The sequence below is a fragment of the Oncorhynchus masou genome, chromosome 30 (assembly GCF_036934945.1).
Source record: "Oncorhynchus masou masou isolate Uvic2021 chromosome 30, UVic_Omas_1.1, whole genome shotgun sequence".
NCBI lineage: Eukaryota > Metazoa > Chordata > Actinopteri > Salmoniformes > Salmonidae > Oncorhynchus > Oncorhynchus masou.
Genome location: NC_088241.1, coordinates 9,537,358 through 9,677,691, shown reverse-complemented (window position 1 = coordinate 9,677,691; position 140,334 = coordinate 9,537,358). Strand labels below are relative to the sequence as shown.

The 140,334-nt window shown below is 45.1% G+C and overlaps 4 protein-coding genes, 2 long non-coding RNA genes and 1 pseudogene across 13 annotated transcripts in view; 4 read left to right on the top strand and 3 right to left on the bottom strand.

Annotated features, from left to right (window-relative positions):
* LOC135522021 (amyloid beta precursor like protein 1-like) overlaps positions 1-35,075 on the top strand; it is an 82,544-nt gene extending 47,469 nt beyond the window's left edge. For 2 of the 3 annotated variants that reach the window (XM_064947890.1, XM_064947892.1), the window contains exons 5-17: positions 25,695-25,885; positions 25,965-26,314; positions 27,112-27,239; positions 27,763-27,837; positions 27,968-28,126; positions 28,555-28,683; positions 28,915-29,014; positions 29,360-29,527; positions 29,673-29,696; positions 29,803-29,867; positions 30,251-30,316; positions 30,471-30,614; positions 31,574-35,075. In XM_064947890.1, coding sequence (XP_064803962.1) covers positions 25,695-25,885; positions 25,965-26,314; positions 27,112-27,239; positions 27,763-27,837; positions 27,968-28,126; positions 28,555-28,683; positions 28,915-29,014; positions 29,360-29,527; positions 29,673-29,696; positions 29,803-29,867; positions 30,251-30,316; positions 30,471-30,614; positions 31,574-31,675 — 1,701 coding nt within the window. In that variant the 3' untranslated portion in view covers positions 31,676-35,075. The remainder of the gene's footprint in view (positions 1-25,694; positions 25,886-25,964; positions 26,315-27,111; positions 27,240-27,762; positions 27,838-27,967; positions 28,127-28,554; positions 28,684-28,914; positions 29,015-29,359; positions 29,528-29,672; positions 29,697-29,802; positions 29,868-30,250; positions 30,317-30,470; positions 30,615-31,573) is intronic. The other variant, XM_064947891.1, reaches the window with a different exon arrangement.
* Positions 35,076-39,995: 4,920 nt separating this feature from the next.
* On the top strand, positions 39,996-67,628 carry LOC135522020 (uncharacterized). 3 transcript variants are annotated; one of them, XR_010452638.1, is made up of 11 exons: positions 39,996-40,081; positions 40,209-40,302; positions 59,009-59,069; positions 59,306-59,440; positions 60,254-60,406; positions 60,891-60,944; positions 61,388-61,519; positions 61,865-62,017; positions 62,217-62,270; positions 63,932-64,021; positions 64,214-67,628. It is a non-coding gene; the product is annotated as an uncharacterized LOC135522020 (long non-coding RNA). The 3 variants fall into 3 exon arrangements; XR_010452636.1 differs by having other exon boundaries at positions 64,211-67,628; XR_010452637.1 differs by having other exon boundaries at positions 40,022-40,081; positions 40,214-40,302; positions 64,211-67,628.
* On the bottom strand, positions 53,943-56,015 carry LOC135523068 (uncharacterized). 2 transcript variants are annotated; one of them, XR_010452763.1, is made up of 5 exons: positions 55,848-56,015; positions 55,292-55,627; positions 54,845-54,916; positions 54,331-54,753; positions 53,943-54,175 (listed from the first exon to the last, which is right to left on the bottom strand). It is a non-coding gene; the product is annotated as an uncharacterized LOC135523068 (long non-coding RNA). The 2 variants fall into 2 exon arrangements; XR_010452762.1 differs by having other exon boundaries at positions 53,943-54,753; positions 55,848-56,010.
* A 16,339-nt stretch (positions 67,629-83,967) lies between the features above and the next one.
* Positions 83,968-96,814, top strand: LOC135522019 (zinc finger and BTB domain-containing protein 16-like). Of its 2 annotated transcripts, none has more exons than XM_064947888.1 (5): positions 83,968-84,053; positions 88,676-89,886; positions 91,309-91,409; positions 94,196-94,363; positions 94,784-96,814. In XM_064947888.1, exons 2-5 carry the CDS (start codon positions 88,775-88,777, stop codon positions 95,011-95,013), a joined length of 1,611 nt encoding a protein of 536 aa, XP_064803960.1. In that variant the 5' UTR covers positions 83,968-84,053; positions 88,676-88,774; the 3' UTR covers positions 95,014-96,814. The 2 variants fall into 2 exon arrangements, with proteins under 2 accessions (XP_064803960.1, XP_064803961.1); XM_064947889.1 differs by having other exon boundaries at positions 94,196-94,353; positions 94,784-94,945.
* Positions 96,815-97,172: 358 nt separating this feature from the next.
* On the bottom strand, positions 97,173-103,979 carry LOC135523028 (G protein-activated inward rectifier potassium channel 4-like; annotated as a pseudogene).
* Positions 103,980-110,732: 6,753 nt separating this feature from the next.
* On the top strand, positions 110,733-118,067 carry igflr1 (IGF-like family receptor 1). Of its 2 annotated transcripts, none has more exons than XM_064947886.1 (7): positions 110,733-111,518; positions 111,632-111,824; positions 111,946-111,985; positions 112,254-112,371; positions 112,543-112,644; positions 112,874-112,984; positions 113,851-118,067. In XM_064947886.1, exons 1-7 carry the CDS (start codon positions 111,410-111,412, stop codon positions 114,171-114,173), a joined length of 996 nt encoding a protein of 331 aa, XP_064803958.1. In that variant the 5' UTR covers positions 110,733-111,409; the 3' UTR covers positions 114,174-118,067. The 2 variants fall into 2 exon arrangements, with proteins under 2 accessions (XP_064803958.1, XP_064803957.1); XM_064947885.1 differs by having other exon boundaries at positions 112,823-112,984.
* A 12,468-nt stretch (positions 118,068-130,535) lies between these two features.
* On the bottom strand, positions 130,536-136,955 carry LOC135523027 (histone-lysine N-methyltransferase 2B-like). Its single transcript, XM_064949752.1, has 7 exons — positions 136,931-136,955; positions 136,563-136,742; positions 133,272-133,403; positions 132,698-132,950; positions 131,917-132,024; positions 131,087-131,216; positions 130,536-130,896 (listed from the first exon to the last, which is right to left on the bottom strand). The coding sequence occupies exons 1-7, from the start codon at positions 136,953-136,955 to the stop codon at positions 130,750-130,752; spliced, it is 975 nt and encodes a 324-aa protein (XP_064805824.1). The 3' UTR covers positions 130,536-130,749.
* Between the last annotated feature and the right edge of the window lie 3,379 nt (positions 136,956-140,334).

The following is a 140,334-nucleotide window of genomic DNA, read 5'->3' as shown; positions in this document are numbered from 1 at the left end:
GGTGGTGAGGTGGTTTATTATAGGCTGGGGTGGTGAGGTGGTTTATTATGGGCCGGGAGGTGGTGGTTTATTATGGGCCGGGGAGGTGGTTTATTATGGGCCGGGGAGGTGGTTTATTATGGGCCGGGAGGTGGTTTATTATGGGCCGGGGAGGTGGTTTATTATGGGCCGGGAGGTGGTTTATTATGGGCCGGGGGTGGTTTATTATGGGCCGGGAGGTGGTTTATTATGGGCCGGGGGTGGTTTATTATGGGCCGGGGAGGTGGTTTATTATGGGCCGGGGAGGTGGTTTATTATGGGCCGGGGAGGTGGTTTATTATGGGCCGGGGAGGTGGTTTATTATGGGGAGGTGAGGTGGTTTATTATGGGCCGGGAGGTGAGGTGGTTTATTATGGGCCGGGGAGGTGAGGTTGTTTATTATGGGCCGGGGAGGTGGTTTATTATGGGCCGGGGGGAGGTGGTTTATTATGGGCCGGGAGGTGGTTTATTATGGGCCGGGAGGTGGTTTATTATGGGCCGGGGAGGTGGTTTATTATGGGCGGGAGGTGGTTTATTATGGGCCGGGGGAGGTGAGGTGGTTTATTATGGGCCGGGAGGTGGTTTATTATGGGCCGGGGGAGGTGGTTTATTATGGGCCGGGGAGGTGGTTTATTATGGGCCGGGGAGGTGGTTTATTATAGGCCGGGAGGTGGTTTATTATGGGAGGGGAGGTGGTTTATTATAGGCCGGGGGGTTTATTATAGGCCGGGGAGGTGGTTTATTATGGGCCGGGGAGGTGGTTTATTATGGGCCGGGGAGGTGGTTTATTATGGGCCGGGGAGGTGGTTTATTATGGGCCGGGGAGGTGGTTTATTATGGGCCGGGGAGGTGAGGTGGTTTATTATGGGCCGGGGAGGTGAGGTGGTTTATTATGGGCCGGGGAGGTGGTTTATTATGGGCCGGGGAGGTGGTTTATTATGGGCCGGGGAGGTGGTTTATTATGGGCCGGGAGGTGGTTTATTATGGGCCGGGGAGGTGGTTTATTATAGGCCGGGGAGGTGGTTTATTATAGGCCGGGGAGGTGGTTTATTATGGGCCGGGGAGGTGGTTTATTATGGGCCGGGGAGGGGAGGTGGTTTATTATGGGCCGGGGAGGGGAGGTGGTTTATTATAGGCTGGGGAGGTGAGGTGGTTTATTATAGGCTGGGGAGGTGGTTTATTATGGGCCGGGGAGGTGGTTTATTATAGGCCGGGGAGGTGGTTTATTATAGGCCGGGGAGGTGGTTTATTATGGGCCGGGGAGGTGGTTTATTATGGGCCGGGGAGGTGGTTTATTATGGGGAGGGGGAGGTGGTTTATTATGGGGAGGGAGGTGGGGAGGTGAGGTGGTTTATTATGGGCCGGGAGGTGGTTTATTATGGGCGGGGAGGTGGTTTATTATGGGCCGGGGAGGTGGTTTATTATGGGCCGGGAGGTGGTTTATTATGGGCCGGGGAGGTGGTTTATTATGGGCCGGGGAGGTGGTTTATTATAGGCCGGGGAGGTGGTTTATTATGGGCCGGGGAGGTGGTTTATTATGGGCTGGGGTGGTGAGGTGGTTTATTATAGGCTGGGGTGGTGAGGTGGTTTATTATGGGCCGGGGAGGTGGTTTATTATGGGCCGGGGAGGTTTATTATGGGCCGGGGGAGGTGGTTTATTTGGGCCGGGGAGGTGGTTTTATGGGCCGGGGAGGTGGTTTATTATGGGCCGGGAGGTGGTTTATTATGGGCCGGGAGGTGGTTTATTATGGGGAGGGAGGTGGTTTATTATGGGCCGGGGAGGTGGTTTATTATGGGCCGGGAGGTGGTTTATTATGGGCCGGGAGGTGGTTTATTATGGGCCGGGAGGTGGTTTATTATGGGCCGGGGAGGTGGTTTATTATGGGCCGGGGAGGTGGTTTATTATGGGCCGGGAGGTGGTTTATTATGGGCCGGGGGGAGGTGGTTTATTATGGGCCGGGGAGGGAGGTGGTTTATTATGGGCCGGGAGGTGGTTTATTATGGGGAGGGGAGGTGGTTTATTATGGGCCGGGAGGTGGTTTATTATGGGCCGGGGGGGAGGTGGTTTATTATGGGCCGGGGAGGTGGGTGGTTTATTATGGGCCGGGGAGGTGGTGGTTTATTATGCCGGGGAGGTGGTTTATTATGGGCCGGGGGGAGGTGGTTTATTATGGGCCGGGGGAGGTGGTTTATTATGGGCCGGGGGGAGGTGGTTTATTATGGGCCGGGGGAGGTGGTTTATTATGGGCCGGGGAGGGAGGTGGTTTATTATGGGAGGGGATGGGCCGGGGAGGTGGTTTATTATGGGCCGGGAGGTGGTTTATTATGGGGAGGGAGGTGGTTTATTATGGGCCGGGAGGTGGTTTATTATGGGCCGGGAGGTGGTTTATTATGGGCCGGGAGGTGGTTTATTATGGGCCGGGAGGTGGTTTATTATGGGCGGGAGGTGGTTTATTATGGGCCGGGGAGGTGGGCCGGGGAGGTGGTTTATTATGGGGAGGTGGTTTATTATGGGCCGGGAGGTGGTTTGGGCCGGGGAGGTGGTTTATTATGGGCGGGAGGTGGATTACGGGGAGGTGGTTTATTATGGGCCGGGGAGGTGGTTTATTATGGGCCGGGAGGTGGTTTATTATGGGCCGGGAGGTGGTTTATTATGGGCCGGGAGGTGGTTTATTATGGGCGGGGGGGAGGTGGTTTATTATGGGCCGGGGGAGGTGGTTTATTATGGGCCGGGAGGTGGTTTATTATGGGCCGGGAGGTGGTTTATTATGGGGGGGGAGGTGGTTTATTATGGGCCGGGGAGGTGGTTTATTATGGGGAGGGAGGGAGGTGGTTTATTATGGGCCGGGAGGTGGTTTATTATGGGCCGGGGAGGTGGTTTATTATGGGCCGGGGAGGTGGTTTATTATGGGCCGGGGAGGTGGTTTATTATGGGCCGGGGAGGTGAGGTGGTTTATTATGGGCCGGGAGGTGAGGTGGTTTATTATGGGGAGGTGAGGTGGTTTATTATGGGCCGGGGAGGTGGTTTATTATGGGCCGGGGAGGTGGTTTATTATGGGCCGGGGAGGTGGTTTATTATGGGAGGGAGGTGGTTTATTATGGGCCGGGAGGTGGTTTATTATGGGCCGGGGGAGGGAGGTGGTTTATTATGGGCCGGGAGGTGAGGTGGTTTATTATGGGCCGGGAGGTGGTTTATTATGGGCCGGGAGGTGGTTTATTATGGGCCGGGAGGTGGTTTATTATGGGCCGGGGGAGGTGGTTTATTATGGGCCGGGAGGTGGTTTATTATGGGCCGGGGAGGTGGTTTATTATGGGCCGGGAGGTGGTTTATTATGGGCCGGGGAGGTGGTTTATTATGGGCCGGGGAGGTGGTTTATTATGGGCCGGGGGTGGTTTATTATGGGCCGGGAGGTGGTTTATTATGGGCCGGGGAGGTGGTTTATTTATGGGCCGGGAGGTGGTTTATTATGGGCCGGGAGGGAGGTGGGAGGTGGTTTATTATGGGCCGGGGAGGGAGGTGGTTTATTATGGGCCGGGGGGAGGTGGTTTATTATGGGCCGAGGAGGTGGTTTATTATGGGGGGAGGTGGTTTATTATGGGCCGGGAGGTGGTTTATTATGGGCCGGGAGGTGGTTTATTATGGGCCGGGAGGGAGGTGGTTTATTATGGGCCGTGGAGGGAGGTGGTTTATTATGGGCCGGGGAGGTATTATGGGCCGGGAGGTGGTTTATGGGCCGGGGAGGTGGTTTATTATGGGCCGGGGGGGAGGTGGTTTATTATGGGCCGGGGAGGTGGTTTATTATGGGCCGGGGAGGTGGTTTATTATGGGCCGGGGAGGTGGGAGGTGGTTTATTATGGGCCGGGAGGTGGTTTATTATGGGCCGGGGAGGGAGGTGGTTTATTATGGGCCGGGGGGAGGTGGTTTATTATGGGCCGGGGAGGGAGGTGGTTTATTATGGGCCGGGGAGGTGGTTTATTATGGGCCGGAGGGAGGTGGTTTATTATGGGCCGGGGGAGGTGGTTTATTATGGGCCGGGAGGTGGTTTATTATGGGGGGGAGGTGGTTTATTATGGGCCGGGAGGGAGGTGGTTTATTATGGGCGGGAGGTGGTTTATTATGGGCCGGGAGGTGGTTTATTATGGGCCGGGAGGTGGTTTATTATGGGCCGGGTATGGGCGGGGGAGGTGGTTTATTATGGGCCGGGGAGGTGGTTTATTATGGGCCGGGAGGTGGTTTATTATGGGCCGGGGAGGTGGTTTATTATGGGCCGGGAGGTGGTTTATTATGGGCCGGGGAGGTGGTTTATTATGGGGAGGGGGGGGAGGTGGTTTATTATGGGCCGGGAGGTGGTTTATTATGGGCCGGGAGGTGGTTTATTATGGGCGGGGAGGTGGTTTATTATGGGCCGGGAGGTGGTTTATTATGGGCCGGGAGGTGGTTTATTATGGGCCGGGAGGTGGGAGGTGGGAGGTGGTTTATTATGGGCCGGGGAGGGAGGTGGTTTATTATGGGCCGGGGGGAGGTGGTTTATTATGGGCCGGGGAGGTGGTTTATTATGGGCCGGGGAGGTGGTTTATTATGGGCGGGGAGGGAGGTGGTTTATTATGGGGGGAGGTGGTTTATTATGGGCTGGGGGAGGGAGGTGGTTTATTATGGGCCGGGGAGGTGGTTTATTATGGGCCGGGAGGTGGTTTATTATGGGCCGGGAGGTGGTTTATTATGGGAGGGTGGTTTATTATGGGCCGGGAGGTGGTTTATTATGGGCCGGGGAGGTGGTTTATTATGGGCCGGGAGGTGGTTTATTATGGGCCGGGAGGTGGTTTATTATGGGCCGGGGGAGGTGGTTTATTATGGGGGGAGGTGAGGTGGTTTATTATGGGGGGGAGGTGAGGTGGTTTATTATGGGCCGGGAGGTGGTTTATTATGGGCCGGGAGGTGGTTTATTATGGGGGAGGTGGTTTATTATGGGCCGGGAGGTGGTTTATTATGGGGGGGAGGTGGTTTATTATGGGCCGGGAGGGAGGTGGTTTATTATGGGCCGGGGAGGGAGGTGGTTTATTATGGGCCGGGGAGGTGGTTTATTATGGGCCGGGAGGTGGTTTATTATGGGCCGGGAGGTGGTTTATTATGGGCCGGGAGGTGGTGAGGGTGGTTTATTATGGGCCGGGGAGGTGGTTTATTATGGGCCGGGAGGTGGTTTATTATGGGCCGGGAGGTGGTTTATTATGGGCCGGGAGGTGGTTTATTATGGGCCGGGAGGTGGTTTATTATGGGCCGGGGAGGTGGTTTATTATGGGCCGGGAGGTGGTGGTTTATTATGGGCCGGGGAGGTGGTTTATTATGGGCCGGGAGGTGGTTTATTATGGGCCGGGGAGGTGGTTTATTATGGGCCGGGGAGGGAGGTGGTTTATTATGGGCCGGGGAGGGAGGTGGTTTATTATGGGCCGGGGGGAGGTGGTTTATTATGGGCCGGGGAGGGAGGTGGTTTATTATGGGGAGGGAGGTGGTTTATTATGGGCCGGGGAGGTGGTTTATTATGGGGGGAGGTGGTTTATTATGGGCCGGGGAGGTGGTTTATTATGGGAGGGGGGAGGTGGTTTATTATGGGCCGGGAGGTGGTTTATTATGGGCCGGGAGGTGGTTTATTATGGGCCGGGGAGGTGAGGTGGTTTATTATGGGCCGGGGAGGTGGTTTATTATGGGCCGGGGAGGTGAGGTGGTTTATTATGGGCCGGGGAGGGGAGGTGGTTTATTATGGGCCGGGGAGGTGAGGTGGTTTATTATGGGCCGGGGAGGTGGTTTATTATGGGCCGGGAGGTGGTTTATTATGGGCCGGGAGGTGGTTTATTATGGGCCGGGGGAGGTGGTTTATTATGGGCCGGGGAGGTGGTTTATTATGGGCCGGGGAGGTGGTTTATTATGGGCCGGGGGAGGTGGTTTATTATGGGCCGGGAGGGGAGGTGGTTTATTATGGGCCGGGAGGTGGTTTATTATGGGCCGGGGGGGGAGGTGGTTTATTATGGGCCGGGAGGAGGTTTATTATGGGCCGGGGTTTATTATGGGCCGGGAGGTGGTTTATTATGGGGAGGGGAGGGAGGTGGTTTATTATGGGCCGGGGAGGTGGTTTATTATGGGCCGGGAGGTGGTTTATTATGGGGGAGGTGGTTTATTATGGGCCGGGGAGGTGGTTTATTATGGGCCGGGGAGGTGGTGGTTTATTATGGGCCGGGGGGGGAGGTGGTTTATTATGGGCCGGGGAGGTGGTTTATTATGGGCCGGGGAGGGAGGTGGTTTATTATGGGCCGGGGAGGTGGTTTATTATGGGCCGGGGAGGTGGTTTATTATGGGCCGGGGGAGGTGGTTTATTATGGGCCGGGAGGTGGTTTATTATGGGCCGGGAGGTGGTTTATTATGGGCCGGGGAGGTGGTTTATTATGGGCCGGGGGGGAGGTGGTTTATTATGGGCCGGGAGGTGGTTTATTATGGGCGGGGGGGAGGTGGTTTATTATGGGCCGGGGAGGTGGTTTATTATGGGGAGGTGAGGTGGTTTATTATGGGCCGGGGAGGTGGTTTATTATGGGCCGGGAGGTGGAGGGGAGGTGGTTTATTATGGGGGGGGAGGTGGTTTATTATGGGCCGGGAGGAGGGGAGGTGAGGTTATTATTGGGCGGGGAGGGAGGTGGTTTATTATGGGCCGGGAGGTGGTTTATTATGGGCCGGGAGGTGGTTTATTATGGGCCGGGAGGTGGTTTATTATGGGCCGGGGAGGTGGTTTATTATGGGCCGGGGAGGTGGTTTATTATGGGCCGGGGAGGTGGTTTATTATGGGCCGGGGAGGTGGTTTATTATGGGCCGGGGAGGTGAGGTGGTTTATTATGGGCCGGGGAGGTGGTTTATTATGGGCCGGGAGGTGGTTTATTATGGGCCGGGGGGAGGTGGTTTATTATGGGCCGGGAGGTGGTTTATTATGGGCCGGGGGGAGGTGGTTTATTATGGGCCGGGGAGGTGGTTTATTATGGGCCGGGGAGGTGGTTTATTATGGGCCGGGAGGTGGTTTATTATGGGCCGGGAGGTGGTTTATTATGGGCCGGGAGGTGGTTTATTATGGGCCGGGGAGGCCGGGGAGGTGGTTTATTATGGGCCGGGAGGTGGTTTATTATGGGCCGGGAGGTGGTTTATTATGGGCCGGGAGGGAGGTGGTTTATTATGGGCCGGGAGGGAGGTGGTTTATTATGGGCCGGGGAGGTGGTTTATTATGGGCCGGGGAGGTGGTTTATTATGGGCCGGGGAGGTGGTTTATTATGGGCCGGGGAGGTGGTTTATTATGGGCCGGGGAGGTGGTTTATTATGGGCCGGGGAGGTGGTTTATTATGGGGGGGAGGTGGTTTATTATGGGCCGGGAGGTGGTTTATTATGGGCCGGGAGGTGGTTTATTATGGGCCGGGGGAGGTGGTTTATTATGGGCCGGGAGGTGGTTTATTATGGGCCGGGGGAGGGAGGTGGTTTATTATGGGCCGGGGAGGGAGGTGGTTTATTATGGGCCGGGGGAGGTGAGGTGGTTTATTATGGGCCGGGAGGTGGTTTATTATGGGCCGGGGAGGTGGTTTATTATGGGCCGGGAGGTGGTTTATTATGGGCCGGGGAGGTGGTTTATTATGGGCCGGGAGGGAGGTGGTTTATTATGGGCCGGGGAGGTGGTTTATTATGGGCCGGGGAGGTGGTGGTTTATTATGGGCCGGGAGGTGGTTTATTATGGGCCGGGGAGGTGGTTTATTATGGGCCGGGGGAGGTGGTTTATTATGGGCCGGGGGGGAGGTGGTTTATTATGGGCCGGGAGGTGGTTTATTATGGGCCGGGAGGTGGTTTATTATGGGCCGGGGAGGTGGTTTATTATGGGCGGGGGAGGTGGTTTATTATGGGCCGGGGAGGTGGTTTATTATGGGCCGGGAGGTGGTTTATTATGGGCCGGGGAGGTGGTTTATTATGGGCCGGGGGAGGTGGTTTATTATGGGCCGGGAGGTGGTTTATTATGGGCCGGGAGGTGGGGGGAGGTGGTTTATTATGGGCCGGGGAGGTGGTTTATTATGGGCCGGGGAGGTGGTTTATTATGGGCCGGGGGGAGGTGGTTTATTATGGGCCGGGAGGTGGTTTATTATGGGCCGGGGGGAGGTGGTTTATTATGGGCCGGGGGGAGGTGGTTTATTATGGGCGGTGGTTTATTATGGGGAGGTGGTTTATTATGGGCGGGGGGGGATGGTGGTGGTTTATTATGGGCCGGGGGTATTATGGGCCGGGAGGTGGTTTATTATGGGGGAGGTGGGGGAGGTGGTTTATTATGGGCCGGGGAGGTGGTTTATTATGGGCCGGGGAGGTGGTTTATTATGGGCCGGGGAGGTGGTTTATTATGGGCCGGGGAGGTGGTTTATTATGGGCCGGGGGAGGTGGTTTATTATGGGCCGGGGGAGGTGGTTTATTATGGGGGGGGGGAGGGAGGTGGTTTATTATGGGCGGGGGGAGGTGGTTTATTATGGGCCGGGAGGTGGTTTATTATGGGCCGGGGAGGTGGTTTATTATGGGCCGGGAGGTGAGGTGGTTTATTATGGGCCGGGGAGGTGGTTTATTATGGGCCGGGGAGGTGGTTTATTATGGGCCGGGGAGGTGAGGTGGTTTATTATGGGCCGGGGGGAGGTGGTTTATTATGGGCCGGGGAGGTGGTTTATTTGGTTTATTATGGGCCGGGGAGGTGGTTTATTATGGGCCGGGAGGTGGTTTATTATGGGCCGGGAGGTGGTTTATGGGCCGGGAGGTGGTTTATTATGGGCCGGGGGGAGGTGGTTTATTATGGGCCGGGAGGTGGAGGTGGTTTATTATGGGAGGGGAGGTGGTTTATTATGGGCCGGGGGGGAGGTGGTTTATTATGGGCCGGGGAGGTGGTTTATTATGGGCCGGGAGGTGGTTTATTATGGGCCGGGAGGTGGTTTATTATGGGCCGGGGAGGTGGTTTATTATGGGCCGGGAGGTGGTTTATTATGGGCCGGGGGGAGGTGGTTTATTATGGGGAGGGAGGTGGTTTATTATGGGCCGGGAGGGAGGTGGTTTATTATGGGCCGGGAGGGAGGTGGTTTATTATGGGCCGGGGAGGTGGTTTATTATGGGCCGGGGGAGGTGGTTTATTATGGGAGGGGAGGTGGTTTATTATGGGCCGGGGAGGGGAGGTGGTTTATTATGGGCCGGGGAGGGAGGTGGTTTATTATGGGCCGGGGGAGGTGGTTTATTATGGGAGGGAGGTGGTTTATTATGGGGGGAGGTGGTTTATTATGGGCCGGGGAGGTGGTTTATTATGGGGGGGGAGGTGGGAGGTGGTTTATTATGGGCCGGGGGGAGGTGGTTTATTATGGGCCGGGAGGTGGTTTATTATGGGCCGGGAGGTGGGAGGTGGTTTATTATGGGGAGGTGAGGTGGTTTATTATGGGCCGGGGAGGTGGTTTTTATTATGGGCCGGGAGGTGGTTTATTATGGGCCGAGGGAGGTGGTTTATTATGGGCCGGGAGGTGGGAGGTGGTTTATTATGGGCCGGGGAGGTGGTTTATTATGGGCCGGGGAGGTGGTTTATTATGGGCCGGGAGGTGGTTTATTATGGGCCGGGGAGGTGGTTTATTATGGGCCGGGAGGTGGTTTATTATGGGCCGGGAGGTGGGCCGGGGAGGTGGTTTATTATGGGCCGGGGAGGGAGGTGGTTTATTATGGGCCGGGGAGGTGGTTTATTATGGGCCGGGAGGTGGTTTATTATGGGGAGGGGAGGTGGTTTATTATGGGCGGGGGAGGTGGTTTATTATGGGCCGGGAGGTGGTTTATTATGGGCCGGGGAGGTGGTTTATTATGGGCCGGGGAGGTGGTTTATTATGGGCCGGGAGGTGGTTTATTATGGGCCGGGGAGGTGGTTTATTATGGGCCGGGAGGTGGTTTATTATGGGCCGGGGAGGTGGTTTATTATGGGCCGGGAGGTGGTTTATTATGGGCCGGGGGAGGTGGTTTATTATGGGCCGGGGAGGTGGTTTATTATGGGCCGAGGGAGGTGGTTTATTATGGGCCGGGAGGTGGTTTATTATGGGCCGGGGAGGTGGTTTATTATGGGCCGGGGGGGGGAGGTGGTTTATTATGGGCCGGGAGGTGGTTTATTATGGGCCGGGAGGTGGTTTATTATGGGCCGGGAGGGAGGTGGTTTATTATGGGCCGGGAGGTGGTTTATTATGGGCCGGGGAGGTTTATTATGGGCCGGGGAGGTGGTTTATTATGGGCCGGGAGGTGGTTTATTATGGGCCGGGAGGTGGTTTATTATGGGCCGGGAGGGAGGTGGTTTATTATGGGCCGGGGAGGTGGTTTATTATGGGCGGGGAGGGAGGTGGTTTATTATGGGCCGGGAGGTGGTTTATTATGGGCCGGGGAGGTGGTTTATTATGGGGGCAGGGGAGGTGGTTTATTATGGGCCGGGGAGGTGGTTTATTATGGGCCGGGGAGGTGGTTTATTATGGGCCGGGGAGGTGGTTTATTATGGGCCGGGGAGGTGAGGTGGTTTATTATGGGCCGGGGAGGTGGTTTATTATGGGCCGGGGAGGTGGTTTATTATGGGCCGGTGAGGTGGTTTATTATGGGCCGGGGGGAGGTGGTTTATTATGGGCCGGGGAGGTGGTTTATTATGGGAGGGAGGTGGTTTATTATGGGGAGGGAGGTGGTTTATTATGGGCCGGGGAGGTGGAGGGAGGTGGTTTATTATGGGCCGGGAGGTGGGGGAGGTGGTTTATTATGGGCCGGGGAGGTGGTTTATTATGGGCCGGGGAGGTGGTTTATTATGGGCCGGGAGTTTATTATGGTGGTTTATTATGGGAGGTGGTTTATTATGGGCCGGGAGGTGGTTTATTATGGGCCGGGGGGAGGTGGTTTATTATGGGCCGGGAGGTGGTTTATTATGGGCCGGGGGAGGTGTGGTTTATTATGGGCCGGGGAGGTGGTTTATTATGGGCCGGGGGAGGTGGTTTATTATGGGCCGGGAGGTGGTTTATTATGGGCCGGGAGGTGGTTTATTATGGGCCGGGGAGGGAGGTGGTTTATTATGGGGGAGGGAGGTGGTTTATTATGGGCCGGGGGGAGGTGGTTTATTATGGGCCGGGGGATGGGGAGGTGGTTTATTATGGGCCGGGAGGTGGTTTATTATGGGAGGTGGTTTATTATGGGGAGGGAGGTGGTTTATTATGGGCCGGGAGGTGGGGGGGGAGGTGGTTTATTATGGGCCGGGGGGGAGGTGGTTTATTATGGGCCGGGGAGGTGGTTTATTATGGGCCGGGAGGTGGTTTATTATGGGCCGGGGAGGTGGTTTATTATGGGCCGGGGGAGGGAGGTGGTTTATTATGGGCCGGGAGGGAGGTGGTTTATTATGGGCCGGGGAGGTGGTTTATTATGGGCCGGGAGGTGGTTTATTATGGGCCGGGGGAGGTGGTTTATTATGGGCCGGGAGGTGGTTTATTATGGGCCGGGAGGGAGGTGGTTTATTATGGGCCGGGAGGTGGTTTATTATGGGCCGGGGAGGTGGTTTATTATGGGCCGGGGGGAGGTGGTTTATTATGGGCCGGGAGGTGGTTTATTATGGGCCGGGAGGTGGTTTATTATGGGCCGGGAGGTGGTTTATTATGGGCCGGGAGGTGGTTTATTATGGGCCGGGGAGGTGGTTTATTATGGGGAGGGGAGGTGGTTTATTATGGGCCGGGGGGGAGGTGGTTTATTATGGGCCGGGAGGTGGTTTATTATGGGCCGGGAGGTGGTTTATTATGGGCGGGGAGGTGGTGGTTTATTATGGGGGGGAGGTGGTTTATTATGGGCCGGGGAGGTGGTTTATTATGGGCCGGGTTTATTATGGGGGGAGGTGGTTTATTATGGGCCGGGGAGGTGGTTTATTATGGTTTATTATGGGGGGGGGGAGGTGGTTTATTATGGGCCGGGGAGGTGGTTTATTATGGGCCGGGGAGGTGGTTTATTATGGGCCGGGGAGGTGGTTTATTATGGGCCGGGGAGGTGGTTTATTATGGGCCGGGGAGGTGGTTTATTATGGGCCGGGGAGGTGGTTTATTATGGGCCGGGGAGGTGAGGTGGTTTATTATGGGGAGGTGAGGTGGTTTATTATGGGCCGGGGAGGTGGTTTATTATGGGCCGGGAGGTGGTTTTTATTATGGGCCGGGAGGTGGTTTATTATGGGCCGGGGGGAGGTGGTTTATTATGGGCCGGGGGAGGTGGTTTATTATGGGCCGGGAGGTGGTTTATTATGGGCCGGGGAGGTGGTTTATTATGGGCCGGGAGGGAGGTGGTTTATTATGGGCCGGGAGGTGGTGGTTTATTATGGGCCGGGGGGGAGGTGGTTTATTATGGGGGGGGAGGTGGTTTATTATGGGGGGGGGGAGGTGGTTTATTATGGGCCGGGGGAGGGGAGGTGTTTTATTATGGGCCGGGGAGGTGGTTTATTATGGGCCGGGGAGGTGGTTTATTATGGGCCGGGGAGGTGGTTTATTATGGGGGGGAGGTGGTTTATTATGGGCCGGGGGGAGGTGGTTTATTATGGGCCGGGGGAGGTTTATTATGGGCCGGGGAGGTGGTTTATTATGGGCCGGGAGGGAGGTGGTTTATTATGGGCCGGGGAGGTGGTTTATTATGGGCCGGGAGGGTTTATTATGGGCCGGGTGGTTTATTAGGGAGGTGGTTTATTATGGGCCGGGGGGAGGTGGTTTATTATGGGCCGGGAGGTGGTGGTTTATTATGGGCGGGGAGGGAGGTGGTTTATTATGGGCCGGGAGGTGGTTTATTATGGGCCGGGGGAGGTGGTTTATTATGGGCCGGGAGGTGGTTTATTATGGGCCGGGGAGGGAGGTGGTTTATTATGGGCCGGGAGGTGGTTTATTATGGGCCGGGAGGTGGTTTATTATGGGCCGGGGAGGTGGTTTATTATGGGCCGGGAGGGGGGGAGGTGGTTTATTATGGGCCGGGGGGGAGGTGGTTTATTATGGGCCGGGAGGTGGTTTATTATGGGCCGGGGAGGTGGTTTATTATGGGCCGGGAGGTGGTTTATTATGGGCCGGGAGGTGGTTTATTATGGGCCGGGAGGTGGTTTATTATGGGCCGGGGGAGGTGGGAGGTGGTTTATTATGGGCCGGGAGGTGGTTTATTATGGGCCGGGGAGGTGGTTTATTATGGGCCGGGGAGGTGGTTTATTATGGGCCGGGGAGGTGGTTTATTATGGGCCGGGGAGGTGGTTTATTATGGGCCGGGAGGTGGTTTATTATGGGCCGGGGGAGGTGGTTTATTATGGGCCGGGGAGGTGGTTTATTATGGGCCGGGGAGGAGGTGGTTTATTATGGGCCGGGAGGTGGTTTATTATGGGCGCGGGGAGGTGGTTTATTATGGGCCGGGAGGTGGTTTATTATGGGCCGGGGAGGTGAGGTGGTTTATTATGGGCCGGGGAGGTGAGGTGGTTTATTATGGGCCGGGGAGGTGGTTTATTATGGGCCGGGGAGGTGGTTTATTATGGGCCGGGAGGTGGTTTATTAGGGGAGGTGGTTTATTATGGGCCGGGGAGGTGGTTTATTATGGGCCGGGAGGTGGTTTATTATGGGCCGGGAGGTGGTTTATTATGGGCCGGGAGGTGGTTTATTATGGGCCGGGAGGTGGTTTATTATGGGCCGGGGAGGTGGTTTATTATGGGCCGGGAGGGAGGTGGTTTATTATGGGCCGGGGGGGAGGGAGGTGGTTTATTATGGGCGGGGGAGGTGGTTTATTATGGGCCGGGAGGTGGTTTATTATGGGCCGGGGGGGAGGTGGTTTATTATGGGCCGGGGAGGGAGGTGGTTTATTATGGGCCGGGAGGTGGTTTATTATGGGCCGGGGAGGGAGGTGGTTTATTATGGGCCGGGAGGTGGTTTATTATGGGCCGGGGGGAGGTGGTTTATTATGGGCCGGGGAGGTGGTTTATTATGGGCCGGGAGGTGGTTTATTATGGGCCGGGAGGTGGTTTATTATGGGCCGGGGAGGTGGTTTATTATGGGAGGTGGTTTATTATGGGCCGGGGGAGGTGGTTTATTATGGGCCGGGGGGAGGTGGTTTATTATGGGCGGGGGGAGGTGGTTTATTATGGGCCGGGGGAGGTGGTTTATTATGGGCCGGGGAGGTGGTTTATTATGGGCCGGGGGAGGTGGTTTATTATGGGCCGGGGAGGTGGTTTATTATGGGCCGGGGAGGTGGTTTATTATGGGCCGGGGAGGTGGTTTATTATGGGGAGGTGAGGTGGTTTATTATGGGCCGGGGAGGTGGTTTATTATGGGCCGGGGAGGTGGTTTATTATGGGCCGGGGAGGTGGTTTATTATGGGCCGGGGGGGAGGTGGTTTATTATGGGCCGGGGGAGGTGGTTTATTATGGGCCGGGAGGTGGTTTATTATGGGGAGGTGGAGGTGGTTTATTATGGGCCGGGAGGTGGTTTATTATGGGCCGGGAGGTGGTTTATTATGGGGAGGGAGGTGGTTTATTATGGGCCGGGAGGTGGTTTATTATGGGCCGGGAGGTGGTTTATTATGGGCCGGGAGGTGGTTTATTATGGGCCGGGAGGTGGTTTATTATGGGCCGGGGGGGAGGTGGTTTATTATGGGCCGGGGAGGTGGTTTATTATGGGCCGGGGAGGTGGTTTATTATGGGCCGGGGGGAGGGAGGTGGTTTATTATGGGCCGGGAGGTGGTTTATTATGGGCCGGGAGGTGGTTTATTATGGGCCGGGGAGGTGGTTTATTATGGGGAGGGAGGTGGTTTATTATGGGCGGGAGGGAGGTGGTTTATTATGGGCCGGGAGGGGAGGGAGGTGGTTTATTATGGGCGGGGAGGGAGGTGGTTTATTATGGGCGGGGAGGTGGTTTATTATGGGCCGGGAGGTGGTTTATTATGGGCCGGGAGGTGGTTTATTATGGGCCGGGGGGGAGGTGGTTTATTATTAGGGGAGGTGGTTTATTATGGGCCGGGGGGGAGGTGGTTTATTATGGGCCGGGAGGTGGTTTATTATGGGCCGGGGAGGTGGTTTATTATGGGGAGGGAGGTGGTTTATTATGGGCCGGGGGGAGGTGGTTTATTATGGGCCGGGGAGGTGGTTTATTATGGGCCGGGGAGGTGGTTTATTATGGGCCGGGAGGTGGTTTATTATGGGAGGGAGGTGGTTTATTATGGGCCGGGAGGTGGTTTATTATGGGCCGGGAGGGAGGTGGTTTATTATGGGCCGGGGGGGGAGGTGGTTTATTATGGGCGGGAGGTGGTTTATTATGGGCCGGGAGGTGGTTTATTATGGGCGGGGAGGTGGTTTATTATGGGCCGGGAGGTGGTTTATTATGGGCGGGGGAGGTGGTTTATTATGGGCCGGGGAGGTGGTTTATTATGGGCCGGGGGGAGGTGGTTTATTATGGGCCGGGAGGTGGGAGGTGGTTTATTATGGGCCGGGAGGTGGTTTATTATGGGCCGGGAGGTGGTTTATTATGGGCCGGGAGGTGGTTTATTAGGGGAGGTGGTTTATTATGGGCCGGGGAGAGGTGGTTTATTATGGGCGGGGGAGGGAGGTGGTTTATTATGGGCGGGGAGGTGGTTTATTATGGGCCGGGGAGGTGGGCCGGGAGGTGGTTTATTATGGGCCGGGGAGGTGGTTTATTATGGGCCGGGAGGTGAGGTGGTTTATTATGGGCCGGGGGGAGGTGGTTTATTATGGGCCGGGGAGGTGGTTTATTATGGGCCGGGGGAGGTGGTTTATTATGGGCCGGGGGGGAGGTGGTTTATTATGGGCCGGGAGGTGGTTTATTATGGGGGGAGGTGGTTTATTAGGTGGGCCGGGAGGTGGTTTATTATGGGCCGGGGGAGGTGGTTTATTATGGGCCGGGGAGGTGGGCCGGGAGGTGGTTTATTATGGGCCGGGAGGTGGTTTATTATGGGCCGGGAGGGGTTTATTATGGGCCGGGAGGTGGTTTATTATGGGCCGGGGAGGTGGGGGAGGTGGTTTATTATGGGCCGGGAGGTGGTTTATTATGGGGAGGTGGTTTATTATGGGCCGGGGGAGGTGGTTTATTATGGGCCGGGAGGTGGTGGGCCGGGGAGGTGGTTTATTATGGGCCGGGGAGGTGGTTTATTATGGGCCGGGGAGGTGGTTTATTATGGGCCGGGAGGTGGTTTATTATGGGCGGGGAGGTGGTTTATTATGGGCCGGGAGGTGGTTTATTATGGGCCGGGAGGTGGTTTATTATGGGCCGGGAGGTGGTTTATTATGGGCCGGGAGGTGGTTTATTATGGGCCGGGGAGGTGGTTTATTATGGGCCGGGAGGTGGTTTATTATGGGCCGGGAGGTGGTTTATTATGGGCCGGGGAGGTGGTTTATTATGGGCCGGGGAGGTGGTTTATTATGGGCCGGGAGGTGGTTTATTATGGGCCGGGGGGGAGGTGGTTTATTATGGGCCGGGGGAGGTGGTTTATTATGGGCCGGGGAGGGAGGTGGTTTATTATGGGCCGGGAGGTGGTTTATTATGGGCCGGGAGGGGAGGTGGTTTATTATGGGCCGGGGAGGTGAGGTGGGAGGTGGTTTATTATGGGCCGGGGAGGTGGTTTATTATGGGCCGGGAGGTGGTTTATTATGGGCCGGGGAGGTGGTTTATTATGGGCCGGGGGGAGGTGGTTTATTATGGGCCGGGAGGTGGTTTATTATGGGCGGGAGGGAGGTGGTTTATTATGGGCGGGGGGAGGTGGTTTATTATGGGCCGGGGAGGTGGTTTATTATGGGCCGGGGAGGGAGGTGGTTTATTATGGGCCGGGGAGGTGGTTTATTATGGGCCGGGGAGGTGGTTTATTATGGGCCGGGAGGTGGTTTATTATGGGCCGGGAGGTGGTTTATTATGGGCCGGGGAGGGAGGTGGTTTATTATGGGCCGGGGAGGTGGTTTATTATGGGCGGGGAGGGGGAGGTGGTTTATTATGGGCCGGGGAGGTGGTTTATTATGGGCCGGGGAGGTGGTTTATTATGGGCCGGGAGGTGGTTTTTATTATGGGCCGGGAGGTGGTTTATTATGGGCCGGGGAGGTGGAGGTGGTTTATTATGGGCCGGGAGGGAGGTGGTTTATTATGGGCCGGGGAGGTGAGGTGGTTTATTATGGGCCGGGGAGGTGGTTTATTATGGGCCGGGGAGGTGGTTTATTATGGGGAGGTGAGGTGGTTTATTATGGGCCGGGGAGGTGGTTTATTATGGGCCGGGGAGGTGGTTTATTATGGGCCGGGAGGTGGTTTATTATGGGAGGTGGTTTATTATGGGCCGGGAGGTGGTTTATTATGGGCCGGGAGGTGGTTTATTATGGGCCGGGAGGTGGTTTATTATGGGCGGGAGGGTTTATTATGGGTGGGAGGTGGTTTATTATGGGCCGGGGAGGGAGGTGGTTTATTATGGGCCGGGGAGGTGGTTTATTATGGGCCGGGGAGGTGGTTTATTATGGGCCGGGGGAGGTGGTTTATTATGGGCCGGGGAGGTGGTTTATTATGGGCCGGTGGTTTATTATGGGGAGGTGGTTTATTATGGGCCGGGAGGTGGTTTATTATGGGCCGGGAGGTGGTTTATTATGGGCCGGGGAGGTGGTTTATTATGGGCCGGGGAGGTGGTTTATTATGGGCCGGGGAGGTGGTTTATTATGGGCCGGGAGGTGGTTTATTATGGGCCGGGAGGTGGTTTATTATGGGCCGGGGGAGGTGGTTTATTATGGGCCGGGAGGTGGTTTATTATGGGGGGAGGTGGTTTATTATGGGCCGGGAGGGAGGTGGTTTATTATGGGCCGGGGGGAGGTGGTTTATTATGGGCCGGAGGTGGGAGGTGGTTTATTATGGGCCGGGGGGGAGGTGGTTTATTATGGGCCGGGGAGGTGGTTTATTATGGGCCGGGAGGTGGTTTATTATGGGCCGGGAGGTGGTTTATTATGGGCCGGGGAGGTGGTTTATTATGGGCCGGGGAGGTGGTGGGCCGGGAGGTGGTTTATTATGGGCCGGGGGGAGGTGGTTTATTATGGGGAGGTGAGGTGGTTTATTATGGGCCGGGGAGGGAGGTGGTTTATTATGGGCCGGGAGGTGGTTTATTATGGGCCGGGGAGGTGGTTTATTATGGGCCGGGGGAGGTGGTTTATTATGGGCCGGGGAGGTGGTTTATTATGGGCCGGGAGGTGGTTTATTATGGGCCGGGAGGTGGTTTATTATGGGGAGGGAGGTGGTTTATTATGGGCGGGGGGGAGGTGGTTTATTATGGGCCGGGAGGTGGTTTATTATGGGCCGGGGAGGTGGTTTATTATGGGCCGGGAGGGGAGGTGGTTTATTATGGGCCGGGAGGTGAGGTGGTTTATTATGGGCCGGGAGGGAGGTGGTTTATTATGGGCCGGGAGGTGGTTTATTATGGGCCGGGGAGGTGGTTTATTATGGGCCGGGGAGGTGGTTTATTATGGGCGGGGAGGTGGTTTATTATGGGCCGGGGGAGGGAGGTGGTTTATTTTATTATGGGCCGGGAGGTGGTTTATTATGGGCCGGGGAGGTGGTTTATTATGGGCGGGGGGAGGTGGTTTATTATGGGAGGGGAGGTGGTTTATTATGGGCCGGGGAGGGGAGGTGGTTTATTATGGGCCGGGGAGGTGGTTTATTATGGGCCGGGGAGGTGGTTTATTATGGGCCGGGGAGGTGGTTTATTATGGGCCGGGGAGGTGGTTTATTATGGGCCGGGGAGGTGGTTTATTATGGGCCGGGGAGGTGGTTTATTATGGGCCGGGGAGGTGGTTTATTATGGGCCGGGGAGGTGGTTTATTATGGGCCGGGGGGAGGTGGTTTATTATGGGCCGGGAGGTGAGGTGGTTTATTATGGGCCGGGGAGGTGGTTTATTATGGGCCGGGAGGTGGTTTATTATGGGCCGGGAGGTGGTTTATTAGGGGAGGTGGTTTATTATGGGCCGGGAGGTGGTTTATTATGGGCCGGGGAGGTGGTTTATTATGGGCCGGGGAGGGAGGTGGTTTATTATGGGCCGGGAGGTGGTTTATTATGGGCCGGGAGGTGGTTTATTATGGCCGGGAGGTGGTTTATTATGGGCCGGGGAGGTGGTTTATTATGGGCCGGGAGGTGGTTTATTATGGGCCGGGAGGTGGTTTATTATGGGCCGGGAGGTGGTTTATTATGGGCCGGGGAGGTGGTTTATTATGGGCCGGGAGGTGGTTTATTATGGGCCGGGGAGGTGGTTTATTATGGGCCGGGAGGTGGGGGAGGTGGTTTATTATGGGGGGGAGGTGGTTTATTATGGGGGAGGTGGTTTATTATGGGCCGGGAGGTGGTTTATTATGGGCCGGGAGGTGGTTTATTATGGGCCGGGAGGTGGGGGAGGTGGTTTATTATGGGCCGGGAGGTGGTTTATTATGGGCCGGGGAGGTGGTTTATTATGGGCCGGGAGGTGGTTTATTATGGGCCGGGGAGGTGGTTTATTATGGGCCGGGAGGTGGTTTATTATGGGCCGGGAGGTGGTTTATTATGGGCCGGGAGGTGGTTTATTATGGGCCGGGAGGTGGTTTATTATGGGCCGGGAGGTGGTTTATTATGGGCCGGGAGGTGGTTTATTATGGGCCGGGGAGGTGGTTTATTATGGGCCGGGAGGTGGTTTATTATGGGCCGGGGAGGTGGTTTATTATGGGCCGGGGAGGTGGTTTATTATGGGGGGGAGGTGGTTTATTATGGGCCGGGAGGTGGTTTATTATGGGCCGGGGGAGGTGGTTTATTATGGGCCGGGGGGGAGGTGGTTTATTATGGGCCGGGGAGGTGGTTTATTATGGGCGGGAGGGGAGGTGGTTTATTATGGGCCGGGGAGGTGGTTTATTATGGGGGGAGGGAGGTGGTTTATTATGGGCGGGAGGGGTTTATTATGGGGTGAGGTGGTTTATTATGGGCCGGGAGGTGGTTTATTATGGGCCGGGAGGTGGTTTATTATGGGCGGGAGGTGGTTTATTATGGGCCGGGGAGGTGAGGTGGTTTATTATGGGCCGGGGAGGTGGTTTATTATGGGCCGGGAGGTGGTTTATTATGGGCCGGGAGGTGGTTTATTATGGGCCGGGAGGTGGTTTATTATGGGCCGGGAGGTGGTTTATTATGGGCCGGTGGTTTATTATGGGCGGGGGAGGTGAGGTGGTTTATTATGGGCGGGGAGGGAGGTGGTTTATTATGGGCCGGGGAGGTGGGGAGGGAGGTGGTTTATTATGGGGGAGGGAGGTGGTTTATTATGGGCGGGGGAGGTGAGGTGGTTTATTATGGGCCGGGAGGTGGTTTATTATGGGCCGGGGAGGTGGTTTATTATGGGCCGGGGAGGTGGTTTATTATGGGCCGGGAGGTGGTTTATTATGGGCCGGGAGGTGGTTTATTATGGGCCGGGGAGGTGGTTTATTATGGGCGGGGGGAGGTGGTTTATTATGGGCCGGGGAGGTGGTTTATTATGGGCCGGGGAGGTGGAGGTGGTTTTATTATATGGGCCGGGAGGGGAGGGAGGTGGTTTATTATGGGCCGGGAGGTGGTTTATTATGGGCCGGGGGGAGGTGGTTTATTATGGGCCGGGGGGAGGTGAGGTGGTTTATTATGGGCCGGGGGAGGTGGTTTATTATGGGGAGGTGGTTTATTATGGGCCGGGGAGGTGGTTTATTATGGGCCGGGGAGGTGGTTTATTATGGGCCGGGAGGTGGTTTATTATGGGCCGGGGAGGTGGGTGGTTTATTATGGGCCGGGAGGGAGGTGGTTTATTATGGGCCGGGGAGGTGGGGGAGGGAGGTGGTTTATTATGGGCCGGGAGGTGGTTTATTATGGGCCGGGGAGGTGGTTTATTATGGGCCGGGAGGTGGTTTATTATGGGGGGAGGTGGTTTATTATGGGCCGGGAGGTGGTTTATTATGGGAGGGGAGGTGGTTTATTATGGGCCGGGGAGTGAGGTGGTTTATTATGGGCCGGGGGAGGTGGTTTATTATGGGCCGGGAGGTGGTTTATTATGGGCCGGGGAGGTGAGGTGGTTTATTATGGGCCGGGGGGGAGGTGGTTTATTATGGGCCGGGGAGGTGGTTTATTATGGGCCGGGAGGTGGTTTATTATGGGCCGGGGAGGTGGTTTATTATGGGCCGGGGAGGTGGTTTATTATGGGCCGGGGAGGTGGTTTATTATGGGCCGGGGAGGGAGGTGGTTTATTATGGGCCGGGGAGGTGAGGTGGTTTATTATGGGCCGGGGAGGTGAGGTGGTTTATTATGGGCCGGGGAGGTGAGGTGGTTTATTATGGGCCGGGAGGTGAGGTGGTTTATTATGGGCCGGGGAGGTGGTTTATTATGGGCCGGGGAGGTGGTTTATTATGGGCCGGGGAGGGGAGGTGGTTTATTATGGGCCGGGGAGGTGGTTTATTATGGGCCGGGGAGGTGAGGTGGTTTATTATGGGCCGGGGAGGGAGGTGGTTTATTATGGGCCGGGGAGGTGGTTTATTATGGGCCGGGAGGTGGTTTATTATGGGCCGGGGGGGAGGTGGTTTATTATGGGGAGGGAGGTGGTTTATTATGGGCCGGGAGGTGGTTTATTATGGGCCGGGAGGTGGTTTATTATGGGCCGGGGAGGTGGTTTATTATGGGCCGGGGAGGTGGTTTATTATGGGCCGGGGAGGTGGTTTATTATGGGCCGGGGAGGTGAGGTGGTTTATTATGGGCCGGGGAGGTGGTTTATTATGGGCCGGGGAGGTGGTTTATTATGGGCCGGGGAGGTGGTTTATTATGGGCCGGGGAGGTGGTTTATTATGGGCCGGGGGAGGTGGTTTATTATGGGCCGGGGGGGAGGGAGGTGGTTTATTATGGGCCGGGAGGGAGGTGGTTTATTATGGGCCGGGGAGGTGGTTTATTATGGCCGGGAGGTGGTTTATTATGGGCCGGGAGGTGGTTTATTATGGGCCGGGGAGGTGGTTTATTATGGGCCGGGGAGGTGGTTTATTATGGGCCGGGGAGGTGAGGTGGTTTATTATGGGCCGGGGAGGTGGTTTATTATGGGCCGGGGAGGTGGTTTATTATGGGCCGGGGAGGTGAGGTGGTTTATTATGGGCCGGGAGGTGGTTTATTATGGGCCGGGGAGGTGGTTTATTATGGGCCGGGGAGGTGGTTTATTATGGGCCGGGGAGGTGGTTTATTATGGGCCGGGGGAGGTGGTTTATTATGGGCCGGGGGGAGGTGGTTTATTATGGGCCGGGGAGGGAGGTGGTTTATTATGGGCCGGGAGGGGAGGTGGTTTATTATGGGGAGGGAGGTGGTTTATTATGGGCCGGGGAGGTGGTTTATTATGGGCCGGGGGAGGTGGTTTATTATGGGCCGGGAGGTGGTTTATTATGGGCCGGGGAGGTGGTTTATTATGGGCCGGGGAGGTGGTTTATTATGGGCCGGGGAGGTGGTTTATTATGGGCCGGGGAGGTGGTTTATTATGGGGAGGTGAGGTGGTTTATTATGGGCCGGGGAGGTGAGGTGGTTTATTATGGGCCGGGGAGGTGGTTTATTATGGGGAGGGGAGGTGGTTTATTATGGGCCGGGGAGGTGGTTTATTATGGGCCGGGGAGGTGGTTTATTATGGGCCGGGGAGGTGGTTTATTATGGGCCGGGGAGGTGAGGTGGTTTATTATGGGCCGGGGAGGTGGTTTATTATGGGCCGGGAGGTGGTTTATTATGGGCCGGGGAGGTGGTTTATTATGGGCCGGGAGGTGGTTTATTATGGGCCGGGAGGTGAGGTGGTTTATTATGGGCCGGGGAGGTGAGGTGGTTTATTATGGGGAGGTGAGGTGGTTTATTATGGGCCGGGGAGGTGGTTTATTATGGGGAGGGGAGGTGGTTTATTATGGGCCGGGGAGGTGGTTTATTATGGGGAGGTGAGGTGGTTTATTATGGGGAGGTGAGGTGGTTTATTATGGGCCGGGAGGTGAGGTGGTTTATTATGGGCCGGGGAGGTGGTTTATTATGGGCCGGGAGGTGGTTTATTATGGGCCGGGAGGGGAGGTGAGGTGGTTTATTATGGGCCGGGAGGGAGGTGGTTTATTATGGGCCGGGAGGTGGTTTATTATGGGCCGGGAGGTGGTTTATTATGGGCCGGGGAGGTGGTTTATTATGGGCGGGAGGTGGTTTATTATGGGGAGGTGAGGTGGTTTATTATGGGCCGGGGAGGTGGTTTATTATGGGCCGGGGAGGGAGGTGGTTTATTATGGGCCGGGAGGTGGTTTATTATGGGCCGGGAGGTGGTTTATTATGGGCCGGGGGGGAGGTGGTTTATTATGGGGAGGGAGGTGGTTTATTATGGGCCGGGAGGTGAGGTGGTTTATTATGGGCCGGGAGGTGGTTTATTATGGGCCGGGAGGTGGTTTATTATGGGCCGGGAGGTGGTTTATTATGGGCCGGGGAGGGAGGTGGTTTATTATGGGCCGGGGGGAGGTGAGGTGGTTTATTATGGGCCGGGGGGAGGTGGTTTATTATGGGCCGGGAGGTGGTTTATTATGGGCCGGGAGGTGGTTTATTATGGGCCGGGGAGGTGGTTTATTATGGGCCGGGGAGGTGGTTTATTATGGGCCGGGAGGTGGTTTATTATGGGCCGGGGGGAGGTGGTTTATTATGGGCCGGGAGGTGGGGGAGGTGGTTTATTATGGGCCGGGGAGGTGGTTTATTATGGGCCGGGGAGGTGGTTTATTATGGGCCGGGGAGGTGGTTTATTATGGGGGGAGGTGGTTTATTATGGGCCGGGGAGGTGGTTTATTATGGGCCGGGGAGGTGAGGTGGTTTATTATGGGCCGGGGAGGGGAGGTGAGGTGGTTTATTATGGGCCGGGGAGGTGGTTTATTATGGGGAGGGGAGGTGGTTTATTATGGGCCGGGGAGGTGGTTTATTATGGGCCGGGGAGGTGGTTTATTATGCGCAGGGGAGGTGAGGTGGTTTATTATGGGCCGGGAGGTGGTTTATTATGGGGAGGGAGGTGGTTTATTATGGGCCGGGAGGTGGGAGGTGGGGGGAGGGAGGTGGTTTATTATGGGCGGGGGGAGGTGGTTTATTATGGGCGGGGAGGGGATGGGGGGAGGTGGTTTATTATGGGCCGGGGAGGTGGTTTATTATGGGGAGGTGAGGTGGTTTATTATGGGCCGGGGAGGTGGTTTATTATGGGCCGGGGAGGTGGTTTATTATGCGCCGTGGAGGTGAGGTGGTTTATTATGGGCCGGGGAGGTGGTTTATTATGGGCCGGGGAGGTGGTTTATTATGGGCCGGGGAGGTGGTTTATTATAGGCCGGGGAGGTGAGGTGGTTTATTATAGGCCGGGGAGGTGAGGTGGTTTATTATAGGCCGGGGAGGTGGTTTATTATAGGCCGGGTAGGTGAGGTGGTTTATTATGGGCCGGGGAGGTGGTTTATTATAGGCCGGGGAGGTGGTTTATTATAGGCCGGGGAGGTGGTTTATTATAGGCCGGGGAGGTGGTTTATTATAGGCCGGGGAGGTGGTTTATTATAGGCCGGGGAGGTGGTTTATTATAGGCCGGGGAGGTGGTTTATTATAGGCCGGGAGGTGGTTTATTATGGGCCGGGAGGTGGTTTATTATAGGCCGGTGAGGTGGTGGTTTATTATGGGCCGGGGAGGTGGTTTATTATAGGCCGGGGAGGTGGTTTATTATAGGCCGGGGAGGTGGTTTATTATAGGCCGGGGAGGTGGTTTATTATGGGCCGGGGAGGTGAGGTGGTTTATTATGGGCCGGGGAGGTGGTTTATTATGGGCCGGGGAGGTGAGGTGGTTTATTATAGGCCGAAGAGGTAGTTTAATATAGGCCGGGGAGGTAGTTTAATATAGGCCGGGGAGGTGAGGTGGTTTATTATAGGCCGGGGAGGTGGTTTATTATGGGCCGGGGAGGTGGTTTATTATAGGCCGGGGAGGTGGTTTATTATAGGCCGGGGAGGTGGTTTATTATGGGCCGGGGAAAGTAGTTTAATATAGGCCGTGGAGTTAGTTTAATATAGGCCAGGGAGGTAGTTTAATATAGGCCGGGGAGGTAGTTTAATATAGGCCGGGGAGGTGGTTTAATATAGGCCGGGGAGGTGAGGTGGTTTAATATAGGCCGGGGAGGTGAGGTGGTTTAATATAGGCCGGGTAGGTGAGGTGGTTTAATATAGGCCGGGTAGGTGAGATGGTTTAATATAGGCCGGGGAGGTGAGGTGGTTTAATATAGGCCGGGGAGGTGAGGTGGTTTAATATAGGCCGGGGAGGTGAGGTGGTTTAATATAGGCCGGGGAGGTGAGGCGGTTTATTATAGGCCGAGGAGGTGAGGCGGTTTATTATAGGCCGGGGAGGTGAGGCGGTTTATTATAGGCCAAGGAGGTGATGTAGGTTGTAGTTTTTATAACTCTCCTTCATCATGCTGAGGAAGAGGTTACTCTCTGTCGTGTTCCATTCCTCCTGCTAGTTAGTTCCCTTTGATCACAGTCACATTTCTTCTCTTTTTCTATATACCCCTGATGTCTCTCTAGTTCACCTTGGTCTTTTCCAACTTGATTCATGTTTTAACATATTTTTCTCATCCTCTCTCTTTCTGTTTCAGGCCTGCACAGCAGACAGTCTGGAGCTGCATAGTTATGGGATGCTGTTGCCGTGCAGCGACCGTTTCCGTGGGGTGGAGTATGTGTGCTGCCCGGGGAGGGGCGGGTCCAGTGGCAGGGGGGAGACCGAGGGAGGGGATGTTCTCCCAGCAGGACCCCAGGCCCTTAACCCTCAGGCCAAAGTCAACACAGGGTGAGTCCCATTACCCCTTCTCTCTGTGGTGATGATAATGATGATGATCGTAATGTTTGACCTTGTACCCCATTCCCAGAGTCAAAGTGACAACACCCACCACAAGCCCCTCTCCTGACACCGATGTGGACGCGGCAGACATGGAGGAGGAAGATGATGAGATGGTGGAAGAGGATGAGCAGGTGGAGGATGAAGAGGAGGAGGAGGAGGAGGCAGTAGAAGATGAGGAGGAAGAGGAAGAAGAGGAGGAGGAGGAGCAGCAGCAGGAGGTTGCAGAAGCAGCAGCAGTGAAAGAGGAGTATGAGTACTCCATTGACTCTGGCCCCTACCAGGCTACTGACTACACAGACTCCTTCTACTATGAGAAAGGCCAGGGTCAGGCTGGTCGCAACCCCTCCACATCCCCACCCCAGACCAGGGGAGACAGCCGTGAGTAACCCTCTACCTTCTATCACACAGTTACATCTTTGCCCTGTCCAGAAACAATCTTTAGCCCCTACTTACCACCTCTCAACAAGATCTGAGAGTATTTAATGGGCATAAGCTTTATAGGAAGTGGGGTATTCTGTGTCTAGTCTGGATCTTTCTCTCTAAAGGCCAGTCTCCGTAAGGGAATAGTCTGTAGTTGCTACCCTTAGAGTGGTTAACAGGGCAGTAAAACAATTGGGTAAATGCTGACATCACTCTCCTATCTCCCACTTACTCTTACTTACTGGGGAATGAACTGTAGTGCCTAGTTAGCATCTCCAATACTTTCTCTCTCACACTCTATCTCTCTGTAATAGACTAAGGATGATTACACACACACGCGCATGCATGCAAGGGCACGTACACACACACACACACACACACACACACACACACACACACACACACACACACACACACACACACACACACACCATGCCTATCTGTCTGGCTGGATATAGGAGTTAGATAGGAGTGGCTGGCTGATGTATTTACAGCACTACTTGTCTCCAACTCAATAATGCTGACCACTCACCCTACTATCTGGATCAATGGCTCTCTGGCTCTCTGTCTCTCTGGGTAATGGCAGTGATTAGGATATCTTTCTGTCTCCCTCATCCTTCCCCTGTCTTTCATTCTGCTGCACTGACTGTACCTCCATCTCTCTCTCTTCTCTCCTTCTCTGTTTTCCATCCTTTATTCTCCCTCCTTTCGTTCCCCTTCTCTCCTTATCCCCCACTCCTCCTTCTCCTCTGTAGTACCTACCCCTCACCCCACAGATGGCGTGGATGTTTACTTCGAGATGCCAGGGGACGACAGCGAACACGCCAACTTCCTGCGTGCCAAGATGGACCTGGAGGAGCGGCGAATGAAACGCATCAATGAGGTAAGGTGGGTGGAGAGGCGGGTTTGGACAGGCAACGAACCAATGAGATGAAGCCAGGCCTGCTGTGCGGTTTCCATATCTGTGATCTCCTACAGAACCCACTGTTGACAGACTGGGGCAAATTGCTTTGGGACCTGAAGTGAGGTTTTAATGCAATATTAATATATTGGGAGAATCTCAATTGAATACTCTATGTTCTCTTTCCTCAACTCCTTCTCAAAACCCATTGGAGGAGAAGGTCAGAGGGCGGGACCGCTGGCTTTCTCATCCAATGGGTTTTGAGAAGGTTGTGAGGAGAGAGGACGCGAGGAGTATGCAATTGAGATTGTCCCACTGTTTACTTCTCGTAAACCAAGCCAAGTGGATACCCAAGAACAGACAGACTTTTTTAGTAGCTGCAGTTTGAGGCAGATATGGAGCATTTTAAATATCTGAATGGTCCTCGGTGGATTCCTGTCTGAGGAAATTAGTACTTGGCTCTGAGTGTGTTTGTGAATGACGTTAACGCACGTTGCCTTTTCAGATCATGAAGGAATGGGCTGAGGCTGACAACCAGTCCAAGAACCTGCCCAAGTCTGACCGCCAGGCCCTTAATGAGGTAAGAAGATGGAATAGGAAGAAGAGGGGATGGAAGAAAGGAGAAGAGGATTAAAGAAGGAAGAAAATATGGGAGATGGACACTCATACACCTATTAACACAACATTGATCCCCTCTCCTCTCCCCCCAGCATTTCCAGTCTGTGTTGCAGACTCTGGAGGAGCAGGTGGCAGGGGAGAGACAGAGGCTGGTGGAGACCCATCTGGCCCGCGTGGTGGCCACCCTCAACAACAACCGCAGACTGGCCTTGGAGAGCTACCTGAGCGCTGTGCAGGCCGAGCCCCCTCAGGTCTGCAGACAGCAGGGGCAGCAGGGATATCTACATTTTGTTAGGCAGAGAGCATGACTGTACAGATCTGCACCGCTGCTGGGTTTTTCACGCAACAATTTCCTGTGTGTATCAAGAATGGTCCACCACCCAAAGGACATCCAGACAACGTGACACAACTGTGGGAAGCATTGGAGTCAACATGGGGCAGCATCCCTCTGGAATGCTTTCAACACCTTGTAGAGTCCATGCCCTGACGAATTGAGGCTGTTCTGAGGGCAATGGGAGGGGTGCAACTCAATATTAGGAAGGTGTTCCTAATGTTTGGTATACTCAGTGTATATTTGTTAGGCAGAGAGTATGAGTGGACTGTAGTGTATTGATCATTTCTACCACACCTTCTCCACCCACTACATTCTCTGACTATAATATCACTCTCCTCTCAACAGCCGGAGCGGGTGCTGCAGGCTCTGAAGCGATACATGGCAGCAGAGCAGAAGGACCGCAGACACACTCTGAGACACTACCAGCACATTGAGGCCGTCGACCCCCAGAAGGCTGAGCAGATGAAGTTCCAGGTGTGAAATGAAAATATACCGGAATATACTAGGATGAAAAGATACTGTACCTCTTCCTTAAGCAGTGATGCTGCTTCATGAAAAAACGGAACTCATAAAATAACTCTTAATGGGGCAATCAGCAGTTGAAACAATAAAAAAAAAGTGTACCCCCGCGCCCATTTCGGTAAAAAGCTGAGGGAGCTTTGTCTTGTAATGAACCTAACCAGCATTGATCTCTTGGGGTTGCAGGTCTACACCCACCTCCATGTGATTGAGGAGAGGATGAACCAGAGCTTGGCATTACTCTACAAGGTCCCTGCCTTGGCTGAGGAGCTGCACGATGATATCCGTACGCTACACTCCTCTCTACTCTCCTGTTAGCCATGTAGACCAGGATGTGGGGTTACTGCACCTGTCCTAATATTCATGTTTTCCTTCCTTCATAAGACATTTAGAAAGAGATAAGCTAGCATTTATCATGATGTCTTTTGTAAGACATTGCATGTTCCAAGTTCACATGATCTATTAGTAGGTTATTATTATCTTGACATTTCTCTAGGGAACTCTCATTCAGAAAAAAAAGCATTTGTGTATATAAGGTGTAAATAACGCAGTGTTACCGTAAATACATGATACTTTACTGTATATCAAGCTTTCCTGTTTTTAAAACCTACTTGTTTCTCCCTCCCTGTAGAGGAGCTGGTGAAGGCGGAGCGAGGAGATGTCAGTGAGCTCATGACCACTTCCTTCTCTGAGACACGCACCACCGAGGAGCTGCTTCCTGCCGAGAGTGAGGAGGAGAAGGATGACGAGGAAGAGGAGGAGAGAGCCTTCCAGAACAGGCCCTACCCACCTCGCATCGGTATGGGGACACACACACACACTCATGAATGCACGCATACACACAAAATGTCTCCTCTTCAAATAGTTCAGGAATTAATTAATTTCTTTAAATACAAGCAGTAGGTTAACATTGTATTTATCTCTATTGTTTCTGTCCTGTCAAGACCCACAGCCCAACACTAAGAAAGGTGAGTTAAAGGGAAGGGACATGAAATCTGATATTTGTCTTTCAAAATGTAATTTTCAAAGACAGAAACGTTGAAGTTGATCTGTGTTTTCTGCCTCTGCACTCAGCCTCGACAGACGAGTATGACTATGCCACATCTGAGAGAAGCCCCACATATGAATATGAGGAGAAAGTAAGATTTTTTTTACAAATTATTACAAACATACACATCACTTTACGGATATGGTATCCTACTTGCACTTGTGTTTACAACACAGCCAAGAGTTACGCTGACACATTATGTCAATCATCTCATCTCTCCTTCTCTCCCTCCATCCCAACCCACTTTGTATCTCACCTCCTCAAGTTTATATGGAAAAATAGCTTGTGTCGCACTGCAGCCTCCACGTGATCAACTGCTACATTTTTACTCACTTACTATAACATCCTCCCACAGCAGGAAGTCAACTCCCATAGAGATATAGTTAATGTGTTCTATTTAATTCTGTGGTACTTCCTCTGTAATGACCTATTAAATTACCCCCTCTCTCTCTCACTTTTGCTCTCACTCTCCAGATTAACACCTCTCTAGAGCTCAAGCAGGTGGTCTTCAAGTCTCCTGAGATCCAGACCGATGAACTGGTGAGTCTGCTACCTAGATAAGTGTCTGAATGGGCTGGGCGGACCCGTCCCCTCTTGTGGTATTGTAAGTCATTCCCATGATGATATCAACCTCTAATTTCTCCATCTTCCCCTCTTTGTGCCTTCTCTTCACCTTTTCTGTTTCTGTCCTTAGCAACCAGACGCCCTGGAGACGTTCAACCGCGGGGCCATGGTGGGGTTGCTGGTGGTTGCCGTGGCCATCGCCATGGTGATGGTGATCAGTCTGTTGCTGGTGCGCAGGAAGCCGTATGGCACCATCAGCCACGGCATCGTGGAGGTAAGAGGCAGGGAATCAGAAAGAACAAACACCTGTTCACTTTGATGCTTCCAAAACTTGTAATCTGGAACAACTTGTTCCGATTGGTGTTTTTAAATCACTGATGAAGGATTTTGAGTCTGATTCCTTGACCTGTCAATGTTTTTAATTTGCTGTTTTATGATTTTGTTATACTCTTGTGAATTCTATGGTTTTTACGAGACTACTTGTAGTTTTTCATGTTGTCTGTCTGTAATTGTGTAATGACTTGGTGCTGCCTATCTTGGCCAGGACACTCTTGAAAAAGAGATTTCAAATTTCAATGATCCCTCCCTGGTTCAATCAAGTAAATCGCAGTCCAGTAGACCTCTTTATTATCATCCCTTCCAGTTCCATTACTCACACAAATTGTTGATTAGTTGATTGTTTGTACAGCTTCTAGCTGTATGCAAAATAAAACTAAACACAATCAATAAATCAAATGTATTTTATGAAGCCATTTTTACTTCAGCAGTTTTCACAATGCTTTACAGATGCCTAGCCTAAAACCCCAGAGAGAAAGCAATGCAGATGTAGAAGCACAGAGGCTAGGAAAAACTCCCTAAAAAGCAGGAACCTAGGAAGAAACCTAGAAAGGAATCAGGCACTGAGAGGTGGTCAGCCCTCTTCTGGCTGTTCCGGGTGGAGATGCATGTGGCCATTAAGGCCAGATAATTTTTGAAGAAGTTCAAACGTTCAAAAATGACAAGCAGGGTCAAATCATAATCATGGTGGCTATAGAGGGCGCAGCAGAGCAATACCTCAGGAGTAAATGTCAGTTGGCTTTTCATGGGCAGGTATTCCCTGCAGCGGAAGGTAGGAGAGGCTCTTTATGCTTATAGCACATTAGTGTCCCCTCCTTCCTGCTGATAGCACTTCCTTATACCGTAGCATTTACTTGTACTGTATCAGTATAACCTTTGACCCGCCATGTCTCACAGCAGGTTGACCCCATGCTGACCCCAGAGGAGCGCCAACTAAACAAGATGCAGAACCACGGCTACGAAAACCCCACCTACAAATTCTTTGAGCAAATGAACTGAGACGATGGGTGTGGCCTCCCGGTCATGCCCAATCACACGAGGCGCTCCCGTTCCTTGTTCCCCTCCTAGAGGTGGTCCCAGTCACACCGCCTATGATGTATTAAGATGTATCATTACGACCAACACTTTAATGTAACTTGACAAGCAAATAGGGGGTATATGCCCCAAACCTCTGACCAACCATGTCCCCACATCAGTTTTGGAATGTAAACCAGTAACAGAGATGTATTACCAGCTGATCCATCCTCTTACTCTTCTGGTCTAGAATAAAGGGGTGGACATTAATGCCACAGTGTAACAATCATCTCCTTTGGAGAGATTCACTCCTGTCTGCTTGGATAGGAATACCATTGGAATGGCTAGAGTTGACCCCCTTATTCTTAATAAAATTGGATTGATATTTGGCAGAAACTGACTCAATGTTGAACAGTGCATTTTGCTTTGTGGGGAAGACATCTGTTTATTCTTTGTGGGATTGTGTTACAGCTCTAATTCATTATATTCCAGTTCAGATAAATGGTGTAAAATGTGAACAAACAATATAGTCTGATTATAGTATAACTGATTTAAATCTCCATACAAACTGGTTCTCTATCTAAAGCTACAATGACTCTGACATGTTGACCACCAAGCCAATCCCACCTCCATGAGTCAATGTAGGACATCTTCTTTCAAAGCCAAGCACCGTTGTAAAGGTTAAGCAGAGATGAGGAGGTTGGGAATGTGAGATATTGAAGCTTGATTAACTTAGTTGTTACTTAGTTATTACTTACACCCACATATATTATCAATCCATAGTAATATGGGTTGGTGATCTTTTGATATTAAGCCCAATCTCATCTCCTTCAGTCTGTGGCATCTGACACAACTGGCACCCAGAGCCTGTTCTATGCGATGTGAACTATATAATTGAACTAATGTACCAAATGTTCTGTTAAGTGAATGACTGCTACCTAAAAAATAACAAAGTAACAAAGTAATGAGAGGTCCATTGTTTTAATGAAAGCATGCAGATTTGGTGTATGATGCTACCGTCTTTGTGTTGTTCCTGTTCTTTGCTTTTGATAAGATGGAAATGTGACAGATTAAAATGGACAGTGTAAATATCTTTAGAAAAAAAACATCTTCAAAATAGACATTTCTAGAATGATTTTGCATCGGTGTAATGGAATAAATAAAAAAAGAATACCTTGTGCTGTTCAGAGAGAGAACATTTTCCTAACATGGCTGATTGAAAACGGACTGTTGTAAAAAACCAGCACAAGACGATACAGTTAACTTCTGACTGAATGTATTTTAGGTAGATGTTGAGACTCCATTTCTTCTTCGGGAGGGCATCACTCCCCTAGTAGAACCCCAAGGACTAACCGGTAATCAGTAGACAAGCTACATATCCAATACCTTCCTCATTATCTCACTGTAGTTTAACACTGGATGTCTCTTTTCACTATTTGCAGGTCTGAATGAGAACAGTGGGATGTCATTCAATATTGTGGTGCAATGGACTTTAGCATTAGGGAACATAGTGATGTTGGCAACATGGTGATATTGTGGAACAGTTGCACCTAAGGAGGTATGCCGAGGACTGGACTATTGCTCAGATTGGGTGGGACCACAATATTTGCTCTAGCACACTTTAGTGAGTTATTCTCAGTTTATTGCTTCAAATTCAAGTTGAATCTTTATTAGGGACATAGCCGGTTTCAGGCAGGATGAACATACAATACAGAACATATAGACGCTGTATAAACACCAGTTGAATGTTAGTCTACTAGGGAGATGTGTTGCGTCTCACTGAAGTATCTGTCACCGTTATTATGATCAATATCATTCACTGTATATAGATAAGAAGGGATTGTCCACTTTCAATGGCTGATTGTTGCTTCTTGGATGGGTTTTATGTTGAATTTATTTTCCACTACATGATTTTGGCACCAGAGAGAGTTCTCTGTGTTGGATGGTCACATACACAGTAGGAGGTTTCTTCGTAATCTACAGTGTCAACTCCAACTACTGTTGCCTACTGTACTACAGAGGATCATAACCAAAACCAATCATCCTTCACTACTCTCAGAATTCTGAAAATAGCACTTTGTAAAACACCACCAGTCCTGACACATCCTTAGATGTTTGTTGTTTATTTATAACTCATGAGTAGGTTGTTCTGCTGTGTACTCCATGAAACCACTGGTGACACGAGGGAGTAAATTATTGATCACATCAGAGGAGAGGTGTGGCTGACTCACCCTCATCACCTCAAACCGTTCTGTTTCTTTATTCAAACACTGCTTTGAATATGGGAAGAGGAGTTCAAATACTTGAACTAAATTTGAATTTTCCATGTATTGCTTTTGGATTGTAGGAATCACAGGTTGTGGTTACTGCATCAAGATCATTAGAGAGCTGAGATAGTCTTTGTATAATTTGTACAGCTCCGTTTAGTGAATGAAAACGTGGAATGTTCACAGTTGAAGTCAGTTGAACCTTGTATCGATACTACTGAAACCATAGAAGAGAACAAACTTGCCTGTGTTTCCCCAAAGATTCAAGGTTTTCCTACCAGCATTTAGCAGATGTAGAATGGTGTATACTGTAGTGACTGAACACACATTTGTATGTCCTCTCTTGATTAAGATTCTTCTATGTTGGCCTTCCTCCCCTCCCCACCAGAGAAAATATAAACAATTATATGGAGAGTTTAATTGCTGCATTATTGCCTTTTACAATGCTGTGTTTTGGATGTAATTATGTATTTTTTATTTGAGTAATTATCAATTGGAATGAGGGTCATGTTTTCTCACTGTATGAAAAATGTAGTAGCTTGTTTAAGGCACCGTAAAGAGGTTAAATGTCTAACCTGCAGTTCAGATACAGTAGACCTACACTGTCTAAGTGCATTGTTGGGCCAGTAACCTAAAAGTTGCTGGATCGAATCCCAGAGCTGACAAGGTTCAAATCTGTCGTTCTGCCCCTGAAAAATGCAGTTAACCCACTGTTCCCTGGTTGGCCGTCATTGTAAATAAGAATTTGTTCTTAACTGACTTGCCTAGTTAAATAAATGTTCAACTTAAAAATTTAAAAAAAAGTCTAACTAAATTGTCCATGGTGTGGCGCCAAGCACAACTGAACAAAATCTTGCTCTGTCAGACAGATACTGACTGTATATAATGTGAACTCCCACCGTTTTGACTATACTCTGATTGGAATGAGGGAGCTGATCTTCAAATCCATTCAGAACCTGACCAAAGACATACTCTGCTCTAGAAGAGGTCAGACAACTGACTAATTTGGCCAATTGTCCTGAGCTATGTAGAATGTAATTAATGTGCAAGAAATCTGAGCAATGGAGATCTGATTAAGCTAATTAAAACTGTAATAAAATTACAAATGACCTACGAAACACTGTTTCTTGAATCACTGTTCTTCCCCTCTGACTACAGGATGGGATAGTTGTCTTGATTTTATAATACCAGCCAGAATGGAGTCACCAAGAGAGAGGCATGTGTTCTGTCACAGCTATGACCAGAGAGATAGTCTATGGTTCTAATAACACATTAATAAACACACCACCCACAGGAAAGTGGAGTGTTGTGAAGTATGGCTTTTATTGTGGCGGGGTATAGCCTATTTCATTATCTAGATTGGTGAAGGTATCTATCTATACTGTGTGTAACACTATAAAGTTTGCTGCCATATTTGAGGTTTGATGTCTTGATTGAAACCCACTTTCATATTTGTACAAAACAAAACCAGCGTTGATAGTTAAGGAAATAAAACCTCAAGTGTTGTGAAAATGTGTTTATGCAGGGAGTTGAACGTAACCTCACATCAACCAAACACCTATTTAGTTTCAATAGAACATGTAGCACAATGACATCACATCCTGTTCTTTCACCTCAATTTCCATTCCAGTTTTAAAACGTCACAGACTGAATCTATCTGCAATGTCAGGAAGTCAACATGGTTATGGTTTTATGGTTTATTCTAGGCCAAATGACAACCCTCGGCAGCAATATTGTCTTAAACACCATAGACCATGGTTTTGTCAAGTTAAATTCACCTGTTTCAATTGAAACTCATCTTAGTGGAATTTTTTTATTTTTAAGTGTCAGCAGGCTCAGCACGTTATTTGGTTGTAACGTTATTAGGCTTTAATTATGACTTTTATATGACATTTGATACATTATTATTTATCTAGGACAGTGGTCACAAACCAGTCGGTAGCGATCTACTGGTCGATCGCAGAGGAATTCCTATTAGATCATCAAGCATTTTTGTTAAAAAAACAACAATGTGCGTTCCCCCTACAACCAGTACTGCAGCTGCATTGAATGAGTACAGCAAAGTGTTTCCGATAAGCTTGCGCTGTTATTATTAGCAGCTTGTGTCTAATTTAATATCAAGGAATATTTCACTTTCTCTGGTCAAATGAGTAACAACATCAATTGGTGCATGAGTCAGAAATAATGCAGTACGACCTGAGTTTGGCCATCAGTTGGAATATGGTGTCCCCACAGATAGAACAATGAGAGAGAGTTTAAAACTTCTTAGGGCTAGGCCTCTTTTTTTCTCCATTTCCACCTGAATGATGTACCCAAAGTAAACTACCTGTTGCTCAGTCCCGGAAGCCAGGATATGCATATAATTGGTACCATTGGAAAGAAAACACTTTGACATTTGTAGAAATGTTAAAATAATGTAGGAGAATATAACACAATAGATATGGTAGGAGAAAATCCAAAGAAAAACCAACCAGAATTTTTTTGAGCGAGACCATCCTCTTATAAGGGTAAGTGAATGCTCCCTGGATGCAATTCAGGGTGTCAGCAGTCTATGATCAAGGTTTCAGGCGTGTAACTTCAAAAACGAATAAGAAATATCAGTTTTAGTACAGGGACAGTCTTGGAGATTTGTGTTTGCGCGTGCCATGAAGACAGGACGCACCTGCTAAAATCTCCTATTGAACATACTTCTTTCCATAAGAAACATTATAGTTTGATTACATTTTAGTTAAGTAAAGGTAATTAAAAAATAAATAAAAAACCTTGCAACACTCCTTGATCTACTGGGTGAGCAGACTTCTATTCCAGCCCAGCAATAATACACATTAATAATACACATTACTATCAACTCATTAGGTTTGATAAGGTGTGTTAGTGCTGGGCTAGAACAAACGCCTGCACACCCAGCATACATGAAGTAAAAGGATTGGCCTGCAACAGTTGTAATATGTTTGTAGCCTACGTTGTGTGTGACTTTTAACTGTATTGTTGTAAACAACATTTGCTAAAATAAGTACACATACAACGTGGCAAGAGAATCAGAATTAGCTAGGTAACATAGAAAATGAAGATGTCTTATCTGCAGAATATGCTTATATGATTGAACTGTTGAACTCTTGTCTCCCTTCTGACTCTGGTGTTGCCAACTGCACTTCCTCCCTCATATGGGCCTCAGTCACCTGGGACCCAGAGAGGGGAGAAGTCAGGCTTGTCTATCACATGTCCCTGTTGCTGTGCAGAATATCAGAAAGAGAATAGTGCGAAGGAGGTCAGAAGGGAACATTGTTTCCATATGTAAATGTGTCTTTACCTCTTGCAAACCATGTGAAGGGATGGCGTGATTAATGGGGAACCAATCACTTGTCTCCACAATGTCTGTGCATCAGTCAGCCCCTATTTGGGCCTTGGGGGGATTGTTCTCTCCCCTAGTTCCCTTTTTAGCAAGGTGCAGAATAAGTAACAACAAATGTCCTTTTAAGTTCTTAGTAGTGAACAAAACAACAAGATATTTATATTTGGGGCCAATGTCTGGCACAGGATGTGTGGGGTTGGTGTCTAGAACCATTGCAACGTCATCTCTGATGTTGCACCTGTCGTGTCTTTACTATCATTAACTGAAGACTGATAGTTTTTAATCAAAGATTCTCTGTAATTAGTTATTATGCGATTAGACTGATTAATCATGTAACCGTAATTACAAGGAAGTCGGGCACCAAGGAAAAATATTCAGATTACAAAGTTATAATTTCCTAAAATAACTTTTCAGATATTTTATCTGATCAATTAGTCTTCGAATTAATGAATTATTTACTTGACCTCACATTAGTCTCATTCCAAACGTTGTAAATTGTTGGTTATCTGCACGAACCCAGTCTTCACTATGAGTCATCCATACATCAATTGTCTTAAATCATTTATTTATTACTAACTAAGTAATTCACAGAAATGCATAAACAAACAAACAAACAAGGTAAATGTGGTGATAGGAGAATGTGCCCTAGTGGGCTAAACCGGCATGGCGGCTTGTTAGACAAAAGGGGAAGTGGGGGTCAACTAAGAAGTCACTACAGAGTGATAATTATAACAATTGAAATGCTAATCCTTTACACATGAACACTCACTCATTCGGGAACAATTGCAATCAATATATATACGTATTTACGCTCAGTGTGTTGTCTTGATCGCTGGTGAAAAGTTTGTCTTTTGTAGAATTGTCCGTCTCTCTACCTCTCTCTCTCGGTTGTGGTTAGAGGGGATAGTTCAGAGTTGAGTTGATTATTCTGTCACATTGTATAATGATAGGGGACAAGCTAACATTTTTCACTAACATTTTCAACCTGTCCCTGACTGAGTCTGTAATACCTACATGTGTCAAGCAGACCACCATAGTCCCTGTGCCTTATGAAGCGAAGGTAACTTGCCTAAATGATTACCGCCCATAGCACTCATGTCGGTAGCCATGAAATGCTTTTATAAACTGGTCATGGCTCACATCAACAGCATTATCCCGGATACACTAGACCCACTCCTATTCACATACCACCCCAACAGATCCACAGATGACACAATCTCAACCGCACTCCACACTGCCCTTTCCCACCTGGACAAAATAAACATTTACGTGAGAATGCTGTTCATTGACTACAGCTCAGTGTTCAACACCTTAGTACCCACAAAGCTCATCACAAAGCTAAGGACCCTGGAACTAAACACCTCCCTCTGCAACTGGACCCTGGACTACCTGATGGGTTGCCCCGAGGTGGTCAGGGTAGGCAACAATACGTCTGCCACGCTGATCCTCAACACTGGTGCCTCTCAATACTGGGGCCCCTCAACTACGTGGCCAAACACGACTCCAACACCATCATTAAGTTTGCTGACGGCACAACAGTGGTAGGCCTGATCACCGACAACGATGAGACAGCATATAGGGAGGAGGTCAGAGACCTGGCCGCGTGGCGCCAGGACAACAACCTCTGACATTTATTAATTTTTGAAATATATTTTATTTATTTCACCTTTATTTAACCAGGTAAGCTAGTTGAGAGCAAGTTCTCATTTGCAACTGCGACCTGGCCAAGATAAAAACCAAGCAGTGAGACAAAAAACAACAACACAGAGTTGCACGTGGAATAAACAAGCGTACAGTCAATAACACAATAGAAGAAAATTACGTTTATATACAGTGTGTGCAAATGGCGTGAGGAGGTAAGGCAATAAATAGGCCATAGTTGCGAAGTAATTACAATTCAGCAGATTAACACTGGATTGATAGATCAGTAGATGATGATGTGCAAGTATTGATACTGGTGTGCAAAAGAGCAGAAAAGTAAATAAAAACAATATGAGGATGAGGTAGGGAGATTGGGTGGGCTATTTACAGATGGACTATGTACAGCTGCAGCGATCGGTGAACTGCTCAGATAGCTGATGTTTAAAGTTAGTGAGGGAAATGTAAGTCTCCAGCTTCAGAGATTTTTGCAATTCGTTCCAGTCACTGGCAGCAGAGAACTGGAAGGAAAGGCGGACAAAGGAGGTGCTGGCTTTGGGGATGACCAGTGAGAAATACCTGCTGGAGTGGGTGCTACGGGTGGTCTCGCTATTGTCTCGCTATTGTTATTTACTGCTGCTCTTTAATTCATTTATACTTTAATTTGTTATTCGTATCAAACACCTGCATTTTGTGACTAATAAAATGTGATCTGATTTGAATTTCAGGAGCTGAATGGTAGTTTGATCATAGAACTCCTCTCACAGCTATACAAGTATTCCCTGAATTTACTCAGTTTGTTTGGAATGGGAAGTATACCCAGCATACCTCCAGCAGAAGGATTGGGCTGCTAGAGTTGTAATGCGTTTGTAGCCTACATTGTGTCTGACTTATATATAACATTTGCTAACATGAGTATGTAACGGATGTGAAACAGCTAGCTTAGTTAGCGGTGGTGCGCGCTAAATAGCAATTCAATCGGTGACGTCACTTGCTCTGAGACCTTGAAGTAGTAGTTCCCCTTGCTCTGCAAGTGCCACGGCTTTTGTGGAGCGATGGGAAACGATGCTTCGAGGGGTGACTGTTGTTGATGTGTGTAGAGGGTCCCTGGTTCGCGCCCGGGTATGGGCGAGGGTACGGTCTAAAGTTATACTGTTACAAGTACATTGCATACAATGGTGTAACTTTCCTTTTTTACCTTTATAAACTCAACTTGCGTCTGTAAATATCTGTATTCATTATACTATTATTATTTCCGTAGCCTAGGCTACACTGATGGTCACGTTCCAAGTCCTATACCTGTAAACTGATTTGAACGCCAATCGGCTGCACTCCGGTACTGTACCTGCACCACGGTAGGAATTTACGTTTTACGCCTCAATTTTAACCAAGATTAAAGTGAATAGTTAACTTGATTATGATAAATTCTGTATTAATCAATAGCATAGTAGTTCTACAGTAGCTTAGAATGAACGTTGTAAATTTGAAAAGATAAAATAAAGACAAAAGCAACATTTAACTTTCGATTTTGATCATACTGTAGGTAGCCGATTGTATTACCTCATCTATCACTATTTATATTATACAACATAAAGATAAATGAAGAGAGTAGGTCTAAACCTAGCAACAACAAAAAATATCACGTCCTTCTTTCATATTGATAAGTATGTGTTAAATATACAGTCTGGGATTCGAAAAACAGGAGAGGCTGTTAAAGCTTTCATTTGAATATCCTCTGGGATTTTATTTAGCAGCTGAGATATGGGGCTGAAATGTAACCACTCTCATTTATAGACTGAGCTATGAATGGAAGGACATGATTATGCATTGATTGAAAATTATCGTTTTAACCATGTTTTAAAATGGTACGGTGTCCCGTTTATAATTACAGTATATTGTTTACATTGTTTACAAACAATGGAGTAAAACAATGTCTTATTTTGTGTTCTTATGGTGTAAAACAGTGGAACTTAACAATAGTCAATGGCTGTATAATTCATTTAAACGTCCAATAATAGATGTACCAATCAAATAAACTTGATTATGATGAATTATTTGTTCATCAATAGCATAGTAGCCTACAGTACCTCAAGAATGAACATTGCAAAATTGAAAATAAAATAAAAACGAAAGAAACATTTTACTTTCGATTTTGATCCCCATGACGCCACAAGATTTTACCTGACCGGTTTTGCAGGACTGTAGACTAGGCTAACCTACAGTGGGGAGAACAAGTATTTGATACACTGCCGATTTTGCAGGTTTTCCTACTTACAAAGCTTGTAGAGGTCTGTAATTTTTTATCATAGGTACACTTCAACTGTGAGAGACGGAATCTAAAACAAAAATCCAGAAAATCACATTGTATGATTTTTAAGTAATTATTTAGCATTTCATTGCATGACATAAGTATTTGATCACCTACCAACCAGTAAGAATTCGGGCTCTCACAGACCTGTTAGTTTTTCTTTAAGAAGCGACCTGTTTTCCACTCATTACCTGTATTAACTGCACCTGTTTGAACTCGTTACCTGTATAAAAGACACCTGTCCACACACTCAATCAAACAGACATTGACCGCTCCACAATGGCCAAGACCAGAGAGCTGTGTAAGGACATCAGGGATAGAATTGTAGATGGGTTACAGGACAATAGGCAAGCAGCTTGTTGGCACAATTATTAGAAAATGGAAGACGTTCAAGATGACAGTCAATCACCCTCGGTCTGGGACTCCATGCAAGATCTCACCTCGTGGGGCATCAATGATCATGAGGAAGGTGAGGGATCAGGCCAGAACTACACGGCAGGACCTGGTCAATGACCTGAAGAGAGCTGGGACCACAGTCTCAAAGAAAACCATTAGTAACACATTAAAATCCTGCAGCGCACGCAAGGTCCCCCTGCTCAAGTCAGCGTATGTCCAGGCCCTTCTGAAGTTTGCCAATGACCATCTGGATGATCCAGAGGAGGAATGGGAGAAGGTCATGTGGTCTGATGAGACAAAAATAGAGCTTTTTGGTCTAAACTCCACTCGCCGTGTTTGGAGGAAGAAGAAGGATGAGTACAACCTCAAGAACACCATCCCAACTGTGAAGCATGGAGGTGGAAACATCATTCTTTGGGGATGCTTTTCTGCAAAGGGGACAGGACGACTGCACCGTATTGAGAGGAGGATGGATGGGGCCATGTATCGTGAGATCTTGGCCAACAACCTCCTTCCCTCAGAAAGAGCATTGAAGATGGGTCGTGGCTGGGTCTTCCAGCATGACAATGACCCGAAACACACAGCCAGGGCAACTAAGGAGTGGCTCCGTAAGAAACATCTCAAGGTCCTGGAGTGGCCTAGTCAGTCTCCAGACCTGAACCCAATAGAAAATCTTTGGAGGGAGCTGAAAGTCTGTATTGCCCTTCTGGAGAAGGTCTGTATGGAGGAGTGGGACAAAATCCCTGCTGTAGTGTGTGCAAACCTGGTCAAGAACTACAGGAAACATAAGATCTCTGTAATTGCAAACAAAGGTTTCTGTACCAAATATTAGGTTCTGCTTTTCTAATGTATCAAATACTTATGTCATGCAATAAAATGCAAATTAATTACTTAAAAATCATACAATGTGATTTTCTGGATTTTTGTTTTAGATTCCGCCTCTCACAGTTGAAGTATACCTATGATAAAAATTACAGACCTCTACATGCTTTGTAAGTAGGAACACTGCCAATTTTGCAGGTTTATCAAATACTTGTTCTCCCCACTGTATGTGGCATTGGTAGCCTATTTCATTAGCTCATCCATCACTATTCACATCATATACAAATATACACCATTTTATTAGGTGCACCAACCCGTTCACTAAAATTAAGCGTGATTCGTCACTCCAGAGAAATCGTTTCCACTGCTCCAATGGGGCGAGCTTTACACCACTCCAGACATTGCGCATGGTTATTTTAGGCTTGTGTGCGGTTGCTCGGCCAACAAACAGTTATTTTGGAATTCGGTAGTGAGTATTGCAACTTAGGACAAACTATTTGTTTGCGCTAAGCACTTCAGCACGCAGCGGTCCTGTTCTGTGAGCTTGTGTGGTCTACCACTTCCCAGCTGAGCAGTTGTTGCTCCTAGAGGTTGAAACTTCACAATAACACTTACAGTTGACTTGGGAAGCTCTAGCAGGGCAGAAATCTGAAGAACTGACTTGTTGGAAAGGTGGCATTTTATGACGGTGCCACTTTGAAAGTCACTGAACTCTTCAGTAAGGCCATTCTACTGCCCGTGTTTGTCTATGGAGATTGCATGGCAGTGTGGTCGATTCTATACACCTGTCTGCAACAGGTGTGGCTGGAATAGCCGAATCCACTCATTTGAAAGGGTGTCCACACACTTCTGTGTATATATAGTGTATATTATTATGCTCACTCAACTGTGCCTCACAAGTAATACAACAAATTATATATTACCATTGTGATCATATAGATTTTGTAAATATAATTTTCAGAAGAACAACATTGGCAGGGCAATTCAAGCATAGTGATAATGTATTGGGCCTACTGTACATGTGGCCATTAAGGCCAGATCGTTTTTCAAGATGTTCAAACGTTCATAGATGACCAGCAGGGTCAAATCATAACTATGATGGCTATAGAGGGTGCAACAGTTCAACACCTCAGGAGTAAATGTCAGTTTGCTTTTCATGGCAGATGTTCAAAAGTTTCTCTCCCTGCAGTGGCAAGTAGGCAAGGTATTTTATGCTAATGAGACAGTAGTGTTCCCTCTTTCCTGCTTATAGTACTTCCTTATACCTTAGCACTTATTTGTACTTTATCAGTGTGACCTTTGACCAGTCGCGACCCACCTTTGACCAGAGCCCCTCTTGTTTTGAGCCCCACCTGTTTAGCTAAAAAAATATATATAATAATAATAAATAAATATATCTATATTTTTTTTTGCATATATCATATATCAGTTTGCAAATAATGTTAAAAAAATGAAGTAAAAAACATGTTTTCTTTCTTTCTTTCTTGAGTAAGGCAGCTCCAAAATGCAGGTGTTTGATTAAGGCAGTCCCCCGCACCTCTCTGATTCAGAAGGGTTGGGTTAAATGCGGAAAACACATTTCAGCTGAATGCATTCAGTTGTACAACTGACTAGGTATTCCCCTTTCCCCGTTCACCCTAGCTCAATGCTTTCTGTGTTGGTTGGGTAGCCAGCGGAAAATACGGAGCATAGGGGCTAGTAATGTTCTCGAGTTGCGGCCTGATTGGCTCAGTGTTCTGTCACTAATGGGGACACTATGTCAACACAAAATCTATGGGGAGAGATCGAAAATTCAAACCCCTTTGGTGCTGCCATAGAGTTACATTAGATGTGCCCATCCACAAAGGCTCAAGGTCATTTGCCACAGACAAAATTACGTCAAATCAGGTTATATGTCCCATAGCTTCAACATCATACATTCAAAGTCTTAGCTAGCAACCATCGTCATGAATGAAGTCAACAATCTACTGGCAAATCCTTTACAATCGTTGTCATATGAAGAGAAACTATAAAGAGAAATTATAGATACAATGTATCTGTGCTCATCGGCCATTGGACAAGTTGGAAATAACTAATTCAACAATGAATGGTTTGGTAGGAATCAGTGGCTAACTCCAAGCATTGCAAAGTAAATACTGGCCTGCTATTCAGTGGAGTGTGTATGGTCCAAGTCTGGGTTTAAGTGTCTCTTTTCCAAGCTTATAAGGACAAACATTCAACACTGGTGTCACGACTTCCGCCGAAGCCGTTCCCTCTCCTTGTTCGGGCAACGTTCGGCGGTCAACGTCACCGGTCTTCTAGCCATCGCCGCTCCACCTTTCATTTTCCATTTGTTTTGTCTTGTTTTCCTGCACACCTGGTTTACATCTCCTCATAATTACTATGTGTATTTAACTCTCTGTTCCCTCCATGTCTGTGTGGGGTATTGTTTACTGGCAAGGTTGGCACGCTTCCGGCTGGTTTGTGCCAGGTTTTGTTTTGTACCCGTGCTTTGTGGCAGCCGGTACTTTGTACTTGGTTATTGTACTTTGTATTGCCTCAGTAAAGTGCTTTGTCCACTCATCTCTGCTCTCCTGCGCCTGACTTCCATGCACCAGCTACACGAACCATTTGACACCCTCAATGGAGTCAGCAGGAGCAGGTGCCCCTGTTTTAGGGGTAGAGGAGCGCGTCCAGGAACACACAGCGATGCTCCACCATCTCGGCGCCGCCATGGACCGTGTCGTCCACAATGGACCACTGGGAGAGACAGGGAGTCCCTCCAGCACCTCCACCAGCACAACAGGGGCCTCCACTTCTCGCTCCCCCTGTACCCGGTTCCAGGTGTATTCGTCTCGCCATCCCCAGGGAGTACGATGGGACTCCCCAGTGTTTCCTGCTGCAGTTGGAGTTATACCTGGTGGCCGTCCACCCGGCTCCTTCGGGCCATGAGACGGTGTCCGCCCTCGTCTCATGCCCCTCTGGGAAAGCCCTGGAGTGTACAAACGCCGTGTGGGTGGAAGGAGATGCGGAGCTGGACCAATTAGAGGAGTTCACCCGTCGTTTCCGAGCAGTCTTTGACCACCCGCCCAATGGTAGAACGGCTGGTGAACTTCTCTTTCACCTGCGGCAGGGGACGAGGAGCACCCAGGAGTTCGCTCTGGACTTTCGGATCCTGGCCGCCGGAGCGGGATGGAACGGCAGGGCCCTGATCGACCACTATCGCTGCAGCCTGCGCGAGGATGTCCGTTAGGAGTTGGCCTGCAGAGACACCACCCTCACCTTTGACCAGCTGGTGGACCTGTCCACCCGGCTGGATAACCTGCTGGTCACCAACAGACATCCAGATCGGGCTTTGTTGGTTCCATCCTCCATCACCACTGCTCCGATACCTATGGAGCTGGGAGGTGCTGCGCTTAGAGAGGCCGGAGGAGGGGCCTTCTCGTGCACCATCTGTGGCCACAGAGGTCACACTGCTGGTCGGTGTCGAGTTTGTTCCTCTGGGGGTCGAGGCAACAGGCAGGGCATTCTAGCGTCACCCCAGGTGTGTCGGCACCATTCTCACCCAGAGCCCTCTGTTGCACACCTGTTTTTGCATGTAATTTTTCCTGAGTTTTCCCCGCAATCCCAGCATAAGGTGCTCGTCGCTTCAGGCGCGGCTGGAAATTTTATAGACAGAGCATTCACTCATAGTTTAGAGATCCCTATTGTTCCAGTGGCTGTGCCCTTCCCACTTCACGCCTTAGACAGTCGACCATTAGTGTCAGGGTTGATTAGGGAGGCCACCGCTCTCCTGGGCATGGTGACGCCGGGGGGTCACAAGGAGAGAATCAGTCTCTTCCTCATTGACTCTCCTGCGTTTCCCGTGGTGCTAGGCCTACCCTGGTTAGCCTGTCATGACACCACTGTTTCATGGCAACGGAGGGCTCTCACGGGGTGGTCACGAGAGTGCTCGGGGAGGTGTTTAGGAGTTTCCATTGGTGCTACTACGGTGGAAAGTCCAGACCAGATCTCCACCGTGTGCATTCCCCCCGAATATGCTGATTTGGCTCTCGCCTTCTCCAAAAAGAAGGCGACTCAATTACCACCCCATCGACGGGGGGATTGTGTGATAAATCTCTTGGTAGACGCCGCACTTCCCAGGAGTCACGTGTATCCCCTGTCACAGGCGGAGACGGCGGCTATGGAAACATATGTCTCCGAATCCCTGCGTCAGGGGTTCATTCGGTCCTCTACTTCACCCCTGTGCCTCCTCAAGTTTCTTTTTTGTGAAGAAGAAGGAGGGAGGTCTGCACCCGTGTATTGACTATCGAGGCCTAAACCAGATCACTGTGAGGTACAGTTACCCGCTACCTCTCATAGCGACAGCGATTGAGTCAATGCACGGGGCGCGCTTCTTCACCGAACTAGATCTCAGGAGCGCTTACAACCTGGTGTGTATCCGGGAGGTAGACGAGTGGAAGACGGCGTTCAGTACTACCTCAGGGCATTATGAGTACCTGGTCATGCCGTACGGTTTGATGAATGCTCCATCAGTCTTCCAAGCCTTTGTAGACGAGATTTTCAGGGACCTGCACGGGCAGGGTGTAGTGGTGTATATTGATGACATTCTGATATACTCCGCTCCACACGCTTAGCATGTGTCCCTGGTGCGCAGGGTGCTTGGTCGACTGTTGGAGAATGACCTGTACGTCAAGGCTGAGAAATGCTTGTTCTTCCAGCAGTCCGTCTCCTTCCTAGGGTACCGCGTTTCCAACTCAGGGGTGGAGATGGAGAGTGACCGCATTTCAGCCATGCGAAATTGGCCGACTCCCACCACTGTAAAGGAGGTGCAGCAGTTTCTAGGGTTTGCCAATTACTACCAGAGGTTTATCCGGGGTTTTGGTCAGGTAGTGGCTCCCATTACCTCACTGCTGAAGGGGGGACCGGTACGTTTGCAGTAGTCGGCTGAGGCGGACAGGGCTTTTGGTCACCTGAGGGCTCTGTTTACCTCGGCTCCCGTGCTGGCCCATCCGGATCCCTCTTTGGTGTTCATAGTGGAGGTGGACACGTCCGAGGCTGGGATAGGAGCCGTGCTCTCTCAGCACTCGGCTACGCCACCGAAGCTCCACCCCTGTGCCTTCTTCTCGAGGAAGCTCAGCTCGGCGGAGCAAAACTATGACGTGTGGGACCAGGAGCTGTTGGCTGTCGTCAAGGCTTTGAAGGTGTGGAGACATTGGCTTGAGGGGGCTAAACACCCTTTTCTCATCTGGACTGACCACTGCAATCTGGAGTACATCCGGGCAGCGAGGAGACTGAACCGGCGCCAGGCAAGGTGACCCATGTTTTCCACCTGTTTTGTTTTCACCCTTTCTTACAGACCTGGTTCCCAGAACATGAAGGCAGACGCACTTTCCCGGCTGTATGACACAGAGGAGCGGCCTATGGATCCGAGTCCGTACGGGAGTTGCAGCAATGAGACAAGACTACCTATCAACACTTTAATGTAACTTGACAAGCAAATAGTGGTTAAACCTCTGACCAACCATATCCTCACATCAGTATTTGGAATGTAAATCAGTAACAGAGATGTTTTATCAACTGATCCATCCTCTTACTCTTCTGGTCTAGAATAAAGGTGAAGTCCATTATTTTAATGAAAGCATGCAGATTTGGTGTATGATGTAGTTTACGTTGTTCCTGTTCTTTGCTTTTGATGAGATGGAAATGTGTAATGGAATAAAAACAAAAAAATAATACCTTGTGCTGTTCAGAGAGAGAGAGAGAACATTTTCCAAGCATGGCTGATTGAAAACGGACTGTTGTAAAAACCAGCACAAGACAACACAGTTAACTTCTGACTGAATGTATTTTAGGTAGATGTTGAGACTCCATTTCTTCTTCGGGAGGGCATCACTCCCCTAGTAGAACCCCAAGGACTAACCGGTAATCAGTAGACAAGCTACATATCCAATACCTTCCTCATTATCTCACTGTAGTTTAACACTGGATGTCTCTTTTCACTTGATGTTCATCCTGCCTGCAAACCGGCTATGTTCCTAAAGATTAACTTGAATTTGAAACAAAAAACTGAAAATAGCTCAGGTGTGCTCGAGCAAATATTGTGGTCCCACCCAATCTGAGCAATAGTCCAGTCCTCGGCATACCTCCTTAGGTGCAACATCACTATGTTCCCTAATGCTAAAGTCCATTGCAATAATTTTGCACGCCCAATTTTTCAGTTTTTGATTTGTTAAAAAAGTTTGAAATATCCAATAAATGTCGTTCCACTTCATGATTGTGTCCCACTTGTTGTTGATTCTTCACACAAAAATACAGTTTTATATCTTTATGTTTGAAGCCTGAAATGCGGCAAAAGGTCGCAAAGTTCAAGGGGGCGGAATACTTTCGCAAGGCACTGTATGTCATAGTAGTGAAGTAATTACAATTTAGCAAATTAACACTGGAGTGAATGATGTGCAGATGATGATGTGCAAGTAGAAATGCTGGTGTGCAAAAGAGCAAAAAAGTCATTAAAAACAATATGGGGATGAGGTAGGTAGTTGGATGGGCTATTTACAGATGAGCTGTGTACATGACCAGTGAGATATGCCTGCAGGAGAGCGTGCTATTACTGGGTGTTGTTATGGTGACCAGTGAGCTGAGATAAGGCGGAGCTTTACCTAGCGAAGACTTATAGATGACCTGGAGCCAGTGGTTCTGGCGATGAATATGTAGCGAGGGCCAGCCAATGAGAGCATACAGGTCGCAGTGGTGGGTGGTATATGGGGCTTTGGTGACAAAACGGATGGCACTGTGATAGACTGCATCCAATTTGCTGAGTGTTGGAGGTTATTTTTATTTTTTTGATTTAAATGACATCGCCGAAGTCAAGGATTGGTAGGATAGTCAGTTTTACGAGGGTATGTTTGGCAGCGTGAGTGAAGTAGGCTTTGTTGCGAAATAGGAATCTGATTCTAGATTTTATTTTGGAATGGAGATGCTTAATATGAGTCTGGAAGGCGAGTTTACAGTCTAGCCAGACACCTAGGTATTTGTAGTTGCCAGAACCGTTCAGAGTAGTGATGCTGGTCGGGTGGGCGGGTGCAGGCAGCGATCGGTTGAAGAGCTTATATTTAGTTTTACTAGCATTTAAGAGCAGTTGGAGGCCATGGAAGGAGTGTTGTATGGCATTGTTAACACAGTGTCCAAAGAAGGGCCAGATGTATACAGAATGGTGTTGTCTGTGTAAAGGTGGATCAAGGAATCACCCGCAGCATCATTGATATCATTGATATATACAGAGAAAAGAGTCGGCCGAGAATTGAACCCAGTGGTACCTCCATAGAGACTGCCAGAGGTCCGGACAACAGGCCCTCCGATTGTACACACTGAACTCTATTTTAGAAGTAGTTGGTGAACCAGGCAAGGCAGTCATTTGAGAAACCAAGGCTGTTGAGTCTGCCGATAAGAATACGGTGTTTGATAGAGTCGAAAGCCTTGGCCAGGTCGATGAAGACGGCTGCACAGTACTGTCTTTTATCGATGGCGGTTATTATATCGTTTAGTATCTTGAGCATGCCTGAAGTGCACCCGTGACCAGCTCGTAAACCGGATTGCACAGTGGAGAAGGTACGCTGGGATTCAAAATGGTCAGTGATCTGTTTGTTAACTTGGCTTTCGAAGACTTTGGAAAGGCAGGGCAGGATGGATATAGGTCTGTAACAGTTTAGGTCTAGAGTGTCGCCCCTTAGAAGATCTTTCCAATCTTTAGGAATCTCGGGCGATATGAAAGAGATGTTGAACAGACTAGTAATAGGGGTTGCAACAATGGCGGCGGATAATTTTAGAAAGAGAGGGTCCAGACTGTCTAGCCCAGCTGATTTGTACGGGTCCAGGTTTTGCAGATCTTTCAGAACATCTGCTATCTGGATTTGGGTGAAGGATCAGCTTGGGAGGCTTGGGCAAGTAGCTACGGGGGGTGTGGAGCTGTTGGCCGGGGTTGGGGTAGCTAAGAGGAAAGCATGATCAGCCGTAGAGAAATGCTTATTGAAATTCTTGATTATCGTGGATTTATCGGTGGTGACAGTGTTTCCTAGCCTCAGTGCAGTGGGCAGCTGGGAGGAGGTGCTCTAATTCTCCATGGACTTTACAGTGTCCCAGAACCTTTTGGAGTTTGAGCTGCAGGATGCAAATTTCTGATTGAAAAGCTAGCCTTTGCTTTCCTATCTGACTGTGTGATTTGGTTCCTGACTTCCCTGAAAAGGGACTATTCGATGCTCGTGCAGTACGCCACAGAATGTTTTTGTGCTGGTCGAGGGCAGTGAGGTCTGGAGTGAACCAAGGGCTATATCTGTTCTTAGTTCTACATTTTTTGAAAGGGGCATGCTTATTTAAGATGGTGAGAAAATTACTTTTGAAGAACAACCATGCATCCTCTACTGACGGGATAAGGTCAATATCCTTCCAGGATACCCGGGTCAGGTCAATTAGAAAGGCCTGTTCGCAGAAGTGTTTTAGGGAGCGTTTGACAGTGATGAGGGGTGGTCATTTGACCATGGACTCATAACGGATGCAGGCAATGAGGCAGTGATCGCTGTGATCCTGATTGAAACAGCAGGGGTGTATTTGGAGGGCAAGTTGGTCAGATTTAGGGTTGTACCTGGTGGGTTCCTTGATAATTTGTGTGAGATTGAGGGCACCTTGCTTAGATTGTAGGACGACCGGGGTGTTAAGCATATCCCAGTTTAGGTCATGTAGCAGAACAAATTTTGAAGTTAGATGGGGGGCAATCAATTCAACAATGGTGTCCATGGCACAGCTGGGAGCTGAGGGGGGTCTATAACAGGCGGCAACAGTGAGAGATTTATTTCTGGAGAGATTCTTTTTTTAAATTAGAAGCTCGAATTGTTTGGGCATAGACCTGGAAAGTTTGACAGAACATTGCAGGCTATCTCTGCAGTAGATTGCAACTCCTCCCCTTTTGGCAGTTCTATCTTGATCATCTTTCACTACTGTCAGAATTCTGAAAATAGCACTTTTTAAAACACCACCAGTCCTGACACATCCTTAGAGGTTCATAGTTTATTTATAACTCATGAGTAGGTTGTTCTGCTGTGTACTCCATGAAACCACTTGTGACACGAGGGAGTAAATTATTGATCACATCAGAGGAGAGGTGTGGCTGACTCACCCTCATCACCTCAAACCGTTCTGTTTCTTTATTCAAACACTGCTTCAAATGCTTGAACTCAGAGATTTGAATTGTTCATGTATTGCTTTTGGATTGTAGTAATCACAGGTTGTGTTTGCTGCATCAAGATAAGTAGAAAGCTGAGATAGTCTTTGTATAATTTGTACAGCTCCGTTTAGTGAATGAAAACGTGGAATGTTCACAGTTTAAGTCAGTTGAACCTTGTATCGATACTACTGAAACCATAGAAGAGAACAAACTTGCCTGTGTTTCCCCAAAGATTCAAGGTTTTCCTACCAGCATTTAGCAGATGTAGAATGGTGTATACTGTAGTGACTGAACACAGATTTGTATGTCCTCTCTTGATTAAGATACTTCTATGTTGGCTTTCCTCCCCTCCCCACCAGAGAAATCTGAACAATGAATTAAGAATTTTAAAACTGTAATACAATGACAAATGACCCACAAAACCCTGTCGCTCTGTTTTCTTGAATCACTGTTCTTCACCTCTAAGCACAGGATGGGATATTTGTAATATCAGCCTGCTAGGGGTCACCAAAAATATGAATATGTTCTATCACAGTTAGAACCATAGAGGTGGTTATAATAACACATTAATAAACACACCACCAACAGGAATGTGGAGTGTTCTGAAGTATGTCGTATGACTTAGATTGTGTGGCTGGGTGTATTGTATTGTCTAGATTAGAGCATCTATACTGTGTGCAACACAATAAACAATTTGCTGCCATATTTGAGGTTTGAGAAACATAACCAGCATTGATAGTTAAGGGAATAAAACCTCAAGTGTTCTGCAAATGTGTTCATGCCGTTTTACGGATGTTAGAGAGGGGAGTTGAACACAACCACACATCAGCCAAACCACTATTTAGATTATACAGAACATAAAGCACAAAGTCATCACATCCTGTTCTTACACCTCAAATGTTCCATTGCAGCTGTTCACCTTTAGAGCTGAAACCATCGCAGACTTTTCTCACCCATGAACTGTGTTGTAATGGCAGGAACAGAAGCTAATCAGAGCCAATCAGTAAAAAACAACAGCACTTTACCCCACATTTTAACACTTTTGTGTCAATGTTTTTTTATTCAACTAAACCAACTGATTGAAAAAGGCCCTGTGGTTTGTTGTGTGTGATCATTACCACAAATGTACATTTTCATCAGCAATGCTGTCTAGGCTTTGTCCGGCTATTTAGTAGCGAATGTCGCAACATACATTTATCTGAGTGTGCTATGTCATTGTTTACTCAGTCTTTTTTCCATCTCAAGGTGATTGTGATAAAGTGCAGTTATGAATCAAATATCAAAAATCAAAAATAATGGTGCCAAAAATGGATTTGGTCAAATATATTTGAGCATATACAGTTTATTAATTAAACTGTAATCCATCCAAAAATGATTTATTGTTTTTGGTTTCGTCAATAATTATACATCTGTGAATGGTGCTGTCCAAGCTGTCACAGAGTGCCCGCTTTGTTCTCTATCGTTTTTATCGTGATGAGATTACATTTTTTTGTGACAACACAGACAAATCACAGCAAGCAGATCCGCAGTTCCATTCCCTACGACCATTCCGTGTGCTCTCCACATTCAAGATGTCGAAGGTGACCTACTTTAGTTTTCAACTTAATTGTATAATAAACAATGAACTTATTTACTTTTAATCAATATTATAACAATAGCAATATGTCTGTTTTAACATTATAGGCTACACAAAGAAATGTTGGTGATATAGGAATTGCCCCACAAAAGTAAAAGAGGCAGCTGTAACCTAGCCTTGTGCAGGGCTTCCCAAACTCGGTCCTAGGGCCCCCTCCTGGGTGCATGTTTTGGGTTTTGCCATAGCACTACACAGCTTATTCAAATAACCAACTCATCATCATGCAACTTTGGGAAACCCTGGCGTAGTGTGTGGCTGCAACCTGGACTAGGTTAGCTAACATGCTAAGTAGTTGCAAAGTAGCTAAAAAGTAGTAAGTAGTTGCAAAGTTGCTGAAGTTATCCAAGATTAGATTCAAATGTAACCTTTTGGGTTGCTAGACATACGTGTTAAATGCCCACCCATTCACACCGACAGTTGCTAGACGTTCGTGTTATACGCCCACTCATTCACCCTGACCAACCACCCTACTTTTGCCTTATGTAACTATACCAAAAATAACATATACTAATATCAGTGTCCCGGGCTTATGTTTATTATGTTACATCTAGTCTGAGACCAGGCTGGTGTGTGGGAGAATGTATCCATATCGTGCATAGTGTCACATGGAATGACGCTGGAGAGACGAAGCAAGTACGGGGAGTCAAACATTTAATAAAGAACGGACATGAGACAGGAACAGCGTCAGTAAACTAATAATACAGACAAAAAACAATCAATACATCAGCAGGGAAGCGGACAAACATAGGCGAGGTAATAAACAGATAAGTGAGTCCAATATAGCTGAAGCGCGTGACAAGGGTAGGCAGGTGTGCGAAGTGGATGATAGGAGTGAGCGATGCAGGGCAGCCTGTTACCCTCAAGCACCTGGGGGGGAAGAGCAGGAGCAGACGTGAAAAATAATCTATATTATATCAATGATTATGATTAAGATACACAATTAAATTAATATATGTCAACTGTATTAAAAATGTCCACATGGATAGTAAAGGAAAGTAAATCAAATGTAGTCTTTTGCTCACTCTAATCTGGAATGCATTTACCAGATGCTTGTCACCTTTCACCTTTACCTAGTGTGTTTTCAGATAATAATACAAGACAGTAAAAATATATCAGTAGGCATACATTCTATACATTAGAGTAATAAAATATGAACAGGCCTAAAAACACAATAAAAATGCAGTGCATGAAGAAAGATATTGTTCCGAAAACATTTCAAATCACAGTTTACAGTTTACTAAAGGTGTTAGAGCATAGGCTTTAGGCTATAACTTGGATGGGTGCTTCAGGCAATATTTTAACAACTAATGCAATCCCTTTTTAATTAATATTCTTTTGGGTTCTGATGTATGACACACAAATAATTGTGGCCACAATGAAAATCAGGATGTTTATGCTGAGAAAAACATGGTTCAGCCAAGTGAGAGCATGTTCCTGTTTGATTTCTGAAACAAGAGGAAAGTGGTTGTTACACTCATGTCTACTTTAATAGTAGGCTAACAAAACAGACACATGTCAAGTTGTACCAACACTTACCCTTTGGGACCAGTGTTGTCAACTCTGGGACCAGTGTTGTCAACTTTGAGACCAGGGTCATCTGGTTGATGTCTTACACAGGAAAAAGGAGAGATGGCCACTTTACAATATTATAAACAACTTCTTTAGAATTTCATCAGAAGTTCAGCTGCATAACAATGGTTTATTTTGTAATGTAGCCTATAAGCGTGTTACATTCTTAAAAGTGTATGCATAAGCTACAACAATGTTGTGGTTGTTGGGTAACACCCAAACGTGTGCTTTCTGTCATTATGAATTATTATGTAACAGTACAAAAGTACATAAAAACAAAAAACATAAGAACTTCTCTGGTGTTTTCACCTGCAAAAGTTTTTGAAAGCAAACTAAAGTTTTATCCATATTTTCTGAAAACCAATGTAATTTAAACCAATTACATGTCAATGGTGGTGTTGATGATATACATACCTTCAAAAATGTGAAGTGTGCCACCCTCCCCATAAACCTTGCTGTTGACACTGTCAATGATGCACGTTGCGATGCAAATTGGCATAATGGTGTCACTCAAAGTCAGGTTTCTCAATGTCATAGTAGTAGCTGTTTTGCTCAAATTCATGTTGACACGATGCTTATACAACTCCGAACTTGTGACATCACCTTGATCTTTAATGATCCATCTCATTTTGCAATTTCTTATTTCCTCGTGATCTGAGGTTATGTTGCAATAAAGAGTAGCTGTTTCCCCTACTATGTAAGCATTCTTTGAGGACCACTGGTTCATCCACACCCTGGCATTTGCAGGGACTAGCAGGAAACAAACATGCATATTAATGAATGTCTGAACTACCCTTTAACCTTAACTTGCATGCAGTATGATTGTCAACATCTTCTGAAAATGTTCAAGGTAAAAGTGCCTTGCATTCTTATTTTAGAAATAACATCCATTATCTCAACCATAGCAATACTTATCTTAGATAATTATTATGGATAATAAGATCTTACATATATTTGTTAAGTGTCTTACCTGGGATTAACAGCAATACTATAGAACACCAAAGGGGAAGTTTGTACATGATTCTGTAGATTGTTCTTGTTCAGTGTCAAGTACGGATGAAAATGAACAACCCCTGTTTTGCTGTAATCATATAACTTCATACTGTAGAACAGAGTACAAAAAAAGAAAGTTACGGAAGCCTGTAGACAGGATATGCTGTATAGGCTACTTGTCATAAAGTGCAGCTTGGTCAATGGTTCCCCGTAACGTACAGTGGGGGAAAAAAGTATTTAGTCAGCCACCAATTGTGCAAGTTCTCCCACTTAAAAAGATGAGAGGCCTGTAATTTTCATCATAGGTACACTTCAACTATGACAGACAAAATGAGAAAAAAAATCCAGAAAATCACATTGTGGGATTTTTAATGAATTTATTTGCAAAATATGGTGGAAAATAAGTATTTGGTCAATAACAAAAGTTTCTCAATACTTTGTTATATACCCTTTGTTGGCAATGACAGAGGTCAGACGTTTTCTCTAAGTCTTCACAAGGTTTTTACACACTGTTGCTGGTATTTTGGCCCATTCCTCCATGCAGATCTCCTCTAGAGCAGTGATGTTTATGGGCTGTTGCTGTGCAACACGGACTTTCAACTCCCTCCAAAGATTGTCTATGGGTTTGAGATCTGGAGACAGGCTAGGCCACTCCAGGACCTTGAAATGCTTCTTACGAAGCCACTCCTTCGCCTGGGCGGTGTGTTTGGGATCATTGTCATGCTGAAAGACCCAGCCACGTTTCATCTTCAATGCCCTTGCTGATGGAAGGAGGTTTTCACTCAAAATCTCACGATACATGGCCCCATTCATTCTTTCCTTTACACGGATCAGTCGTCCTGGTCCCTTTGCAGAAAAACAGCCCCAAAGCATGATGTTTCCACCCCCATGCTTCACAGTAGGTATGGTGTTCTTTCAATGCAACTCAGCATTCTTTGTCCTCCAAACACGACGAGTTGAGTTTTTACCAAAAAGTTACATTTTGGTTTCATCTGACCATATGACATTCTCCCAATCTTCTTCTGGATCATCCAAATGCTCTCTAGCAAACTTCAGACGGGCCTGGACATGTACTGGCTTAAGCAGGGGGACACGTCTGGCACTGCAGGATTTGAGTCCCTGGCGGCGTAGTGTGTTACTGATGGTAGGCTTTGTTAATTTGGTCCCAGCTCTCTGCAGGTCATTCACTAGGTCCCCCCGTGTGGTTCTGGGATTTTTGCTCACCATTCTTGTGATAATTTTGACCCCACGGGGTGAGATCTTGCGTGGAGCCCCAGATCGAGGGAGATTATCAGTGGTCTTGTATGTCTTCCATTTCTTAATAATTGCTCCCACAGTTGATTTCTTCAAACCAAGATGCTTACCTATTGCAGATGAAACCGGCCTGTACTGTAATAGGGGACATTAAGCCATTCAAAGGGATGCAGAAAGGGCTAAGGGGAGAGAACGACAATAGGGTTGTCAGCACAGTCTTCCCAGCCTGGTGCAGGTCTACAATTTTGTTTCTGGTGTCCTTTGACAGCTCTTTGGTCTTGGCCATAGTGGAGTTTGGAGTGTGACTGTTTGAGGTTGTGGACAGGTGTCTTTTATACTTATAACAAGTTCAAACAGCTGCCATTAATACAGGTAACGAGTGGAGGACAGAGGAGCCTTTTAAATAAGAAGTTACAGGTCTGTGAAAGCCAGAAATCTTGCTTGTTTGTAGGTGACCAAATACTTATTTTCCACCATATTTTGCAAATAAATTCATTAAAAATCCTACAATGTGATTTTCTGGATTTGTTTTTCTCATTTTGTCTGTCATAGTTGAAGTGTACCTATGATGAAAATTACAGGCCTCTCATCTTTTTAAGGGGGATAACTTGCACAATTGGTGGCTGACGGAATACTTTTTTTGCCCCACTGTATATTCTAGGAGTCAGGAAGCAGGTGCAGAAGGTGTGTTTTAATAATGAGAATAAGCAGATAAACAAAACAGAAGAAGTGTACTGAACGTAAACAAAACCAATACTGCTTGAAGACTGAGGCTACTGTGTGCTAAATAAAGGGTAACTAATCAAGGTAATGATGAAGTCCAGGTGTGCATGAAGATGGGGAGCAGGTGTGCGTAATGATGGTTGCCAGGTGTGCGCAATGTGGGTTGCCAGGACCGGGTTTAGTAGACCTGCGACGTCGAGTGCAGGAGAGAGAACGGGAGTAGGCGTGACATTCCCAACCTTTTTTCAGTTACTTTACCACCAACTAAATTAGGCTTTGCCAGAAGTACCCCCTCATGTGCATTTTAACAGCAGGCATGTGGTGTCATGAGTCTTCTCAAGTAACCTTATGTTGATAGGCCAAGTACCCCCAGGGGTCCTAGTACCTCTGGTTGCCTCATCTGACATCTGAAGATAGTTGATGATGGCAGACTATTTGATTAAATTGGTGTTGGATCACATAATCCTACCATCTTCACATAGGCTTACTGCAAGTTATAGCACATTGTCAAATTATATTTCTCAGATTCCCAAGCAGTCTCTGCATATTTTCTCAGTTTTTATTGATATATGAAAGAACTTATATGAAACTGAATTGACTATCTTCTGAAGATTTTGTTTTGGTTTATGGTTTATCTTGGTTTGTCTGAATGTAACACATTTTTGAGTTGAGTCACATTGCCTTGAAAGTAACATACTAGCAAGATGCCATGGGATTGTGGGTAATTGTGTGTCCCTTGAGTTCATATTTCTTTGTTTCTTGTTCCTGTGTTGGTGTCTAGAGGTGTTTGTGTGTTTGTCTCTAGCCAGATTATTTAAATGGCATAGTTCATATATTGGTACCTTTTGCTAATTTATCAAACACTGCAACATAAACTCATACACATATTACCTACTGTAGGACGTCAGATTTTGACTTCACCAGAAACATTTCATTATAAATTCCCCCAAAATTATGACATTAGCTTGCCTTAGACTTTTATATTTAAAATAATCTACAAAATCATACTCTTCAAGTTCTCTTGAAGGGATGTTGTAGAATCTAGTTTTAGTGAAAGTGTCTGTCCTAACCGATGCCATACTGAAGGTTACGGATATGGTTACATTATGGTAATATCCAAATTAAATACCTTGACTGACATCTTTTTTTTGTCTCTTTCAGAATATGACATCGGTTTTCCTCTATATAACCATTATATTTTTTACGCTATTTACCTATAATGGTAAGACACCTAACCTATTTTGTTGACTATTGTAATTACCTTGTCCTTGAGACATTTTAACCTGCAGTAATTTAAGAAAATGAATTCTCAATTAATAGTCCATAACTGTTATGGTTGTTAACTACAATTAAAGCCACAGTCTAACATTTACAGTCATTTTAAGTCATGAAATATAGCCATTGATTTTGAAGAATGTTCATGAACTAAATGATGTTTTACTTGTATTTGGTTTCTAGGTTTGGAAGAGGACCATAAACCAACCATTGAATTAAATTGTAAATACGGATCTAGACACATATGTACTAACATCATAGGTTGTGGATGGACTGGCTTCTTGAAAGACGTTGTATTTGATTGCCCGCTTGATAATGGTAAGTTCAGTGATTAGCATTTGTGTCAGGATTTGGCCAGGGTTGTTCCGGGTTTTGGTCACTAGATGCCCCCATTGTGCTTTTTGACCTTATGTTTTTTCCCTTGTTCCCCATTATTATTTGCACCTGTACCTCATTTCCCCTGATTGTATTTAAACCCTTAGTTTCCCTCAGTTCTGTGCTCTGTGTTTGTATGTTAGCACCCAGCCCTAGTGTTCTGTGTTTTCTTGTCGATTCCGGTGGATGCGCTTGTGGAATTCTGTTTTTGTTTTTGAGTGTCTCTTGAGGCTTTTTTGTGCTATTCCTACCACCTTTTGGATTTGCCATTTTTGTATTTAAGGACTTCTCCTTTTTACTTTATTAAATACACCGTCTTAAGTACTGCTGTGTCTGCCTCATCTTCTGGGTTCTGCTGACTATTCGTGGCTCAGTTGGTTAAGTGACTGTTTCTCACTCCGGAGACCCAGGTTCGTAACCGGGTCCTGACAATTTGTAAACGTGTTCTAAAATGTTTTACTGTATTTATCAATGGGAATTAATCCCAATGAAATGTTCACTCTTTTTATGCTGTAATAGACAAGTGAAAACATTGTTCTCATGCAATTGATTCATTTTTCACAAAACTACTGAAGAAGTTTCCCCCAAACGCTGGTCCAGAGTCACAGTCTATGAGTGCCACCAAGTCCTTTCTGACCTCTCTAGTTTTCCCTACAAATAATAATAATTGTAATTGTACTCAGTGCCACCAGGGTTGGCAGAGGAGAGTGAAGAAGAGTGTTTCTAACGTGCACTTTTATATAATTTTTTTTCTAGACAAGTTTCAATGTTCAGTGGAGACGGATGAAGTAAAGAAAAACCAGGGAGAACAACAAACAGTACCAGTGGCACCGATATGCAAAGACAATAGAAGCTGTGGATTCCCTACAACATATGTCGGTGAAAGTGTAAGATGCACCATAAGTATGCGTAAGTAAAGGGGGCTTCCGACTGGCTCCTGAGTGGCTCAGCGGTCTAAGGCACTGCATCTCAGTGCTAGAGGTGTCACTACAAACACCCTGGTTTGAATCCAGGCTCACAACCGGCCATGATTGGGAGTCACATAGGGCGGCGCACAATTGGCCCAGCGTCGTCTGGGTTCGGCCGGTGTAGGCAGTCATTTTAAGTAAAATTGTGTTCTTAACTGACTTGCCTAGTTAAATAAAGGTTAAATAAAAATCAAATAAATAAAGTATATAGCTTGTCATTTGGACTCATAAATGTTTTATAATGTATACTATATGCCTTGTTTGACCTATTATACCATAATAATTTGAATGACAACAAGGATATCCATATCCTGAACTAGTAGTTGGTGTAATTGAACAAAACCAATTTGAGCAATGAATTACATCATTACATCAATGTGCATGATTTTTATTTAGAAATAGTGTTTTTGACATATTTTCAACAGAAATACGGCCACCAATAACATCAAGAGTACCAGAAAAGATGGAAGATGGAAAAGGTAATTGATTGTTTACATTTTGGAATTCCACTAACGGTCCATATATAACCAAATGTAGCTGCTGCTCAAGTTGGTGTCTGTAATGATGGGGCAAAAGCCATGACAGGGAGACATAGTGGAGTGGTAACGGGCGTGCAAGCAGTTGCTCCCGACGCCACGTGGGTACCCTGCAGCATCCACTGAGAGGCTCTTGCTGCCAAAGGAATGTCTGACAGCTTGAAAGACATTAGGGACACTACAGTGAAAATAGTTAACTTTAAAACAAGGCCCCTGAACTCTTGTGTATTTTCTGCACTACGCAATGATATGATTGACCATAACTGTTATGGTTGTTAACTAAAATTAAAGCTACAGTCTGTAACATTTACAGTCATTTTAAGTTTTAAGTGATTTTGAAAAATATTCATAAACTAAATGATGTTTTACTTGTATTTGGTTTCTAGGTTTGGAAGAGAACCATAAACCAACCATTGAATTAAATTGTAAAGACGAATCTAGACCCATATGTACTAACATAGGTTGTGGATGGACTGGCTTCTTGAAAGACGTTGTATTTGATTGCCCGCTTGATAATGGTAAGTTCAGTGATTAGCATTTGTAAACGTGTTCTAAAATGTTTTACTGTATTTATCAATGGGAATTAATCCCAATGAAATGTTCACTCTTTTTATGCTGTAATATAGACAAGTGAAAACATTGTTCTCATGCAATTGATTCATTTTTCACAAAACTACTGAAGAAGTTTCCCCCAAACGCTGGTCCAGAGTCACAGTCTATGAGTGCCACCAAGTCCTTTCTGACCTCTCTAGTTTTCCCTACAAATAATAATAATTGTAATTGTACTCAGTGCCACCAGGGTTGGCAGAGGAGAGTGAAGAAGAGTGTTTCTAACGTGCACTTTTATATTATTATTTTTCTAGACAAGTTTCAATGTTCAGTGGAGACGGATGAAGTAAAGAAAAACCAAGGAGAACAACAAACAGTACCAGTGGCACCGATATGCAAAGACAATAGAAGCTGTGGATTCCCTACAACATATGTCGGTGAAAGTGTAAGATGCACCATACGTATGCGTAAGTATATACTGTAGCTTGTCATTTGGACTTTTATAAATGTTTTATAATGTATACAATAATAATTTCAATGGCCGCAGGTATATCCATATCCTGAACTTGTAGTGTCATGAATTACATCATTACAGGTTTACATTATTGTGCATGTTTCATTGCTGTTTCTTATTTAGAAGTTGTGTTTTTTCCATATTTGCAACAGAAACACGACTACCAACAACATCAAGAGAACCAGACAAACAGAAGAATGGAAAAGGTAATTTAATGTTTACATTTTGTATTAGATTTTATCACAATGACAATCTCTCAGTTCCCCAGAAGAAGAAAAAGCATTGGGTTGGAAGATGTGGATGTATTAATACCTGATGTACAGAGATACATTGCAAAATGAAGGAAGGGTCTACTGGACAGAGGTTGATCTACAGCAGTGGTTCCCAAATGTTTTATAGTCCCATACCCCTTCAAACATTCAACCTCCAGCTGCGTACCCCCTCTAGCTCCAGGGTCAGCGTACTCTCAAATGTTGTTTTTTGCCATCATTGTAGGCCTTCCACACACATGAGTGTGAGTTTTTGTCACAACCCGGCTCCACTCTCACATAGGTACATGGTTGCAAAGGGCATCAGTGTCGTAAGAGCGTGATTTGCCAAACCAGGATAATCTGAGCGCATCCCAATCCAGAACTCTGGCAGTGGCTTCTGATTAAATTCAATTTTCACAGAACCGCTTGTTGCAATTTCGATGAGGCTCTCTTGTTCAGATATCAGTAAGTGGACTGGAGGCAGGGCATGAAAGGGATAACGAATCCAGTTGTTAGTGTCATCCATTTCGGGAAAGTACCTGCATAATTGCAAACCCAACTCACTCAGGTGCTTCACTATATCAAATTTGACATTGTCCGTAAGCTTGAGTTCATGTGCACATAAAAAATCATACAATGATGGGAAGACCTGTGTGTTGTCCTTGTTAATGCAGACAGAGAAGAGCTGCAACTTCTTAATCATACCCTCAATTTTGTCCCACACAATGAATATAGTTGCAGAGAGTCCCTGTAATCCTAGATTCAGATCATTCAGGCGTGAATAAACATCACCCAGATATGCCAGTCGTGTGAGAAACTCGTCATCATGCAGCAGTCAGACAAGTTAAAATGATGGTCGGTAAACAAAATTTTAAGCTCGTCTCTCAATTTAAAAAAAGGTGTCAATACTTTGCTCTTTGATAACCAGCGCACTTCTGAATGTTGTAAAAGCTTTACATGGTCGTTGCCCATATCATTGCATAGCGCAGAAAATACACGAGAGTTCAGGGGCCTTGCTTTAACAAACTTAACCATTTTCACTGTAGTGTCCAAAACGTCTTTCAAGCTTTCAGTCATTCCCTTGGCAAGAGCCTCTCGGTGTATGCTGCAGTGTACCCAAGTGGCGTCGGGAGATACTGCTTGCACGCACGTTACCACTCCACTATGTCTCCCTGTCATGGCTTTTGCTCCATCAGTACAGATACCAACATGAGCAGCAGCTACATTTGGTTATATATGGAGCATTAGTGGAATTCCCACGAGAGAGTTATGGTTAATGTGATTGGATGTTAATTATTTGACTAGGCTACCTGTATTCAACATTGTGTTGTTATTTCGCTGAACACCAGATGGTTAAATTTTATTTTGGGCAGTGAAACGAGGCTACTCAGGCGAGAGAGAAAAAACTCACCCAAATGTATAACCCCGTTGGAAAATATAAGGACTGTTTGAAAATGTGAAAAAAAAGAAACGTTTTTTAAATATGAATCACATTTTTGTTTGGAGTAACCCCGACGGAATACCTGATCTACAGTATGTATCTGCATGGATTCATTTGAGTATCAGTCGTGTATTGTTCCTTTGGAGTTCCATGTCATAGTTCTCATGTTTTTCAGAGCCAAAGCACAATATACCCTTGTGGATTTGGTTAATAATTTGCCTTTGCCTTTGGCATTGGTGTTGGGATTTGGATTAATCGATGTCAGGTAAGTTATCTAGAGTAATTTAATTGTGCTTTGTAGAGACATTTTTTATTCAGAATAATTTATTCATAATAGGAGTATGATTAAGTGTTGATATACTGTAACTCATTACTGTTGTTTTTCAATAATTTCTATGATTTTGGAGCACCAACAAAAAATAAATATGCAATCCAACCTTTGTTTTATTCTCAGAAGAAAAAGGATTCATTTGAGACACGTGATGAGGCGTATATAGAAGTGGATGGAATGGCATAAAAAACGAATGAGTATTATTGCAGGGGTTAAACTATGGGTGCACTAGTATCACCCCTCAGCCAGCAGGCTATTTTAATACTAATCTCATTGGGGTAAATTAATCAAATGTTTTAAATGATATATAAAATCTGCATGGATTAGTGTTTGCCATCATGTGTGATGCAGTGATAAAACACCTGAAAGAATGCCTACATCAACATACAGTACCAGTCAAAAGTTTGGAGACACCTACTCATTCCAGGGTTTTTCCTAATCTTTTACTATTTTATACGTTGTAGAGTAATAGTAAAGAAGACATCAAAACTATGAAATAACACATGGAATCATGTAGTAACCAAAAAAAGTGTTAAACAAATCCAAATATATTTTAGATTTGAAATTCTTCAAAGTAGCCACCATTTTCCTTGATGACAGCTTGGCACACTCTTGGCATTCTCTCAACCAGCTTCATGAGGAATGCTTGAAGAAGTTCCCACATATGCTGAGCAGTTGTTGGCTGCTTTACCTCCACTCTGCGGTCCAACTCATCCCAAACAATCTCAGTTGGGTGATTGTGGAGGACAGGTCATCTGATGCAGCACTCCATCAATCTCCTTGGTCAAATAGCTTACACAGCTTGGAGGTGTGTTTTGGGTCATTGTCCTGTTGAAAACAAATGATAGTCCCAATAACCTTACAGTGAAATGCTTACTTACAGGCCCCTAACCAACAATGCAGTTTAAAAAATATGAATGAGAATAAGAAATAAATGTAACAAGTAGTTAAAGAGCAGCAGTAAAATAACAATAGCGAGACTATATACAGGGGGTACCGGTATAGAGTCAATGTGCGGGGGCACTGGTTAGTTGAGGTAATATGTACATGTAGGTAGAGTTATTAAAGTGACTATGCATAGATAATAACAGAGTAGCAACGACATAATAGGGGGTGGGGGGGGGGCAATGCAAATAGTCTGGGTAGCCATTTTATTAGATGTTCAGGAATCTAATGGTTTGGGGATAGAAGCTGTTTAGAAGCCTCTTGGACCTAGACTTGGCACTCCGGTATCGCTTGCTGTGCGGTAGCAGAGAGAACAGTCTATGATTTGGGGGGCTGGAGTCTTTAACAATTTTAGGGCCTTCCTCTGACACTGCCTGGTATAGAAGTCCTGGATGGCAGGAAGCTTGGCCCCAGTGATGTACTGGGCCGTACGCACTACCCTCTCTAGTGCCTTGCAGTTGGTGGCCGAGCAGTTACCATACCAGGCAATGATGCAACCAGTCAGGATGCTGTTGATGGTGCAGCTGTAAAACCTTTTGAGGATCTGAGAACCCTTGCCAAATCTTTTCAGTCTCCTGAGGGGGAATAGGTTTTGTTGTGCCCTCTTCACGACTGTCTTGGTGTGCTTGGACCATGTTAGGTTGTTGGTGATGTGGACGCCAAGGAACTTGAAGCTCTCAACCTGCTCCACTACAGCCCCGTCGATGAGAGTGGGGTCCGGTCCTCCTTTTCCTGTAGTCCACAATCATCTCCTTTGAGTTGATCACATTGAGGGAGAGGTTATTGTCCTGGCTCCACATGAAGCTTGTTGAGCTGTCATCAAGGCAAAGGGTGGCTACTTTGAAGAATCTCAAATATAAAATATTTTGATTTGTTTGACACTTTTGGTTACTACATGATTCCATATGTGTTAGTTACTTCATAGTTTTGACGTCTTCACTATTATTCTACAATGTAGAAAATAGTCCAAATGAAGAAAAACCCTGGAATGAGTAGCTGTGTCCAAACTGTTGACTGGTACTGTACCTTAACAGAAAATTTGAAAATGGTTTACAGTAGTTACTACAAATGTTATTATAAGGAGTAATTAATATGACCGCCACAAAATGACATACAATCAAAGGCTTCTCCCTCTTTTATTGTTAGTTTAATAGTCTGATAATATGTGAAGCATGACTCCGGTGGAATGTGGGAGGTTTCCTAACATCCACTCACTCAATCTACTCCCCATGACTCAACCTTACTGTTAACTGCTGGGGCTCAATCTGGATATAGCTGTTTTAATGTTTGCGACACTACTAACTACACTAACTGCATTAATCATCAACTGATATGAGTATTTTGACTTCATCCTAACCCCAATTACAATACTTTTTTCAAGATACCAAACAAATAACATCATATTTGGTTAAGATATGATAAGATGATAATTTTAGAAGAGAGCAAAGGACTTTGTTTTGTCCATGTCACTGGAATGATGGAATGAACTTTATTTGTCCATACAGTGTAGTTACTGTTTTGCCTAACCCTCTCCTACCTAGGACTTATTGTTTACTACTTTTAAATACTAATTGTGTTTGTGCACTTACTCAAGAAAATATTTGTGTTCAATTTTAATTATTGAAATGTTTTTTTTTCTGTAATTTAAGATTTTATAATTGTGGGGATTTCTTCTACTGTTGTTTTTGATTTACAGTACCGACGGTACATTTTGTGCTTGCTTCATCATCCTTATTGGGATGCACTCATTGCTTGATCATCAGCTAAATTATTGAATTGTTCATTGTAATTCTAATGTTACATTTTAGATGTTCAAGCAACTTTAAATAATGTGAAGATTTCCTTTCTTAATGTAATCGGAAAAATAACATTTGAAATAACCGTAAATATGTGAAAACTGTGGAAAAAACAAGCTACAGTCTAATATGCATATGGAATTATATTGGTGCAGACACATGATTCTACCTAGCAACGCCTAGCAACTGTGACTATGTTCATGATGTAACAGAACCTCATGTGCCATAATGCTCAGGGAGATTAGCAGACATTAAACCAAATGAATAAAGCTGGGATTCAATCATTGCTGATTTTCTTGTACTTCTCCCCGGTTATTTATGCAGTGTCAGAGGTGCCTGATTTATTATGGCTGATAAACTTGTCTGCTTCCTGTCACAACCCTGTGCACTCATATAATGACATTCTGTTGACATTGTCATTGGATATTGATATAGTATGAAGACACTCCCATCCTAACCTTCCTTTGTATTTTCAATATGAATTGTTTGTTATTTTGTGGACTTTGGTGCTTTATCCACAATGATTGAATTCTGCCTAAATGAGCTCTGTTGATATACTTACAGTAACTCCACCTTTTTGTCACAAGAGGGCAGTGTCTTGCTTTAGAGAGAGACAGAGGGAGAGGCGGGATCAACATCCCACACTTCATCTCCCAGCTTCTTATATTGGCTTTTAAAAATATATGTTTTATTTTATTGTGCTTACTTGATTGACTGAATGTGCATCTTGTCAAAAGTCTTCAGTTCCAATACTTTTAAATATGCAACTAATTAAGTATCATTAAATGGCATGAAAACTATATTTGTACTAGTCTTACATTTACATTACATTTAAGTCATTTGGCAGACGCTCTTATCCAGAGCGACTTACAAATTGGTGAATTCACCTTATGACATCCAGTGGAACAGCCACTTTACAATAGTGCATCTAAATCATTTAAGGGGGGGGTGAGAAGGATTACTTTATCCTATCCTAGGTATTCCTTAAAGAGGTGGGGTTTCAGGTGTCTCCGGAAGGTGGTGATTGACTCCGCTGTCCTGGCGTCGTGAGGGAGTTTGTTCCACCATTGGGGGGCCAGAGCAGCGAACAGTTTTGACTGGGCTGAGCGGGAACTGTACTTCCTCAGTGGTAGGGAGGCGAGCAGGCCAGAGGTGGATGAACGCAGTGCCCTTGTTTGGGTGTAGGGCCTGATCAGAGCCTGGAGGTACTGCGGTGCCGTTCCCCTCACAGCTCCGTAGGCAAGCACCATGGTCTTGTAGCGGATGCGAGCTTCAACTGGAAGCCAGTGGAGAGAGCGGAGGAGCGGGGTGACGTGAGAGAACTTGGGAAGGTTGAACACCAGACGGGCTGCGGCGTTCTGGATGAGTTGTAGGGGTTTAATGGCACAGGCAGGGAGCCCAGCCAACAGCGAGTTGCAGTAATCCAGACGGGAGATGACAAGTGCCTGGATTAGGACCTGCGCCGCTTCCTGTGTGAGGCAGGGTCGTACTCTGCGGATGTTGTAGAGCATGAACCTACAGGAACGGACCACCGCCTTGATGTTAGTTGAGAACGACAGGGTGTTGTCCAGGATCACGCCAAGGTTCTTAGCGCTCTGGGAGGAGGACACAATGGAGTTGTCAACCGTGATGGCGAGATCATGGAACAGGCAGTCCTTCCCCGGGAGGAAGAGCAGCTCCGTCTTGCCGAGGTTCAGCTTGAGGTGGTGATCCGTCATCCACACTGATATGTCTGCCAGACATGCAGAGATGCGATTCGCCACCTGGTCATCAGAAGGGGGAAAGGAGAAGATTAATTGTGTGTCGTCTGCATAGCAATGATAGGAGAGACCATGTGAGGTTATGACAGAGCCAAGTGACTTGGTGTATAGCGAGAATAGGAGAGGGCCTAGAACAGAGCCCTGGGGGACACCAGTGGTGAGAGCGCGTGGCGAGGAGACAGATTCTCGCCACGCCACCTGGTAGGAGCGACCTGTCAGGTAGGACGCAATCCAAGCGTGGGCCGCGCCGGAGATGCCCAACTCGGAGAGGGTGGAGAGGAGGATCTGATGGTTCACAGTATCGAAGGCAGCCGATAGGTCTAGAAGGATGAGAGCAGAGGAGAGAGAGTTAGCTTTAGCAGTGCGGAGCGCCTCCGTGATACAGAGAAGAGCAGTCTCAGTTGAATGACTAGTCTTGAAACCTGACTGATTTGGATCAAGAAGGTCATTCTGAGAGAGATAGCGGGAGAGCTGGCCAAGGACGGCACGTTCAAGAGTTTTGGAGAGAAAAGAAAGAAGGGATACTGGTCTGTAGTTGTTGACATCGGAGGGATCGAGTGTAGGTTTTTTCAGAATGTGGTGCAACTCTCGCTCTCTTGAAGACGGAAGAGACGTAGCCAGCGGTCAGGGATGAGTTGATGAGCGAGGTGAGGTAAGGGAGAAGGTCTCCGGAAATGGTCTGGAGAAGAGAGGAGGGGATAGGGTCAAGCGGGCAGATTGTTGGGCGGCCGGCCGTCACAAGAAGCGAGATTTCATCTGGAGAGAGAGGGGAGAAAGAGGTCAGAGCAAAGGGTAGGGCAGTGTGAGCAGAACCAGCGGTGTCGTTTGACTTAGCAAACGAGGATCGGATGTCGTCGACCTTCTTTTCAAAATGGTTGACGAAGTCATCTGCAGAGAGGGAGGAGGGGGGGAGGGGGAGGAGGATTCAGGAGGGAGGAGAAGGTGGCAAAGAGCTTCCTAGGGTTAGAGGCAGATGCTTGGAATTTAGAGTGGTAGAAAGTGGCTTTAGCAGCAGAGACAGAGGAGGAAAATGTAGAGAGGAGGGAGTGAAAGGATGCCAGGTCCGCAGGGAGGCGAGTTTTCCTCCATTTCCGCTCGGCTGCCCGGAGCCCTGTTCTGTGAGCTCGCAATGAGTCGTCGAGCCACAGAGCGGGAGGGGAGGACCGAGCCGGCCTGGAGGATAGGGGACATAGAGAGTCAAAGGATGCAGAAAGGGAAGAGAGGAGGGTTGAGGAGGCAGAATCAGGAGATAGGTTGGAGAAGGTTTGAGCAGAGGGAAGAGATGATAGGATGGAAGAGGAGAGAGTAGCGGGGGAGAGAGAGCGAAGGTTGGGACGGCGCGATACCATCCGAGTAGGGGCAGTGTGGGAAGTGTTGGATGAGAGCGAGAGGGAAAAGGATACAAGGTAGTGGTCGGAGACTTGGAGGGGAGTTGCAATGAGGTTAGTGGAAGAACAGCATCTAGTAAAGATGAGGTCGAGCGTATTGCCTGCCTTGTGAGTAGGGGGGAAGGTGAGAGGGTGAGGTCAAAAGAGGAGAGGAGTGGAAAGAAGGAGGCAGAGAGGAATGAGTCAAAGGTAGACGTGGGGAGGTTCAAGTCGCCCAGGACTGTGAGAGGTGAGCCGTCCTCAGGAAAGGAGCTTATCAAGGCATCAAGCTCATTGATGAACTCTCCGAGGGAACCTGGAGGGCGATAAATGATAAGGATGTTAAAGCTTGAAAGGGCTGGTAACTGTGACAGCATGGAATTCAAAGGAGGCGATAGACAGATGGGTAAGGGGAGAAAGAGAGAATGACCACTTGGGAGAGATGAGGATCCCGGTGCCACCACCCTGCTGACCAGAAGCTCTCGGGGTGTGCGAGAACACGTGGGCGGACGAAGAGAGAGCAGTAGGAGTAGCAGTGTTATCTGTGGTGATCCATGTTTCCGTCAGTGCCAAGAAGTCGAGGGACTGGAGGGAGGCATAGGCTGAGATGAACTCTGCCTTGTTGGCCGCAGATCGGCAGTTCCAGAGGCTACCGGAGACCTGGAACTCCACGTGGGTCGTGCGCGCTGGGACCACCAGATTAGGGTGGCCGCGGCCACGCGGTGTGGAGCGTTTGTATGGTCTGTGCAGAGAGGAGAGAACAGGGATAGATAGACACATAGTTGACAGGCTACAGAAGAGCCTACGCTAATGCAAAGGAGATTGGAATGACAAGTGGACTACACGTCTCGAATGTTCAGAAAGTTAAGCTTACGTAGCAAGAATCTTATTGACTAAAATGATGGAATGATACAGTACTGCTGGAGTAGGCTAGCTGGCAGTGGCTGCGTTGTTGACTTTGTAGGCTAGCTGGCAGTGGCTGCGTTGTTGACACTACACTAATCAAGACGTTCCGTCGAGTGTAATAGTTTCTACAGTGCTGCTATTCGGCGGCTAGCTGGCTAGCTAGCAGTGTTGATTACGTTACGTTACGTTAAAAGAACGACAATAGCTGGCTAGCTAACCTAGAAAATCGCTCTAGACTACACAATTGTCTTAGATACAAAGACGGCTATGTAGCTAGCTAGCTACGATCAAACAAATCAAACCGTTGTACTGTAATGAAGTGAAATGAAAATGTGATACTACCTGTGGAGCGAAGCGGAATGTTGACCGGGTTGTTGAAGTTCAATTCGGTAGACGTTGGCTAGCTGTTGGCTAGCTAGCTAGCAGTATCTCCTACGTTAAGGACGACAAATAGCTGGCTAGCTAACCTCGGTAAATTAAGATAATCACTCTAAGTCTACACACTCTAAACTACACAATTATCTTGGATACGAAGACAGCAAAGACAACTATGTAGCTAGCTAACACTACACTAATCGAGTCGTTCAGTTGAGTGTAATAGTTTCTACAGTGCTGGTAGACGGTGGACGTTAGCTAGCTGCTGGGCAGATAGCAGTGTAGACTATGTTAGGACGACGAAATACGATAATTACGCAATTATCTTTGATACAAAGAAGGCTATGTAGCTAGCTAAGAAGAAATTGCAAGATTAGACAAATCAAACCGTTGTACTATAATGAAATGTAATGAAAAGTTATACTACCTGCGGACCGAAGTGTAGATGCGACCGCTCGCTCCAACCCGGAACCGGAAGTGTCTTGATAATAGAAATATATGAGTTTGACTTCACTGAAAGTGAAATGGTTCTGTGTACTACAGTGTGAAAGGGGAACTGAGAGGGAACACCCTGTATGAAGGACCTAATTGGATGTACATATAGTGGGTTACTGCTCTTTAACATTGGGGAAGACCCCTCCCACACTCTACTCCATACTCAGTTCTGAAATATACATTTAAAAGCAATATTATGCATTCGTGGAGACGGCATTCAAGGTAAACGCTGCATATGTTGGCTCAGACGGAAATGACCTGATCTTCAGTGCCACGGATTGAGTCGAGCCCTAAGAATCTTGAACTGACCAGAAACCTTGAACTAACGTAACTACTCAGGACTAGACTATAATGTATATATTCCCTTTGTTTTTAACTTTTGTACCATTAATTATGTTCACTGTGTCTGGTGTATGCACAGGTTTTGCAAGTATAAAGATTTATATTAATGTGTAACTTTGTCACTGTGATCTGAAATAAATCAATTTCCTAACAGCTTCGGTTGGTATGACAATAAAGTGTTGAATCTTGATTGTTTCCTTCCTTGGAGATGTTGCAATACATGATAAGCATCTGTAGGCATCTGTAAGGGGAAGTAATTGGAGCTTTTATTATGCTACCTGTGTAGTGTAGAAGTTGTCATTGAATGGTTCATGTTGGGTAGGGGGAAGGCCCTCTGACTCAAACCAGTGCACATTCAAGTTGGAAAATGTGATTTTCTTAGGAAATAGAAACTTACACAAGAGTTTATACAGAAAAATAGTCATGTACATGTGCACACAACCAACATACACACACATTTAAGGCTTTGTTCATTTGAATCCAGATTTTTTTGGGGTGAATTGTCATACTGTATGATCTTCCAGGGGAGAAATGGCATTAAATGGATAGCTCAAGATTTCGGCAATGAAGCCCTTTATCTACAGTGCCCTCCGTATTTATTGGGACAGTTCTATTGGCTCTATACTACAAACGTTTGGATTTGAAATCAAGCTATGAGGTTAAAGTATGGATTCTCAGCTTGTATGTACGTGTATTTGTGTACATATTGGTTGTACCATTTAGAAATGACAATACTTTTTACACATAGTCCCCCTTATTTCTTTTGTGGGCGGTCTATCTGTTGTTCCATGTGGTGAATCTGTTATTTAATGCGTTGGTATGGGCTAATAGTACTAAGGGACAAAATAATATTTTATTAAATAATTTTTGTATACATTTTTGGGATATTTCAAGGCGTCTTACAAATCTAAATCAAATAGCAAATGTTTGGTATTTAAAACAATTCCACATAGCTTAGTATTTTATTTGTCACTGCGCCTAATACAACAGGTGTAGACTTTAAAGTGAAATGCTTACTTACAAGCCCTTAACCAACAATGAAGTTAAGAAAATTAACTGTTAGGGAAATATTTCATAAATAAACTGAAGTAAAAACAAATGAATACAAAAATCGAAGCCAAGAATGCTAGTACCATGCACAAATCTTCAACTATCCCTTTAAGATTGTAAGCAGACGAGTTTAGCTGAAAGTAGATATTATCATCTGTTCTCTTGTACCATCAGGACTACTAACTGGCTACCTATTACCTCAAGGAATCCTCACTTACTCAAACGTTGACTACAGCAACAAGCCAGGGTTCCACCGTAAAGATTTTCACTTAACACCACATTTGACCAAAGGCTGGGGCTCTCTGGCCTATTGGGTTAAGACAGACTGAAAGAAAAGAGGTGTAATGTAAAATGTGTTTTCTGTATTCAGGCTTGTGTCATGAATTGTGGTTATGGTACATGCACATTAGCCAACTACATGGTGAAATGTTCTCTACCTCCTTGTCAGGAGCCACACTACCTCTTGGTTCCATTGAAACCTTTACACATGATGCTATTGTCCCCATCTGACCCCACACCGAATGGGGTGTTAGTTACACCCAGACCCACGGTATTTCCACCCAGTCTGTCTTGGTTGAGATTCTCATTAAGCATACATGCATATCCACACTTATGGAGCAATTGGGGTTAAGTGCCTTGCTCAAGGGCACATTAATTAACAGATGTTTCACCTAGTCGGCTGAGAATTCAAACCAGTGACCTTTCGGTTACTGGCCCAATACTCTTAACCACGAGGCTACCTACTGCCCCGGATGAAACACTGGCTTTATGTGTCTGCTGGACCAAGAGAGGGTCTAGTTTGCAAAAATTGTAGAAGACTCCAGCCACCCAAGTCATAGACTGTTCTCCCTGCTACTGCACGGCAAGCGATACCGATGCACCAAGTCTGGAACCAACGGGACCCTGAACAGCTTCTACATCCAAGCCATAACACTGCTAAATAGTTAGTTAAATAATTAACCAAACAGCTTCCTGGACTATCTGCATTGACTCTTTTTGCACTAACTTTTTTGACTCATCACATATGCTGTTGCTATTGTTTACCATCTGTCACTTTATTACTAGTTATATGTAAATATCTACCTCAATTAGCTTGCACCCCTGCACATCGACTCGGTAATGGTACTTCTGGAATGTAGGCAAGTTATCGTTACCCATTGTCTATCTTTTATTATTACCTGTTTTACTTCTCTATTATTTCTCTATTGTCTTTCTCTCTGCAGTGTTGGGAAGGGCCCAAAAGTAAGCACTTCCCTGTTACACCTGTTGTTTACGAAGCATTTGACGAATAACATTTTATCTTAGTTGAACCAGTGGTATTATGGACAAGAGTTTGTTGACCAGGGCTATACAAGGTATGGTCCCTATACAAATAATCCTGTGCAAATAGATCAATCAATGACATTGGCACAACACACAATGCTTTATCTGTCTGTACCACCTTTCCCTGCCCAATGATCAATACAGAACCTGTAGTTACAAACTTACATTTTTCTCATACATCTACAGTACATTTGGAAAGTATTCAGACCCTTTGACTTTTTCCACATTTTGGTAGGTTAGCTTATTCTAAAATTGATTAAATTGTTAGTTTTTTCTTCATCAATCTACACACAATAACCAATAATGACAAAGCAAATTTTTTATTTAAAATAAAAACTGAAATATTACATTTGCATAAGTATTCAGACCCTTTATCAGTACTTTGTTGAAGCACCTTTGGCAGTGATTACAACCTCAAGGCTTCTTGGGTATGACCCTACTAGCTTGGCACACCTGTATTTGGGGAGTTTCTCCCATTCTTCTCTGCAGATCCTCTCAAGCTCTGTCAGGTTGGATGGGGAGCATCGCTGCACAGCTACTTTCAGGTCTCTCCAGAGATGTTCAATCGGGTTCAAGTCCAGGCTCTGGCTGGGCCACTCAAGGACATTCAGAGACTTGTCCCGAAGCCACTCCTGCGTTGTTTTGGCTGTGTGCTTAGGGTCGTTGTGCTGTTGGAAGATGAACCTTTGACCCAGCCTGAGGTCCTGAGCGCTCTGGAGCAGGTTTTCATCAAGGATCTCTCTGTACTTTGCTCTGTTCATCTTTCCCTCGATGGTCTGTGCGTCCTTTAGGTGCCTTTTGGCAAACTCCAAGCGGGCTGTCATGTGTCTTTAACTGAGGAGTGGCTTCCGTCTGGCAACTCTACCATAAAGGCCTGATTGGTGGAGTGCTGCAGAGATGATTGTTCTTCTGGAAGGTTCTCCCATCTCCACAAAGGAACTCTGGAGCTCTGTCAGAGTGACCATCGGGTTCTTGGTTACCTCCCTGACCGAGGCCTTTCTCCCCTGATTGCTGTTTGGCCGGGCGGCCAGCTCTAGGAAGAATTTCGGTGGTTCCAAACTTTTTCCATTTAAGAATGATGGACGCCACTGTGTTCTTGGGGACATTCAATGTTGCAGCATTTTTTTGGAACCCTTCCCCAGATTTGTGCCTCAATACAATCCTGTCTCAGAGCTCTACAGACAATTACTTTGACCTCATGGCTTGGTTTTTGCTCTGACACGCACTGTCAACTTTGGGACCATATATAGACAGGTGTGTACCTTTACAAATCATTTCCAATCAATTTAATTTACCACAGGTGGACTCCAATCAAGTTGTAGAAACATCTCAAGGATGATAAATGTAAACAGGATGCACCTGAGCTCAATTTCGAGTCTCATTGCAAAGGGTCCGAATACCTAAGTTTTATTTACTTATGTTTTATATTTTTTTTATACATTTGCACCAAACATATGTGCTCTGTCATTATGGAGTATTATGTGTAGATGTATGAGGGGAAAAAAATATCTAATACATTTTAGAATAAGGCTGGAAAAAAGTGAAGGGGTCTGAATACTTTCCGAATGCACTGTAATTGCAGTAGTAGCATTAGCATACAATAGACACAAGACCAAATACCTTCAGCAGTCTCTGACACAGTTCCCAGGCTATGATCCACCTGATAGTCAATGTGTACAGGCTCTCATTGTCATCTCCATCATCACCCACAAATTAGAGAGAATTTCACAGACCTGTCCTCTTTATTTCTCACTGCAGCTTCACCTCTACCACACCACAACTTATGGGCGTCTCTGCTCTACTGACTGTAAGACCCGTATACACAGATTACTCTGAACAGGGACTGCGGCCGTACAGTGACGGTTTGCCATTCATGCATTTTGTGTAAGTCACAGTCATCTTGGTAGTTGTTCCTCTGAAGTACTCAGACACAGGCATTTACCGTGTTGTATTGTACTGTAACAACGCAGCCTCGTAGCATCACATTCAAACCTTATCAATTCTGTTAACATCTCACCTGCTGCTCCTGCTTTTCATTCATGGACTCTTTGATTCATTCAGAGACAATATAAAACTGTTTCTAATAGAAACAAAGATGTGTGTCAAGAGACTCAGATCAAAGCAGGGAGAATTAACAGTGAGTTTGTCTCATCTGAGTGATGACTGAAATATAGGTGTTGTCATCCAGGTCACCTGGGACTAGGAGAACTGGAATAAACATCTGTAGCAAAGTGACAGATGTGCTGAATGGACGACCATGTCAGCAACCATGCAGACATTCCACTTACATTGGTTTGGTTGATAAAGACTAGACACACACACACTCCAGTGACACACACCAGTGAGTCAGCATAGACGCGGGGCAGGGTGAGTGTAGTGAACGTTAAACTGGCAGTAGAGGACTAGCAGGTGTTAGGGGGTTGGATGTGGGGGAGAGGTACTCATGCTATTACTGTATAAGAGACCGTAAAGAACAGCCTCATACACCATCTCTCGCGGTCTCTGCCCGGTATCTGAAAGGGTGACATTTCTGTGTTTGGTTAGAGGGACCACTCATAACCACTTACAGCCACATAGAGTAGACGAGACAGTCCGGTGGTTTGAGTTCAAGTCATTTCAACACCAATCAGTGAAGCAGTCTCAGAGCATGACACAGGAGCTCTAACGCTAACTCTCTCTCTCAGCTAAATTAATTTCCTAAGCAAGTGAAATAGATAATAAACAAAAGTGAAATAAACAATATAAAATGAACAGTAAACATTACACTCACAGAAGTTCCAAAGGAATAGAGACATTTCAGATTTCATATTATGGCAATATACATTGTTGCAACAATGTGCAAATAGTTAAAGTAGAAAAAGGAAAATAAATAAGCATAAATATGGGTTGTATTTACAATGGTGTTTGTTCTTCCCTGGTTGCCCTTTCGTGTGGCAACAGGTCACAAATCTTGCTGCTGTAATTGCACTGTGGTATTTTACCCAATACATATGTGAGTTTATCAAAATTGTATTTGTTTTTGAATTCTTTGTGGGCCTGTGTAATCTGAGGGAAATATGTGTCTCTAATATGGTCATACATTGGGCCGGAGTTTAGGAAGTGCAGATCAGTTTCCACCTCATTTTGTGGGCAGTGAGCACGTAGCCTGTCATCTCTTGAGAGCCATGTCTGCCTACGGCGACCTTTCTCAATAGCAAGGGTATGCTCACTAAGTCTGTACATAGTTAAAGCTTTCCTTAAGTTTGGGTCAGTCACAACGGTCAGGTATTCTGCCACTGTGTACTCTCTGTTTAGGGCCAAATAGCATTCCAGTTTTCTCGTTTTTTATGTTAATTATTTCCAATGTGTCAAGTCATTATCTTTCTCTCTCTATCTCTCTCTTTCTCTCATGTGAGAAAGATGTGTAGGTGTGTTTCTTGACAGCTACCCTTACACCTTGTTTTATCTGTGATCTAAATAATGTGATGAACAGACCACAATGTGGCTAACCCCAACAACACGAGTGCTTGATGATGACTAACTAAGGGAGATGGCAAGTTGGCCATCAACACCTCTATCATTTCAAATGGAATGCCTACTGCACTTCATCATGGTATTTGCATTACTTCTGTTTCAAGCAGGCAACATGCACATCCAGAGTCAACGTGTTATGAACATTATGAGGATGAAAGACTTTTCACAAAGTTACATTTTGGATCAATCAAATCACATGATCAGTTACTTTCTCTGCTGAAAAAAAGATGTCCTGTAAAAATAAACAAAATGTCTAAATGCAGCTTTTCTTTGTGTGGACCTATAAGGGGAGGATTAGGCAGGGAACCCCACATAAGGGTTTGACACTAAAGTTGACATGGTTTCCCCTCGCGTGTGTCATCGTTGCTCTTTCTGTCTCGGAAAGCCGTTGGGCAGATATGCAAAAACAGGCGTTAGGGGTGAAGGAGTAGGGGTGAAGGAGTAGGGGTGAAAGGGAAACCACTGGACCATTCAGATGGATGAGTGTCCCTCTCACCCACCCACCCACCCACCCACCCACCCACTTTCTTAGTAAAATTGAAAAAAACATCAGGCATAGTGCAGAACAAATTATTGGTCAAGACTCTCCATACAGTACAGTATGTCTTCTCAACACAATGGAGGTTAATATAAAGGGCCAATGCAGACGATTTTATGTCAATATCAAATTATTTCTGGGTAACCATTAAGAACCTTACTGTAATAGTTTTCAATTAAAATGGTCAAACGAATATAAAAGATTTCTGAAACAAGAATTTAGCTACAACTGTCTGGGAGTGGTCTGAGTGCGGAGGGGAGAAAACTGTTATTGGCAGAGAAGTTTGGAACTCTCGTTGTGATTGATCTATTAACCCTTGTGTAGTCTTAACATTCTATATATTCCCCTTGTCCTAATTCCCCTTGTCCTAACAAAAATAATCCGCATTCACAAAACCCCTAAAATAAAATCGCTTTACCCAAATCTATTTTGCATGAAGAAACAAGCTGTCATACATCACAAACTTTGTGAATATCGGGATTTTCCCTCTTCACAATGCAGAAAGACTGCATTTCATCAGGGGACACCAAATTTGTTTTTATTATTTCTAAAGGTACTGTATAGGTGTCAACATCAAATCAAATCAAATTATATTGGTCACATACACATGGTTAGCAGATGTTAATGCGAGTATAGCGAAATGCTTGTGCTTCTAGTTCCGACCATGCAATAATATCTAACAAGTAATCTAACAATTTCACAACAACTACCTTATACACACAAGTGTAAAGGAATGATTAAGAATATGTACATATAAATATATGGATGAGCGATGGCCGAACGGCATTGGCATGATACAGTAGATGGTATCGAGTACAGTATATACTTATGAGATGAGTAATGTAGGGTATGTAAACATTATATAAAGTGGCATTGTTTAAGTGACTAGTGATACTTTTATTACATCCAATTATTAATTATTAAAGTGGCTAGAGATTGAGTCTGTATGTTGGCAGCAGCCACTCAATGTTAGTGATGGTCTTGAGATAGAGCTGTTTTTCAGTCTCTAGGTCCCAGCTTTGATGCATCTGTACTGACCTCGCCTTCTGGATGATAGCGGGGTGAACCAGCAGTGGCTCGGGTGGTTGTAGTCCTTGATGATCTTTTTGGCTTTCCTGTGACATCGGGTGGTGCAGGTGTTCTGGAGGGAAGGTAGTTTGCCCCCGGTGATTCGTTGTGCAGACCTCACTACCCTCTGGAGAGCCTTACGGTTGTGGACGGAGCAGTTGCCGTACAAGGCGGTGATACAGCCTGACAGGATCCTCTCAATTGTGCTTCTGTAAAAGTGTGTGAGTGTTTCTGTTGAAATGTCACATTTCTTCAGCCTCCTGAGGTTGAAGAGACGCTGTTGCGCCTTCTTCACCATGCTGTCTGTGTGGGTGGACCAATTCAGTTTGTCTGTGATGTGTACGCCGAGGAACTTAAAACTTTCCACCTTCTCCACTACTGACCCGTCGATGTGGATAGGGGGGTGCTGCCTCTGCTCTTTCCCGAAGTCCACGATCATCTCCTTTGTTTTGTTGACGTAGAGTGTGAGGTTATTTTCCTGACACCACACTTCGAGGGCCCTCACCTCCTCCCTGTAGGCTGTCTTGTCATTGTTGGTAATCAAGCCTACCACTGTAGTGCCATCTGCAAAATTGATGATTGAGTTGGAGGCGTGCATGGCCACGCAGTCATGGGTGAACAGGGAGTACAGGAGATGGCTGAGAACGCACCCTTGTGGGGCCCCAGTGTTGAGGATCAGCGGGGTGGAGATGTTGTTTCCTACCCTCATCTCCTGGGGGCGGCCCATCAGAAAGTCCAGGACCCAGTTAGCCCGGGCGGGGTCGAGACCCAGAGTACTATGGTGTTAAATACTGAGCTGTAATTGATGAACAGCATTCTTACATAGGTTTTGGGACGGTAAGCAAATTGGAGTGGGTCTAGGGTCTCAGGTAGGGTGGAGGTGATATGATCCTTGACAAGTCTCTCAAAGCACTTCATGATGACGGAAGTGAGTGCTCAGGGGTGATAGTCGTTTAGCTCAGTTACCTTAGCTTTCTTGGGAACAGGAACAATGGTGGCCCTCTTGAAGCATGTGGGAACAGCAGACTGGGATAGGGATTGATTGAATATGTCCGTAAACATACCAGCCAGCTGGTCTGCGCATGATCTGAGGTGGTGAGGCTGAAGGCAAACTTTGATGAGAAGGCCTCTCTCCCCCTTGTGGTGAGGAGTGCAGGGGGGAGCTCAGTCTTGTTCTTTCTAACTGTGCCAACCATGGTGATCTTCCTCTTCAGGAGCTGTTGGCTGAGTTCATAAGAGGTGAAGAAATTGTCACGTGATATTGTGCCCCCTCAGTCCATCTGTCACATCAAGAACCCCAGGTTCTTCTCCAGGCCTCCACTGGTCGGTTTCTCTGTGTAGACTAGCATCTTCCAAGCGTAGCTGGATTGTGTGTCACGTTCTGACCTTTATTTCCTTTGTTTTGTCATTATTTATTATGATCAGGGCGTGAGTTGGGGTGGGCAGTCTATGTTTGTTTTTCTATGATTTGGGTATTTCTATGTTTCGGCCTAGTATGGTTCTCAATCAGAGGCAGGTGTCATTAGTTGTCTCTGATTGAGAATCATACTTAGGTAGCCTGGGTTTCACTGTGTGTTTGTGGGTGATTGTTCCTGTCTCTGTGTTTGCACCAGATAGGGCTGTTTTGAGTTTTCACGTTTCTTGTTTTGTTAGTTTATTCATGTATAGTGTCTTTTTAAATTAAACATGAATAACCACCACGCTGCGTTTTGGTCCGCCTCTCCTTCAAGTAAAGAAAACCGTTACATTGTGCTTCACAGGCCACCCATATCTTGACGCCATACTTTGCTGGCTTGCTGTGCATATACTGCCGGAAAGATCAGCGACCTTTTGACAAAAGAGATTACGATCAGTAAATAGTATCGGTAGCACAAAAAACAATCACATACATTAATGATATTACAGCAATACATAATAAAATGAACAGTGAAAATCACTTACATCACAGATATGAAAATAAAAACTTACTTCTGAATGGAACCAGTTGCTCATCCACTGTTACTTCAGGCCCAGGGTTGTAGAGGTATGGCAGACGCTCCACCCACTTCTCCCAGACCTCTCTTATGGCCGCCAGTCTGTCTATCACACGTCTTGCAGGTCTTGACTCAAGCTTATCAAATCGTAGCATTCTTCAGAATGTTTGAAATACTTTCAGTGGCATCGTGGCACGGACAATTGCCCTTCCACTCTCTGCCCAGAGACTACATGTAGCCTCGCCTCAGGACCTATACACACCGCTAAGATTAGCAGCCCTATGTAGGCACGCAGGTCAATCTCGTCCATCCTTCTCCAGTTGTCTCCATATTTACGGAAACACTCCAAATTTGTCATCTCCGGGATGATTTTTTCGATGGCTGGTGTGATGAACATGTAGAATGTTGAGGAGATGTCCTGGGCATGGCAACTGCATGTCTTGTGAGCCCTGTGGTCAACCTTATGACATTTTGTGCTGCCATCCTGCCCTGGTTGTCATATGGTGACAAGGACCATGTTATTTTGCTGTTCTTTGATCAAATAATCTCTCTTGCAGATTGGGGGATTTATTCTTCATTTGAAGATGATGCATCGTGCTCTGGGTTGTATTCTTCCTCATCTTCTTCTTCAGATACCTCCTCCTCTTCTAAATAATTTGTAACGCTTGAAGAGTGATGGGTGTGGAGTCAGACGCAGAGAGCAGAAGATTTGAGGGAAAAACACTTTAATGTCCAAAAACCAGGAACACATACAAATGGGTGAAGCCAAAACACAGGCGCAAACACAATCCAAGGACCACTGGTAATAACCCGGACAGCGAAAACCCAACAATAAACAATACACCTCTTACGAACATAGAAACAAGCCGCACAAACACAAGTGGGCTAATCGAACTTAAATAATACCAACCCAAAAACCCCAACAAGGAATAGGTGAAAACAATTAGACAAAACCAAACGAAAAGGAAAAGGGATCGGTGACAGCTAGTAGACCGGCGACGACGACCGCCGAGCGCCACCCGAACAGGAAGGGGAGCCACCTTCGGTGATATTCGTGACATCATTGTTCTCTTGTTCCTCCTGGACATCTGAAAAAATCTGATCTACGACCTGTTGGGCACTGAAACGTGCACTCATGGCACGAAGAGAGAGAACAGGGGGGACTGTCATCTGCAGCACCTTTATAGCCTCTGACTGCATTCCCCATTAGTAAACAATGCTTTCAAGAAATTTTTATTTTGTCTGAAATGTTGTTTATTTTGTCTGAAATTGTTTTTATTTTGTCTGTGAACTTGAGTCATGTGTGGGGTCATGGAGGGGAGATGCTGCACATGCCCAGTAAAGTTTTAGTTTTGTTCAATCAGTAGCACACATAGCTTCAGTGTGTGTGTGTGTGTGTGTGTGTGTGTGTGTGTGTGTGTGTGTGTGTGTGTGTGTGTGTGTGTGTGTGTGTGTGTGTGTGTGTGTGTGTGTGTGTGTGTGTGTGTGTGTGTGTGTGTGTGTGTGTGTGTGTGTGTGTGTGTGTGTGTGTGTGTGTGTGTGTGTGTGTGTGTGTGTGTGTGTGTGTGTGTGTGTGGTTTGTAAATGATTTTATAACTGCCGGGTCAAAAATGACCCCGAGACAATCTTTGTACCTTAGTGGTGTACAGCTTACATGGGAATATAAACAAAGGCGATGTTTCACTTTTTCTAATGTTGGGGTCACTCTAGGAGAAGTCATACAATTTCAAGTTGAAAAAATATATAATTTAGGGTGTTTTCTCTGCTGTTAAACATAGTGGTGGGACATGTTTTACCTTTAAGACAACACAAGGGTTAAGTCATATTTCACCTGGTCACCAGCCAAGACGAAACTTCACCCATGCAAAACCTTGTTAGGTCCTGTGTAGATTGTATTTTCAACCAGCAAATATCAGGAAATAACACTGATCAAATGTATTTCATCAGCTGTACAATATGATACAAACTCTAGCGTTCAATATCCTGTCAAAGCAAATGGTTATCTCTGAGGACTGTACAAAATAGAACCTGGTTGTTTTCCCCACACTAAAACAGTTTGTCTTTTTTAAACATGAAAAATATATATTAGAACATTTCAGTGACCTGCAACTGTGATGTGAATGGGACAAAAATAATAAATGTTTGTGCCTTTAAGGATAAGATCATAAATATGATTAAAGAGATTACTCTGGTATAACCTGTGTGTTGCTACATTTCAAACTGTCAGTCGCAGCCTAACACATTATTTTGAAATGAGATAATCAACCAAGATCAATAACTTGCCAGTTGAACTCTGTATACTGTACAAACCAATCATATCTCATGGATGCTCCCATGACAGACCAATCAGGGCCAGATGAGGTTTTAAGAGGAGGGACTGAGAAGAGAGAAGAGGTAACCACCCTTTCCCTTACCTAAACAGACACCCAGCCAACCCTGTCATTCAACAGCCAGGTCACGATGCGTGTAGGGTGGACACTCTCCACAGTGGGTGGGTTGAGTCACTCGTGAACTGGTGAGTCTCTGCATCACACTGAACACCTCTGCTTTGCTACACTTCCCGTCTCTGCATGGTCTCCCAAGACATTCTGCTCAATTTTACACATGTTCTCTATCTTTCTATCTATCTTTCTTTCTTTCGTTCACTCACTCACACTCACTCACTCACTCACTCACTCACTCACTCACTCTTTCTATCTAACTCTTTCTCTTCACTATCTCCTCTCTGTTGATCCTGTCATTTAGCTGGTGTCTCTGTGGTTTTTAGCTTCAAAACGTTCCTCGCATGCGACTCCAGCCTTTACATGTGAGTAGAGGAGAGGCCCTCTGGTTTTTCATGTGTTGTCAGAGGATGTTGAAGTTGTGTCAGTGCACACTAGGTTTTCCCCTTAGCTTTATGGGCTATTGAGGACATGTAGATTTGCTTGTGGTAATATTGAGGCCTGCATACTGAGGGCCTAATGTCTGTCTGTAGCCCGCTACTGTATGTGTGATATTCAGTAATCATATCGCCATCAGAACCTGATTTATGATACTGTCCTGTATGCGTATAACCAGGGAAAGTCTACTCATTCAACTTTGTGGATCGATTAGTTTGTATGCATGGTTGCATTGATGGTGGATCAAGCTGTTGTTAAAGGTTCTGCATGTAACATTTCTACCTGCAAATGTCAGTAATAATAATGCATTTTACTTCTATAGCACATGTCAGTATCAGTAAAGGAACATACAGAGATGACTCAAATTATTGTCACCCTGATAAAGATTAGCAAAAAAGACTGAATAAAATAAATAATACAAGCTATGCTGAAAAGATTAGAACATGGTATTATTTTTACTAATACAATTGCTCAGAGAAAGATATTTTGTTTAACAACTAATATTTTCTTTCTAAAAAAGATAGGGGTCATAATGATTGGCACCCCTGTTTTCAATACTCCGGTACCCTCCCTTTGTGAGAACAATGCTCTGAGTGTTTTTCTCAAATGTTTTATGAGATTGGAGAACACATTGGGAGGGATCTTAGACAACTCCACCATACGGAATCTTTCCAGATCATTGATATCCTTCGTCTGTGCTTATGGAGTGAGGGCTCTCTTCAATTCAAACCACTGGTTTTCAATGGCGTTCAAGTCCGGAGACTGAGATGGCCATTGCAAAATGTTAATTTTTTTGGTCAATTAACCATTTCTTTGTGGAATTTTATGTGTGCTTTTATGTGTGCTTGGAGTTATTGTGCTATGGCTAGATGACATGTAAGTAGACATCTCTGGCCACGCAAGAAGGATGTGATGAACAAAAAGAACCGCATACCTACAGTAAAATATGGAGATGGATCTTTAATGTTATGGGGCTATTTTGCTTCCACTGGTCCTGGGGCCCTTGTTAAGGTCAATGGCATCATGGAATTTACTCAGTACCAGGACATTTTAGACAAAATCCAGGTTGCCTCTGACAGAGTTTAATTTTCCAGCAAGACAATAACTCCAAGCACACATAAAATTCCACAAAGAATATATAATGTCCCCTTTTTTTCAGCATACAATATAGTATTTGTATTATCTATTTTATACAGTAATTTCTGCTCATCTTTATAAAGGGTGACAATCATTTCTGTCATGACCCAATTTTTTTTCATGCACTAATATACAGTAAATAATCAAATTAATGTCAGTGTTCTATAAATTTGCACCCTATAAAGTATTACTGTACCAATAAAAATAGGGATGAAGTGATGATGGAATACATTGTACGATAACTGCTAATCTGTAGTTTCACTTACGCATGAACGTCATTGTAATTTTCAAGAAGGTTGGTCAATTTAATTTAATTTAATTAACTTAAAGCAGTTGCTTCTCAACAATAAGAAATTCAAAAATTTGATTGCGGGATCCCTCATGTTGTGTAGAGAAAGTTTAGCAAAAACATTTCAATCAGAATATGATGATGTCTATGATCTGTTTTGTCCCCACCACCAACGTTATTGAGCTTTGAATGATTGGCCTTAGTGTGTGTGTCTTGGCAGGGAAATGTATTCCACAGTTGTGGACAATGTGAATCCATTATGTGGTGCATAATATGGGGGGGGGGGGACGCAACGCGGACATGACGCAACGTGGAGCCGTGGTATATTGGCCAAACACCATACACCCATGAGGTGCCTTATTGCTATTATGAACTGTTTACGAACGTAATGAGAACAGTCAAAATAAATGTTTTGTCATATATACCACAGCTAAGGGCTGTTCTTGGCATGACGCAACGCGGAGCCATGGTATAATGGCCAATATACCACAGCTAAGGGCTGTTCTTAGGCATGACGCAACACGGAGCTGTGGTATATTGGCCATACACCATAACCCCCTGGGCTGCCTTATTGCTATTTTAAACTGGTTACAAACGTAATTAGAACAGTCAAAATAAATGTTTTGTCATACCCGTGGTATACAGTCTCATATACCACGGCTTTCAGGCAATCAGCATTCAGGGCTCGAACTACCCAGTTTATAATATGATATAATAATACAGAGGTCATGATTATTTCCTAAAGCTACAGATTAGGGGTACTAGCAGTGTAGCTGCAGGAAACGTTCAAGAGATACACAAACAAAAGTACGAGAGAGCAGGCATCGACCCATTCAGCAAACAAACCACATTTAGGGTGTTTAGTAATATGTAAGCAAATAAAGGAATGTATTACTTAAAATACTGAGTTCATACTTTTGAGAGTGGAACTGATACTTTGTTTGACTATGTGTGTGTTGGAAAGAGATTAAGCATCAATTACAGTAACGATGATATTAAAGTGCTGTCATTTCAGTACCGGTATGTCTACTTTCGATCTTATTGACTGTCGCCATCGGCGGATAGAAATGGAGTCACTGTACTGAGCAGTTACTGTGCCAAAGTGCTTCATGGGACAGTTCTCTCAGAGACAGGTCAGCTGGAGGGGCAGAACAGAGGATACACAACCACACATCACACACATAACTGACCACTTGGATATTTTAATGAAGGGGGTTTTAATGAGTTCAAAAATCAAGTTAATTTTAACCTGTTTTGCAGTAGAGTAAGTAAGTCGTTTTTTTTTGTATCTGTTCTTCACTATTTATATTTTTGACTACGTTTACTTTTACTCCACTACATTCCTTAAGAAAATATGTACGTTTTACTCCCATACATTTTCCCTGACATCGAAAAGTACTCGTTATATTTCAAATGCTCAGGCAGGACAGCTATATGGTCCAATTCACGCATCTATTAATATAACACGTTGTCATCCCTACAGCCTCTGATCTGGCTGACTAAACACAACTACTGCGTTTGTAAATGATGTCTGTGTGTTGGAGTGTGCCCCTGGCTGTCCGCAAATAAGAAAACCAAGAAATTCTTGCCACCTGGTTTGCTTAATAAAAGGAATTTTATGCACAGCATTTACTTTTACTTTTTACTCTCACTCAAGTATAAAAATGTAGTACTTTTCCACCATTGTAGTTAAGTACATTTAAAACCAGATACTTTTAGACTTTTACTCAATTAGAATTTTACTGGATGGCTTTCACTTTTACTTGAGTCATTTTCTATTAAGGTATCTTTACTTTTACTCAAATATGACAATTGAGTACTTTATCCACCACTGCTGTTTAGTAGGATTGTGCACAATATAGCACAGAACTGCGGTTAATCCACTGTAAATTGACGTGACCCCGTTTCTTTTCGACACAATCCTGTCATATCAAGACTCACTACTGCATGGTCCAATAGCACAACTTGATTTATACCACATACTGCACACTGTTACAACTGTAGATGCCTATCTAAACCAAATTACAGTACACTATAGGTTGTTGTTGATCAAACAAGCTTGTCTGTGAAGCCTGTGTGTACTGGCATTAGTCATAGTGTCATATTCTGAGGAGGTTTGTGGCTTCTGAGCGTATACCTGAGAGATTCATTTCAAAGCTGACATGAAACATAACATTTCCACACGTCAACCAGACATACAGCCTCCACCACTTATTTTTACTACAGAGGTCAGATATAAGACGTGCTAAAAACATCTGTGAAATATGCTGTACTTCATCAACCACAGAATTGAAATAGACCTTTTAAGCCACAGATTGCTACACAAGGACTTCAGGGGAAATGGACTTAAAGATAATATCATGAATGGAAATAATTTAATACAACATGTTCTTGAGATTAATTTCACTTCATGCTGCAGACTGTGAAATGCCACTCAATATTTATTGATATGTAACATGATCGACATATCAATTGCTCCTGTAATGTTGAACTTTTTAAGTCGTTCTTGCATTGTGTCTGTCCCTTTCGGGCTACGAATTTCCAAGACCCTAGTAACCAACAGCACGTTATCAACCTAACCTACGTCAGCAGGTGATATGATCTGCCCTCTGAGTTTCCAACCCCCTCTTCTCTCACCCCTGATAGCTTGATGGAAAAACACTAAGAACCAGAGGCGTGGGATATAATCTATTTATCACAAACTCAATCTCTGCAATTTACCTATTTATACAAATTAATTTTCCAACTTGCTATCTGACAATTTTTATTTCTCAGAAACATAACAAAAAATGACCACATTTTGATAATTTCACTGTCTCCTTTTTCCTATAGGTTGAATGGCGTTGTCTCAAACAGTTTCTAAACCATCTACTATTCACCTGCCCATCTCCTCTTCCCATCACTCCTCCCTTCCTCCTCCAAACCTCCAAGATGGTCCGAGTTCACAACACCCAGTACTCCCTCTTCCTGCGCCAGGCAGATGTCCTGCGTCGCTCGGGGACGCTGTGTGATGCTGTCATCTCAGTGGAGAGCCAGGTGTTCAGGGCCCATCGGCTGGTGCTGGCATGCGCTAGCAAAACCCTGGAGCATCAGCTCACCCTGCAGGCTGCATACTCAGACCAGCCTGATCGCCTCGACCAACCTTACCACTGTAGTCTGGAGCTCCTCTCTCCACAAACATTCCAGCAGGTCCTGGACTTTGCCTACACCGAGACCCTGGAGGTCCCTGTGGATGATCTGCCCCAGCTTCTGAGGGCCGCCAAGCTCCTGGAGATGCATTCCCTGGAGGAGCAGTGTCGCAGCCAGCTGAAGAGAAATCGGGGGTGCCTGACGAGAGAGAGAAGAGAGTTGAGAGAAATAAGAGTGAGAGGAACAGAAGAAATTAGAGAAATGACAGAAACGAGAGAACTTCAGATAACAGAGGAGAGAGATGAGAAAGAATCCCTGAAAGGAAGTCCCATTCCAGGAGAGGGGGATCCCCAGACAATTCCCTCCATTGATCTGGAGCCCCAGAGCAGCCCGTTCACTGAGGACCCCACTCTTCCTGACACTAGGGATAACACCTCTGGTTCATCACCACCACAGAGAAAAAGGCCAAAGCCACTCACACCCACACTAGTGACCACCACACCGCCTCCATCCAGAGACAGTGTCATCGCCACCACTGCTGCCACCATCCAACCCCCTCCCCCTCCTCCCCCAGCGTCGAGGGTCATGTGGCACCAAGTCAACACCCTGAGGAGGATGGCCTTGAACTATAACGACATCCTAGCAGCCAGTTCTTCTTCCCTTCAACCCTCACAGCACCTGGTGACATACCCTTTCCACCTCTCCTCTCCCCACATGTACCCCCTGCTAATGTCCTCCATCCCGCCCCAGGTCCACAGCGCCGTCCTGGGCTATCCTGGTATCCTGCATCCATACCACCACCCCCTGCTCTCTGGTTCTCAGGAGCTGGGGGACATCCTGACGCAAGGTTTGCTGGGAAAAAGAGACCCGATGGATAAAGTGTTGATAGGTGGAGCACCAGAGGAAGGGCAAAGGTAAAACTGCTGTGGAGGGGTTTTATACTACAGACGTTTTGGTCTTCATTCTTCTCCTTCTTTCCCTGTTCTCATTTCTACAATATAGTTCAGAATATCCCTAGATTGCTTACATTAAGTAACACATATCGACACAGCTATCTGACTCTTTGTGTTTTGGGTGGATCTGAGTGAAAGTCTCCTGTTCTGTCTCCAGTTAACCCTCTCCTGTCTGTCATATTCACATGATGTATATTATGGATGTAGATGGTCAGTCATATTAGCTGTGTCCAAACCACAGAACAGCTGCTGAAGTCATGTTATGTGGTCTGTCCCTTGATGGTGGCATTACACACCATCTGGTTTATGGTTTTACAGTCAAGCTACTTCCTCTTTTCTAATGCAGAGACATGATGTACAGTATGGTGTAATTGAAAGGCTCTATAAAGCAGTTTTCTGCATATTATCTAAAGGGGGAGCCCCCTTAGTTTCTCTCCTCCCTTGCAAATATCAACCATGAAAGACATTCAGATCCACTATAGATCGGTTACAAATGGTTTCAGTCCTGTTCTTAATTAAACAATGTCTGCCTATTTTATTTGTTTTATTTAATCAGGAGAGTCCATTGAGCCCTGAGGACAAGAAATTCAACACAAACATTCCAATAAAATGTCAAAAGAATATATAAAGAAATACATGTTACACTTTGGTATAAGGTCCCCATAAGACACATTGCACGCACACACACACACACACACACACATGCACACGCACACGCACACGCACGCACACGCACACGCACACACAAGTCTTAAAACTGTGTTTATGTGATCCTGTTTCAGTGAGAAAACTATCGGTCGTCAACATATCTCTGACTTCCTCCTCCCTCCAGGTTGCTGATCTCTGAGGTTTATTTGATATCTCTGGCCATTTCATTTAGGTGGCGTAGAAAACTATCTAGCAGACTTTGTAGCATATCTGTCACTTTTGTTTATTGTGGGGATTTTAGGGCCACATAAAGAGCATTACGTCTCTTCCTTTAATCTCTGAAAAATCATTCACCGATGGTTTTTCAGTCTAGCTAACAAAGTGCGTCAGATGCTGTGGAAAGTCCCTTTTCTATGTGACACTAAACATACAGTAGCATTGTAACGCCTGGCCTCTTCCTCAGAACCCCAACCTACGACAGTTGGGTACTTATATTTGACATCAATAGACAGGTACATATAGCCTGCGGTTGGAGAGGCCGGGGAGAAGGACAGGATGTCTAAAGGTGGTGTGCAAATCAATCTGCTTTGGCATGACACTCATTGCAACACATCAACTGGGTTATCTAATAGTGGTTTGGTGACCACCATGCTCGCGTGTTTGCCATACAACAGTTACATTGACTCTTGTCCTTGAAATAAAGTTTGATTTTGAACCTGTCTTCTATGGGGCCAGATACTCCCAGGGGCATCCAGGAAGAACCCAGGACTGTCAGCACTGCAACAAGGTTCCCCTGGGCAGCTCATGGCTGCAGGCCTCAACCACCAACCCCTCAGGTATTGTAATGTCACAACATTCACTCAGTGCTTTTTCACCAGACCTCTAACTGGGGTACATTGCAAAAAGCATCATCTCAAAATGTGAATATTGTATTGAGAGCTGTTCAGAACTAAGAGGTGACTCTATTCTTAATATTCTAATGGATACATGGCAGTGACATTTCTTAACCCCTGTCGTCATAGGGACAGAGCATATAGGAAACATGAGAGAGAGAGAAGAGTGCCTGAGGGAGAAGGAGAGAGAAAGAGAGTAAGAGAGTGCAAAAGAGAGAGTGGGGGAGATAAAGGGGAGAGAAAGAGAGAGAGAGAAGCGTGTCTTAGGGAGAACAAGAGAGAAAGAGAGTGAAAGAGTGCGAGTGAGAGTAGGGGAGAGAGATAGTAAGAGAGTGAGCATGAGAGCAAGAGCGTGTGAGAGAGAGAGATACAGAAACAGAGACAGACAGACAGAGTGAGTGAGTGAGTGAGTGAGTGAGTGAGTGAGTGAGTGAGTGAGTGAGTGAGTGAGTGAGTGAGTGAGTGAGTGAGTGAGTGAGTGAGTGAGTGAGTGAGTTGTGGCTTTGTGCTGGCGGTGCAGCAGTGCGGTAAGCTGGTAGAACAAACAGTACGTTCTGCAATGTGCTGGTGGTTTTGATACAGTGCCAAAGGCAAAAAAGCTTACATATTTTTTTCACTCTATGTAGGGTGGTCAAATCAGCCTCACATCTTTACAGTCTGTGTTTGTGTGATGGGGTTAGCACTGTCACTCGCTCGTTACAGTATGACTGAGAGACTGTATTCATGTGACTCAAGATTATCTCCACTGATTGTCTCCACCAAATTGAATGGACAGCCAAGAGTAACACATTTAGTTGAATAATGAGTGTTTCACTGACTTCAACTGGTCACTTTTATCAGGATTGATCATTTTAGTCCCCATAAGTGGGGACTTACAAGCTTAGACATCAGAGGTTTGTGTGTTCTAAGCGAGAGACCAAGGAAGGTTTGGACAGGAAGCTAATTGAGAACAGGCTGAATTGTAGTGAGAGAGGAGTGAACACTTTATTGTGGTCTCTCTCTCTCTCTCTCTTTTATTCTCTCTCTCTCTTTTACTCTCTCTCTCTCTCTTTCTTTTACTCTCTCTCTCTCTCTTTCTTTTACTCTCTCTCTCTCTCTTTCTTTCTTTTACTCTCTCTCTCTCTCTCTCTTTCTTTCTTTTACTCTCTCTCTCTCTCTCTCTCTTTCTTTTATTCTCTCTCTCTCTCTCACTCTTTCTTTTACTCTCTCTCTCTTTCTTTTACACTCTCTCTCTCTCTCTCTCTTTCTTTTACTCTCTCTCTCTCTCTTTCTTTTACACTCTCTCTCTCTTTCTTTTACTCCCTCTCTCTCTCTCTCTCTCTCTCTTTCTTTTACTCTCTCTCTCTCTTTCTTTCTTTTACTCTCTCTCTCTCTCTCTTTCTTTTACTCCCTCTCTCTCTCTTTCTTTTACTCCCTCTCTCTCTCTCTTTCTTTTACTCCCTCTCTCTCTCTCTTTCTTTTACTCTCTCTCTCTCTCTCTTTCGTTTACTCTCTCTCTCTCTCTCTTTCTTTTACACTCTCTCTCTCTTTCTTTTACTCCCTCTCTCTCTCTTTCTTTTACTCCCTCTCTCTCTCTCTCTTTCTTTTACTCTCTCTCTCTCTCTCTCTCTCTTTCTTTTACTCTCTCTCTCTCTCTCTCTTTCTTTTACACTCTCTCTCTCTCTCTCTTTCTTTTACACCCTCTCTCTCTCTCTCTCTTTCTTTTACTCTCTCTCTCTCTCTCTCTTTCTTTTACACTCTCTCTCTCTCTCTCTTTCTTTTACTCTCTCTGTCTTTTACTCTCTCTCTCTCTCTCTCTCTCTCTCTCTCTCTCTCTCTCTCATCATCTCAATCTCCCTCTCCAGCCCCCCTCCCCAGACCCCCACCCCTATTCAGCATCCTGCATGTGTTCCCCATAGTAACTGTGTATCACTAACTGCCACCAAAGGGCTAGAGAGCTGACTGCTCTACTTCAGAATCACACCTCGGTCAGATTATAGAGAAGTACAAAGGCACACGATGAGAGGAAACCAAGGTTCTTCTTGTCAATTTGAACCTTGTGAAGGGATGTGGTATATTTATAGAACTATCTCTGGTAAAAGGAGGTCTTAGGTATCATTATCTAAGTGTGTGACAAACACAATTAGGCTACATAACGGTTGTATAATACCATTTCATACAATACACACTGTAATAAAAAAATAAAAAAATAATCTTTGAATTTATCTTCACAAATGAAGACAACAAAACATATTGAGTGAAGAAGGTTGCTGCTATGACAACAGTGAGCCTTTACAGTCATGAGTGTGACCACTGTCCTACAGAGAATCCATCTGCATGCAATGTGGCTGAGCTCACATCACCCTTTCGTGCTATTAGTAGGTCATCACTCTGGCCTGACACTATTGTTTAACCGGGTAATGGTCACCAATGATTGTGCTGATAAATATAGACGTTTGAGAAAACAATTAACCCATATGCTCAATTATACAGGCTGCAATGGGGAGCACAGGGGGAACGTCAGGTGCCGAAAAGCATTATAGTATAGAAATGGAGCAAAGCTAGGTTTATTAATACTGATGTTCAGTGGACGGTTCTGTCTGTATACACATAATGTATATTCATGTAAAGTTAACTATAACTAATTATAAGTTACTCATCACAAGATACTAAATGAAAGAAGGAATTTACATGACATGGAATGATTACAATTCCACCCCCACCCCATCTTGTTGCTCTCTCCTCCCCAGGCTCAGGTGAGACTTCTTTGGGGTACTGTGATCATGGTTTCAGGGTGGAGAGCTCACTGACGTCCCACCGGCGAGATCAGGGAGGAGAGAAGCCCTACCAGTGTCATCGCTGCTCCAAGAGGTTCAGCCTCAAACACCAACTGGATACACACCACCGGGTACACACAGGTATTATATCCCCCTGTGTGTGTGTGTGTGTGTGTGTGTGTGTGTGTGTGTGTGTGTGTGTGTGTGTGTGTGTGTGTGTGTGTGTGTGTGTGTGTGTGTGTGTGTGTGTGTGTGTGTGTGTGTGTAAGATTGTGTGTGTGTGTGTGTGTAAGATGTGTGTGTGTGTGTGTGTGTGTGTGTGTGTGTGTGTGTGTGTGTGTGTGTGTGTGTGTGTGCGTGCGTGCGTGTGTGTGTGTGTGCGTGCGTGTAAGAATGCGTGCGTGCGTGTGCGTGCGCGTGTGCGTGTGCGTGTGCGTGTGCGTGTGTGTGTGTGTGTGTGTGTGTGTGTGTGTAAGAATGGGGGTGTGGGTGTAGGTGTGTGTTTCAATGTGTCAGTCATTGTGTATGTGCTTGCCTGCTCACTCTCAATGTCAACCCCAGGAGAGAAGCCGTTTGAGTGCCGTCTGTGTGGCCAGCGGTCAAGGGACTACTCAGCCATGATCAAGCACCTGCGGACCCACGGCGGGGCCACACCCTACCAGTGTACTGTCTGCCTGGAGTTCTGTAGCAGCCTGGCTGCCATGCAGAAGCACCTGAAGAACCACCCGCTGCAGGACTTTCCCCCAGACTGGAACATCAGCAGCACCTACCTGTACACATGCCATACCTGAGCGAGCTTGAAGGCAAATGTAATGTCAATAGAGAATAATTTTACTACCAAACAACTACATCTCAGGGAAACTAACTCATAGAATGTAATATACATACATGGTAACAAGACACCAGTTACCGTAGCATTTATCCATGTACTCCAAAAGTGCATGGAGTACGTCAATGCATATTTCCACCACTAGAGGGACACTGGGTCTCAGAAAAGAATGTAAAACATGTCTAGCACCAGCAGCATTATCATTATCAAGCACAGTATTATTACCATTCTATCGTGGCTGCAGCTGAAGTCAGTCACTTACAAGAGACAAGGAAAGGAAACATCAAGACTATTTAGAGGCAGCAAAAAATGTGTCCTTGTTTCATATGAATGTGTCCATCAATGTTTGGCCGTTATCTCTCTCAAGAAGACTTGGGGCAATCGTTTTGTGCACAAATTCTTGATTTTCATTTAGCCATGTGTGTTTAGTACATGTAGATGTTGTTTGATTCATATTTACAGTGCCTGCACCTCCTGGATCTTTTTCCCAAGTTCTTTTGCGTTTCAAAGTGGGATAGAAATAAAAAAAAATTATTTGATCATTCAGCTACACAAAATAGTCCATAATGTCAAAGTGAAAAGAACATTCTACACGTTTTTACAAATTAATAACAATTAAATGACTAAAATATAGTAGCTGCAGAAGTACTCACACCCTTTGTAAGGGTGTAAAAATGTGTCACATAAGTTATATGGACTCCCTCTGTGTGAAATAACAGGGATTGACATGATTTTTTAATGACTACCCCTTCCTCTGTTCTCCATACATAGAACATATGTAAGGTCCCTCAGCCAAGTATTGAATTTCAAACTCAGATTCAACTACAAAGAGCAGGGAGCTTTTTGAAAGCCTCATAAAGAAGAGCAGTGATTGGCAGATGGGTAGCAATAACAAATCAGACATTGAATATATCTTTAAGCTTAAGGTCAAGTTAATAATTATGCTGTGGATGATGTATTAAGCCACCCAGACACATCAAAGATGCAGTCATCCTTCTGATCTGAGCTGCAGGACATTAAGGAAACTGCTTAGGGATGTTATTATGAGGCCATTGGGGATTTTAAAACAACTACAGAGTTCAATGGCTGTGATGGAAGAAAACTGAGGATGGATCAACAACATTGTAATGACTCCACAATAATGACTTAAAAGACAGAGTGAAAAGAAGAATATAAATATACAGAATACAAATAATCCAAAACATGTATAAAGGCACTAAAGTAATACTGCAACAACAAAAACATGTCAAAGGAATACACTTTTTGGCCTAAATGCAAAGCCTTATAATTATCTAATCAAGGTATATTAGTGTTGAATTTTTTATTAATAAAAAAAATACAAAAATCTTTCACTTTGATATTAGAATATTTTGTGGAAGCCGTTGACCTAAAAAATACAATTAAATACATTTTTAATCCCACTTTGTAGCACCATAAAATGTGAAGAAATCCAAGGGGGTGTAGACTTTTTTATAGGTGTTGTATATGTGCTTTAGCCTGTTGCTATTTTAATGATAGTATTGTTATAATCAATGTACTAGTTTAGCAGATGGCCTGTTTTGGTACTGAATGTAGATCCTCACACAGTCACACCCAACCACAAAGAAACAATAGCCTGTCAAGTCAAATCTTTATGATATGAGACCACTGGTTTGCTCTGAACTTGAATGTGAATGCATTTTGGCATAAATTACACAGCAGCTGGCATGCAGAGTGTATTTGCAATTAGTATCTCTTCAGAGAATAAATGTTTTAAATACATATTTATTTTGACAGGTTGTGTCAGTCAGTGTTCTACCATTTTACTTACTGTACTTTTTTTACATAAAACAACCATATCTAACATCTTATTCATCTGGTCTAAGCAATCCTCATAATTTATCTGAACTATCTGAAAAGATATCTGAAAAGCAGCATTCGCTAAGGCAGCACTTTAAATAAATAGGAATGAACAAATAAATGAATGTTCTATATTTAAAATTACAGTTGCTTATTATCTTAAATTAAAATAGCTTAGTTGATTATAATCAGTCCATGTGGAAGCCTGAGAGCACCTGATATATATCCCTCTCCCTCTCCCGGCCTTGGAGGGTGAGTAGAGCGAAACCCTCCAACAGGACTTTAATCTGCTGGGTCTCGCGGGCGCTGCAGTGGGGTGGAGTGGAACCGACACAGGTCCACCCGGAAGGAGCCCTTCTCCAGGGTCATGCATGGCTCACATCAAGCCCCCTACTCTATCAATTCAATTTAAGGGCTTTATTGGCATGGGAAACATATGTTAACATTGCCAAAGCAAGTGAAGTAGATAAACAAACGTCTCTGTATCTATGTAGGAGATATTCTCTTGGCACATCATACCTGGGAGAGGAGAGGAATACAGTCGGTCCAGACACTGCATCTGGAATTTTTTGCAAATAAGCTACTGAATACTTTCTGCTGCATAGCCAGCCATGGCACTTAATAAAGTTAAACATCATTTGAATGACATTTTTCGAATTACCATATTCTGCCACAAGAGGTCACTATGAGCCAAACCTGCATCTGTTACTTATGGTTGTTCATAATAACCGTTCTCTTTGTCACCACTGGTCCTTTAGAGTCAAAGTAACATAATTGAAAACAAAATCTCCATCCAAATCTGTCAGTTTAAACTAGAGATTAATTTTTATGTTTGGGTTGCGTCCCAAACAACCGCATCGGGCCTATGTTGCCTTAGGCATCTGTGATGGAAGGTGGCCAAGCTACAGTGGTGTTTATCTGACCATTAGACATCGGTCTTCTCAAATCTGTTGCATCGGAATGGTTTGGCCCACAAACTAATATGACCAGTGACCACTCTATGGAGAGTCTCATGAACACATTTTGCTTGTTGGCCAACACACGTGTCAAGGGAATTGTATGGAAGTATGGAGGTAGTTTTGTGCCAACAAAAGTAAGGGGTTAAATATGAGTAAAATATATGCATATTTCCTGAGCTTTCGTATGTCCTAGATATAGGACAGACACTTCAAAACCTTGTTCCTTATGATTTATTTTTTGACTGGTCTTTTTTGCCATTTATGATTGTGTTATTCAATGTGTTATTCAATGTGTTATTCAATGTGTTATTCAATGTGTTTCTATGGGATATAGTAGTAAAGGAAAAATTCAATATTTTATCAAATACATTCCTTATATATATTTTTTTTACACCGAAAGGGGTCCAAAATTCAAAATCAAAAACAATTCCATATTTTTAGACTTTTAAAGGTTAATGCCTATCTGTCAGTGTGCTAGAAAACTACAACACATGATTGTAATTAACATGGTTTAGATAACTGTGATCTTGTGCAACATTAATTACATGGCACAGCCCTTCTATAGTCCTGAGTAACCAATGGATTCACTCAACATAAAACAAAACAGCTACTCATCATCCTTCGCTTTTCTAAATATTCATCTGATTCTCGGACAAAATTACAACAAGTAGTTTTACTCTAAACTGTATATACAAATCTGGCTCTGATTTTAGACTAAACATTTATGTCCGTACTCTACACAATGTGTTATACTAGCTCTGAGTCAGTGCTACAGCCCTGGTTGTGGGAGTCATGAACACATGAACACTTGGCTCTTAACCACACTGTCCATGGGTAACTCCATCCTCCCTCCCTCCCTCCTTCCATAACGGAAAACTGATGGAGAGTGTTTGACCCACAAGTGGCCTCCATGATGCCCTCCAGGAGGGCGATGATTTCAAACTCATGCTTCCTCAGCTGTTCAGGGTCCAGTTCCCAGAAGGGGCTGGAGAATGTGGCTCTCACTCAGGTCCCTCAGTCGGAACATCAGACACAGCTGGTCGTCACGGTTGGCGATGACGCAAGTGCAGCTGAAGAGCAGTGTATCTGCCCTCTTCTTGGAAGGGAGATCTTGACGAACATGCAGCCCACCATGAGAGTGTTGATCATGGAGCCCACGATGCACTGCATCATGACCAGCAACACGCCTTCGCGGCAGGCCAGGATGACGGCCTGTGACGGCCTGGATGATGGTGCGCTGTGTCTCCACAGAGAAGAGCCGGGCTGAGATGAAGTCATCTACTCCCATGTAGCAGGGCTGCTGCCCCAGGGTCTGGTCCTGGCTGCTATTAGAAGGAGGCTCCAGGTCCCCACAAAAAAACACATTCAGGATGTAGAGACCAGCAAACCAGAACCAGGTGGTGGTGTAGCACATCATGAAAATAAAAATTAACCAGCAGAAATGCAAGTCCACAAAGGAAGTGAAGATGTCAGACAATAAATGGCCCCTCTCGGCAATGTGACACAGGTTGACCCATCACTTCCTTTCCTTGGCCATGCTGTCCTTCTCACAGGTGAGGCAGGGGCTGCTTGAGGGTTGCAGTGGGGACAGGGGTGAGACCCCGTAAGCGGTTGGCTTGGCCATGATGGGCACACTGGGGGCGTGTCGGGAAACACCATTGACCAAGGAGCAGAACAGGGCTAGATCTGCCTACCTGGATGGAGATCCACTGGCCCCAAAAGTAGCCTTGCCCCCCCTGGTATGGGCTGTGGGGGATGTCTGTGGTGCTTGTGTCAACACATGAGGGAGCTCAGGCTGAGAGGAGCCACTGGGCATGATGTCGGGAAAGGGGAGGGGGTTGATGCTGCGTGGGGAGTCTGGAAGGGAGATAGAGAGAAAGAGAGAGCTCTTGAAAATCTAAACATTTCAAGCAGACAACCACGGACAAGTTCTGGCCTGGTTTTGATCTTATCTGTCGGAAAGATATCAGTTTGTCTCGGTGGATGGTTTGTCCTCTGACAAATCAACTGTAAATTTTGGTGTTCCTCAAGGCTCTGTTTTAGGACCATTATTGTTTTCACCATATATTTTACCTCTTTGTGATGCCATTCGGAAACATAATGTTAACTTTTACTGCTATGCGGATGACACACAGCTGTACATTTCGATGAAACATGGTGAAGCCCCAAAATTGCCCTCGCTGGAAGCCTGTGTTTCAGACATAAGGAAGTGGATGGCTGCAAATGTTCTACTTTTAAACTCGGACAAAACAGAGATGCTTGTTCTCGGTCCCAAGAAACAAAAAGATCTTCTGTTGAATCTGACAATTAATCTTGATGGTTGTACAGCCGTCTCAAATAAAACTGAAGGACCTCGGCGTTACTCTGGACCCTGATCACTCTTTTGACGAACATATCAAGATCGTTTCAAGGACAGTTTTTTTTTCATCTATGTAACATTGCACAAATTAGAAACTTTCTGTCCAAAAACGATGCAGAAAATTTAACCATGCTTTTGTCACTTCTAGGTTAGACTACTGCAATGCTCTACTTTCAGGCTACCCGGATAAAGCACAAAATAAACTTCAGTTAGTGCTAAACACGGCTGCTAGAATCTTGACTAGAACCAAACAATTTGATCATATTACTCCAGTGCTAGACTCCCTACACTGGCTTCCTGTTAAGGCAAGGGCTGATTAAGGTTTTACTGCTAACCTACAAAGCATTACATGGGCTTGCTCCTATCTATCTTTCTGATTTGGTCCTGCCGTACATACCTACACGTACGCTACGGTCACAAGACGCAGGCCTCCTAACTGTTCCTAGAATTTGTAAGCAAACAGCTGGAGTCAGGGCTTTCTCCTATAGAGCTCAATTTTTATGGAATGGTCTGCCTACCCATGTGAGAGACGCAGACTCGGTCTCAACTTTTAAGTCTTTATTGTAGACTCATCTCTTCAGTAGGTCCTATGATCGAGTGTAGTCTGGCCCAGGAGTGTGAAGGTGAATGGAAAGGCACTGGAGCAACGAATTGTCCTTGCTGTCTCTGCCTGGCCGGTTCCCCTCTCTCCACTGAGATTCTCTGCCTCTAACCCTATTACAGGGGCTGAGTCACTGGCTTACTGGAAGAGCACCAGTAAGCCAGTGACTCAGGAGGGGTGCGTCACTTGAGTGGGTTGGGTCACTGACAGGATCTTCCTGTCCGGGTTGGCGCCCCCCCCTTGGGTTGTGCAGTGGCAGAGATCTTTGTGGGCTATACTCGGCCTTGTCTCAGGGTAGTCGGTTGGTGGTTGAAGATATCCCTCTAGTGGTGTGGGGGCTGTGCTTTGGCAAAGTGGGTGGGGATATATCCTGCCTGTTTGGCCATGTCCGGGGGTATCGTCGGACGGGGCCACAGTGTCTTCAGACCCCTTCTGTCTCAGCCTCCAGTATTTATGCAGCAATAGTTTGTGTCGGGGGGCTAGGATCAGTCTGTTATATCTGGAGTATTTCTTCTGTCTTATCCAGTGTCCTGTGTGAATTTAAGTATGCTCTCTCTAATTCTCTCTCTCTCTGAGGAACTGAGCCCTAGGACCATGCCTCAGGACTACCTGACCTGATGACTCCTTGCTGTCCCCAGTCCACCTGGCTGTGCTGCTGCTCCAGTTTCAACTGTTCTGCCTGCGGCAATGGAACCCTGACCTGTTCACCGGACGTGCTGTTTTCAACTCTCTAGAGACAGCAGGAGCAGTAAAGATACTCTGAATAATTGGCTATGAAAAGTCAACTGACACTTACTCCTGAGGTGCTGACCTGTTGCACCCTCGACAACCACTGTGATTATCATTATTTGACCCTGCTGGTCATTTATGAACATTTGAACATTTGGCCATGTTCTGTTATAATCTCCACCCGGCACAGCCAAAAGAGGACCGGCCACTCCTCATAGCCTGGTTCTTCTCTAGGTTTCTTCCTAGGTTCTGGCCATTCAAGGGAGTTTTTCCTAGCCACAGTTCTTCTACACCTGCATTGCTTGCTGTTTGGGTTTTTAGGCTGGGTTTCTGTACAGCACTTTGTGACATCAGCTGATGTAAGAAGGGATTTATAAATACATTGTATTGAATTTGATTGATAATAAAAAATAAACAATACCAAATGTTTGACCAAATTGACACTGCAAACAGAATTCTGCAAAAACATTATCTGTGTACAATGTAAATCACCAAATAATGCATGCAGAGCAGAATTAGGCTGATACCTGCTAATGATCAAAATCCAAAAAGGAAGTGTTCAATTATACAACCACCTAAAAGGAAGCGATTCCCAAACCTTCCATACCAAAGCCATCACCTACAGAGAGGTTAACCTAGAGAAAAGTCCCCTAAGCAAGCTGGTCCTGGGGCTCTATTCACAAACACAAACAGACCTCACAGAGCCCCAGGACAGCAGCACAATTAGACCCAATCAAATAATGAGAAACAAACATGATACATTGATAAGAATATTGATACATTGATAAAAATTAAGAAAGGAACTGATCAAACTAGAATGCTATTTGGTCCTAAACAGAGAGTACACAGTGGCAGAATACCTGACCCAAACTAAAGGAAAGCGTTGACTATGTACAGACTCAGTGAGCATGGCTTTGTTATTGAGAGACTTGGCTCTCAAGAGAAAACTGCCCACAAAATGAGGTGGAAACTGAGCTACACTTCCTAACCTCCTGCTGTCACGACTTCTGCCGAAGTCGTTGCCTCTCCTTGTTCGGGCGGTGCTTGGCGTTCGACGTCACCGGTCTTCTAGCCATCATTGATCCTTTTTTCATTTTATGTACATTTAGTGTTATGGAGCATATTCCGTGAACTTTATTAAAAGACTCCATTTTACACTCCATTTGACTCTCCTGCGCCTGACTTCCCTGCCACCTATTACACCTATGCATGACACCTGCCTAATGTATGACAACTTTAGAGAGACATATGTCCCTCAGAGTATATATATATAAATATATAAAATATATATAAAAAAAAATATATATATCCCATTTAGCAGACGCTTTTGTCCAAAGCGACTTACAAGTCGGCTGGGGCCACTACTTTTGCATATGGGTGGCCCCAGTGGGAAACGAAACCACGACTCTTGGCGTTGCAAGCGCCATGCTCTACCGACTGAGCCACACAGGACCCCTGTACACAGACCAACAAAGAATTCAAAAACAAATCCGATTTTGATAAACTCCCATATCTATTGGGTGAAACACCACTGTATGCCATCACAGCAGCAATATTTGTGACCTGTTGCCACAAGAAAGGGGAGAACAAGAACAAACACCACTGTAAATAAATTGTTTATTTATTTTCCCTTTTCTACTTTAACTATTTTGCACATCGTTCTAACACTGTACATAGCCATAAGACATTTCAAATGTGTATATTCCTTTGAAACTTGTGAGTGTAATGTTTACTGTTCATTTTTGATTGTTTATTGAACTTTTGTTTATTATCTATTTCACTTGCTTTGGCAATATAAACATACATATCCCATGTCAATTTGAATCCCTTTACACACACAGAGAGCGAGAGAGCAAAGTTTGTCCTGAGAGGAACTCTAGCTTCTGGGAAAAGCTAGAAGAACCTCTGGTTTAAATGAATAAACCACATTCCTTAGACCTAGCCCTTTTTTTCTTGCTCACATTAAGTTTCCCTTTTTGTGCCTCATGCTGCTCTGCTGATCTTACATTTTAAAACTTTCCACACCTTCTCAAGAGATGCCTTTTTCATCTGGAAAACTGCAATATAGTCAGTATAGAAAATGTTTGTTTTTTAAAATCCCTGTTATCTCTTCTGTTTTCCTTTTTGAGCAAACAAATCTAACCATTGATATTAGTTTTCCAGTGCTGTCCATTGAGAAAAAACATAAGAAACGATTTTTAAAAATCTAGTTATAAGAACATTATTCAATAAACACCCATGTAAACATTTGATTCCTTCACGTTGATGAGGTGAGTCTGATGAACGGTCTCCTCTGGAGCTCTGGTCTGGACCGTCATGGTAGCTTTGGGCTGATTGGTGATGGATGTCTGCCGGCCCTGTGGACCCTCCTGTATGGTCCCTGTGGATCCTGTGGAACCCCAGGCCTCAGCACTAGGGGCCCCTTTGGCCCTTGTCAACATACTATAGCTGGTGAGGCGTCAGATATGGGAACAATGTTCATGGCAGGGGAGTGTCTCCAAGTCATTCAAGACCTAAAGAAACATAAGAGCATGTCAACAAACAGAACACAGAAACAGATGAGTACTTGGTCTTGAAATAACCAGCAGGTGATGAGATCCCAGGAATCCTTTACATCTCCAGAGCAGCTGGTTATAGCTCACTGGGCACTGCCATCAATTCAACGTCTATTCAATGTTGGTTCAACTTAATTTCATTGAAACAACATTGATTCAACCAGTATGCCCAGTGGGTGGTCATTTACCCAGGCAGTCTGAGCTCATTAAAAGCTGCTTACAGATGACTGGTTCACCCATTTTTTTCACCTTTATTTAACCAGGTAGGCAAGTTGAGAACAAGTTCTTATTTACAACAGCGACCTGGCCAGGATAAAGCAAACCAGTTTGACACATATAACAGAGTTACACATGGAATAAAACAAACATACAGTCAATAACACAGTAGAAAAATGAGTATATATACAATGTGAGCAAATGAGGTGAGGGAGGTAAAGGCAATAAATAGGCCATGGTGGCGAAGTAAATACAATATAGCAATTAAAACACTGGAATGGTAGATTTGACAGTAGATGAGTGTGAAAAGTAGAAATACTGGGGTGCAAAGGAGCAAAATAAATAAATACAGTAGGGGAAGAGGTAGTTGTTTGGGCTATTTATAGATGGGCTATGTACAGGTGCAGTGACCTGTGAGCTACTCTGACAGCTGGTGCTTAAAGCTAGTGAGGGAAATAAGTGTTTCCAGTTTGAGATTTTTGTAGTTCGTTCCAGTCAATGGCAGCAGAGAACTGGAAGGAGAGGCAGCCAAAGGAAGAATTGGGTTTGGGGGTGACAAGTGAGATATACCTACTGGAACGCATGCTACGGGTGGGTGCTGCTATGGTGAACAGCGAGCAGAGATAAGGGGGGACTTTACCAAGCAGGGTCTTGTAGATGACCTGGAGCCAGTGGGTTTGGCGACGAGTATGAAGCGAGGGCCAGCCAACGAGAGCATACAGGTCGCAGTGGTGGGTAGTATATGGGGCTTTGGTGACAAAACGGATGGCACTGTGATAGACTGCATCCAATTAGTTGAGTAGGGTGTTGGAGGCTATTTTGTAAATGACATCACCGAGGATCGGTAAGATGGTCAGTTTTACGAGGGTATGTTTGGCAGCATGGGTGAAGGATGTTTTGTTGCAAAATAGGAAGCCAATTCTAGATTTAACTTTGGATTGGAGATGTTTTATGTGAGTCTGGAAGGAGAGGTTACAGTCTAATCAGACACCTAGTTATTTATAGTTGTCCACATATTCTAAGTCAGAACCATCCAGAGTAGTGATGCTGGACGGGCGGGCAGGTGCAGGCAGCGATCGGTTGAAGAGTATACATTTAGTTTTACTTGTATTTAAGAGCAGTTGGAGGCCACAGAAGGAGAGTTCGTCTGAAGCTCGTCTGGAGGGTTGTTAACACAGTCTCCAAAGAAGGGCCAGAAGTATACAGAGTGGTGTCGTCTGCATAGAGGTGGATCAGAGACTCACCAGCAATAAGCAGCAAGAGAGACATCATTGATGTATACAGAGAAGAGTTGGCCCAAGAATTGAACCCTGTGGCACCCCATAGACTGCCAGAGGCCCGGACAACAGGCCCGGACAACAGGCCTTCAGATTTGACACACTGAACACTGAACTCTGTGGGAGAAGTAGTTGGTGAACCAGACGAGGCAATCATTTGAGAAACCAAGGCTGTTGAGTCTGCCGATGAGGATGTGGTGATTCATAGAGTCGAAAGCCTTGGCCAGGTCAATGAATAAGGCTGCACAGTAATGTTTCTTATCGATGGCGGTTAAGATATCGTTTAGGAGCATTTAGGAGCGTTCTTGAGCGTGGCTGAGGTGCACCCATGACCAGCTCTGAAACCAGATTGCATATCGGAGAAGGTGCGGTGGGTTTCGAAATGGTCGGTGAACTGTTTGTTGACTTGGCTTTCAAAGACCTTGGAAAGGCAGTGTAGGATGGATATAGGTCTGTAGCAGTTTGGGCCAAGAGTGTCCCCCCCCCCTTTTATGAGGGGGATGACCGCAGCTGCTTTCCAATTTTTGAGAATCTCAGACGACGTGAAAGAGAGGTTGAACAGGCCAGTAATAGGGGTTGCAACAATTTCGGCAGATAATTTTAGAAAGAAAGGGTCCAGATTATCAAGCCCAGCTGATTTGTGGGGGTCCAGATTTAGCAGCTCTTTCAGAACATCAGCTGACTGGATTTGGGAGAAGGAGAAATGGGGAAGGCTTGGGCGAGTTGCTGTGGGGAGTGCAGTGCTGTTGACCAGGGTAGGGGTAGCCAGGTGGAAAGCATGGCCAGCCATAGAAAAATGTTTATTGAAACTCTCAATTATAGTGGATTTATCGGTGGTGACAGAGTTTCCTATCCTCAGTGCAGTGGACAGCTGGGAGGAGGTGCTCTTATTCTCCATGGACTTTACAATGTCCCAGAACCTTTTTGAGTTTGTGTTGCAGGAAGCAAATTTCTGCTTGAAAAAGCTAGCCTTGGCTTTTCTAACTGCCTGTGTATATTGATTCCTAACTTCCCTGAAAAGTTGCATTTCACAGGGGCTCTTTGATGCTAATGCAGAACGCCACAGGATGTTTTTGAGTTGGTTAATTAAGGGCAGTCAGGTCTGGAGAAAACTAAGGGCTGTATCTGTTCCTGGTTCTAAATTTCTTGAATGGGGCATGCTTATTTAAGATGGTGAGGAAGGCATTTTTAAAGAATAACCAGGCATCCTCTACTGACGGGATGAGGTCAATATTCTTCCAGGATACCCGGGCCAGGTCAATTAGAAAGGCCTGCTCGCTAAAGTGTCTCAGGGAGCATTTGATAGTGATGAGTGGAGGCCGTTTGACCGCTGACCCATTACGGATGCAGGCAATGAGGCAGTGATCGCTGAGATCTTGGTTGAAAACAGCAGAGGTGAATTTAGAGGGCAAGTTGGTTAGGATGATATCTATGAGGGTGACCGTGTTTATGGCTTTGGGGTTGTACCTGGTAGGTTCATTGATAATTTGTTGGAGATTGAGGGCATCAAGCTTAGATTGTAGGATGGCCGGGGTGTCACAGTTTAGGTCACCTAGCAGCAGAGCTCTGAAGATAGATTGGGGCAATCAGTTCACATATGGTATCCAAAGCACAGCTGGGGGAAGAGGGTGGTCTATAGCAGGCGGTAACAGTGAGAGACTTTTTTTTAGAGAGGTGGATTTTTAAAAGTAGAAGTTCAAATTGTTTGGGTACAGACCTGGATAGTAGGACAGAACTCTGCATGCTATCTCTGCAGTAGATTGCAACACCGCCCCCTTTGGCCGTTCTATCTTGTCTGAAAATGTTGTAGTTAGGGATGGAGATTTCTGAGTTTAAGCCAAGATTCAGGTGGACATCTTCTAATGAAAAAAACAAACTTAGGGAGGAGAGGTTATAACATGCATGAAACCAAGGCTTTTATGGTTACAGAAGTCATCAAAAGAGAGTGCCTTGGGAATAGGAGTGGAGCTAGGCACTGCAGGGCCTGGATTCACCTCTACATCGCCAGAGGAAGAGGAGGAGTAGGATAAGGGTACGGCTAAAAGCTATGAGAATTGGACGTCTAGGACTTCCCGGAACAGAGAGTAAAATGAGCAGGTTTCTGGCGGCGATAGAATAGATTCAAGGTATAGTGTACAGACAAAGGTATGGTAGGATGTGAATACAGTGAAGGTAAACCTAGGCATTGAGTGATGAAAGAGATATTGTCTCAAGAAACATAAATGCAACCAGGTGATGTCATCACATGTGGGTGGTGGAACTGAAAGGTTGGATAAGGTATAATGAGCAGGGCTAGAGGCTCTACAGTGAAATAAGCCAATAAACACTAACCAGAACAGCAATGGACAAGGCATATTGACATTAAGGAGAGGCATGCTTAGCCAAGTGATCTTAAGGGTCCAGTGAGTAGTGAGGTTGGTTGGGGTCACGGCGATTCATACAGCTAGCCGAGCCATGGGTAGCAAGTTAGCAGAAGATGGAGGTCTGTTTTTAGCCACCCCGTGCGTTTCCGTCGCTAGATTAAATGGGGTTCCGTGTGGTAGAGGGGACCAATCCAATTGTCAAAATAGTTAGTTATAGTGGCCCAAGAAGATTGTTCGATAGACCTGTTCAGATAGCAGCCGATGACCAGAGAAAGGAGATACAGTACACTTCCATAACTGTTTTGTGACTCAAGCAAACAAAACCTTGTTGGCAGAGTCAGGGGCATGGTCATAGGTATGGTTGACCAGCACCCATTTCAGAACCACAGACAGCTCAGGTGCCTCGTTTATAGCCATTGTGTACATGACACACTAAATATATTTATGCGCCATTTTTTTAAAGACTGGACAAGTATAAAACTATTGTGATTTAACTTAGCGCACGCCATGTTTCCCGTTATAAATCAGACCCGTCCTGAAGCTATGCGTGCGTGAACTAGCATTACAACTCCGCCTCAAAAATACCCATCATTCACCTTTTATGGTGACAATAATGCCCTTATTTGCTGTATACTTTGGAAGTATTGGAATTAAGTCAAGAGTATCTAAAGGAAATAGCAATGGCGAACTTGATCAATGTCTTTGTAGCTGTTGACAGAATGTTTCCTTTTGAGGTATCTAACCGTTTCTGAAATACAAAAACAATTGCAAATAGTTGTGGATCTGTAAACAGATCGTTTGAATTCAATAATGTTGTGCATTTAATTTTCCTGAACATAAATGTGCAGCACTGCCCGCGAATTGTGAAACATTGTCTAGCCTGATTATTTTTTAAACTACATTGGGACTACTTGCAGTGGTAGCTAAAACACTTCAATGCCAAATATCTACTCTTCACCTGTATGTTATAAACCGCGCTCCCCTTCCGATGCATAGAGCAAAAACTTGAAATTATAATAGCCCATCTGATAGGCCCAATTAAATGAGATGTGCATGGTAATTTTTTGTATGGCTACTTCGGGAATATTAACTCATCATGGCCATTCCTCTCTGGGCTAGGTGTCCCGCTAGCGTCCCACCATGACAACATCCGGTGAAATTGCAGAGCTCGAAATTCAAAATACAAACAAATCATAATATTAAACATTCATGAAACTACATTCATGAAATACATTCATGAAAATGTCATACATCATTTAAAAGCTTAACGTCTTGTTAATCCAGCCGTTGGTCAGATTTCAAAAAGGCTTTATGGCGAAAGCATACCATGCGATTATCTGAGGACAGCGCCCTGCATACATCAGCATTAAAAACATCACAAAAGTCAGAAATAGCGATAAAATAAATTACTTACCTTTGAAGAACTTCCTCTGTTTGCAATCCCAAGGGTCCAAACTACACAACAAATGGTCATTTTGCTCAATAAAGTCCTTCTTAATATCCCAAAAAAAGTATGTTTATTTGGTGCGTTTGATTCAGTAATCCACCCATTCAACATGCATACAAAGGAATCCCAAAAGTTACCAATAAACTTTGTCCAAACAAGTCAAACAACATTTCTAATCAATCCTCAGCTACCCAAATATGTATATAAATTATACAATTTAAGACGGAATGTAGTATGTTCAATACCGGAGATAAATAACGAATTGCGCACCCTCCTCCACATTCGCCAAAAGACGACAGTCCAAAATGAGAGCCACCTTGGAAAAATACAATTACTAACTCATTTTTCAAAAAACAAGCCTGAAACCCTTTCTAAAGATTGTTGACATCTAGTGGAAGCCATAGGAACTGCAATCTGGGAGGTATTCCTTTGAATATCCCATAAACAAGCATTCAAATTGGCTGTGACCTGCCATATCAGTTCTGTTATACTCAGATATTATTTATAACAGTTTCATAGTTTATTATTTATAACAGTTTTAGAAACTTCAGAATGTTTTCTATCCAATGCTACCAATTATATGAATATCTTAGCTTCTGGGCCTGAGTAACAGGAAGTTTACTTTGGGCACGTCAGTCATCCGAACTTCCTTATATATTGCCCCCTAGCCTTAAGGAGTTTTAAAGGTGAGGAATTTATTGTACAATGGTTATCATAACAATTGCAGAATAAATAATACATATCATAATATGATAAATGTATTGTTTATAAATTAAATATTGTCTACTCGAGAAAAGGGAATGGATCGCATAGAGCAAAATACTTGAACAAGCTTATCTATTTACTACTGTGAAGTGGATACATTGAAATGAGAGATGGGAAGAAAAGAAGCCTTTCCTTACTTGTTGTAGGTTTATAGGCTATTTCAGGAGTATGAAACCACCAGTCAGAAAAGGTGAGGAATTTATTCTGCAATGATCACGGAAATGAAATAATAGGAAATAGATCCCAATTTCTAATTTTAGAATGCAAATATACAATAAATAGATGTTCACTGTTCTCATGAACGGCAGATGATTTCATATTGTTATTATAGCGTATTTAGCTACCTGTTTTTTTAGGAATAAGAGTGGTGTACCTATTGAGTTAAGACAATCAGAAGTAACACTGCCAAATAGGCACTTTCCTACATATGCATGCATCCTGGAGAGAGACCACCAGGACCATATTTTCGCCACACCCACCTCCCCTTCTTCTTGATGCAACATTTTACATTATACTCAAGACACATTATGTTCACACATGTTTTAGACGCTTTTCACTGACAGCTGCAACTCAATCAGCAAGAACTACTGCCACCCATGCACTACCCAAATCGGGGCTTCCTAAACACATTTCCGATTTGAAACAATTCACAGTAACAAAAAAGAAGCTAATGATGTCATGCTCTCCGGTTAAGTATTTTAAAGGAATAATTATATATATTTTTTACGTAACATCAATTTACTTTAGGGCAATCCAGTATCATGTCAGTGCACTGTACACCCACCAACTTTCCTTTCTAATTTGCATGGGGCTGAAACCAGAGTTCAGTATATAACGACGAGATGCTCATGTTTCCGCTCTAACATTGTCAGTCTTTGTTCCAAAGGCGGGAAGGCAGGCAAACAAGCTTAAGTCTGTATTTTATTCGAATTGGGCTGATTCAAGACAGATTTTGGCGAGAGTGAGCCATCTCGCGTCTCCGCGCTGAAACTATACCACCAGAGAAAACAGCCGATCGAGCGAAACACCTCCTACTTTATGTAGCCCTGATCCTGTCTGGCCAGATGTAGTATGACATTTCGTCTAGACAGTCTACAAATACTGAAACAAACAAACCAATTGTGCGCTGCCTTATTGGACTCCAGTCACGGCCGGTTGTGAACCAGGGTGTCTGTGGGGACGCCTCCAACACTGAGACGCAGTGCAGACCGCTGCGCCACTCGGGAGCCACAGGCTTCTCTTAACAAAATGGGCCACTATTCTGATAATTGCTCTAATGACTTGGATTCATTTTGGGATGAGTCGAGAAATAAATGTGTGCCATGTCATCAACATCCACAGCATCCGATCCAACCAGGTGAGCTCGACATGCGGCAAAGATCATCTATATTTGATGTTGATACGTTTTGATGTTTGTCTGTGCACAGCACGCACTTGTAGTCTACAAACAAATATCATTTTTTTGACCAGGGTACGAATTTAGTCCAAACTGTGGCATGCATGATGATGGGGGGAGGTCGGAAATACCATATCGGAAATGTGCCGCACAGACCTTCAATAATGGGACGTTCGTGAAATGCAAACCCTGTTCTAGCTGCCCCCCAACTCATCGAAAGCTGTCTGAATGCAACACCACGACAGACACGCAATGCTGCGGATCGAGGTGAGCGCAAATTCAGTCTGGGATAGCTTCAAACCTTAACAGGAAAAATAAGGATGCCCATTGTTTTTCATCTAGTTCTGGATGGTTAAGTAACATGTTTAACTGTAAACCCTTTATCTAGTGACCAGACAGGCTGTCGGGAAGGACTCCTGGGTACTACGGTGAGTTTAATCTATGATGATGAAGCTGATGATTCTAGTTAGTTAAGAGCATTTGCGTGGTAGACCTTGAAGTCCACTCAAACTTATCATGGCAGTTATTCTTCTGTAGACTCAAACTACATTAACAGACAGTAGCCCAGGGAGACCATTTTTTCACAAATGTTTTTAATTTTGGTCAATGACTTCCCAATAGGGAAAAGAGAAAACAAAACAAATTTATTAAATTAGGAATGACATAGTTAATATGTTGACTTCACATCAATTTTAGACTCAACAGGTGCAACAGTCAACAACGTTAAAGGTCCAAATGTCAACATCAAATCCCACCACAGCCGAACACACTGCTCAAACCATCAGACCACCAGACGTCAACCATAAGACTGCATGTAAGTTACAACCCAACCCACAAATATGATCAATATTAGAAGTAATATTAGAAGGTACTGAGTTTGATAATACCAGTCCTTCACCATTCAAAAAGATGACTAAACTGCTTTGTTAGGATACTGCTGAACATGTCTAACTGCTCATTGCCACGGTCCTCTGTGTGCTTTCAGGGATAGTGCTGACTGTCATCTTGGTTCTCTCTGTACTTGCATTTCTCTTATTCATCTATATTAAGAAGAGAAGGGGAAGATCAAGAGCCTTTTGCATCAGAGGTGAGCAGAATGATGAGCATTAGGCAGAATTTAAAAATGTCAAACTGTCAATGCATAACACAGAACATCTGGTTTGACATGTTTGCTTAAAACCGCTTTAACTCTTCCACTTACCTTACTCTGTGTAAAAAGCTCTTTTTTTCCTGTCCTGTTTTTGAATGGGTGTGGTTTGACACAGATAAGGAGAATAAGCCATGCTTTAAGGTCAACCTTAACTGCCTCCCATCAGACAATATCCTGTATACCAACCAACAGTCATGGAGTAGTAGGGGAACAGCATCTGTCAATGAAGAGGTTGCTTTCCTACAGTCAGAGACAAGGAACCTAGAGGACATTTTGAGTGAGTTATCAAGTGCTATTACTGATGGTTCTATTACTAATGGAGCTACTACCAGTCTGTTATTCATTGGTATTACTAGTACCTCTACATCACTATTCTTCCATAAGTTGCCAAAAGGCTCTTGAGGTTTTAACACGTCCCTCAAATTTCAGCTCAAATCTCCCAAGACATTTGGGTGGTTCCATGAAATTGGTCCCTTTTGTGTTTCTTTAATATTTTAAGTAGAAAATGTGCACCAATATTTAATTTGAAATGCCTGCTATATTAAATTGTGTGCCCTTTAATATAGACCACATGGATAATTACATAAATCAGGTCTTTCATATGAATGAAGACTGAAAAGACTAAACTTTTAAACATTTAATAGTCAAATCATAGTGTAAAAGCAGGTGAGCTGGTTCTACTCTTTTGTACATTTTCTGGTGTTTTGAAGTTGAAAACTGAGTGGGTTGAGCATAACAAGTCAACCCTGTTACCCAACAATTTACGTTGTGAAGCTTACATTCAATTCTCCCTTCCTGTTGCACACAAACTTCCATTCCCCCTGTAAAAGGGGGTTCATAGCTGATTTAAGATGAAATCGTCATCCCTGTTACTTTATTAGCCACTTAATATAGTAATTATTTTATTGAACCTCTTGATATGGGAAAACATGTTTTTTTTATTAAGTTGACTGTGAGCTCATGATATAATGTTAAAATGATGTGAAATCAGGTTTTTCTCCTTCAAGTTACTCTACCCAAAGGGGACTCATTTAGTGGAACAGCCCATTAGTTCATGATTTACGCATTTGTCTCTGGTTTGACACAAGTCAGCATGACAGACGCGTAACTCACCCTTCGTGATATTTCCCCTCACCTCACCAGGTCCTGACCTCCAGTCTGCGCCACTGCAGACGGTTCTGGACAACCTGGATGTTCTAGAGGAGCTTGTGATCCTGCTGGACCCAGAGATCCCTGGGGTGAAGAACACCACCCACCTAGCATCTCGCTGCTCCTTCCCTGCCACCTGGATTACCTACACCTACTCCCTGAGGGAGAGCAAGAGCCCCCTGAGGGCCGTGCTGGAGGGGGTCACCACCAAGCACCCAGACTGGACTGTAGGACAATTGGCCAGGCTGCTGAGAGAGATGGACCGGAACGACGCAGTGGTGGTGCTTACCAAACTCACCTTGTTTAAGGTTGTCTAGTCTGGGTGTGTTCTGTGTTGGGTGCGGAAAAGATGGCTCCATCCAGATACAATCACAAGTCTCTACCACCTGCAAAGGCACTGAGATATAACAGGAGGGCCAGTAGGAGGCATGCTTTCCTTAGGGACCCCAAAGTCCCATGGCAGTGATTGGGAACACTGTTCTTTTGTATTAGGGTTCAAATAAGATATTTAACTGAGATAACATGTCACTTATTACTTAAAGCAGGGGTGTTAACCCCGGTGTCCTGAAAAAGAGGAGCCACACACTCTAGTAGCTCAGATGCAATAATGTAATAACCTAATAACCAACGTTTCGACAGACAAGCTGTCTTCATCAGGGTATAATGACAAGCACTGTGGGGTGACTAGTTTATATAGTGTCAAAGGACACACACATGTCTGTAATCATGACCGGGTGTGGCTTGATATCGTTGGTTCATTTTCAGATATGTATAGAACATACAAAAACATGAATCATAGATACAATTTTGCTACATCGGCCCACAAACATATACAATGAATAGCAAAATCACAAAAATGGCTTCAGATCAAAGTCCAGGCGGCCTCTCGTTTTAACAATAAATTGTCGAGGTCCCCCCCCCACTCCCCTCTCCTAGGGAGGGTGACGTGTTCGATGCCGATATAACGTAAGTATGAAATCGGGTGGTTCACTTCCAAAAAGTGTGCCGCAACTGGGTATGTTGAGTTTTTGCACCTAATGGTGCTATGATGCTCCGAGATCTGTAGTTTTAATTTGCGCTTCATTTTACCACAAGGACAAGTTATAAGATAAATAACATATTTGATTGGGATCCGTTTCCCTGGTTGGGGGTTTCCCAGGCAAGTCAGTTCAGAACAGATTCTTAATTTCAATGACGGTCTAGGAACAGTGGGTTACCTGCCTGTTCAGGGTCAGAACGACAGATTTGTACCTTGTCAGCTCGGGGGTTTGAATTTCAATAGCTCCTTGGTCATGTGACTTCAAACAAGGTTCAGAATGTCCACTCAGTGTCCCTACACATTGCACAACCTTTAGTTTGTCCATTTTCATCTCACATGGTTTTACATGAATTTTTCAACATTTAGAATTTCAATAGTTTCTTGGTCATGTGACCTAATGTCCGCTGACTACCCTTCTATATTGCACACTCTTGTTTGTGTACTGTAAAATCATGCGGTGTAACATACCTTTTTCATAATTTCAAATTTGCAATAGCTCCTTGGTGATGTCAATTACACACCTAAGAAGCATACAGTGGATATACACCCATATTGCATAACCTCTAGTCATGTATCTTCTATATTGTTGTACATTATTATTAGTTTGACAATTAGGGGGTTCAGTCCAGTGTTTACCCTTTTCTTTAATGTTTATCTACAATAGTTGGTCTTTCCAAGTACTTATTTTCCCTGTTTTTTATTTTTCCTATTGTGTATGTGGTACACAATAGGAGAGAGACAGATAATATCTCCTTTCGTCGTTAATATCAACCATAAAGGAAAAGGGCAAAGTACGAGAGTCATGTTATTAACTGTCCAAATCAGGGATGGAGAGGGAGCTAGTGAGGTAGGCTGCAGTGGGTTTGCTGGTCAATACATACACTGAACAGGGATGGAGAGGGAGCTAGTGAGGTAGGCTGCAGTGGGTTTGCTGGTCAATACATATACTGAACAGGGATGGAGAGGGAGCTAGTGAGGTAGGCTGCAGTGGGTTTGCTGGTCAATACATACACTGAACAGGGATGGAGAGGGAGCTAGTGAGGTAGGCTGCAGTGGGTTTACTGGTCAATACATACACTGAACAGGGATGGAGAGGGAGCTAGTGAGGTAGGCTGCAGTGGGTTTGCTGGTCAATACATACACTGAACAGGGATGGAGAGGGAGCTAGTGAGGTAGGCTGCAGTGGGTTTGCTGGTCAATACATACACTGAACAGGGATGGAGAGGGAGCTAGTGAGGTAGGCTGCAGTGGGTTTACTGGTCAATACATATACTGAACAGGGATGGAGAGGGAGCTAGTGAGGTAGGCTGCAGTGGGTTTACTGGTCAATACATACACTGAACAGGGATGGAGAGGGAGCCAGTGAGGTAGGCTGCAGTGGGTTTACTGGTCAATACATACACTGAACAGGGATGGAGAGGGAGCTAGTGAGGTAGGCTGCAGTGGGTTTGCTGGTCAATACATACACTGAACAGGGATGGAGAGGGAGCTAGTGAGGTAGGCTGCAGTGGGTTTGCTGGTCAATACATATACTGAACATGTAACCACAGTAATGGTGGCTAGAAAATCAATGAATAAAAATGTTATACTGACAAATTAAACAAATTGTAGACCTTTAATCTTTTCCAACATGTCAACAGACACTTAACTTCAATTAAGTATGAAACATTTCACCAACAAAGACTGCACTTCCAGTTTGTGTTCTTTACTATGTTGAACTCTTTTGTCTTCATTCCTAGGCACAGCACATTGAACATCAGTTGGCATGCCAACTATTAAATCAAAACAAAGCATAACACGTTATAAATAATATCAATGCAGTATGACAAATTAGCCGTCCATTGTGTTATATCATAAATTGTCTTACATGCCGTCACTGTTGTCAAAAGATTCTAAACATGTTAAATGAAGTTACTAACCCAGTCAGTCTTTGGACCACATCCAGGTTCTTTATCAGTGGCACACATGAAGCAGTTGTTGGCTTTGTTGAACTCTGAAATCAGAGGCATGAACTGAACATATGGCTTTCCCACACTACTACATCAAAATAAAGAATTGACATTTACTTTGAATTAAACGTCATTACATACCAGACATTTTTAGTATATCCTCAGCCATTTCTTTTCACAGTTGCTCCATTGGGGCGGCAGGGTAGCCTAGTGGTTAGAGTGTTGGACTAGTAACCGCAAGGTTGCGAGTTCAAACCCCCGAGCTGACAAGGTACAAATCTGTCGTTCTGCCCCTGAACAGGCAGTTAACCCATTGTTCCCAGGCCGTCATTGAAAATAATTAACTGACTTGCCTGGTTAAATAAAGGTAAAAAAAAAAATGTGTTTTTGAAGGTTCCATATTAATTTGGGAAGGGATGTTGGGGAAGTTCTGTGCAACTTCCTTGGCCATCTACACCAAAAAAGAACAGCTAACCATTCATTATTGAAAATATAACTATCAAACCTGCATTATAAAGACCCCACAGCTGAAGGTGTCCTGCTGCGTGGTGAGTTATTTCCCCTCCTTCACACTTTATGACCGCCCAGTCGTCCGTTCCATGGCAGGATCTTCTCATTTTGAAGTATTCCCTTTTTTATGTAAAAATAATGGAATTATGATTAGTTATGAATACACAAGCCAAATTTGTATGCTGTTTACCTTATCACTATAATCTAGTAGTAATTTATTAGTAGAGATAATTTCCTTTATGCCCCATTCTACACACAGCCTAAATTATAGGCACTGAACCATTTACAGGACAATAAAAGTGGCATATAGGATCCAACCCTATCACAGAGTGAATAAATGTACAGTCGTGGCCAAAAGTTTTGAGAATGACACAAATATGTATTTTCTGTCACGCCCTGGTCGTATAATATTGTGTTTGTCTTCATTTATTTGGTCAGGCCAGGGTGTGACATGGGTTTATTGTGGTGTGTTTTGTCTTGGGGGTGTCTAGCATAGTCTATGGCTGCCTGAGGCGGTTCTCAATCAGAGTCAGGTGATTATCGTTGTCTCTGATTGGGAATCATATTTAGGCAGCCATATTCTTTGATTATTTCGTGGGTGATTGTTCCTGTCTCTGTGTTTGTTTTCACCAGATAGGCTGTATAGGTTTTCATGTTCCGTTTGTTGCTTTTGTATAGTTCGGTATTTTTCATTCCTCATTAAACATGTCTCAAAAATACCACGCTGCATTTTGGTCCGCTTCTCTTCCACCAGACGAAAGCCGTTACATTTTCACAAATACTGCTGCCTCAGTTTGTATGATGTCAATTTGCATATACTCCAGAATGTTATGAAGAGTGATCAGATGAATTGCAATTAATTGCAAAGTCCCTCTTTGCCATATAAAAATGAACTGAATCCCCCCAAAAACATTTCCACTGCATTTCAGCCCTGCCACAAAAGGACCAGCTGACATCATGTCAGTGATTCTCTCGTTAATACAGGTGTGAGTGTTGACGAGGACAAGACTGGAGATCACTCTGTCATGCTGATTGAGTTCGAATAACAGACTGGAAGCTTCAAAAGGTTTGCTTCTCAGCCAAGGGAGTGGGCTCACTCAAATTCTGCCTAAGAACACAGCCATGAATAAAGAATGGTACCAACACATCCTCTGAGAGCAACTTCTCACAACCGTCCAGGAACAGTTTGGTGACGAACAATGTCTTTTCCAGCATGATGGAGCACCTTGCAATAAGGCAAAAGTGATAACTAAGTGGCTCGGGGAACAAAACATCGATATTTTTGGTCCATGGCCAGGAAACTCCCCAGACCTTAATCCAATTGAGAACTTGTGGTCAATCCTCAAGAGGCTGGTGGACAAACAAAAACCCACAAATTCTGACTAACTCCAAGCACTGATTATGCAAGAATGGGCTGCCATCAGTCAGGATGTGGCCCAGATATTAATTGACAGCATGCCAGGGCGGATTGCAGAGGTCTTGAAAAAGAAGGGTCAACACTGCAAATATTGAATAATTTCATCAACTTCATGTAATTGTCAATAAATGCCTTTGACACTTATGAAATGCTTGTAATTATACTTCAGTATTGTTACGATAACTAGGAGTGGTGGGTGGAATCAGGCGCAGAGAGCAGGGTTCAGTCGTTTGTCAAATTGATTCACCAGCGCAACAAAAATGGTCACGCCAACACACAGGGCGTATATAAGTTGCCAGTCCAAACAACAGGACAGAAATAGTCCGGCGAATAAGGATAAGAACAAAATAACACCATCCAACACAGAGTAACAAAAAACAAGCCCGCACAAATACCCAGCGGGCCTAGTGCCCTTAAATAACCTACAAACAAACCCTAATACGACACAGGTGTACCCAATTACCCAATAACCAAAAACAAACGGAAAGGGAATCGATGGCAGCTAATAGGCCGGCGACGACGACCGCCGAGCCCCGCCCGAACAGGAAGAGGCACCATCCTCGGCGAGGTTCATGACAAGTATCCATAGTAATACCTGGCAAAAAATATCTAAAGACTCTGAAGCAGCAAACTTTGTGGAAATTAATATTTGTGTCATTCTCAAAACTTTTGGCCACGACTGTAGAGCATTTGTAGACTTTAAGAAAAAAGTATTAAGTGACAGTTTCATCAGTATGTGCTTAAAAAAAGTAAGATCACAAAGATGACAGATGACAGTGCCCACCAAATCTATGACAATAGAGAACAAATTGTAAGCACCAAAGTGTGTTTGTCAAAATAATATCTGAAAATGTCAGTTGTTGAACAGAATACTTCTATTTGCAATAGCAATTTATGATATATGCAGTTGAGGAATATTCCATGTACCATCACTACATGTATGACGGACATAAGACATTCCCACATACAGTATTTTTATTTTAAAATTTTTATTTCACCTTTATTTAACCAGGTAAGCCAGTTGAGAACAAGTTCTCATTTACAACTGTAACCTGGCCAAGATAAAGCAAAGCATTGTGACACAAACAACAACACAGAGTTACACGGAATAAACAAATGTTCAGTCAATAATACAATACAAAAGTCTATATACAGTGTGTGCAAATGAAGTAAGATTAGGGAGGTAAGGCAATAAATAGGCCGTAGTGGCGAAATAATTACAATTTCGCAAATAAACACTGGAGTGAGATGTGCAGAAGATGAATGTGCAAGTAGAGATACTGTTGGGCAAAGGGGAAGAATATATATATATAAAATAAATAACAATATGGGGATGAGGTAGTTGGATGTGCTATTTACAGATGGGCTACGTACAGTTGCAATGATCTGTAAGCTGCTCTGACAGCTGATGCTTAAAGATTGTGAGGGAGACATGAGTCTCCAGCTTCAGTGATTTTTGCAATTCATTCCAGTCATTGGCAGCAGAGAACTGGAAGGAAAGGCGACAAAAGGTGGAATTAGCTTTGGGGGTGACCAGTGAAATATACCCCTGCTGGAGCGCGTGCTATGGGTGGGTGATGCTATGTGACCAGTGAGCTGAGATAAGGCGGGGCTTTACCTAGCAAGGACTTATAGATGACCTGGAGCCAGTGGGTTTGGCAACGAATATGAAGTGAAGGCCAGCCAACGAGAGCATACAGGATCCCGTGGTGGGTAGTATATGGGGCTTTGTTGATGAAACGGATGGCACTGTGATAGACTGCATCCAATTTGCTGAGTAGAGTGTTGGAGGCATCGTCGAAGTCGAGGATCGTCAGTTTTACGAGGGTATGTTTGGCAGCATGAGTGAAGGATGCCTTGTTGTGAAATAGGAATCTGATTCTAGATTTAATTTTGGATAGGAGATGCTTAATATGAGACTGGAAGGAGAGTTTACAGTCTAATCAGACACCTAGGTATTTGTAGTTGTCCACATGTTCTAAGTCAGAACCATCCAGAGTAGTGATGCTATGCAGGTGGGCAGATGCGGGCAGCGATCGGTTTAAGAGCAGTTGGAGGCCACGGAAGGAGAGTTGTATGGCATTGAAGCTCGTTTGGAGGTTAGTTAACAAACAGATCACCAACCATTTAGAATCCCAACGTACCTTCTCCGCAATGCAATCTGGTTTCCAAGCTGGTCATGCATGCACCTCAGCCACACTCAAGGTCTTAATACCTCTTGATACTACCCATCCCGGGTCCGGGAGAGTTGTCATCAACTGACACTAATTAGCATAACGCAACGGACATAAATATTACAAGAAAATATTCCCATTCATGAAATCACAAGTGAAATATATTGAAACACAGCTTAGCCTTTTGTTAATCACCCTGTCATCTCAGATTTTGAAAATATGCTTTACAGCCTAAGCAAGACTAGCATTTGTGTAAGTTTATCGATAGCCTAGCATAGCATTATGCCTAGCTAGCAGCAGGCAACCTGGTCACGGAAATCAGAAAAGCAATCAAATTAAATCGTTTACCTTTGATGAGCTTCAGATGTTTTCACTCAAGAGACTCCCAGTTAGATAGCAAATGTTCCTTTTTTCCAAAAATATTATTTTTGTAGGCGAAATAGCTCCGTTTGTTCTTCACGTTTGGCTGAGAAATCAACCGGATATTGCGGTCACGACAACGCCAAAAAGTATTCCAAATTAGCTCCATAGTATCGACAGAAACAATGCAAACTTTCCGGTTCCGGGTTGGAGCGAGCGGTCGCATCTACACTTCGGTCCGCAGGTAGTATAACTTTTCATTACATTTCATTATAGTACAACGGTTTGATTTGTCTAATCTTAGCAATTTCTTCTTAGCTAGCTACATAGCCGTCTTTGTATCAAAGATAATTGCGTAATTATCGTATTTCGTCGTCCTAACGTAGTCTACACTGCTATCTGCCCAGCAGCTAGCTAACGTCCACTAGCACAGCAGCTAGCTAACGTCCACTAGCACTGTAGAAACTATTACACTCAACGACTCGATTAGTGTAGTGTTAGCTAGCTACATAGTTGTCTTTGCTGTCTTCGTATCCAAGGTAATTGTGTAGTTTAGAGTGTGTAGACTTAGAGTGATTATCTTAATTTACCGAGGTTAGCTAGCCAGCTATTTGTCGTCCTTAACGTAGGAGTTACTGCTAGCTAGCCAGCCAACAGCTAGCCAACGTCTTCCGAATTGAACTTCAACAACCCGGTCAACATTCCGCCTCGCTCCACAGGTAATATCACATTTTCATTTCACTTCATTACAGTACAACGGTTTGATTTGTTTGATCGTAGCTAGCTAGCTACATAGCCGTCTTTGTATCTAAGACAATTGTGTAGTCTGGAGCGATTTTCTAGGTTAGCTAGCCAGCTATTGTCGTTCTTTTAACGTAACGTTACGTAATCAACACTGCTAGCTAGCCAGCTAGCCCCCGAATAGCAGCACTGTAGAAACTATTACACTCGACGGAACGACTTGATTAGTGTAGTGTCAACAACGTAGCCACTGCCAGCTAGCCTACTCCAGCAGTACTGTATCATTTCAATCATTTTAGTCAATAAGATTCTTGCTACGTAAGCTTAACTTTCTGAACATTCGAGACGTGTAGTCCACTTGTCATTCCAATCTCCTTTGCATTAGCGTAGCCTCTTCTGTAGCCTGTCAACTATGTGTCTATCTATCCCTGTTCTCTCCTCTCTGCACAGACCATACAAACGCTCCACACCGCGTGGCCGCGGCCATCCTAATCTGGTGGTCCCAGCGCGCACGACCCACGTGGAGTTCCAGGTCTCCGGTAGCCTCTGGAACTGCCGATCTGCGGCCAACAAGGCAGAGTTCATCTCAGCCTATGCCTCCCTCCAGTCCCTCGACTTCTTGGCACTGACGGAAACATGGATCACCACAGACAACACTGCTACTCCTACTGCTCTCTCTTCGTCCGCCCACGTGTTCTCGCACACCCCGAGAGCTTCTGGTCAGCGGGGTGGTGGCACCGGGATCCTCATCTCTCCCAAGTGGTCATTCTCTCTTTCTCCCCTCTGTCCCATCTGTCTATCGCCTCCTTTGAATTCCATGCTGTCACAGTTACCAGCCCTTTCAAGCTTAACATCCTTATCATTTATCGCCCTCCAGGTTCCCTCGGAGAGTTCATCAATGAGCTTGATGCCTTGATAAGCTCCTTTCCTGAGGACGGCTCACCTCTCACAGTCCTGGGCGACTTTAACCTCCCCACGTCTACCTTTGACTCATTCCTCTCTGCCTCTTTCTTTCCACTCCTCTCCTCTTTTGACCTCACCCTCTCACCTTCCCCCCCTACTCACAAGGCAGGCAATACGCTCAACCTCATCTTTACTAGATGCTGTTCTTCCACTAACCTCATTGCAACTCCCCTCCAAGTCTCCGACCACTACCTTGTATCCTTTTCCCTCTCGCTCTCATCCAACACTTCCCACACTGCCCCTACTCGGATGGTATCGCGCCGTCCCAACCTTCGCTCTCTCTCCCCGCTACTCTCTCCTCTTCCATCCTATCATCTCTTCCCTCTGCTCATACCTTCTCCAACCTATCTCCTGATTCTGCCTCCTCAACCCTCCTCTCTTCCCTTTCTGCATCCTTTGACTCTCTATGTCCCCGATCCTCCAGGCCGGCTCGGTCCTCCCCTCCCGCTCCGTGGCTCGACGACTCATTGCGAGCTCACAGAACAGTGCTCCGGGCAGCCGAGCGGAAATGGAGGAAAACTCGCCTCCCTGCGGACCTGGCATCCTTTCACTCCCTCCTCTCTACATTTTCCTCCTCTGTCTCTGCTGCTAAAGCCACTTTCTACCACTCTAAATTCCAAGCATCTGCCTCTAACCCTAGGAAGCTCTTTGCCACCTTCTCCTCCCTCCTGAATCCTCCTCCCCCTCCCCCCTCCTCCCTCTCTGCAGATGACTTCGTCAACCATTTTGAAAAGAAGGTCGACGACATCCGATCCTCGTTTGTTAAGTCAAACGACACCGCTGGTTCTGCTCACACTGCCCTACCCTGTGCTCTGACCTCTTTCTCCCTCTCTCTCCAGATGAAATCTCGCTTCTTGTGACGGCCGGCCGCCCAACAACCTGCCCGCTTGACCCTATCCCCTCCTCTCTTCTCCAGACCATTTCCGGAGACCTTCTCCCTTACCTCACCTCGCTCATCAACTCATCCCTGACCGCTGGCTACGTCCCTTCCGTCTTCAAGAGAGCGAGAGTTGCACCCCTTCTGAAAAAACCTACACTCGATCCCTCCGATGTCAACAACTACAGACCAGTATCCCTTCTTTCTTTTCTCTCCAAAACTCTTGAACGTGCCGTCCTTGGCCAGCTCTCCCGCTATCTCTCTCAGAATGACCTTCTTGATCCAAATCAGTCAGGTTTCAAGACTAGTCATTCAACTGAGACTGCTCTTCTCTGTATCACGGAGGCGCTCCGCACTGCTAAAGCTAACTCTCTCTCCTCTGCTCTCATCCTTCTAGACCTATCGGCTGCCTTCGACACTGTGAACCATCAGATCCTCCTCTCCACCCTCTCCGAGTTGGGCATCTCCGGTGCGGCCCACGCTTGGATTGCGTCCTACCTGACAGGTCACTCCTACCAGGTGGCGTGGCGAGAATCTGTCTCCTCGCCACGCGCCCTCACCACTGGTGTCCCCCAGGGCTCTGTTCTAGGCCCTCTCCTATTCTCGCTATACACCAAGTCACTTGGCTCTGTCATAACCTCACATGGTCTCTCCTATCATTGCTATGCAGACGACACACAATTAATCTTCTCCTTTCCCCCTTCTGATGACCAGGTGGCGAATCGCATCTCTGCATGTCTGGCAGACATATCAGTGTGGATGACGGATCACCACCTCAAGCTGAACCTCGGCAAGACGGAGCTGCTCTTCCTCCCGGGGAAGGACTGCCCGTTCCATGATCTCGCCATCACGGTTGACAACTCCATTGTGTCCTCCTCCCAGAGCGCTAAGAACCTTGGCGTGATCCTGGACAACACCCTGTCGTTCTCAACTAACATCAAGGCGGTGGCCCGTTCCTGTAGGTTCATGCTCTACAACATCCGCAGAGTACGACCCTGCCTCACACAGGAAGCGGCGCAGGTCCTAATCCAGGCACTTGTCATCTCCCGTCTGGATTACTGCAACTCGCTGTTGGCTGGGCTCCCTGCCTGTGCCATTAAACCCCTACAACTCATCCAGAACGCCGCAGCCCGTCTGGTGTTCAACCTTCCCTAGTTCTCTCACGTCACCCCGCTCCTCCGCTCTCTCCACTGGCTTCCAGTTGAAGCTCGCATCCGCTACAAGACCATGGTGCTTGCCTACGGAGTTGTGAGGGGAACGGCACCGCAGTACCTCCAGGCTCTGATCAGGCCCTACACCCGAACAAGGGCACTGCGCTCATCCACCTCTGGCCTGCTCGCCTCCCTACCACTGAGGAAGTACAGTTCCCGCTCAGCCCAGTCAAAACTGTTCGCTGCTCTGGCCCCCCAATGGTGGAACAAACTCCCTCACGACGCCAGGACAGCGGAGTCAATCACCACCTTCCGGAGACACCTGAAACCCCACCTCTTCAAGGAATACCTAGGATAGGATAAAGTAATCCTTCTCACCCCCCCTTAAATGATTTAGATGCACTATTGTAAAGTGGCTGTTCCACTGATGTCAGAAGGTGAATTCACCAATTTGTAAGTCGCTCTGGATAAGAGCGTCTGCTAAATGACTTAAATGTAAATGTAAATGTTTATAATCAATCCTCAAGGTGTTTTCCAAATATCTATTCGATAATATATCAACCGGGACAGGTGGCTTCTTAGTAGGAAAGAGATGTAATGTTCGCATTTGTTCTTTACGCACAAAACACTCTGAGAGACTCCAGCTGACCACTGACCCAATGTTGACGTTCAGGCTCATTTTTCAAAATAAAAGCCTGAAACTATGTATTGTGACACTAGACACATTAGGGAAGCCATAGAAAAAGGAATCTGGTTGATATCTCATTCACTGCTCAATAGGGACGCATAGGAACGCAGAGCTTTCTAAATAAGAATCCCTTCCTGATTGGATTTTTCTCAGGCTTTCGCCTGCAATATCAGTTCTGTTATACTCACAGACAATATTTTTACAGTTTTGAGTGAGTGTTTTCTATCCTAAGCTGTAAAATATATGCATATTTTAGCATCTTGTCCTGACAAAATAGCCCATTTATTTTGGGGATATTATTTTTCCAAAAATGAAAATAGTGCCCCCTAGATTCAAGAGCGATATCATAATCGCCATCGACAAAAGACAATACTGTGCAGCCGTATCCATCTACCTGTCTAAGGCTTTCGACTCTGTCAATCACAGCATTCTTATTGGCAGACTGAACAGCCTTGGTTTCTCAAATGACTGTCTCGCCTGGTTCACCAACTACTTCTCAGATTGAGTTCAGTGTGTCAAATGGGAGGGCCTGTTGTCCGGACCTCTGGTAGTCTCTATGGGGATGCCACAGGGTTCAATTCTCTGGCCGACTCTCTTCTCTGTCTAAATCAATGATGTAGCTCTTGCGGCTGGTGATTCTCTGATCCACCTCTACGCAACGAACACCATTCTGTATACTTCTGGCCCTTCTTTGGACACTGTGTTAACTTGGCTTTCGAAGACCTTAGAAAGGCAGGGTAGGATATATATAGGTCTGTAACAGTTTGGGTCCAGAGTGTCTCCCCCTTTGAAGAGGGGGATGACCGCGGCAGCTTTCCAATCTTTGGGGATCTCAGACGATATGAAAGAGAGAGATTTATCGATGGTGACAGTGTTTCCTAGCCTCAGTGCAGTGAGCCGCTGGGAGGAGGTGCTCTTACTCTCCATGGACTTTACAGTGTCCCAGAACTTTTTGGAGTTTGTGCTACAGGATGTACATTTCTGTTTGAAAAAGCTAGCCTTTGCTTTCCTAACTGCCTGTGTATATTGGTTCCTAACTTCCCTGAGAAGTTGCATATCGCGGGGGCTATTCGGTGCTAATGCAGTACACCACCGGATGTTTTTGTGCTGGTCAAGGGCAGTCAGGTCTGGAGTGAACCAAGGGCTATATCTGTTCCTGGTTCTACATTTTTTTGAATGGGGCGTGCTTATTTAAGATGGTGAGGAAAGCACTTTTAAAGAATAACCAGGCATCCTCTACTGACGAAATGAGGTCAATATCTTTCCAGGATACCCGGGCCAGGTCAATTAGAAAGGCCTGCTCGCTGAAGTGTTTTAGGGAGCGTTTGACTGTGATGAGAGGTGGTCGTTTGACCGCTTACCCATTACTGACGCAGGCAATGAGGCAGTGATCGCTGAGATCCTGGTTGAAGACAGCAGAGGTGTATTTAGAGGACAGGTTGGTCAGGATGATATCTATGAGGGTTCCAGAGTTTACGGATTTGGGGTTGTACCTGGTAGGTTCCATGATAATTTGGGTGAGATTGAGGGCATCTAGCTTAGATTGTAGGATGGCCGAGGTGTTAAGCATGTCCCAGTTTAGGTCACCTAACATTACAAACTCTGAAGATAAATAGGGGGCAATTAATTCACATATGGTGTCCAATGCGCAGCTGGGGGCTGAGGGGGGTCTCTAACAAGCGACAACAGTGAGAGACTTATTTCTGGAAAGGTGGATTTTTAAAAGTAGAAGCTTAAACTGTTTGGGCACAAACCTGGATAGCATGACAGAACTCTGCAGGCTGTCTCTGCAGTAAATTGCAACTCCACCCCCTTTGGCAGTTCTATCTTGGCAGAAAATGTATACACATACATAGAGGCATTTTCCAGCTATGATTTTACCACTCAGAATCCAGAATGGATATGACAATGGGACCAGCACAGGATGTAATACACCCTTACGACAATCTACTTTTTGGTCTTCTTGACTTGTTATCTGGTGAACTGCTACTATGTGTCAAGAAAAGAGCCCCAATTAGGGGTTAGTGTGCTCCAGTAAAAAAGGGCTGGTTTAGATTAAAACTATTTCCCTGTGTCCCCGTTCATAGGGGCATGAGAGACTAGTCAGTAGTAGAATTGAGTTGGCACTTTATTGGCCCAAACACCCATAGACCAACAAGGTTGAGGTTACTCATGGACAGTAATACATGTTTTTTTGTTGTTGCATTGATGCATTTTGTCTTCTAACTGTCCAAGAATAGGAATCCAAAGTGTTAGGAAATATTTGTTCCCATAAATACAAAGGATGATGTCTCTCCTCATACCTCTGGCATTTTAGTCAGACTGCCAGACTGTGTAAAAACGTTATAATGGGGCTGGCAATGGAGTTCCCATTGACTAATCAATCAGGAGAGACTAGACCAATCAGATACAGGTCAACGAAGACAATTGAAAGTCAAGGGGTGTGTCTGTCCCTTTTGGATTACTTTCTCTTTACGGAGAACCCCTGTGGTTCAAGTCTGCTCTGCGCATGTCTGAAAGTGACAGAGCCAGCAGCCAAGAGAGTTTTTCACAGTATGTCATAAAAAAGTATTACACTTATGAATGTTTGTAAAATGCTAATATGTATTAGATCCAGTACAATGGAATAACTATGACCTGAATTTGAATGCAACGTGTTCCGATTCCTCCTTCTCTTTCTGTCCAGCAGGGTCAACCAAAAACACTTGGCCTGATGGTTCATGCAGATACTGGGGAAGCAATATAGAAATGTATTGATCCCTTAAATGATTTTACTATTAAATGGTCCATATCACAACTCTCATACCTCTTCACAAAAATGTACCTAAATCAATTTTGGAAAAATGATTTTACTCACAAAAGACGTAGGAATTTATTTTCCCAGTTAGAAATAGTAGGCCATGCATTAAATAACTATTTTCATTAGAAAAACTAACCCTCAGATGCACTATTGTCTGCAAGTGGCTTGTTGTGAATGGTTATGTAAACTACGTTCTAATACTCAACGTAGAAGGATTTGTCTTTATGTACAGTATATGAAAGTGATGCTTTTATAAGGATTATTTCACGTTATCACTGCAGATCACTGTGACTGACAAATCACTGCCTATTACTGTGATTAAAAAGAGCACATGAAACAGTGTTTTTCATGAGACCTACCTGTGTGCCTTCCTTTAAGCACCTCAGTTCGAACACCTCTCCTGTCCTTGATCCATTCCAGCAGAATTTGTGGATCTTTTCAGTGTCCATGTGAAAGATAGTTATTGCGAGGATGTAACATTTGTTGACTTAAAAGTTTTTTTAAACACCCATGTAAAATTAAGGCCTGCAAAGCTTACATATTTAAGTCTAATAACACGAGATGAACATAGACAAACAGAGTGTGCAATGTGTAGGCCCACTGAATGGACATTCTAAACCTTGTTTGAAGTCACTAGGTTACATGACCAAGGAGCTATTGAAATTCTACATTTTGAAAAATTAGTGTAAAACCATGTGAGATAAAAATGGACAAACTAAATGGTGTGCAATATGTAGGCCCACTCAGTGGACATTTGAACCTTGTTTGAAGTCACCAGGTCACACGACCTAGGAGCTATTGAAACTTTACATTTGGAAAAAATAATGTAAAATCTTGTGAGATGAAAATTGACAAACTAATTGGTGTGCAATATAGAAGAGTAGTTAGTGGACATACTGAACCTTGTTTGAAGTAAGTATGTCACATGATCAAGGAGCTATTCAAATTTGAATGTACAAAACGTTTGTACTTTGTTCACGCTCCCTAACTAATTCAACTTGGAATACAAGACGCTGCTCACATTTCCACATGTTTATTTGCTTTGGATTACAAATGGTCTAAATCGGGAAAATAAGACGCTTGCAATGTTGTGCGCAATGTTTCCAACATCATGACACTTATTTTGGAGTCTGTGGCTCAAGTGGTTTGAAAGCTATTGAGGTGTGAACGCGCGAATATCCGTCGAATATCGAATTTGAAACTGTCTTTACCTCGGTGCGCAAATAGACGTTGTGCAGGAGTAGTTTTGGGTGGTAAATCAGTGTTTACCAATTGATCTGAGATTTCTTTACCGCTAGAATACGACCAAGGGAGGGTCCGAAAACACATTACCGATACGGTCATCGGATCTTAGAATGTGCCAATGTTTGTGAACGATTCCCTTAATTTGTTCAGAGCACTTTGAAAAGCAGGTAGTGAGGACACAAGAATGCTTATTTTTGAGACTTTCTCAATGGCAGTATTAATCTGACAATTTTTGTACCCCCTCTCCTTGAATTTTCTTTGCGTCTCAGCCATATTTCTGTCCAAATCTGATAGGTTTTTTTTTTTTACCAATTCTTGTGATTAGACAGAAATGGCTGCAGGGGAAACTGTTTTTTAACGGAAGAGGATGACAGCTATCAGCCTTCAACAAACCAGCTATCAGCCTACAATCAGTAGGTGTCCTGTAAAGATCCGTGTATAGAACATTATCCTCACACAAAAACAGAAGATATAGATTACTGATTTGATGTGTGTCAGATTGCATAGTAAATTTCAGGTGCTGGGAAGAAGAGTTAAGTTCCCAACCTGGCCCTCACAATCATGGCTACGTGATCATTATAATTTTATGTCAAAATGTATTATCACCGTGATTTTATCACCAACCAATGATTTTGCTGTATTTATACATTGCATGTTGTTGTATAAATGTCATATCCGCATTTTCGTTTTTTAAATCCAATTTTCAATTGAACAGGTCTGATTTGTTCAAACATCTTAACTTCTTTAATAAGCAAATATTATAAATAAAAAGTGCATTAAAAAATGTAAAAGGTTTAGAAATATGTATACAATTATTTGCAAACTCAGGGTTTATTTGTACAAGGTAACAAAGACAAGTTCACACATTGTCTTATGTCTTTTACACTTTGTTATACTTTAAAATAACCCTACAATATAGAACATACAGCTTTCTGAACCAGTTCTGGGAGAGATCGTCATGGTAACTTCAGGTTTACAACTAGTGCTTTGTATGCTTCATCGAACACACAGGCCAGCTCTGCCGGATATTCATCAATGAGTGGTTGATGAAGCGCGCCGCATTGGCGTGCATGGTGGCGTCCACCACGTCAAAGTCATCGATACGGAACATGTAGCAGCCGATACCCTGTGGAGGAAGGAGGGAAAGAGACAGGGGACTTAGTTTTAGTTTAACATGTATTATGTTGGTATCAGTAACATTTATTCATTCAAGCCCACAATTAGTGGATTTAAAAAAGTCCACCAACTAAGGTCTCGTTGGGACAAACCATAGGGCTTATGTCGTCTCAACCACACTCTGGACTGATTGATCTCACCTTGCCATCGTAGTACTTCTCTCGCTTGTCTGTGAGCACTGAGCGAATGACGATGCCGGCATACTCGATGACCATCTCCTGAGCGTCGATGTTCCTCTTGCAGAACAGACCTCTGCCGTGGATAGCAGACCTACACCAGAGAGAGATGTCAAAAGAGGCCCAAGTATAAACAACAGTTTCCATAGCTAATCTCCTTGGCAATTAAAAGGATGCGATGATCACATGATTGATTTATTTATTATCTGATCCTGAGTCAATGGGAATTCATGTTATTCATTTTGTAGCAGAATGACGTAATAGCAGAAAAGGGAGAGGCAGGAAATATAAACCATGCCTCAGTTTCTAGTTTGCTGTGATAGCTGTAGAGAACCGCAGTGACGGCTTCCTGTCCAGACAGACTGCAAATTATCTCTTGTGGGGTCAGTTGGCACCCCACTGAGAAACACATGAGCTCTTCAGCCCAGAATCATGATCAAATCACTTACAAATACTGAAATGGACAACATTTCAATAGTGAATTAGTTACAGCTATAAAAACGTTTATGTAAACCTGTAGTTGTACAGCTCCTTTGTTACTCATAAGTCTGAATGAGAACATTGATATGTTATGTATACAAACTTATAAATGGATCACTTGTTGATGTGAAAGTTGTTTTTTAAAGGAACAACACTTGCGGCCATGTACAACAAGTTCTAAGAATGTTCCGCGAGACAAGATCTTTCATGGACTAGCTCCTGCAGTATTTAAGCCAAAGCATCCTTTTTTAAGATGTTAGCATTTAGCTAGCTTCCTTTGCAATGGCCAGCATACAATAACTCTGTAATCTGACCTTGTGGATTTGAGTGGGACTTCATCTTCTTCCTCATCATAGGGGTTGATGTCAGGCAGCTGGCGGTGCTGGGAAGCCAGGAAGTTGAACATGTCAAAGGTGGTCTTCCTGTAAGAGAAGACAGGAACAAGGTGTCACGTTACATTTTACAGTATGTAGGCTTGACTTTCTTTATCATTGTTTTCCCCCCCAGCATTGGTGTAGAACTTGGGATGTGGACGTCACCCACACACTCTTCATAAGTTAACGGAGCAGCATAGATGTCATACAGGTCTTATTTCTAGCTTACGCAGACTGTGGAGGTGGAGATGACGCTCACACAGAAACACAACAGCCACAGCCCTTGTTCCTCTAAACCTGACAGATGTCGACATTCAAAACATACATTCCACCAATACTCTACACAGAGAGACTAGCTTCCACTTTGAAGTTGAAAACCACCTACAGAGGGGAAAACCCAGATTCTCCAGACATTTGCTAGACAGTGGTATGGGTTGACCAACTGCAAGGTAAGGACAAAGTAATACCGGTTCCCACCATTACACTTGTGGTGATTCACCAATTCACCAATGAATACATTTGAATTTATTAAATTTATTCTAAGCTACGACTCATGATACCTAGTAAGTATTGGTTAAAATGTTTACAAGATATTTAAGATGAATCTGTCAGACAACTCGGACTCAATTTCCGAATTACATTCCAAAATAATGACTCCCCTTGTCATTTCAATATTTATCTTCCAGGGCCCCCTTAGTGAACAGAACACCGGGACACAGACCTGAGGTAGACCTCAGAGCGGGCGCATCCAGAGGGGTTGACAGGCAGGTCCTCCTCTTGGCTGAACTGTTTAAAGAAGCGGAAGGCGTGGCTATGGCAGCAGCGGGTCCCCTGGAGTTGCTCCACCAGGAAGACCACTGTATCGTGGAGCAGGCCCAGCATATGGGCACCTGTCATCCCAGAGAAGGACAGCTGCCTAAACCTGGCCCCCGCCCGCGCCTCCTGGACACAGTCTATCACTGCTCTCCAGGCCTCTGAGGAGGGAAAGGAGGGGGAAGAGGAATGGAGAGAGATAAGTAAGGTGTGAGTAACACAGCATAACACACAAATGTAATTCATCTGGAAATTAAGCCAACATTTTGTGCTAGATGGTTTAATACACAATTTCATTCTAGCCAAGTACGAGAAGGAGTATATTTCATCATGTTATGTTTACTCATATGTAGAAATAGTGGGTATTTGTGCAGAAATCATTGCATTGAGTACTGGGTAATGTAATTCTTTCTAAACTAACATTCTACAGATAACAAACACATGAAGTCTATTCATTTGCCCTTTCCTCCCTGAAACCTCACCCTCTACGCTGTCTGCCTCCACACTGAAGCCGTCATCGCTTTTGATCTCAAAACTGAGGTGGGACTGATCTCGGCTGCTTGGACACTCATCGTCTGAGGGCAGCAGCTCATCATCTGAGCACGATACAGCACCTGACAGGGTGGAAATACCACAGGGTATTTTCAAATCAGGCACACTTGTTTACATTGTACAGGTATAAGAAGTATCATCAGTCATCATACAGACATACTGTTCATAAGGCACTATTACACATAAATACTTGTTCGGTTTATGTCTCAGTTGTCGAATATTATTATGTTCATACAAATATTTACACATGTTAAGTTTGCTGAAAAAAATGCAGTTGACAGTGAGAGGACGTTTCTTTTTTTGCTGAGTTTACATGCAGAGCTTGTCTGACGCTTTAAGCACACTGTTTGATAAAATAATTAGACGGGGAGTCTCTCTCTCCTTCCTGCTGCAGCAAACAGACACCACAGCACAGTAAGTGTTGATTGCGCTGTACGTGCCAAAGCTGCAACATCAATACAGCGATTTTGTTTCTTACTTGTTTCTCCAACTGAAAAAGGTTCTGTTCCCTATATACCATTTGTTTAGGAAAAACATACCGATTCCTCAAACCTTGATCTCTTTACGTGAAACATGTACAGTGGGGGCAAAAAAGTATTTAGTCAGCCACCAATTGTGCAAGTTCTACCACTTAAAAAGATGAGAGGCCTGTAATTTTCATTATAAGTACAATTCAACTATGACAGACAAAATGAGAAAAAAAATCCAGAAAATCACATTGTAGGATTTTTAATGAATTTATTTGCAAATTATGGTGGGAAAATAGGAATTTGGTCACCTACAAACAAGCAAGATTTCTGGCTCTCACAGACCTGTAACTTCTTCTTTAAGAGGCTCCTCTGTCCTCCACTCGTTACCTGTATTAATGGCACCTGTTTGAAGTTGTTATCAGTATAAAAGACACCTGTCCACAACCTCAAACAGTCACAATCCAAACTCCACTATGGCCAAGACCAAAGAGCTGTCAAAGGACACCAGAAACTGAATCTGCAATAGGTAAGCAGCTCTTTTTAAGTGGGAGAACTTGCACAATTGGTGGCTGACTAAATACTTTTTTGCCCCACTGTATGTATGCATGCATTTTATACTAAACATTTATGCCCCTACTCTAAGGCTGATTCCTTGACCGGTCAATATTTTTAATTTGCTGCTTCATGGTTTTGTTATACTCTTGTGATTTCTATGGTTTTAACTAGGTTACCTTTAGTCTTTCATGTTGTCTGTCTGTAATTGCGTAATGACTTGGTGCTGCCTATCTTGGCCAGGACACTCTTGATAAAGAGATTTCAAATCTCAATGAGTGCAGGTTTAATAAAAGGTTAGTGCCTCAGTCCCCCATCCAGAATAGGCCATGTATATGTAGTGAATGAAATGGACATCTTATCTTTGGTGTCATAAACAATCCTTGGTTCCTGCCTGTATCTGGTCAAGAGAGGAGGGGGAGGGCCCCCTCCAGAGGAACATCTGGCAGAACACCCAGAAAGTGTTCTTTAAGTTAAGATAGAGACGGAGCCATTCACATGTGGCGAAAGCACTTGTGAGAGAGGTCATACCCAGGCGGGGTCTGCCATCAAAAATGATTCTGACAGCTATAAGAACCGTTCAGAATAATGATAGGGATCTGAAGGATTTGTTTAAAGACTACGGACCTCCTGGAATGAGAAGAGATGAGAGATCTCTGGCTGGCATCACTTACACTTTTTCCTGTGTATGGAGTATGATGTGCGTTAGATCAAATTCAAGACATCTCCAGACACAGAGAAAATTGGCAATGCTCCTCGAAATGCCCTGAAAGAATTAAATGGGGAAATTAAATAATTGCATAAGTTAGCTCTGCAAAACAGAGAGGCCATTGACTATATTTTGGCAGGTTAAGGGGGCACTTGTGCAGTCATTGGTGATGAATGTTGTACTTTTGTCCCAGATCACTTTTCAAATGTGACTGATTTTGCCGAATACATTGCCACTGTTGCTTAGAATAATTCTCCAAAACCAGATTGGACGCTTGCAACTTGGTTTGAATCCCTGTTTGTAAATTGGGGATCCCAAATTGCCCAGGTCAGCATGTGTTTTTTGTTTAGTTTGCTTAATTGTGTTATTAACATGCTGTAAGGCGATTTGTGCCTGTCTGACTGGCAAGATTTCAGCCGTTATTATGTTGTTTTCTGCTCCTCCAGAGAATGGTGAAACTAATGAGCTGCCAACTCTGGATGACCTCCCATTTCCCCCTTGTAGATGCAGACGATAAGTCATGATTGAAGGTTGTTTTCTTTTAAGTTGAGGGTAAGGTCATCTAAACCCTTAATCTGTTTACCATTATGTGGAACACTGAGCTGATGATCAAGGTCTTTGCAGAATTGTTAAACAATAGGGTTTTATATCTTGACTAGGTTGATGTCCCAGGGACAATTAGTGAAAAACATCAGTCAATCCAACCAGATGGTGGAAAGAGGTATGGAAACAATGGATAACATTAAGAGTTGTTCACCTCTGAATCGATAGATCCCTTGTGTATGTATGTTTTTATATACTCACACAAGTTGGTTATAACTTCTTGATTGTAGATTTGAGGTTTATTATGATTTATGAGATAATTTTATAGAACCTCCTTTTGATAGAAGCTCAAATCACACAAGTGTTAAAAGGATGGAATCTTGTGAATGAAATGGACTTTGTGCATCTAATCTTTGGTCTCATAAACAATCCTTGGTTCCTGCCTGTATCTGGTCAAGAGAAGATGGGGAGGGCCCCCTCCAGAGGAACATCTGGCAGAACACCCAGAATATGTTCTTTAAGTTAAGATAGAGACGGAGCCATTCACATGTGTGAACCGATCCAATAAATCATGTTTATGTAGGTTTAGATGGCAGTATAGAAGGCTCTATGTAAGGATCGTCCTTTTAGAGCTCCCTTCAGACCGGTACTTATGCATCAAAGTTTGACTGTGACCTCTCCAGCTTGCTGACAATAAAGAGTGATTCATTTAATATTGACTTTGAGTGTCCTGGTATAAGAATTTCCACAACATATACTCAGCTCCTAACCACACTGTCCACGGTTCACTCCCCACCCAGCCCTCCCTTCGCCTCCCTCCCTCCTTCCGTAACTGAACACAGAGTGTGTGACCCACCAGTGGCCTCCACAATCCCTCCAGGAGGACAATGATCTCAAACTGCTGCTTTCTCAACTGTTCATGGCCATGTGGCCCTCCCTCAGGTTACCCTGTTGGAACATCAGACACAGCTGGTCATCACAGTTGGCGATGACGCAAGTGCGGCTGAAGAGCAGCGTCTCTGCTCTCTTCTTGGGCCGGGAGATCTGGTCTCCTGAGGCAGTTGGGCAGACAGGTGGAGTCCTCAGAAGAACCGGAGAAGAGGACCTATTCCCGGGCAGCACGCCACCTGGCGCAAGTTGAGAGCAAGAATTGAAACCCCGGACTCATCACACTCTCACTCAGAGAGTGACCCACCAGTTACCTGAGAGGCCTTTCATTTGTATTTCTCCCCTCCACCAACCTTTATTAAATAACTACTTTGTTTTGAGCACCATAAATCGGTCTCCTGCTGTCTTATTTTATTGTGAGTTTTACCTCTGACTCCCCTGGGCTGCCACATTTGGCGGAGAATGAGGGCACATCCCTCCCTTGCTCTGAAATCACAATAAAATAAGACATCATTACGGAAGATGCTGTAACTCAGCTGGTGCAAGGCCAAACGCAGAAAACTCAAAGCCTCATTGGACTTCGGGAGGCCGTAACACAGCTTATCCAAGCCATGGTCCAGCCGGACCGAATGACAGAACCAGGCACGGTCCTCACCAAGCTAACTGCTGGAGAGGACATTGAAGCATATCTAGAGGTATTTGAGCACACTGTAGAAAGAGTGATGGCCCAAGGAGGACTTGGCTGGGCCAGAGGACTATAGAGACTTGGCCTATAATGGCCATGCCCTGGTGAGACCACACTGGGAGATACGATAAGTTACCCCACCAGCCGCGTGGAAGTGTAGCTGGGGTAGTAGAGAAAGTGCCAGTAGATGTCCTACTGGGCCAGAAGTGCCAGATATTCCAGAGATTCTGGAACAGAGGTGCCACAGCCCCTAAGAGAAGAGCTTAGGGGAAGAGAACGGTTTTCTGGCATAGAAGCATCATACCAGTCTGTGCCACCGCTTCCCCGCCCACCTCCTCAGACTCTGTGGAGGCCCCAGCCAGAAGCCTGAGGAGGAGAACTTCCCAGGTGAAATGTTTTCAGTTTCACTTTGTGGATGAAGGAAAAGGAACTTCACCGGGACAGTTCGGCACTGGGAGACGAAGTGGTAGAACAACTCTTAGTGTCCAAATGTTACATCTCAAAAGTTCTATACCTAGCCCACTCACATTTTCTTGGAGCACACCGAGGAGTGGAGAAAACCAATGATCGGATCCGGGCTCGGTTCTACTGGCCCGGAGTGAAGAGGGCAGTCCAGGATTAATGTCGGCAGTGCGAGGAATGCCAGAAAACAGCCCCAAAAGGTAACCTATAGTACAAAACTATTGAGATTTAACTTAGCGCACGCCATATACACGGATGTTTCCAGTTATAAATCAGATCCTTCCTGCAACTGTGCGCCTGAAGTAGTATTAAAACTCGGGCCGGAAAAACAACTTTTTGGTGACAATAATGCCCTTATTGCTGTATACTTTGGAAGTTTTGGAATTAGGCACTTGGTCAAATGTCTTTATAGGTGTTAGCAGAATGATTCATTTTGCAGTGACATTTGCTGTATCTGATGTTTCTGAAATACAAATACAATTGCAAATTGTTGTGGACCTGTAAACAGATAGTTTGAATTCAATAATGTTTTGCATTTAATTTTCCCCGAACCTCTTAGTTTGGTGAACGAGGATGCCTCGAAGTATTTCTACAATATCCCTAACTCCACTGAATCATTTATTTCCTCACGCGGGCGAACCAACAATCCCATGGGTCAGATGGAAGTTGTCGTTTGAGGTGTACATGGTAGCTACCAGCCTGGATGTGGTTATCCCTGAGAGGAAAAGGGCCATTCTTCTCCACTGTTTCGGTGCCAAGGGCTTGCATTTGGAAGATGCGCTCAGGGAAGCACACACACATTTGATGCAGCTGTTGAACCTTTGGATGGACATTTCGCGAAGTGTGTGCTTCTGAAGAGACTGCATTTTCAACACAGCACACAGCAAGTGGGTGAGTCAGAGACACAGTACGTCAGTGATCTTAAAGGGCTAGGGCAATCATGTCAGTTGATTTATTTTAGATATTAAATGATCAGGCACCGGTTTATTGAAAGAACCTCAAGCTCACTGTGTGGAGAGGCTTCTCCTTGAAGATGATCTGACTTTAGCAAAAACTGTTTCCCAATTGAAATCAGCAGCTCACTGTGCAACTAAGATCACTGAGGCACAGACACATGCTTCCAGTGCTGTTCAAGCTGTGCATGAAGCTGTGCATCAAGCTGTGCAGCAGTCTCAGTGCTCAGACTGTAGCCATCACTCAGACAGTGACATGAGTGCCTCAGTGCAGTTGATGAGAACCAAGGGCTGTCAACGTTGTGCCAACTGTTGTTCCAACCAATCCTCCACCAAATTTCACAGTGGGTGCGAGACACTGGCTTGTAGGCGTCTCCAGGTCTCGCACCCACTGTGAAATTTGGTAAAGGATCAGTGATGATCTGGGGGTGCTTCAACAAGGCTGGAATCGGGCAGATTTGTCTGTGAGGACGCATGAATCAAGCCATGCACAAGGTTGTCCTGGATGAAAACATCCTTCCTTCTGCTCTGACAATGTCCCCCAACTCTGAGGATTGGTTTTTCCAGCAGGACAATGCTCCATACCACACAGCCAGACCACCAGATCAAGACCCTGTCATGGCCAGCCCAATCTCCAGACCTGAACCCCATTGAAAACTTCTGGAATGTGATCAAGAGGAAGATGGATGGCCGCAAGCCATCAATCAAACAAAGCCGAGCTGCTTGAATTTTTGCGCCAGGAGTGGCATAAAGTCACCCAACATGTAAGACTGTGGAGAGCAGTTAATAAAATAAAGCAAAAATGTTAATTTTACCCAAACACACACCTATAAATAGTCAAACCAGAGAAACTGAACATTTTGCAGTGGTCTCTTAACGTGGTCATAAAAATACTTGACAAGTTGTAAGCATGAAAATAAAGATGCTTAAAACATTTGACATTAGAGAGATTTGTGGACACTATAGGGGCCTCCTAGGCCTTGTTAAAGACAAATGTCTATAAAGAATGATTGGTGTAAGATATGTCCCCTTTTTGGGGCACATGTTAACAAGATGTTGGGGAATCACTCTAGGGGAATTTTGACCAACTGAGCATCAGTGTACAGCTCAATAGGCATTTTGTAACATTTCAGTCTTCTGTGATGTATTTCAAGTGGCATATTGGGTTGCAAACTCAAATTAATACATTTAAACTACATCTGACATGTTACTGGTGTCTTCTTTTTTAAGTCCATAACCATGTGTGTGAGGTGTACACTTGTTTCACTGTAGAATAGTTTAAAAGACTACCAGGAAACACTGTGTGCCCCTGATGTAGCCACTGCAGTAATATGTTATTAAGGGGGGGGGGGTGTAAATTGATCTGTTTAAGTCATAAGTAAAGGGCCTATCTTTTTTATTGGAATTTCACCATTTTCACCCATATTAAGAGATAGACAAAGCAAAAAACAGCATCCCCAACTTCATCCCCATCATTGCGTCTCTCAATACACACATTTTAAACCAACATACAAATAGAAATTAAACACAGAAGCTCAGTTTAAATCAAGAAGTTAAGTTCAACACATGGAACATACAATGTCTGAAATAAATAGATCACCATTCTAAGAGAATCCTTGCAGCACAATACCTGATACCTCAGTTTCTAGATATTTTAGATAAGGTTCCCATACTTTTTTTAGAACAGATGTTTTAGAATGCAATGTACATGTCAGATATTCCAGTGGCACC

Coding starts and splice junctions, on each gene's coding strand:
- igflr1 (XM_064947885.1), top strand. CDS start 111,410: ATGGGCCACTATTCTGATAATTGCTCTAATGACTTGGATTCATTTTGG. Junction 111,825..111,945: donor ACGCAATGCTGCGGATCGAG/GTGAGCGCAAAT, acceptor CCCTTTATCTAG/TGACCAGACAGGCTGTCGGG. Junction 112,985..113,850: donor GAACCTAGAGGACATTTTGA/GTGAGTTATCAA, acceptor TCACCTCACCAG/GTCCTGACCTCCAGTCTGCG.
- LOC135522019 (XM_064947888.1), top strand. CDS start 88,775: ATGGTCCGAGTTCACAACACCCAGTACTCCCTCTTCCTGCGCCAGGCA. Junction 89,887..91,308: donor GCACCAGAGGAAGGGCAAAG/GTAAAACTGCTG, acceptor CTATGGGGCCAG/ATACTCCCAGGGGCATCCAG. Junction 91,410..94,195: donor CTCAACCACCAACCCCTCAG/GTATTGTAATGT, acceptor TCTCCTCCCCAG/GCTCAGGTGAGACTTCTTTG.
- LOC135523027 (XM_064949752.1), bottom strand. CDS start 136,955: ATGTGGCAGCCCAGGGGAGTCAGAG. Junction 136,743..136,930: donor GCAGCCCAGGGGAGTCAGAG/GTAAAACTCACA, acceptor AACTTGCGCCAG/GTGGCGTGCTGCCCGGGAAT. Junction 132,951..133,271: donor GGAGGCAGACAGCGTAGAGG/GTGAGGTTTCAG, acceptor TTCCCTCCTCAG/AGGCCTGGAGAGCAGTGATA.